Consider the following 117,206-nt stretch of genomic DNA (forward strand, 5'->3'; position numbering starts at 1 on the left):
CCAGACTGCTTATGACGTCGTTACAATAAATCCGTTGGGGTGTATTGATTGACATTTTAGTCTGGGGAAAACAAATTTATATGTAATTGAGGTCTGAAGGAGCATTCAGTAATTGTATGCTTTTGATCTGTGTCTTTTGTCTTTTTGTTATAATTTTATGTGCTTTACTCTGGGAGAAGTATTTGTCCCAGCATTACTGTACCATAACCTGTTGTTGTTTACACGAATGTCCTTTGCTGTTTGGTAGATAGATATAGTTTACTCATTAACGGTGACAGTCTTTATCATTTATAATCGATTGAGGACAATATTTTGGTCATTTTCTTTGTAGAGTTATAAATTCGGTTTTGCACTATGTAGGGGGCTATGCAATAGCATGGCAATAGAGATCATATCTAAACTTCGATGTTCCACAATCTTATGTTTTAAAAAGGAGAAGTATTTTCTATACTGACGTGTTTGATACTTAGACGAAATAAAAGACTTCTCTGTTTTCAAAATAGTTATGTTTCGTCATAGAAAGATTCTCTCAATGTTTCCGTATTCGTTTTGCACCTGATTTGATTCTTAGTTTAGTTATGGCATTGTTATAATGGTAAACATCTTTTAGATTATTTGGGGAAGGCTAAAGTTTGTATTGTCCTTATGAAACTTTTTAGACAACTGAAAGGTGACTCTTTGGATCATTGAACGGTAGCTCTTTGGATCATTGAACGGTAGCTCTTTGGATCATTGAATGGTAGCTCTTTGGAACAATTGAACGGTAGCACTAAGGAAAAATTGAAAGTAGCTTTTGGCACAACACAAGGTAGCTTTTTGGAGCAATTGAAAGCACTTTGTAAAAAGAAAAAAGAAAATCGATACCCTTTTGGAACAATTAAAAGGGGCCTCTTAGGACCAATTGAATCTTTAGGAACAATTGAAAAGTAGTGCCAAGTTTGGAAAAATAGATGAGTAGCTCTTTGGAAATAATGAACTTTTTGAACCGAATTGAAAGGTAGCTATTTTATATTTTTTTAGAACAATTGCTAGATACCTCTTTGGTAAAGTAACTCTTTGGAACAATTAAAAGGTAACCCTTTGGAATAATTAAAAGGTAACCCTTTGGGATAATTATTAAACGGTAACCCTTTGGAATAATTATTAAACGGTAACCCTTTGAAACAAACAAAGTTAGCTCTTTTGAACAGTAGAATAGTAGCTCTTTTGAACACTCGATAGTTACCTCTTCGGAATAATTGAAAGGAAGCTTTTTTGAACAATGGACATGTTGATCTTTGGAACTATAGAAGAGTAGCTCTTTGGTGCAATTGTAAGGTAGCTCTTTGATGCAATTGTAAGGTAGCTCTTTGGGGCAATTGTAAGGTACCTTGTTGAAACAATATTGAAAAGAAGTTTTTTTAAACAATAGATATGTAGATCTTTGGAACCATAAAAGAGTTGATCTTTGGAACCATAAAAGAGTTGATCTTTGGAACCATAAAAGAGTTGATCTTTGGAACAATTGAGCGGAAGTTTTTTTTAAACAATAGATTATGTAGATCTTTGGAGCTATTTATAAAAGAGCTGATCTTTGGAACAATTGAGCGGGAGTTTTTTTAAACAAAAGATATGTAGATCTTTGGAGCTCTAAAAGAGTAGCTCTTTGGGACAATTGAAATGTAGCTCTTTGGGGCAATTGTAAGGTCCCTTATTAAGGTAGATAAATGGTATACCGCCATCTTGGATTGTACAATCACAGTAAAAAATCGGTCAAGTTATTTGGCTTAATCTGCAAATTTGGAGACAGATTTGCAATTTAAAGGATAGACTGTTAAGTAATATTCAGAAAACTTGGTAATTTACTGTATAATACAAAATATTTAAACATATATTATTTGTTTTGCTTTTAGAATATTTTTTTTCAAATTAGCCATTTAAGGGAAGATAACTCTTTTAGTAAAAAAATTACACTGGACTGATAGGGAAATTTTTTCTTTCTACTTGTAGCAAGAAAAAAAGTTTGGTAACACCATTTTTTCTTTTCATTTTCTTTAAATATATTACAAAACCTATCTGTTCACAATTTATTTCAAAATTCTATCATAGATTTTTTTTTATGCACACAAATGTGTTTTTCCATGAACAATCTAACCAAATTTAGGCAATTTTCAACGACTCATAGCTGAAAAAATAGCACGGTGACCCATACTTTTTATTATATTTTTGAAAAGAGCATAGTAAAATCTTCATTTTGGTTAAGTATAAGAAAATTCTGTCTCAAAAAATATTTACTTATGATCTACCTTAAAACAATTAAAAGGTAGCTTTTTGAGACAGTTGCAAGGTATTTTCTTGGAACAATTAACTTGAGAAAAAAGTAAATTCACAAAAATACTGATTTTTGAGGAAAATGGAAAAAAAAACCCGGAAAGTCCCTAATCAAATGGCAAAATCAAAACTCAAACTGATCGAATGAACACAACTGTCATATTCCTGACTTGGCATTTGCATTTTCGTATGTAGAAAATGGTGGATTAAACCTGATGTTTAAGCTAGCTAAAATAGCTCTTTGAACAATAGAAAATAAATCTTTTGAACTATTTAAAGGTAGTGAACAATAGAAAGGTAGGTTGTTTGAACAGTTGCAAGGTAGCTCTTGAGATCACTGAAAGGTTTAATTCTTTGAAACAATTGAAAGATAGCTCTATGAACAATTGAAATGTAGGTACCTCTTTCGAACATAGAAGAGTAGATTTTTGGAGCAATCAAACGTCAGCTTTTTGGTCACAAATATCATAGGTTGCAAAGGATGGGAACAACTTTTTAACATTAACCAAAACATTGTAGCACTTCTGCTAGATTTCTCAGTTTTCCACAGTATGCAAAACCTCAGTAAAACCCAGAAGATGAATGTCGAGTCACTGACTAGAGACTTCTGTTACAAAATACATATCTGCCGCTTACAGCTTCTTAAGAACTTAGAAAACAAGTGAAATTCAAATGGAAGTATGTGAATGCTAAGGAATGATTAGTATAGACAATGTACTTTAGTAACTTTTGTACCTAAGCAATTTTTACTTTTTTTACTTATGATGGACAAGTTGGGTTTTAGATTTTATGCCTCCAAACATGTACATTTTAATTTTCTAATCCTGTGAATATTTTTCCATCCCAAATTTATTTGTATTTTTATCTCTTAACCATGTTAATCTCTCCACCATATGTACAGAGCACGTCTACTGGCCCTTTTTTTACATTATTAATTTTGTCGATTATTTTTACCTTTTTTTTTGTTTTTTTTACTTTTTAACCCTATTGTAATTAACTTTTAAAAATATAAAATAAATCTTTGATTAACCCACTAATGTAAATACTCCTGATTACCCATTGCGGGGTGTTCCTTAGATAGGAAGCTAATACACAAGAAAGAAAGAAAGTATCCCGTTGAAACAATAGAAGAGTGTCTCGTTGGAACAATAGAAGAGTATCTCGCTGGAACAATAGAATGGTATCCCGTTGGTTATAGAAGAGTATCTCGTTGGAACAATAGCAGAGTATCTCGTTGGAACAATAGCAGAGTGTCTTGTTGGAACAATAGAAGAGTATCTCGTTGGAACAATAGAATGGTATCCCGTTGGTTATAGAAGAGTATCTCGTTGGAACAATAGCAGAGTATCTCGTTGGAACAATAGAAGAGTATCTCGTTGGAACAATAGAAGAGTATCCCGTTGGAACAATAGAATGGTATCCCGTTGGTTATAGAAGAGTATCTCGTTGGAACAATAGCAGAGTATCCCGTTGAAACAATAGAATGGTATCCCGTTGGTTATAGAAGAGTATCTCGTTGGAACAATAGCAGAGTATCCCGTTGAAACAATAGAAGAGTATCTCGTTGGAACAAAAGAAGAGTATCTCGTTGGAACAATAGAATGGTATCCCGTTGGTTATAGAAGAGTATCTCGTTGGAACAATAGCAGAGTATCTCGTTGGAACAATAGCAGAGTGTCTCGTTGGAACAATAGAAGAGTATCTCGTTGAAACAATAGAATGGTATCCCGTTGGTTATAGAAGAGTATCTCGTTGGAACAATAGCAGAGTGTCTCGTTGGAACAATAGAAGAGTATCTCGTTGGAACAATAGAATGGTATCCCGTTGGTTATAGAAGAGTATCTCGTTGGAACAATAGCAGAGTATCTCGTTGGAACAATAGAAGAGTATCTCGCTGGAACAATAGAATGGAATCCCGTTGGTTATAGAAGAGTATCTCGTTGGAACAATAGCAGAGTATCTCGTTGGAACAATAGAAGAGTATCTCGTTGGAACAATAAAATGGTATCCCGTTGGTTATAGAAGAAGATCTCGTTGGAAAAATAGAAGAGTATCTCGTTGGAACAATAGCAGAGTATCTCGTTGGAACAATAGAAGAGTATCTCGTTGGTTATAGAAGAGTATCTCGTTGGAACAATAGCAGAGTATCTCGTTGGAACAATAGAAGAGTATCTCGCTGGAACAAAAGAATGGAATCCCGTTGGTTATAGAAGAAGATCTCGTTGGAACAATAGAAGAGTATCTCGTTGGAACAATAGCAGAGTATCTCGTTGGAACAATAGAAGAGTATCTCGTTGGTTATAGAAGAGTATCTCGTTGGGACAATAGCAGAGTATCTCGTTGGGACAATAGAAGAGTATCTCGTTGGGACAATAGAAGAGTATCTCGTTGGGACAATAGAAGAGTATCTCGTTGGAACAATAGCAGAGTATCTCGTTGAAACAATAGAATGGTATCCCGTTGGTTATAGAAGAGTATCTCGTTGGAACAATAGCAGAGTATCTCGTTGGAACAATAGCAGAGTGTCTCGTTGGGACAATAGAAGAGTATCTCGTTGGGACAATAGAAGAGTATCTCGTTGGAACAATAGCAGAGTATCTCGTTGAAACAATAGAATGGTATCCCGTTGGTTATAGAAGAGTATCTCGTTGGAACAATAGAAGAGTATCTCGTTGGAACAATAGCAGAGTGTCTCGTTGGAACAATAGCAGAGTATCTCGTTGAAACAATAGAATGGTATCCCGTTGGTTATAGAAGAGTATCTCGTTGGAACAATAGCAGAGTATCTCGTTGGAACAATAGCAGAGTGTCTCGTTGGAACAATAGAAGAGTATCTCGTTGGAACAATAGAATGGTATCCCGTTGGTTATAGAAGAGTATCTCGTTGGAACAATAGCAGAGTATCTCGTTGGAACAATAGAAGAGTATCTCGCTGGAACAATAGAATGGAATCCCGTTGGTTATAGAAGAGTATCTCGTTGGAAAAATAGCAGAGTATCTCGTTGGAACAATAGAAGAGTATCTCGTTGGAACAATAAAATGGTATCCCGTTGGTTATAGAAGAAGATCTCGTTGGAACAATAGAAGAGTATCTCGTTGGAACAATAGCAGAGTATCTCGTTGGAACAATAGAAGAGTATCTCGTTGGTTATAGAAGAGTATCTCGTTGGAACAATAGCAGAGTGTCTCGTTGGAACAATAGAAGAGTATCTCGTTGGAACAATAGAATGGTATCCCGTTGGTTATAGAAGAGTATCTCGTTGGAACAATAGCAGAGTATCTCGTTGGAACAATAGAAGAGTATCTCGCTGGAACAATAGAATGGAATCCCGTTGGTTATAGAAGAGTATCTCGTTGGAACAATAGCAGAGTATCTCGTTGGAACAATAGAAGAGTATCTCGTTGGAACAATAAAATGGTATCCCGTTGGTTATAGAAGAAGATCTCGTTGGAAAAATAGAAGAGTATCTCGTTGGAACAATAGCAGAGTATCTCGTTGGAACAATAGAAGAGTATCTCGTTGGTTATAGAAGAGTATCTCGTTGGAACAATAGCAGAGTATCTCGTTGGAACAATAGAAGAGTATCTCGCTGGAACAAAAGAATGGAATCCCGTTGGTTATAGAAGAAGATCTCGTTGGAACAATAGAAGAGTATCTCGTTGGAACAATAGCAGAGTATCTCGTTGGAACAATAGAAGAGTATCTCGTTGGTTATAGAAGAGTATCTCGTTGGGACAATAGCAGAGTATCTCGTTGGGACAATAGAAGAGTATCTCGTTGGGACAATAGAAGAGTATCTCGTTGGGACAATAGAAGAGTATCTCGTTGGAACAATAGCAGAGTATCTCGTTGGAACAATAGCAGAGTATCTCGTTGGGACAATAGAAGAGTATCTCGTTGGGACAATAGCAGAGTATCTCGTTGGGACAATAGAAGAGTATCTCGTTGGGACAATAGAAGAGTATCTCGTTGGGACAATAGCAGAGTATCTCGTTGGAACAATAGAAGAGTATCCCGTTGGAACAATAGAATGGTATCCCGTTGGTTATAGAAGAGTATCTCGTTGGAACAATAGCAGAGTATCCAGGGCCGTAACCAGCCTCTTTTAATATTGAGGCATAACAAATTTTGGAGAGGGTCTGGGGGCCGCTGAAGGTCCCCAGAAGCCCTGAGAAAAATAACGCAAAATCGTGCATTCTCAGCGTTTCCCAGACTCTTTCTTACATTGAAATGCAATTAATGTTTAGCTATTTCTTTCAACAATATTCTTGTCTCCAAGCAAAAACATAGATTCATTGTAATTTAAGACTTTTAGGTTTTACAGGGACAACATTAAAAGTAGACCATAGGATAAAGCAAAAAACTAAATTCTCATAATCATTATGTCTGTCTGTTCTTGTCTTGTATTGTGCTTAATTCAGACTTTAGTGATTTTTTATGACTAGATTTAAATATAGTGACAGTGCAGTATTATACTTTAAGTACTAGTACTGCTTAAGTCGACACTAAGGACCATCTTGACCTTGTTTTACGGTATTAATGATTCTTTTATTGTTGAAGACCCTCCATCAACTATCAAGATGAAGAACAGGAAAAAAAACTTTGGCCATTAAGCATTTGTATTTTTTCTATGCATTGACTTTGTGTGATATAAGGTCATGTGCACGTTTACTTCATATTCTTTTATTTTCTGTTTAACGGTCTGAAAACGACTTCATGCAAGTTTAACCCTTCAATGTAAAAGGTCATATGGCAATACATTGACGTTTTTTTAAAGATGATTTGATACCGGGAAATTGGTGGTCTTACTTTGAATAGAACAATAGAAGAGTATCTCGTTGGAACAATAGAAGAGTATCTCGTTGGGACAATAGAAGAGTATCCCGTTGGAACAATAGAAGAGTATCTCGTTGGAACAATAGAAGAGTATCCCGTTGGAACAATAGAAGAGTATCTCGTTGGAACAATAGAAGAGTATCTCGTTGGAACAATAGAATGGTATCCCGTTGATTATAGAAGAGTATCTCGTTGGAACAATAGCAGAGTATCTCGTTGGAACAATAGAAGAGTATCTCGTTGGAACAATAGAAGAGTATCTCGTTGGAACAATAGAATGGTATCCCGTTGGAACAATAGAAGAGTATCTCGTTGGAACAATAGAAGAGTATCTCGTTGGAACAATAGAATGGTATCCCGTTGGAACAATAGAAGAGTATCTCGTTGGTTATAGAAGAGTATCTCGTTGGAACAATAGCAGAGTATCTCGTTGGAACAATAGAAGAGTATCTCGTTGGAACAATAGAAGAGTATATCGTTGGAACAATAGAAGAGTATCTCGTTGGAACAATAGCAGAGTATCTCGTTGGAACAATAGAAGAGTATCTCGTTGGAACAATAGAAGAGCATCTCGTTGGAACAATAGAAGAGTATCCCGTTGGAACAATAGAATGGTATCCCGTTGGTTATAGAAGAGTATCTCGTTGGAACAATAGCACAGTATCTCGTTGGAACAATAGACGAGTATCTCGTTGGAACAATAGAAGAGTATCTCGTTGGGACAATAGAAGAGTATCTCGTTGGAACAATAGAAGAGTATCTCGTTGGGACAATAGAAGAGTATCTCGTTGGAACAATAGCAGAGTGTCTCGTTGGAACAATAGAAGAGTATCTCGTTGGGACAATAGAAGAGTATCTCGTTGGAACAATAGAAGAGCATCTCGTTGGAACAATAAAATGGTATCCCGTTGGTTATAGAAGAGTATTTCGTTGGAACAATAGCAGAGTATCTCGTTGGAACAATAGAAGAGTATCTCGTTGGGACAATAGAAGAGTATCTCGTTGGAACAATAGAAGAGTATCTCGTTGGAACAATAGAATGGTATCCCGTTGGTTATAGAAGAGTATTTCGTTGGAACAATAGCAGAGTATCTCGTTGGAACAATAGAAGAGTATCTTGTTGGAACAATAGAAGAGTATCTCGTTGGGACAATAGAAGAGTATCTCGTTGGAACAATAGAAGAGTATCTCGTTGGAACAATAGAAGAGTATATCGTTGGAACAATAGAAGAGTATCTCGTTGGAACAATAGCAGAGTATCTCGTTGGAACAATAGAAGAGTATCTCGTTGGAACAATATATATATAGAAGAGCATCTCGTTGGAACAATAGAAGAGTATCCCGTTGGAACAATAGAATGGTATCCCGTTGGTTATAGAAGAGTATCTCGTTGGAACAATAGCACAGTATCTCGTTGGAACAATAGACGAGTATCTCGTTGGAACAATAGAAGAGTATCTCGTTGGGACAATAGAAGAGTATCTCGTTGGAACAATAGAAGAGTATCTCGTTGGGACAATAGAAGAGTATCTCGTTGGAACAATAGCAGAGTGTCTCGTTGGAACAATAGAAGAGTATCTCGTTGGGACAATAGAAGAGTATCTCGTTGGAACAATAGAAGAGTATCTCGTTGGAACAATAGAATGGTATCCCGTTGGTTATAGAAGAGTATTTCGTTGGAACAATAGCAGAGTATCTCGTTGGAACAATAGAAGAGTATCTCGTTGGAACAATAGAAGAGTATCTCGTTGGGACAATAGAAGAGTATCTCGTTGGAACAATAGAAGAGTATCTCGTTGGGACAATAGAAGAGTATCTCGTTGGAACAATAGAAGAGTATCTCGTTGGAACAATAGCAGAGTGTCTCGTTGGAACAATAGAAGAGTATCTCGTTGGGACAATAGAAGAGCATCTCGTTGGAACAATAGAAGAGTATCCCGTTGGAACAATAGAATGGTATCCCGTTGGTTATAGAAGAGTATCTCGTTGGAACAATAGCACAGTATCTCGTTGGAACAATAGAAGAGTATCTCGTTGGGACAATAGAAGAGTATCTCGTTGGAACAATAGAAGAGTATCTCGTTGGGACAATAGAAGAGTATCTGGTTGGAACAATAGAAGAGTATCTCGTTTAAACAATAGAAGAGTATCTCGTTGGAACAATAGAAGAGTATCCCGTTGGAACAACTGAAAGGTAACTCTGGCACCGTTTTAAGGTAACTATTTGGAACGATAGAAAGTAACTCTTTTGAAGAGTAGAAAAATAATTCTTTTAGTAAAAACAATAATTTTTAAACCACTATAGTATTTTTTTTTTGCTAATTTCAATATGTGTTCCATATCTTTTTTTTTTTTTTTTTTTTATCAAAGATCACATGCATTTGGATGTCTCTGTTTGTCCTGGCTTAAACTACGTTTATTTATGACAACAAGTATATCGTGATTTTTTTAAAGGTGTATGCGAAAAGGTCGTATATACAGCACTTATTATAAAATGTTCCAAGACTGTGAAAGATCGCATTTTCACGTTAATTATGGTGCCGGCATATGCAGCGCACGTGTGGAAATTATATGGTCTTGACAGGTTGCATATAGATTGGCACTTGACATATCCTAGAACACCAGCATGGGTCTCTTATGCTATAGTATATTTATTTCAATATGTGTAGTAAATGAGCTTCAGTCATCGCTACGATGCATCAGCAGAATTGTTTCACCTGTCAACTTTTAGTTTTCATTCTCCGTTATTACTTGTAATTTGTGGGGTTGTAAACCCTCCCTTTTTCAGCTCAGTCCGTCTACACGAGATGATCAGCTAATCCACGATTCCTGAATAGTAAAAAAAAATGAAAGCACCTTGTTTTGAAAGCAAAGAACAGGGGTTATGTTTGTTCGTAACAGTGCAATATACTTGTATATGCCGTTTATTAAAACCTGTTGTCTTAAGTAACTACGACATTGTTCCATGCAGTTATTGGCTTGTTTGTGAAGGATTGTCAGCTCCTATCAGCAATAATCAGTTGCTTCACAACAACGTGGAAATATAATACTTATATAGTATTGTTCCTTGTAAGAAAAATAGTCATATTCATATGAGAGACCGCGTAATACTTGATGTTTCAAGAGTGCCGGTATAAGTTTAAAAAAAATCACAATAATCTTTAAAGCAACGCATGTTTGCTGTTAATGCTTTTATCAATTTCAGATCTCGCCTTAAGTTTCAGTTCTTTACTTTTTTCATAATCGAAAAAAAAAAACACATTCCAGTGGCAAATATTTCATGCATGTAAGGAACGGATGTGTTTAATAAAGTATGTAAAAGGAGGACAGGAATTATTATTTGGTCATTCGTTCGATCATGTTATGTTATAGAGGATCCACGATGGCTTTTCTAGATACCATTTAGCCAGAATTTTTTGCTCTAAATTTTTAGTAAGGGCAATTCAAATATAGTTTTTATTATGTTGGCGAAATGTAATCGATTTTCGTTATTTCATTGTAAAATAGTTTTAGCTCTGCAATGTCCAGAGTATTTCAGTGTGGAAACATATAATGGATATAGATATACGCATCAGTAAGAATGCTTTGGCATATGGTGACATTTGAATTATTATATTTCTAACTTTTACACGTGTTCCTCATTGTTGGGAAATTATACTTGATTGATCAATACCTTTTCATCACCTGTTCCAATGGGACATCATCAAATGTCAATTTCGTTCTAATCTCATTAATGATATAAAATCTAATTAGTTAATTGTCATCAACAGGTACTATAATCACACCTGTAAAGGTTGCTGGTGATGTGTATTCTCTCAGTGGAGATTGATTGACATTTCGCATACAATAATTGACGGGTAGATGACAATAAAACTAGGTATAACACGCAAATCATTGGGAATACCGTATTTCAAAAGCTATTTATCAGATTAATAATATATTTTGATGTAAAATATTGCATAGTTTTGAAATTTGCATTGTTCAGTTGGATGACTGTTTCTAGTCAATGACATTTTGTGTTTCCCTAAACTCTAAAGCTACCATATTTATTAATGCAGTGACCGTAACTATGTGGAAAAAAACTCAAAATCATCCAAATTCTGTAAAGAAAATAAAGCATAAAAAGTAAGTATTTCTCTTCTCTCTTTATGTCAAACAAAAGAAGAAGAAAACAGATCTCAAACTATTATACGAAGTATTCAAGTACATTGCATACAGAAGTTGACATACCTGTTATGTTATTGCAGTGTTAATTTTATATAGACGTATCATGTTTTATAAAAAAAAAACACAGTAAAAACTAAAACTCCTGGCGATGTTATATAAAAAGAAGAAGATGTTGCATAATTGACAACGAGAAGACTCTCCATCAGATATGTTCGTACGTCTTACTTTGACGTGATCAAACGTCATCCAAGTGTTATACTCGGACAAGTTCATGTAACATACCATGCACATTCAATATTATAATAAAAATGAAGTTACACAATGAATCATACAAAACAGATGTTAGCACACTCTGAGATCTGTATGTCTTATGTATATATCTATAGTACCAGTCAAAATTGAAAAAGCTAAAATCACCATATTTGCCTACGGGTAACAACAATTTGACTAGCCTCGAATCCTGACCTAATATAATACTTCATCGACTGTCGTGCAGTGAGCCAGGATTCCAGGCTACCATTTATTCAGACAAGAACATACCTTATGTAACAAAAACACATATATGAAGAAGATGTTTATTTATATATATATGTGTACAAAGGGACACTGACAATAAATATATATTGCAGTATAAATCTCAAAGTATAAGCAGAATTTAATCGAAATGTACTTTTGGCATATGAAGGGAACTTACACGAGTATAATCAAGAGGCGAGATATTTACTACTGACGGATGATGGGAACCAACAGTAGTCCTATAGTGGCGAGACATTTACTCTTGGCAAATTATGGACTTATGGGGAGATATTCACTACTTAAGAATTATGGGATTGACCAGTAGTATCGACCAAGTGCATGGTTGTAAATCAAAGTAAAAACTTAAAGTTCTATAAATATGATAACTTTTTTTTGTTTACTCATTTCCCAAAACAATTAAGGAAGAAAAGTAGACCAAAGTGACCTCATTTTGTCTTGATGCTGACACTTTTATATTGTGTACACGATTTTTCTAATGATCCAAGTCTACCTTACAGTTGAAACGTATGCTAAAAATGGGACGAAAGTCATCATTTAAACAAATAGAACACCAAAGAACGTTTCTCATGTAAAATTCTTTTAAATCTGTACATATTTAGTAAAAGAATCTGTCAATCAAGTAGCATTGATATTGTAGTTAATAATTTTATAGGGGAATGTACCATTTTATTAGAAGAAAGCGTTATACTAATCGCGTTTAACTAGAATAATTAATAGCTATCTAACTTCTGTCCGGAAATCTTTAATCCAGGCGAAATAAAGTTAATTTCGGGAAATCTCTTTATTTTACCGTCAACTTGCCTATTCATGCGTTTTCAAATGATATCAAAGCACGTGTAGTCCTACAATAAATCTGCTGACAACAATGAAATAAACGTTGCTTTAACGTTACTCATTTCCTCTTAAATGTCCACAACATTGTTAATATGATTATATAGTGGTAGATCAATTTAATCTTTTGTAGTCTGTTTATTATTGTTTGTTCTGTTTTCTTTTGCATTCTATAAGTTAAAGTTTTTTTCCCCTCAATTCATGTATCCTGAGCATGTATCAGTAAATACAACCCACGCGACGTATATATATATATTCTGTGCAAGTTCAAAAGTTAGCACTGGCAACTTTTTTGTGAAGGAGTTGACGGTGTAAAATCAAAACTATATATATATAACACATGATGCCCGATAGTTTATTCGTCAAAAACTTAAATTTTAAAAGTTTTTCAATATTTTTTTTAAATTTTAAACGTTTTTCAATAAATTTTTTTAAATAACTGATGTATGCTTTTTTGTGCCTGATATTCATATAAGGAAGACATAATCTTTCAATCAGTTTAATTGAGGTCTGGAGCTGGTATGTCAGTAACTGCTAGTACTCTGTTGTTATTAATGTATTATTGTCATTTTGTTTATTTTCTTTTGTTTCCTATTCTGACATCGGACTCGGACTTCTCTTAAACTGAATTTTACTGTGCGTATTGTTGTGCGTTTGTTTTTCTACATTGGCTAGAGGTATAGGGGGAGAGTTGAGATCTCAAAAAATATGTTTAACCCCACCGCAATTTTGCGCCTGTCCCAAGTCAGTTTCATTCTCAATTTTATGGATTAAATTACTGAACATTGGAGTTCACGCTATAGGGAACGTTTTTAGTTACCTCTAAGATGCAAACTCTCTACATTTCGTTGTTAACATTTGAAGACCTTCCAGTCAAGTTAAAAAAAAAACAGCAATGAAACTATTGTTTGATTGATACATTTCCTCATTTTCCATTAATATTATTTTTTTGTAATTCATAGCCACCCCGATATTAAAGCATTTGGGTAAAACAGAATTTCATTTGTACATCAAAACATAGTTTCATTTGCGCAAATTAAAACTATTTCATTTGAGCCATTTAAAGGTTAACATATGCCAAACATAATTTCTGAAATAATTTATTCCCAACGACTTTCCAGGAGTATTATAACTAAAATATAGAACTCGGATTTCCTCGAGCATGCATTTTGACCAGATCGGTCCTTGTGGGATATCTATATTGTACTGTGACTCCGTTTTTTTACCTCTACCTTCTGATATCAGTCTTCTAGAACTAAGACATTTGCTTTTTCTTTTCCTGTCTTCTTACTGATGTAGAAAAGCGGGAAAATTATTGTAAGAAGCAACGATTTGAGTTTAAAGCAGGGGCATAGAAGAATTATACAAAAATATAGAATTGGGTGGAGATAAAGTTTGTTTCTATTGGAAAAAAAATAAAAATAATTCAACTATACATTACAATTTGTGAACTCATACCATAAAACAAATTGATAAATACAAAAAAAAAATCAAATATAATGCTGCTCTTTATATCAGCCTCAATATTCAATGTTCATTTTTTACTATGCTCTGTTCAGTAGGATGAGCCATCAGATGATAGCCGTCAATATTACTTACTATGTACTTACTATATGCTCTGTTCAGTAGGATTAGCCTCCATATGATAACCGTCAATATTATATTACTTAATTAATATATATATATATATATATGCTCTTTTCAACAGGGTGAAATGTCCTCAAGGCTATAGTTTCAATACGGTTGGTTTTAAGAGACATCAATTTGATTATTTATCGAGCGAGCCTCATTTATCATACTTTTCGCAATTTTATCACTGCTATAATACCTTAGTAGTCAAAGGGCAATAACTGAAAATGACATGATAATTTTCTTACAAAATCTGGGACTACTTATACGAAGACTTTTCATATGTCCTAGCTAAAATATGTAAATAAGATTTGATTTCAAATAAATAGTGACACATAAAAGAATCACTCTCCTGATAAAGATATATATAGACCATAAAAATAAAAAAATTGCATGTGTAAAAACTGTTCTTATCCAACATAACTTTCTTGAAATTTCCCTGTCTGAAGTTAGTGTGTAGACATTTACCAGATTTTACCAGAGTATAATCATCTGCACAATTCAGTGTACATGCAGGGACCATTAATTTACAAAATACTAAATCATTAACAAAAAAGGTTATATTGTTTGTTTCTGAAATTGATAAATAAGTTAGATCATGCGACTCTGATAGTTATAGAGTTCGGGCTGGGTACAATGATAGTTTGATCTTTCTTAAAACGCACGGAAGGGTTCACATTTTTCAAAATATGTTTAAACGGAATTCCTTTAATTTTGTTTTTAAATCGAAATGCAATTTTATATCAGCAACTGGATCAGTACACTGGCTGTAAAGTGCCGGTCAAATTTTCAGTTGCGGTAATAATTGATATTGAATTATTATTTTTGTTGAAAGTTATTCTACCGCTTTAAAACATTATAAGTATCATGCCAATATTGGGGAATGCATATTTTTGAGAGTTTTTACTTCGTATGATCCGTAAGAATCACTAATGGGAGGTAAATGTATTCATAGATTTTGATCAATGTAGGAAAAAGGTTACAAACCAGTTAAGAAACAATGACAATTTTTGTACAATGTTTATAGTATTTTTTTCTTTTGTCTATTTTAAAGTTATGCGGAACTTGCAATGGTAAGTAAATAACTTTTTATTTAAGAAAATAAAATAATTAAGGTTTAGTAATAACTAATAAATTAATATAACAAACTCTATCTAGACTCTTTTGTTGATACAACCAGAGACATATATTGCAGATGTATTATATGTGTCTGCTTCCATTAATTTTTTTTACAATGAATTGATGAAGATAAGTAACAATTTGAATTCACATTCATTTTTTTTTTAATTATTAATATTCAATGATGTTTATGAGATTTAGCAACCGGTGCAAATGATATTGTCATGTAAAATAAAACATTTGATAATTTGTAATCATTTATTTTGTCCAAACCTTTGTCTGGGTTGTTGTTAAAAGCGGTAAGTCGGCCCGAGTTGACTCAATATAATCATTGACAGCCCGAGTTGTCTTCATAAACTCGGTCCGACTTTTCTCCGGGCCGAGTTAACCCACATTCCCGGAAGTTGAAATATACTCTCGAAACAAATTATTCGGAATCACGCTGTAAATGGCGTCAAAACAAAAAAATATTTGCTAGGTAATGTTCACACAATGACAACCTTATTAGGCAATATTGATGAATGCCAACCACAAAGCAATGATGCAAGGAAATGATGACATTCAAAGACATGAATTTGATCAAAATTTATTTAATGTCATGAAATTTTAAATGTAAACAGCCATATTTTTTCCACTGCTGGTAGTCTAGATAATCATAATTGACGTCTGTTGAGGGTATCTTTTCAATTATAAAAGCTCCCTCATTGACATAGAAAACGTCAAATCTGAATCTGGGTAACTGGTTAATTAAAACAAATCCTATTCCCAGGAAAACATTACTTTTGTGCCCTTTGCCTATGGCTGAGATGTCAGTCATACTCCTCAATCTTAAGGCCTGTTGGCACGAAGTGTTCCAATGTGCAGTTTTCCTTTCTGGTGCGTTTTTTCTCAACATATTTTCATCTCTGTGCTTTTAGTTGGTATGGGCTGGTCAAGATTGGGATTGAGGAACAGCATTGACAGAACAGGCAGATTTAATACTGCTGTTCCTCAATTCCAAATCTTAACCAGCCCATATATGTAATGTGCCACTGTTTGTAGTTTGGCTTTTGTCTCTTCTGTGTTCTTGCAGTCCAGTCTCGTTAGCATAGTAGCTAAATTCAGGTTTCTGACCCCTACCTCTTTGGATATATTTGGTGTAACATATCTGCTCGTTCGTTCTCATAGCAGGGACACTCCAGAAGGAAATGGTGAGGCATTTCAGGTGCTCCACAGTTGCACGACTCTATGGCGTTGGTTTGGCCTACTCTGTTCTTGTAGTAGTTGAGTTCTGTATAGCCAGTTCTTAGTTGGGCGAATATACTGAAATGTCTTTTAGTATATTGTACTTACATAGCTCTTAGGTCCTTGTGAAATTCTGATTCAAAGGTCAATATTTAGTTTGACTCAACTGGTCTCTTTGTGATATCTTGTTTTTACTTAGTCATTTATTGTTGGTACTGTAGTTTTTCTCAGTAATGTCACACAATTGCACCTAAACAATTAAACCTAAAGTATATAAATTTAGGTACAGGATTAGAATTCCTCAGGGCTTAGTGATTCTCGGAATCTCCCTAAACTATTATATTCACTGTTCTCTCTTTCTTTGCTGGTGCTTGCATTTTGTAAGTCTGGAGATCTATTGGAAATGTTATGTATCTCCAGCTGTCTTTTCACTTCTTCTCGTTCCAGATGGTGCAAACTGAAACTTGGTGGCAATTTAGAACGTTTTGAAATAGGAAAAATCTGTCGCTATATGTTGTGTAAATAGAAAAAAATTATTGCAAGGATCTTAGAGCTACCATTGGGCAGCTTACTGTACATGTACATTGTACATGATTTGCAGCATACATGATTTTTATGTTTTTGAATCTTTCTAAAGAATTTTTATTGTACTTTTGCAATAAAAACACTAATTTAACTAATTTATTGAAAATTTATAAAGACACAAAACAATTCATGATCATTCATTGTTTTTTTTTCCCAGAAAAATTTGTTATCACTATTACCGTTCATGAGTCATGCCGTTTTTAAGCATACAAATTGCTGAATTTTTCGGTTCTGTTCTCTAACCTAGTTTTCAACAACCAAATGTTATGAAACTTGTATACCTTATGCTTAAATTCCAAAACTGCCTTAAAAATACACGAATCCTGCTTTTGTACATAATGCTTTATACATGTACAAGTGTATGTTTTTACAAGCAGTGGATAAGTTGTCCATAGATATTCTCCATTTATTTAAACCTAAAGTGGTTACATTTAATTAAAAGTAATTTCATTCCTGTATCATCTAATCAGAAGCATTTCAAGATTCTATTTTGAGTACCATCTTAGGATAAATGTAAAATGTAAACAAATAAATAGTTTGCACTCATTATTAAAGTCATATTAAAAAATGGAGTTATCTGCCTTTGTTCAGTAATTGAACTAATATCTTGATCCAGTATCTCCAATTCATAGTGCTGAAATATATGCAATGTTCAATTTAAAGTTAAGGATGTACTTAGGTGACTCAATTTTATAATATGTGTCAAATGTTTGGACTCCTTGGAGTTTTTCCATACGATACAAGGTAAAATATTTTGCCCCATAACACATATTTATCTTTCAACATAAGACTTTAATGCTCATAAAATGTCATTTGACAAAATTTAAGATGATTCTTGATTTTCTTTCTTTTGATTTAAGACCCAATAATACCTATGCAAATATACATTAGAAAGGCTCCCCTTTCTCACCACGAAATTTTAGGTAAAATTTTTTTTTGTAACTGTTAGAAAAAGTCTAAATTAAACTACGGTAATTTCAAATCCTGTGCGGTCGTTTGCTGTATTTTATCGGAAGAAACTGTTTTCCATCATCTAACAGAAGATGAAACTGCTGTTAATGATTCTAAACCGTTTCATGATTGTTAAAATAGGTTTAATTCACTTAAAAACAATTTAGAAACTTGTGTATTTTTAAACAGGAAATTTAAAAAGCATGTGTAAAAGAAATTAACCGGTTAGAGTCGAAAACCGTACATAAGGCCAAAAAAAAATATATGTCTGTTTCCTGTTTCCAAACCGACCCTGACTCAAAGCCCCCTACCCTAGATCTTTTGATTCAATTCCGGAAAAAAATCGTTTCCGGTCCGATCTAGATCCGTATTTCACTATACCCAAACAATCAAAATGGCTGCTCCCAGCACAAATGTGATACAATTAAGGTTTAAAAAATGTCGACACTGGGAGGATTATTCAATTAAAGCTTCTTTAAAGAGTTAAATGATTTTAGGGTACAGAACCCTAACCAAACATGACATTTAACCATCTGCAAGTCTGACAGGAAGTGCAAAACAAAAAAAAATCCTGACCTACCGACCCTGATTTTTTTGCCTTGGCAGCAGGAAACAGACATATATTTTTGTTTGGCCTAACAGATATCACTATAATACGACTTTGAAAATAAAACAGTTCCATCCTTTTGTAAAACAGTCTGTAATATATCTATCACATTAATGTTTGAAGTGTCTTAAGCTAATACAAACCATATTAGTCAGTATGAAACACCAAAACAGAACGAACAATAACCGATTATGTTTTGTAGTAAACAAATTCTAAGCTGGTTTACGGTTGTCTTTTTCACTATGTTTGTATCGTTTCAATCAAGCAGATACCAGTTTAATTCAACCAATGCATTGAAAAGAAACAAGAAATTTGTAATGAAAGGTTTAGTTTTTATATTTATCAGTATTAATTTAATATTGATTAGAAATAAGTTATTAACATGGATGAGTTAAAATTATTAGTTTGAAAAATGTTAAGAGCGCCCTCTACAATATCTATAACAAAGATGGCGGAATGTAAACAAACCACCTTGCCAGGGAAATTGAATTTTTTTCTTATTTCTTGCTTATTGTACTCTATAGTCTGCATCCAGTCTGGAAGGTCCAATTTTAGAGAATAAAACCGCAGACTATACAAGTCTTTCTACAGTAAGGTAAAAGTTTGAGTCAGACTTTTCCCGCCATATTTCATAAATTGAATATCTCTAAAAAGGAGCTCCATGACATATCAATATTTCTAGCTTATTTTGATCCTTAACTAATACCCTTCCAGCTTATAGTATCAATTTTGAATCCTTGATTTATTTTATGTTCCATTAGATCACCTAAGTTCGTCCTTAACTGTAGTGTTAGGCATTTATCAACTTAAAATTATTTTATTATTGGTTACTGACCATATAAAACTTTAAAAAAAAAAAAAACAGATTCTAAGAAATTTTTTATCAGTTTAGAAAACGTTGAACCAGAATATGCAATCTAATTAAAATTAAATCCTTATATTCCATTCTAATATATCGCTCCTTGAATTGCCTCCGTTCTGATATGCGCGACATGTCATTAAGAAAATTCAAGGATTTGATTTTAATTAGATTGCAGGAATATGAAAAAAGCACAAATTATGTACCAACAAAGTGCTTTTCTGGATTTTCATTCATTTGAAATCCTGGAAACAAAATTGAAAGCAGATCTAGAGGTTGTATAAATACTTGAGGTGCTTTTATGACAAAAAGGGACCTAACAGAATAGCAAAAAAACAATCATATCAATTTTGAATTAAAAAAAAACATGATGATGAAATATATAATATACGTCCAATTGTTTTTTTCCTTTTCCAGGAATAATTATGAGATGATTCCTATTTATTTTAAACTGTAACCTTAAATATTACTATATGATTCATTCATAAAATCTATATTTATAATAATTTCTTGTATCTTTTCAGATTGGTGTGAAGCATACAAAAAATAAGGATAGAGACAGTTTTAACCAAATCACATTTGTATATAACAAAATTGTCAACCATTAGATCAACCGGATAGCAAATCCTTGTCTAGGTATAATTACATAATATCTATTTTTCATTATACTTTTTATTATACCCCCGCTTTAAAAAAGGGGGGGGGGGTATACTGTTTTACCTCTGTCTGTCCTTCCGTCAGTCAGTCCGTCCGTCCCATGAATATTTTTCGTCGCATTTTTCTCAGGAACTACAATACAAGGATTTCTGAAATTTGGTTTCAGGGTTTATCTAAGTCAGTTATACCGTGTGATGCGTTTTCAGATTGATCACTTGACAACTTCCTGTTTACCGAACACTTGTATGATTTAACACATGATAGCCAAGTTGAAAATTTTCGTCACATTTTTCTCAGGAACTACAATACAAGGATTTCTGAAATTTGGTTTCAGGATTTATATAAGTCAGCTATACCGTGTGATGCGTTTTCAGATTCATCACTTGACAACTTCCTGTTTACCGAACACTTGCATATTTTTACACTATTAATATTATCCACTTGCGGCGGGGGTATCATCAGTGAGCAGTAGCTCGCAGTTTCACTTGTTATTTTTTCATCGGATGCCCGTGAGGCCATACCTGTGTGTTGTTGGCTCTTGCCACAGACATTTCTACCCACATAACTTGCGTTTTTGAATGATAACCTAACTCAAAATAACATTCCTTTTGGCTTGATTATGATATATATTAATTTCATCAATTAATATTTATATTCAAAGAACAAAGGTAAATTATATGAAAATGTTTTGTCGTAAGAAATATATATATCAATATCAATAACAAGTCAAGAATACTGTAAACTTGTGTAATCGACTGCAGAAGAATATTTCAAGAATGGTATGTGGGAAAATATGAATGCCTATTCAAACCCAATCTATTAGAAAAATCGAAATACTACAGAAGAGTGTCCACCATGCACTGGCACTGCACTATTATTAGAAGAATATACACATGGATAAAAATTATATATGCATGTAACTTTTATATATACAAATATTAATATAATATATAATAACAAACCAGTGTATACTGATTTGTATAACTACAATGTTATTACTGTGAGGATGAATTCTCTGTTAATTATTCATCACAAACTTGTCTCAGAAAAAATATTTCTTTGTACCTTAACCTCACTTTCAGTTTCAGGTATAGAGGTGTGATTTTTTTCTGTCACAAGTGTTTGTTACCATCTACAAGAACTTGTGGTCATCCGATGCTCAGTACTTTGACTTGGTGTTCATCTTTTTTTGTCATTTTTGTTGATCAACTAGTTTGCAGCCAATGTAAATTAAATCTTGTATTTAAATGAATTATTATTTGAAGAACAATGTACTGCTATTTTCCACATAAAAAAAATGAAACCTTTACCAGTGTTCTCCCCAGGATTTTTGGATAGCACCAGGGTAACGCGTGACGAAATGAATTTTACAATATTTTGTGTCACGTTGCGTCGCTTATTTTTTTCTTGTTAGTTTTTGTCATTACCTTTTTGCCTTTGTTTTGTTAACTGTGGTACTGTGTTGTATGGACTTAGGGTCAGAAAATTATTGGTAGAAAAAGTAAATCAATAAACAGTTTGTATACTTTAATATCTTTGAAGAATAAATAAAAGAAAGCACAATTAGTCTTTAAACTAAAGTCACTTCTTATATTTTGATCAAGCCATTTTGTCCTGATACTTGTAGTTACACTACACATTCCCCATGTTAGATTTAACCATAACAATTAACTTTGAACAAGATTAAATTTTGATACAGAACCTTCAGTAGATTAAAAACTATTTTCCATAGTTTTAGACCTGATTCTTTCATACAACAACAAATTATTTTTATAGTTAATACTTTGTTCCAGACATGAAGAGTACTTATATAAATATATCTATCCACTAGTTCATACTTAGCTATAGTCCTGTTTTGGATTATATTACATACATATCAATAATGGAAAAATCTACTAATTTAATATATTATGTCTGTGCATCAATGAAAGTATGATTCTCAAAAATAATTTTCAAAACATTTTTGTTGGTATGTTCTAAGAAAGTTTTTATCCTCAATGTAACATTCTAATATAATTTTGCATTCAATTTGTGATTTATTTTTATTTTCAATGACAAATTATATTTGAGGAGCATTTATTTGTGATAAGCAAAATCAGGGGAAGTAACTTCACAATTAATTTCCAACAGGCAAATTATTTTGACTCAAGACTGGCGTAATAGAGTTCATTAATAAATGTCTGCTTGTCCCTCACAAGTCTGTTATTAAAATTATGATCTCTTAATTAATTAAAACACAAAAAAATCATGTACATCGATTAAATCCAATCATCAAGGTTAACCTCAAAAGGTAAATCGATCACGTGGTGTAAACAATCTACCTGTCAGATCTGGATTAAACTGGTTAGAACTGGTCAATTTTCATGTAAAATTTTAAACCTCACGGAAAGTTAAACAAGTCGTCTCAAACTTTACCGATTTACGATTTTTTTACCAAAAACTTTAGCACCACGGAGAAAAATTATACATCGCGGCAAGAACGATACCACCGCGGTAGAAAATTATACATCGCGGGCCCCTGGTCCTTTAAGGGCCTGGGGAGAACACTGCCTTTACATGCTCAATTATATTCATATATTCAGATCCAATTGGTAGTAAGAGGATAGCTATACTGCGCAAACAGTGACAAGTTATTAAATGGACTTCCAGATTTGAGTTCTTTCACCAGCGGCGCAGATGAAGATTGAAAAAAGTCAAATGTAAGATACATGTAATAAGACAATTGAACATAATTCAGTAACTTTTTCAGTGACAATTTAGAAAGCAATATATTTGTAGAAAGAACAATCGCCACAACAATGATACATAACAATAATATCCGAATGTACACAAGAAATTAAACTCAAGAAAAAAGTCATATTTTTATACATGTTCACTGATTTTCTTAAATTTAAGTCAGTATTTCTATTTTTAACCTGATTTTTGTGACAAAAATGTCGGTTATTGATTTGGGGATGTACGGCGGACGGCCGGTCGGTCGGTCGGCGGGCGGCAATCAAATGTTGTCCGTGCATTTACTCATGAACTGTTCTACCAAAGCTTCCCAAATTTTAATATGTTGTTACTGATGACAAAATGAAGTCAAGTTCAATACTGACGATTTTGACTTTTACCGTCAGGAGTTATGGTTCTTGAAAGATTGTAAAATGGCATTTCCATTCACGTTGTTACATTTACTCATGAACCATTCAATCTAAGCTTTTCAAATTTTTGTTTTGGTCGTATATTGGTATCACGTTGTCATCGTCCGAAGATGGATGGTTTCCAGATAATAACTTTAGTATAAGTGAATAGAAATCAAAAAGATTTTAACATAAGGTTTATATCCACTAAAGGAAGGTTGGGATTGATTTTGAGGGTTTTGGTCCCAACAGTTTAGGAACGAGGGGTCCAAAAGGGGTCAAAATAATTATTTTTTTAGTTTTAGAGACAATAACTGGTGTGTAAGTGTATGGATCTTTCTGAAATTGTACCACAAGGTCCCATTTCAATAAAGAAAGGTTTGGATTGATTTTGGGGGTTGTGGCCCAACTGTTTAGGAATTAGGGGCCAAAAAAGGGCCAAAAACAATACTTTTCTAATCCTTTGTATAAACTAGAACACACCCGTGATATCGCGGGTCTGCGACTGAATTAAAGTATATAACTATGCGCAAGCCTTATTTTAGTATTAGTATTGTGATCTGATAAAGTTATGCCGATTATAAGATACACAGTTTTCTTTGCTTTCAAATCTATCTGTTTGAACCCGTCGAACTGGAACTTATCAATTATTGGTAATATTAATTATTTGGAAAACAAAAGGTCCTGGAATGGAGTATTTTTGAATCAACAGCATTGTCCTATATTAGTTATAAATAAAGTTGATTTCTTTGATTCGCTGTTTTATGTCATGCCCGCTAACAAATTGAAAACTGTACCTATACCAAGGCTTCCAAAAAAAATTTGAGCCAGCCGAACATTTTATATCTGATCCCGATTTTAATCCCTTAGTCACAAAAGGCAATTATGGTAATCAGATGGCCATTCCAATGATAATGACATTAGATTAAAAAACGATTTAAAACTTTACTTGGATATGAATTTGATTTTTGGATGTAAACTGTTAAATTGGCAGTGAATCATTCAAAATGTGCACATCAGCCTGCTCATATCTACCATAGTCTCTTTATTTGTGCAAAAAGACATGTCAAAAACTTTTCGTTTTTAAAATCACGTTTTTCTAAAACCGGATGTTGACTTGACAAAGGTAAAACATGGACCATAAACGGATACGTAAAATCCGTGTACGTTACAAAGCATGACTGAGTGAAGAAGCTCTTTCCACGTTATTTCTTCAACAAAATACTTAAAATGAACGTTTAGATACAGGTATCAATGATAATTTTAGCATTTTGAAAAAATAAAGGATGCATAATTAAATTTCCCACCTTTGCACATACGCACACGTGTTCGAGTTCATTCAAAATTAGTTCTGACGATTTTTCATTAAAACCTTTTAAAATTTTTCATCAAATCATGTAGACAAACTAGTTTGTTATAATTTTAATCTTTTGGACTAAATCAATGAGCTACAAACGGCTGAAATGTAAGAAAAAAAATTGTGAATAGACCGATCAATTTATACGATGTCCGATACTGAACATAATTTACCTGTCACCTGAACAGGTAGATATCACCTGTCCAACAACTAATTAGCCTTGATTAAAATTAGAAAGTATTGAAGTAGGGGTTGTTTTGATAGTAATTAATCATCATGTCACTTTTATGACCGGAAATTTGTGGATGTTAAAGGCAAAAGGTTAGGTTTAAAAGATCGTGAAATATGTTCAAATGACCGAAAAAGCAGTGAAAACTAAAATGTATATGACCGTTTCATGCTTTGCCCAGCCGGACTTTTACCCGACATTACACAAATGTCCGGAATATATGACCGTTTTGGAAGCCCTGACCTATACCCCTTATTTTTAGTCCAGATTTTTAGTATTCGTATTGTTATCTTAGAAAGTCTTACTGATTAAAATACTACAATAGGTAACAATTTGACAATTTAATAGTATCAACCCTGTGATTATGACCCGTGTATATAGTATATAAATCCTGAATACACCGTTTGGTGGTGCGCCTGTCAGATGCGGAACGTACAGATAAGGTAATCGACCTCGACCCGACACTTCTTAATTATTGGCAATATTAATTACGTGGAAAACAAAAGGGCCTGGAGTGGTGTAATTTTTAATCTACACCTTTGTACTATATTAGTTATATATATATAAAGTTGAATTCTTTGATTTGTCGTTTTTACGTGATGACGGCTGACAAATTGGACCTCATTATTTTAGTATTATAGATTGCTTATTTCTTGACCAATTTCAATGAGGTTTTATTCTTGAATTCTTGGGGTTTTTAACTATGCTGAATCTTACAGTGTATTAAGTTTTTGAAATTTGGTACCCGTTTTTAAATTGGTTCACATGAGGTCCAAAGGGTCCAAAATTAAATATTGTTTGATTTCATCAAAAATTGAATTCTTCAGAATTTTTGATATGCCGAATCTAACTGTGTATTTAGATTTTTAAAGGAATAGGTCCGGTAAGGACTCATTTTGGCCTCAAATTTCAGTTTCATCTGACGAAAGATTTTGACCACTTTTTAAACACTTAAGTGTCTATTTCACTTGATTCAATTAGTTAATGTGAAAGATTTTAACTGATTTAGTCATTAAAAACGATCCGATTCAAGCTCAAATATGAAAAATCTACCAAATATGCTGAAAATTGTCACTTTACAGATGTTTTTTGTCAAAAATGAAAGTGGCCGCATCTGTGTTCATCCACAACCTTTATATATGTTATGCATTATCATAAAATACAACTTACATTTCAATATTAAGGATGAACACGAATGCGGCCACTTTCGTTTTACACGGAAACCGTCTAAAATTTACCTGAAATGCTAGAATTTTGAAGATTTCAGTAATTTAGCATGACTTAATGGTGCTACAACCCGATATATGTGCATTGTATGGTCAAAAACAGCCAATATTTATGTAGCAGAAGCATTCAACTGTCCAATAAATAACTAAAAGTTTACATTTTAACAATTTTATTAAACTGTTATATTTTGGGGCCAAAAAGGGGTCTTACCGGACCTTCTCCTTTGGGTCCTGTTTTCAAATTGGTCTACATTGAGATCCAAAATTTATTTAGTTTTTGGATATTGGACCATAATAGGTAAATTTAATTTTTTTAAGTTCATTAGACCACATGCATTCTGTCTCAGAAACCTATGCTGTGTCAACTATTTAATCACAATCTAAATCAGAGCAGTATCAAGCTTGAATGTTGTGTCCATACTTGCCCCAACTGTTCAGGGTTTGACCTCTGCTGTCTTATAAAGCTGCGCCCTGCTGAGCATCTGGTTCTCGTTTCCACACAATAACTTATGTTTAAGTGTATAGATCTCTCTGAAATTTTAATACATGGTTCCATACTTCAAAGGAAAGGCTGGGATTGAGTCCTGGGGCTGGGGTTATTGCTCCAAGGGGGGTTTCAATAAGTGGGGGGGGGGATTTTTTGTTTACAATTTTTTTAAGGGATTTATATTTTTTTTCAAAATTTTTCCAATTTCAAATTTTTGAAAAGTTTCAAGATGAAATCTTCAATTGTGCAATAGATTTGTAAGATCTTTGACCACATTTATACCTATATTATGTCAAAAATTGGATCACAATCCAAAATGAAAAGTATCAAGCTTAAATATTGTGTCCAAATTTGCCCCAACTGTTCAGGGTTCGACCTCTGCGGTCGTATCAGGCTGCGCTCAGCAAAGCATTTTATTATCCTGATTTTGTCTTCCTGGAAAATGAACTTTATTGTGAAAACTGAACAAAAAGTATGATACGTGAAAACTATGACTTTTACAGCAGAGTTTATGATTTCATTTAGCGTGTAATACACATGAAAGTTGGAGGTGAAATCCAGGCATTGTCTGATGAGGAGAAAATTCTGATCAACCTGAAACAAAATTAACAAGACAGACAAAGTCAAATAATGATGTTTCTTTTGAAATCGTGATTTTTAATTGCCACTATTATTATTTATTACGCAAAATTTGAAAATTGCAACCGTCAGTGAAAACCTGGTTCCAAATGTAAAGTAAAATTATAAACCCTGACTTACAGAAACAAGGGGAAGTGGTGGTTATTGTATCCACAACAATTGAAAAAATGGCCTCAAGGGTCATTCAACTTAAATTTTAAAAAACTTGGTAAAATAACATCATTGTGCATCTCATTTGCTAAATTTTTGTTTTGAATACCATTAAATTCATCTTGCATATGAATTTAAAAGATTTTTCAGAATGAAATGTACATTAGAATTGCTTCAGAAGTTTTTAAATAGAAATATATATAGCAGAGGGGGTATTAACTCATTTTGATATTTGATCATAAATATTAGCTTTTACATGTGAAAATGCAGTCTAATTTTTAGGGTCATAATTAGAACTTTTTGACCCTACTCATTCCTTCTTAAGATTACATAAGCACTTAAATGGTTAAAATTACCTGGAAATATGGCTTTTGGCGATATTGAATCTTTTAGACATAGTTCATAACCCTTCAGGCAATAAATAAACAGGAAGACAGATTATGAAAGAGGTAAAGGACCTAGTATTACATGTTTTTCAAATGAAGTATTAACTCCAGATATAAACAAAATTATTTATAATAAGGACACCTGTGTCAACTCTCCTAATATAAGAGGCAGCAAATGATTGAAACAACACATACAAATCTTTTGTTGAATACCTTTTATTGTTTTGCCTGCTGATTATCAAAAAGTTATAATCTCAATATCATTAATACACTCATATGCGTCTTAGCTTAGCGAAAGGTAGTGCGACGTAATCAGTCAAACAAACTTTATTAGATTAACTCTCTAAGGAACGATCGTTTCCATTGGTCAATTCAAATCTTTGACCTCTCACCTTCGAAAATAGAACACACATACTATTACGTTGAATGGACTGATTAATATTCACGTATCTGGTCAAGGTCGTTTAAAGCTTCCATTGACATATTCTCATACATGATTCCAATCACAATTCTAGCTTTTATAAATGTGCATGTGAAATTCATTGGTTTTATAGTTTTCTGCAATTGGTAGTAAAGTTTAAACTTTAAAATCTAAATATTCAATTTAAATGTCTCCTCTAGATCAAGGGACGACATTAAAAGTTCAATGTAGGAACATTTTTCTCCTTTTATCATACGCTTATAGCTACATTTTTGTACTGTGTGTATGTTTTATAGCATGAAAATAATAAAAGAGGAATGTCGGTGCAACCCCTGATTAATGATTGTAATGGATCAGTATTATGAGATACTTATTATAAGTGACTATGACATTGTTAGGATTATAAACTATCGTCAGTATGAAAGAAATTAAAAGTGGTTCATATACTCATCAGTATAAAAGCGGCACATGTATTTTATTTTATCCTTATATTTCTCATCATGCCGGGTACAAGATAATTGAGTTGCTGCATGCAAAGAACTTAGAATATTACTTAAAACAAACTATCAGTATAATATTTCGACCCCACTATTTGAAGTTAATAAAACATTTATTTATTTATTTTGACCAAAGTTTTGTAAACTATACAAATCATTGTTTTTACGTTCGTAGTAACATAGTAAATTCCATTGTCGGTCACCTGTGTCAATTCACGTGCACACTTATTACATTGTTGTTGTATTTAAATCTTTCGGCCAATAAAATGAGACGTAACAAGTTGTTTGTTTGTGATACGCCAGAATGTTATCAATGAACTATCAAACGCTAAAGTCGACTGCATTTCAGTATAATTTTCTACCTAAGGATTTACATTGAGGAAGTTCATGATGACACCTTATTGGCAAGTCATCGTCACATGTCCTTGACCTCGATTTCAGAATAACATGGTCAGGTTAAGTTTTCAGGATAATTTTTTGTGTAGTCATGATGAATTGATATAATTTGGTGTATAACTGCAATGATGAAATAACATACACAACTTGTCTGGCTTGTTTTAAAATTTCCAGGACAAATAGATATATTCTAACTACTTGACTTGTTAAATATACTAGTAAATCAATACAAACTAACAGAAAGTATGGGGTGCTCATCTACCTGGTAGAGGACATTAAAATCAGACTTGATGTCATTTTGTGTTTTTATAGTAACAACACAAAGTGGTTTTGGTCAAATAGTTTGACCCTTGTCTGTCATTCTGTTATTTCGTCTGATTTTGCAACAAAGAGTTATACAGACTTTTTTATGCCCCACTGCAGCAGAGGTTTAGTTTTACCCTTTCCTGTCTGTATGTACTTCCTTTTGGTTTCAGTTCTTTTAATTCAGTTTGCCTCTACCAAATGTTATAAAACTTATACACAATGCTTATTACCACATATATCACAGATCAAGTTTGATTTGGAAGGGATCACTATTACTTTTCAAGAGTTATGCCTCTTTACAAATGGAAAAGTTGCTTCATGGTTTAATTGGTTATAGTTAAGTTTTTGTGTTTTGTTTATTTTTCTAATACTGTTTGTAATAGGTCTACTATATTTGGTGTATGTTATGATTGGAAGGTGTACATGTTAATCTGGCAGGTGTCATATGACCTTGACCTCATTTTTATGGTTCAGTGGTAAGTTTTTATGTTTCGGTTTGTTGTTTTTATACTGTATGCAAAAGGTCAACTACATTTGATGTATGAAAATATTTTACAATATACATGTCAGTTTGGCATGTTTTACTTGACTGTGACCTCATTTTTACAGTTCATTGCTCAATGTTAAAAAAGTTATTTTGTCTGTTTTTGTAATACTATTAGAAATAGGATAACTGTATTTGGTGTATGGATCGATTTTAAGGTGTATATTTGACTCTGGAAATTATCATCCGACCATGACCTCATTTTCATGGTTCATTGGTCAATCTTAAGTTTTCCTGGTTAAGTTTGTTTCTTAGTTACTATATATGCAAAATGTCAACTATGTTTAAATCATATTATGATTGTAAGATGTACATGGCAGAGGATCGAAATTATGTAAAAGAGTCATATTAAATTTATGGAAAATGGAGCCTCGTAAGCCCTCTCATAGGTACAGTTCTTGCCAGATTTTTATAAAACTTATATGTGGTGGACAATGGCCTTTTTTTTTTTTAAAGTTATGCCCCTTGGCAATATTAAATTTATGGGAAATGACCTGTTTAGCGCCCTCAGAGGTACAATTCTTGACAGATTGTTAAAAACTTGTACAATAGGTTGATATCTGTAATATACATAAATATCAGAAATGTCTCAGAGGCGGACGATCACATTTTTGATACGACCGCAAAAATTGAACAGTGGCGTCGTCGTCGTCCGAAAACATTTGGTTTTCCCACTCTAACTTTAATAAAAGAACATAGAAATCTATGAAATTTAAACACAAGGCCTATGACCATAAAAGGAAGGTTGGGATTGATTTTGGGTATATTGGTCCCAACAGTTTAGGAAATAGGGGCCAAAAAGGGCCCAGATAAGCATTTTTCTAGGGTTTTCACACAATAACTTTAGTATTAAGTAAACAGAAATCTATGAAATTTAAACATAAGTTCTATGACCACAAAAGAAAGATTGGGATTGATTTTGAGAGTTTTAGTCCCAACAGTCTAGGAATTAGGTGCCAAAACAGGTCCTAAATAAACATTTTTCTTGGTTTTTGCACAATAACTTTACTATAAGTTAATAGAAATCTATGAAATTTTAACACAAGGTTTATGACCACAAAAGGAAGGTTTGGATTGATTTTGGGAGTTTCGGTCCCAACGAATTAGGGTCCAAAAGGGTCCAAAATTAAACTTTGTTTGATTTCATCTAAAAATGTATTATTGGAGTTCTTTGATATGCCAAATCTAACCGTGTATTCAGATTCTTAATTTTTGGTCCTGTTTTCAAATTGGTCTACATTACTTAAGGTCCAAAAGGTCCAAAATTAAACTTAGCTTGATTTTAACAAAAATTGAATTCTAGGGGTTCTTTGATATGCTGAATCTAAACATGTACTTGGATTTATGATTATCGGCCCAGTTTTCAAGTTGGTCCAAATTGGGGTCCAAAATGATTATATTAAGTATTGTGCAATAGCAAGAAATTTTCAATTGCACAGTATTCAGCAATAGCAAGAAATCTTCAATTGCACAGTATTGTGCAATAGCAAGTATTTTCAATTGCACAGTATTGCGCAATAGCAAGAAATATCTATTTGCACAATAGCAAGAAATTTTCAATTGCACAGTTTTGCGCAATAGCAAGAAATATTCATTCAATTGCATAGTATTGTCCCTTTTTCAAATTGTTTACATTAAGGTCAGAAGGGTCAAAAATCAAACTTTGTTTGATTTCAACAAAAATTGAATATATGGGGTTCTTCAATATGCTGAATCTAACCATGAATTTAGATTTTTATACGCCCGTCGTCTTTTAGACGGGACGTATTATGGTATACTGTTGTCCGTCCTTCCGTCCGTCTGTCTGTCCGTCCGTCTGTCCGTCGTCCACACTTTGGACAATAACTCAAAAACACTTTCACCAATTTCCATGAAACCTAAGTGAATTGTTTATATCTATTGACGTAAGCTCCCTTTCGTTTTTTATAAATTTCAGATTTTAAGTTTTGGATTTATGGGGCTTTATTCATAAAAAAGGGGGATTTTCAACACTTAGGACAATAACTCAAAAAGGCTTTCACCAATGTCCATGAAACTTTGGTGAATTGTTTATATCTATTGATGTAAAATTTCAGATTTTACATTTCCATGTTATGAATTTTTATGCTTAAAAAAGGGGGGATTTTCCAATTTTGGGACAATAACTAACACTTTCACAAAATTTTATGCAACTTTGATAAATTGTTTATATCTATTGACATAAGCTCCCTTTCCATTTTTATAAATTTTAGATTTTACGTTTTCTTAAGTAATGAATTTTTATACTTAAAAAAAAGGGGGATTTTATGAAACTTTGGTGAATATATTAATGTAACATCCCTTTTGATTTGTATATATATATTTCTAGTTGATCATATAAATTCATTTAAAGCGTAAAAGACAAGTTAAAAGAGCAACGGGCGTATCATGCGCTAAAGCGCAGCCCTTTATTAATATTTGGGCCTGGTTATCAAATTGGTCCACATTGAGGTCTATAGGGTCTAAAATTGAACATTATTTGATTTAATCAAAAATTGATTTTTTGGGGTTCTATGATATGCTGAATCTAACCATGTATTAAGATTTTGGATATTGGATCATAATAGGTAAATGTCCAGTTTAAAATTTTTAAGATTTTAAGTTTAAGCTCTTAGAACACATATATTCTGTGTCAGAAACCTATGTTGTGTCAACTTTTTAATCACAATCCAAATTTAGAGCTGTATCAAGCTTAAATGTTGTGTCCATACTTTCCCCAACTGTTCAGGGTTGGACCTCTGTGGTTGTATAAAGCTGCACCCTGTGGAGCATCTGGTTTTAAAAGAGTTATAAATGCTCCTGAAAATATTAAATGAGTGCAACATTGTGGGAACATTTTGTTCTTTTATTAAAAATTAGAATAAGATAATCATGAAAACGATAATGTATTTGCAAGTTCAGCAGTATTCCATTTACAAGGCTATAAATTCCTATAAACGAACAATATCTCAAATCTTCAACTACTTTTGTTATTCTTAAAAGTAGTACCTGGCTAACTTAGCCATGTACAACTTAAAATTTAGTTTTGCTCTTGGGAAGTAGCAAGGCAGTGCCAAGCTTGTCTACCAAGTGATATTCAATACAGGGCTCTGTGTTGTCATTAGTTCTTCAAATGTTTAACCTGGTACCTTGGTGTCCTTATAGTCATTCTGCTCGTAGGTAAACTTCCAAAATGTTTCACCTGGTACCTTGGTGTCCTTATAGTCATTCTGCTTGTAGGTAAACTTCCAAAATGTTTGACCTGGTACCTTGGTGTCCTTATAGTCATTCTGCTCGTAGGTAAACTTCCAAAATGTTTGACCTGGTATCTTCGTGTCCTTATAGTCATTCTGCTCGTAGGTAAACTTCCAAAATGTTTGACCTGGTACCTTGGTGTCCTTATAGTCATTCTGCTCGTAGGTAAACTTCCAAAATGTTTGACCTGGTACCTTGGTGTCCTTATAGTCATTCTGCTCGTAGGTAAACTTCCAAAATGTTTGACCTGGTACCTTGGTGTCCTTATAGTCATTCTGCTCGTAGGTAAACTTCCAAAATGTTTGACCTGGTACCTTGGTGTCCTTATAGTCATTCTGCTCGTAGGTAAACTTCCAAAATGTTTGACCTGGTATCTTCGTGTCCTTATAGTCATTCTGCTCGTAGGTAAACTTCCAAAATGTTTGACCTGGTACCTTGGTGTCCTTATAGTCATTCTGCTCGTAGGTAAACTTCCAAAATGTTTGACCTGGTACCTTGGTGTCCTTATAGTCATTCTGCTCGTAGGTAAACTTCCAAAATGTTTGACCTGGTACCTTGGTGTCCTTATAGTCATTCTGCTCGTAGGTAAACTTCCAAAATGTTTGACCTGGTACCTTGGTGTCCTTATAGTCATTCTGCTCGTAGGTAAACTTCCAAAATGTTTGACCTGGTACCTTGGTGTCCTTATAGTCATTCTGCTCATAATTAAACTTGGAAGATGTTACAATTTGCCAAAATTAAGTTATCCAAAACTGGTAATAGTACAGTATGTTTAAGTTGTATGTCACGTTGAAATGCCCTGAAGTTATAGCGTATTGACATGATGTGAGGTTTACAGTCAGGTAAGAGGTTATTATATCTCTTCTTTTTATTAATGTTTTTTAATCATTGCTTATCTGAAATTATTAGCTGCTCTCTAATTGGTCTTTCTTTAATATCCTTTAGTAGTAGATGACTTGGACTTTTGTGGTATGTGACTAAACAAAAATCCAGTTGTAAGCAAAATAAGGATAATGAATGTTAATTCCAAATGTATGTTTTCGTCTTTTTATTTTGACAATAATACCGTCTATTCTTTGTTATAATCTGGTATGCATCACTCACTGTCACTGGGTATCTTATATTTTCCTGGAAAAAAAATTTGCTTTGAAATAAAAAAAAAAATCAGGAGTTATAAACAAATAAACAAAACCTGGTTTTCAGAATAAACAATTCAAATTAATGACTTTCTAAATAGACAGATGTTGTAACACCTGATGCTTGCTTGCAATGTGTTCTCATGTATGCTCTATGTGTTTTCATGTGTGCACATTGTGATGTTGTTTCAAATTCAAGAAGGTTTTGTTTTGTTTGGAAACATTTTAATGTAGTGTAATTGGGTTTGTTGCATAAGACAGGTTTGTTTTTTTTCATTTAAAAAGTATTATATCTAGCACAGAGGGTTAGACATTAAACTATATATACAGGTACATTTATAAGACATAATGACACTAGTATGGTAATCAACTGTCAAATATAATCTTCACTACCAATCTATCTTACGAACAAGGAAATACATAAACTTTGTAAACACTTTATATAGTACTCAATTTTCAGCGTTGCTGCATTCAATCAAATGTTCAAAGGGCTTATTTTTAAATTGTTTTAAGTGGCAACAGTCTGTACTAGGTAGTGTTCCCTCATTATGACTTAGATATATGACTCTTTGAGGTATAAACAAAACAAACTATATAAAAAAAGATACATGTGTTTCCACTAATCATGCTAACTCCGTGAACAAAAATAGTGTTGGTAGGTAAGACAAATAAGTTCTTACATGTTCCAACAGCCAAACAGGGGAAATAGTCTGACTTCAGTAGTGATTGTTCAAAAATCTGAGTAGCACTATAACTTAAGGTCCCCAGGCTTAGTGGAAACTTATATTATTGTATTTAGGCCAAAGGTATGACTGTCAAAGTGAGATATCTAATTTGACAATTGTTGCAGCTGCCATCTTATACATGTTTAATACTGATATTATGAGTTGTGTTATATCTATATTTGTAGGTTGAAAGACAGGTTTTGATGTGCCAAAATTCCAAAGATCAGAAACATTCACCTTGTAATGTCTTCCAGATGACCTACTTTTTGCTGAACTAAGGAGCCTTGTTATTGTGCAGGTGGGTCATTGATATATGTTTTGCTATCATATCTTGTCCACAACTTGCAAATCAACAAACACAAAAAAACATAAAACTGACAATGCCAAGTGAGCTTTTCATAACTTGGCATCTGTTGTCCATCGTCTTAGTTTGTTAACTTATACAAAAATCTTCTCTGAAACTACTGGACCAAATTAAACCTAATTTGGCCTAAATTACCCTTATGGTATCTAGTTTGAACAATGTATCAATTGAACCCACCAAGATTGCTGCCATGGCCTAAAATAGAACATGGGGTTAAAATGCAGTTTTTGGCTTATATCTCTGAAACTTAAGCATTTAGAGCAAATTTGACATGGGATACAACTGTTCATCAGGTTAAGATTTGTTCAACAAAGTAAGATTTACAAATAACTCAGCAAAACCAAAATGGTCAATTGATCTCTAAAGAAGATATTGCCCTTTAATGGCTTTATAGCAATTTTTGATTTTTAACAATATTTGCCAATTATTGTAATCTTTTATAAATATCTTTTCCTCTGAAACTAACCAAACTTATCATCCACAATCATCATAAGGGTATGAAAAGAAATAATGTCCAATGAAAGGAGCAAAAGTGTTCTATAAAAGAAAAAGGCCGGCACAGTACTGAAGTCTGGAACTCCCAATAACTTTGTAAATTTGCAGGAAAATAGCTTGTAAACATCTTCTGTTTTGCCAGTCCAAGTGAGGCTAAAAGTTAAAAAAAAAAAACACAGGAAAGTGAGGATTTTTTTTATTTAAATGCACTTTTTTCTACTGCCATACTCAGACAAATGGTTTCCCAGACTTAAACACTTTTGTGTTTCATGTGTTGGGTTAACTTTCTCCATAGGATACATACAGTACACTGCACCCATCACCATCTGTGGGTTATGCAGGTCAAGAAATAGTAAGACAAATGTCACAATTGATTTTTTTGCACCAGATGGCCAATATTGATTTGATTATAACAGTATACCATGGAGTTGTTATAATATCAACTTGTAACTTAGTACAGATATTCTGTAATATATGCTATTGCATTATAAGGGTTTTTCCCCGATTTTGCATAACTGATCATGACAATGTGATATCGTAAGCAGTCATGGTGTTCTATGAATACATATTGTTATTACCCTATCTTTTTAAATATAGTAGATAGAATAAATTTGTTTACACTAATCAGCTAAAATTATCAAAAACACAAGATGTTACAGCCGATTCCATTGAGTGTGTAGGCAAAGGTTATATCTTTGGTTAGCTTGCTTGTTAGCTGAACCGTGAAGTCATTGTTAGGTAAGGTACACTACCCTCCTTTCGAGGTAGCCTAGTCCTACAGACAGATTGGGTATTTATCGGACTAGTCTACTCTTAAAGGAGGGTTGTTTACATAACCTAACAATGACTTCACAGTTCAGCAAGCAAGCAAGATAACCAAAGATATTACCTTTGTTCACACACTCATTGAAATCGCCTGTAAAGTAAGTAAAATGATTGGAATTGTCCTTAGTTTAGGGCCTTGTGAGTTTTTTTCATCACGTTGCATCCTTTGTCCTGCCATCTGTTGTTCATAGACTTCTTTTTTTTAATAGTCCCCTATGAAACTGCTCAATGAATTAAAACAAAGATTACATGCTTCATCCATAGGATGTCAACTTTACAGTTGTATGCTGATTTTTTTTGGATTTTTTTTTTAATCTTTTTTAACATTTACTTTGACATTGTTTCTAAGGGGTCATCCATAATTGTCAACCATTTTCCAAAGTGTACAAAACATACACTTATTCAGACCCCCACCCTCCCTCAAAAAGTGTACATCAACCATTTTCAGATTTTAAGACAATCAATCATTCCAGGGGCGTAGCTAGGTATTAAGTCAACTGTAGGCACTAATCGGCAGAGCCCTGGTAGGGGGTTCAGGTGGCTTTGCCCACCGACGGAAAACGGATTTCAGCGTTTTAGCTGCAAAATTTTATGTACAAAAATGTTAAATTTACTGGTTATTTAATTATGATAATTATAATATACATGATGAAAAGTTTGAAGAATTATGAATAATGTACCATAACTTCGACTGGTGAATTAAATAACGCAGTGCAATCCGTAATATAACAATTATTTACAATATGCATTGCTCAGCGTAGATAACTGTATCCCTTTAATTTAGCAGTACACCCTGTTTGATATTATCATATCTATTCCATTCTGATTGATATATACGTTTAACTTAATTAATAGTACATATTGACGATCCTTCTTTTAAAAAATAAATAGGCACATAAACACTGATACTACTATATAATAGAACTATCCTTTTGGCTAGACAGCAACCATCAATCTTTTGAATCTTAAACCTTCACCCTAGCCACACAAACACATACAGACATACATGACATAGTAGATGACTAACAAAATTCAAGAAATTCGTATTTCTTTATATCCTCTACTGTAAAATCCCTACTTGCTTAGGAATTTTGAATAATTGTGACCATTACACGCAAATCCCTACCTGCTTAGTAATTTTGAATAATTGTGATCATTACACGCTGATTTGAGAGAACTCAAAATTACTGGAAGCCAGATGATTGATTGTTTTTTTTACATCCAGTGTCAAATATTTATGCAAGTTCAGGACCGTTAAAATTTTCTTTGCAATAAATACAACTTGGAGCTAGGTCCTGTAATAGGTGTCGTCCAGGACGAAGGTCTGGAAATTTAAAAATGACATGCATTGGAAAATGAGGGATTATTGGATAGGAGCAAACATTTTGCCTTTCAGTAGACCAACTGGGAACTCCTCAAAGAGTTGCATTCTCTCTACAACTAGGCATCGGATTTAATGTCCCCATTCTGATCAGACGTGGCTGCGTATTTATACATACTGCATAGCCAAACGGACGACCAACATTGGCAAGTCGGGTGAAGACAAAGTGGAAAGCTAGTTGAAAACTAACAACAACTAATTAAAAAGCTCATGTGTCTAAGTTGAGGTTCATTCAAGTTTTTGTTGATAGAAGCGAAATGATCTGAACCAAAGTTCTAGTTTATAGTTTCTATATAAGGTAAAATCGTAAAAACATTCAATTCTATCCAATATTCCATTCACTAAGGACGAGAGACTAGTGTACACATGGCATTCGATAATTAAAGAGTTTTGACAACTTCACCGGCTTTCATCTACAGATAATGTTGTTTATTATTTTTTTTAACAAAAACAAATATTTGTGAAAAAAATATGTGTAGGCACGTGCCTAAAGTGCCTAACGGCAGCTACACCCCTGCATTCTTAATAAAAAGAAAGTCTATTATAGTCTAGTTTGATATAGAAATTTGCATTGAAAATAAACTGAAACAAATCTGACTGTTTTATTTGATAAATAAAAAAAAAAAATTGAACTGTAAAAATGTTGAATTTTTACCCCCTCCCCCAAGTTTAAGTTTTTTACACTTTGGAAACTGGTTGACAATTATGGATGACCCTTAAAACAGTAGGAGTTAGTTTAAAAGTGTAAATTGCAAAAATCATCAACATGAAATAATGTAGCCAGCTAAAAAAAATTGAAAAATACTCTTACTAGTTTATTTAAATTTCTGATATGACATATGGAACATTAAACAAGCGATTGTCGTATCATGCTCTAACGACACAGCTATTTATTGACTATTTTAAAACAATAATGTCTAGCAAAATTTATAAACTGTAAAGCATGTTCTAAATTTTTCCTTACACAGTTTCCATTTACATGTAACACAAATGTTCCTGATGCATTGTATCAATTGAAAAAATACCAGGTGAGCTTCAAAAGGCTCTTTGGAACCTCTTACTTATTTAGACATAAAACCTATAATTGACTTCATCATATAACTTGCTGTGCCCCTTTTAAATATGAGATGAGCTGATATGATTGCACCCAGTAATTCAGTTAGAGGCAAAGCTGTACAGAACTTTAAGTTAATAATCTTTTTTTTTTTTATAAAAACTGCCTTGTTGGCCTCTTCGGTAGCATGCTCATATTAAGTGTGATAGATTATAGGTTTGATTCTTGGCTGGGTTGATAGCCATAGATTTTGAAATTTGTTTTTATTATTTTTTGGACAAGCAAATTATATTAGGAGGAAGAGCAGATTGGTTAAATAGGAATAATATATCTCAAAGTTTTGTCATATGTTATTAAATAACTGGGGATTTTGGAGAAAACTTGAAAAAGCAAGACACTGAATAAGACACATGGAAGAAGCAATCAGCAATATTAATAGACTCATTGTAATTTTCAAAGTGGCATAAAAATAAAACACATGTATGGAAGATGCAGTCAGCAATATTGATAGACTCGTAAAATTCAAAGTGGCATAAAAATTAGACACATGGAAGAAGCCGTCAGCAATATTAAAAAATTGAAAAACAACACGTTTGATAATTTCTTGCTTCCGAAGCATTGTAAAATTCAAAGTGGCATAGAAATAAAACACATGGAAAAAGCAGTCACAACATTGATGGACTCATTGTAAAATATCAAGTGGCATAGAAATAAAACACATTGAAGTCTTAGTCAGCAATACTGATGGACTCATTGTAAAATTTCAAGTGGCATAAAAATAAGACACATGTATGGAAGAAGCAGTCAGCAATATCAATTCGTTAAATTGAGTTATAGTGAATGTCACATAGATATAAGTTTCTTTTTTAGTGAATTTCAAACAAAAAAAATAACCTCTTTTTATATTTTGTAACTATACAAATTAAAGGTGACAAGGATTGATTTTACCAGAAATACCAATATTTTTTTTAGTCTGTCAACATCACAGGAATTATATAAAACTTGAAACCCTATTTTATGTAAAATAAATTTTGCATAATTATTTTTTTGATGGATGGCTGCAATAAGAATATCTTGGATAAGGTCTTTTCTTGAAGTATATGAAAATGTATAATAAATTCAAAGGACTGTCAAATGCATGTTTGGAACTTTGGAAAATCTTTGTGTTTACTCAAAAAAGATTTAAGGAATTTTAAGGCTTGATGGGGGATAAGCTGCGCTGTGCATTTATGTACAAGGCAATGATTTTATGTTTTTTATCTGTGTTTTTCAAGAGAGAGAGAGAGAGAGGGAGAAACGATAAAACAAGTTCCACATGTGAACTAGATGAACACTTTAACCTTGCTTATTTTGATGTTTTGTTTTAACAGAAAATATCAACATGAGAGCATAAAGTTTGTGCACCAATTGTCATGCTAAATTTAATGAATTTTAAATTCAGAAATTAATTCCATTGAGAAAATAATTAAAAAAAGTTATAGTGAATGTCACATAGATATAAGTTTCTTTTTTAGTGAATTTCAAACAAAAAAAATAACCTCTTTTTATATTTTGTAATTATACAAATTAAAGGTGACAAGGATTGATTTTACCAGAAATACCAATATTTTTTTTAGTCTGTCAACATCACAGGAATTATATAAAACTTGAAACCCTATTTTATGTAAAATAAATTTTGCATAATTATTTTTTTGATGGACGGCTGCAATAAGAATATCTTGGATAAGGTCTTTTCTTGAAGTATATGAAAATGTATAATAAATTCAAAGGACTGTCAAATGCATGTTTGGAACTTTGGAAAATCTTTGTGTTTACTCAAAAAAGATTTAAGGAATTTTAAGGCTTGATGGGGGATAAGCTGCGCTGTGCATTTATGTACAAGGCAATGATTTTATGTTTTTTATCTGTGTTTTTCAAGAGAGAGAGAAAGGGAGAAACGATAAAACAAGTTCCACATGTGAACTAGATGAACACTTTAACCTTGCTTATGTTGATGTTTTGTTTTAACAGAAAATATCAACATGAGAGCATAAAGTTTGTGCACCAATTGTCATGCTAAATTTAATGAATTTTAAATTCAGAAATTAATTCCATTGAGAAAATAATTTTTTGCATTTCCTGAATGGTATAATTATGAATGAATAAAGCAACGCCAACATGACTACATGTTGAAATTATTTTGGCATGTCAGCAGGTAAACTGATAAAAATAAATAAAAATATTTGAAGTCTAATAGAAATCCATTTTCTTAGTCCCATAACATAAATAATACCTTCCAAATTTGTCTTGTTATGGCATGCTTATGATGCATATATTATTTGTCCAACATTAGGATTAGATTCCTTACAAGCCTATTAACTTTCGGGAAATGTACTCATTGTTGCCTATATCATGAGGGTGCACTCAACTCCAATCTTAATTGACTAAGATTGTCAATTTTCCTATTGAATGTCAGTGGTTTTCTCCAGGCACTCTGGCTTCCTACACCAATAAAAACTGACCGCAACAATATAGCCATAAATGTGGTGCTTAAAAGTGGTGATAAAACACAGAAAAATCATATCATTGTTGCCTATAAGGAAGTTGATTCCATGTCTTTAAGAAGTTTGTATGTGTTTTATTTAAAAATAAGTAGTTGTGGTATGATTGTCAATGAGACAACTTTCCACCAAAGACTAATGCAAGTATAGTTACGGTCACTGTACTGCCTTCAACAATGAGCAAAATTCATAAGACAAAGCAAGGTATAAAAGGCATATATGTATAAAACAGAGATAACTAACTGCCGAATTTATTTACACAACAATAAATGAAACAAAAATGATAAACAGCAAAAGGACAACCATTGATCAACAAATAGCCTGACTTAGGAAATATTTTTTGTCTGACTACTTTCCTTAAGCAGTTAAGGAAACCTAAATTATTTTTGAAATTTCTATATCTATATCTGCTGCATGGGTTATTTCTTTTTAACTGTATCTGCACTTATTTGATAACTAAGTTTAAATAATTGCTGTGATTAAATTTGAATATCTGCCAAGTTTGATTAATATTGAAGCCTTATGTACTTTCAAATAATGATTTGAATATCGCAAAATTATGCTTATCCTTTTTGAAGTTCATCCTGTAGGGACATTTTATGTTTACAGTGCTGACATTGTTGCTGTCTTAAATCCATTTTAATTTCTTATTGAACTGTTGTGTCAGATTTTAACTTCCTTATGTTTGAATTGTATTTAGAAAACGGAGCAGAAATCTTGACTTGTAAATTGATGTTGCTTTTTATTAGATTATCATGTATAACTGAATCTAATGATTTCTAAATGAGTATGTGTAAAATTGACAAGTGAAAATTTATTGATGTACTTGGCTAAGCAGAATTAGAAGTTTTGTGAACAGTATAAAATTTTTCAATATTACAAAATTGTCAACTTTTATAAAAAATAAGATGTGGTTAGATTGCCAAGGAGACAACTGCCCAGCATATTCAATATGGTGTTGATGAACGCATCTGTAGTTCACCATAGGGCTTTCAACAATAAGCAAAACCCATGCTGTAATGTGAGCATTTATTATGTCTGTAAAGTCAAGAGGTATGACAAAATCGGAAACAATTTCAAAAAAACCATTAGCCTATTTTATGAAAAACACTTAGTGGAACACAAACATGTTTGTTAGTGATCAGTCCTCACTCTAACTAGGGGTTGTGGTATAATTGTACAACATGAAAACACGTTTTAAAATTCAGCAGGAAATGGATTGACTCATTGGATTGACACAAACCATATAAAAAGCAACTCGTATAAAGACAAAAGACACAAAGTACTTATCACGGAGTACCCCCCTGGTACTAAAAGTTAGTTCAAAGCCAATATCAACTCATATCATCTCTGGTGGATAGTTCTGTCATTGGCAATCATACCACATCTCTTTATTTTTATACGACCGCAAAAGTTGAAACAAAAAAAAACAACAATTTCTCTCATTTCAGATTTCATAAATAAAAAGAAAATTTCTTCAATTTTTTTGAGAGGATTAATATTCAACAACATAGTGAATTGCTCAAACACAAAAAAAATATTTTAAGTTCATTAGACCACATTCATTCTGTGTCAGAAACCTATGCTATGTCAACTATTTAATCACAGTCCAAATTTAGAGCTGAATCCAGCTTGAATGTTTTGTCCATACTTGCCCCAACCGTTCAGGGTTCAACCTCTGCGGTTGTATAAAGCTGCGCGCGGAGCATCTGGTTATAATAGTAAACTCATTAGCTGATTGCAATAACAAATAGAATGAACATCAAAATGGCAGGTGAAAGATTCAGGGTCTTGGGAACCTCTTGTTTAATTAAGGAGCTCTTGAAAGCAAGTCATTTTTCACCATTAGTCATACATTGTATATGCCAGTTGAGCCAATACAAGAAGACTGTTATAGATTGAAGGAAAAGAACAACTATAACAAAACAGTAGACATGTGTTTATAGAATGAATGCAGATATTTACAAAAAGCTAACAAAGCAATTTTAAAGAATATGATATTGTGTAGACAGCATCAGGAAACTTGTGGCCTATTTTTTTTCATGGCAATGTACTTTTATTCAGGAATTTAATTAGAAAATCTCATGACGTTAAAGCCATACTTTCTGTTCTCATGCCAACTAGGATTTATTGAATTTTTCCTTAACATATTGTAGAGCTTTTGTATTGTTTATAACATTTGTAAAAGATCAGCTTTGCTATACAAACACACAGATATATATATATATATATTAGGTTATGTCATCGGATTTGTTTGCAAATTGAAGTTTACTTTGGAGTAATATCAATAAATAAAAACATTTAGGTTCATTTTTCTAAAAGTCTTTATAAAGAATATTACAAGTTTAGCTCATTTTAACAGCTTTTTTCACTTAAACCTTTATGAATTAATTGTTAAACATTTATTCAGTAAAACTTTTGAACAGTTCATAATTACCCATCAACGTATAGACACAAAATTGAGCTGAGATTTTAGTATTCATGTGACATGATAGAGCTTAACTTGGATTATTCAAGTTTCTATTGAATTATTTACAAAATAAAATAGTTTTTATTTAGATATTTTTAAATCATAATATTGTCCTTAAATGGTGTTAAGTATATTCATCATAACCGAATTAAAATGAGTACACACATTGACCTAGAATTTAAATCCAATAACCAGCTACTGGTTAGCAACTTTGTAAAATCACAATATTAATGAAGTTATATAGAATGACGCAATTTACTAAACAAATGTATGGAAAAAAAGAAATGTAGGCTATCATTTAGTGAAACAGCAACCCAACAACAATAACAAAAAATTATATCTATGAGGTCAACAAAAAAGTCTTTAACAATAGACAACTGTTTCAATACAATATGTCAAACGATATAACTGTTTCAATTCAATATGTCAAGCTATAAAACTATTTCAATACTATATGTCAAGCTATAAAACTATTTCAATACAATATGTCAAGCTATAAAACTGTTTTAATCCAATATGCCAAGCTATAAAACTGTTTTAATCCAATATGCCAAGCTATAAAACTGTTTCAATACTATATGTCAAGCTATAAAACTGTTTCAGTCCAATATGTCAAGCTATAAAACTGTTTCAATTCAACATGTCAAGCTATAAAACTGTGTCAAAACAAAATGTCAAGCTATAAAACTATTTCAGTACTATATGTCAAGCTATAAAACTGTTTTAATCCAATATGCCAAGCTATAAAACTGTTTTAATCCAATATGCCAAGCTATAAAACTGTTTCAATACTATATGTCAAGCTATAAAACTGTTTCAATCCAATATGTCAAGCTATAAAACATTTCAATACAAATGTCAAGCTATAAAACTATTTCAATACTATGTGTCAAGCTATAAAACTGTTTCAGTCCAATATGTCAAGCTATAAAACTGTTTCAATTCAACATGTCAAGCTATAAAACTGTGTCAAAACAAAATGTCAAGCTATAAAACTATTTCAATACTATATGTCAAGCTATAAAACTGTTTTGATCCAATATGTCAAGCTATAAAACTGTTTCAATTCAACATGTCAAGCTATAAAACTGTGTCAAAACAAAATGTCAAGCTGTAAAAAGGGTGGGCAGGAATTTGCCCCAAATTTGGTCCATGTGCATAAAGCATCAATTTTTACGTTGTTACGTTCTTTTTCTCGACCTAGAAGTCAGAGGGATTCTGATACATACATCCATCGGTAGTTTGCATGTAGAGTGGACCCCAGTTAACACATTAATCACAACAGTTGTAAGTTCAGAATGAAAATGATCTGGGTACACCATTTGATCATTTGCACTAAAATTCTGGGTTTTTTTTTCTTTGATTTTTACTTTAATTAACTGGACCTGCAACTTGGAGTAGTTGTTGCCTAGGCATATTTTAATAATAAACAGTTACACGATCAGTAATGATATGCCTTTGGGTTAACACTATTTGTCAAAGTTTCAGGCCTCATAACTTCATGTTTCAGACCTTAAAGGTAAGCCCACCCCTCCAAAAAATCCAATTTTGTCCGATCTCAATTTTCAAATTTCGTATTTGAGCTCAACATGAACATTTGAAGTGATAAACATGTCAACTAATAGTGTTAGATTGAGGAAACATGCATGCACTTCGAAATAAATGGCATTACGTTGACCTCTAAATGTATTGAGTGCCATTGGTGCCAAATAACGGTGTTTTGGGTACGGCCATAATATTACGGCCCCCTCATGGTAAGGATGTCATGAGAGAATTGAAGACATTAAAAATATTTTTTTATCCACTTATCCAAGGAAACAAAACATGTTTAAGTTAGTACATATGAACTTTTTGTGAAAGTTTATAGACAGACACTGCAAGAAAAAAATTATAGAAATTTAAAAAGTAAAAGATTTCTTTCCACTTCCTCAAGGAAACAGAACATGTTTATTACATGTGTACTCTGTAACTGTTCTGTTGATTGAACACATCAGCATAGCCTTTGTCCTAAAGTCATACAAGGTATGAACAGTATGTTTCTTTTTTTCTTAGTTATTCTGTAACCTATCCATAGCCTTTAACAATGGTTCATTCAATAGGTTACATAACAGGAAGTAAACTTACACTATTTATTCTATGATGTTTTAAAAAAAATAATAATTAAACCTAAGTTTAAGTTTTAATTTACAGTGTTTATTGATGCAGTGAATAACTTAGAAAAGTATTGATAGAGTATTCATATAAAAAAGAATCTCGCTTGATGAGATGTCATCTTTGCTAGCCAAGGGTTATGATCCACTTCCCTCCTCTCCACCCTTGGCGGATTGAGATAGAATTTCAAAGACACAAGGTAATGATTTTCATTGGTTGCAGTCGAAACTTGCTGCATCCAATCAAAAAGCGCCTAAAACATGATCACGTGTAAATGTAGAAAGTGTATGTAAACAATTGCCACATGCTTATTGTGCAACAAGTCTTTACATCCCTAAGCATAAGTATAAGCAGACTATATTTGGTGACAATTTGAAGGTTTTTAATCAACTAATAGAAGTTCTTGTGTATGTTTTTTGTACGAATGCATGAATGTCAAAGTAAATTTTCGTTTCCTGCTTTACCAAGTGTGTAGAGTCTAGACACTCGTGTTTTTAACTCCAAATTGAAGAGTTCAAGTGCTACCATTGGTCAAGAATAATGTATTTGGAATGGGCGTAATTTTAATCTACCGATAGATGGCACAACATTGTTATCACAAATGTTGGCTTAATCTGCCAAGGGTGGAGAGGAGGGAAGTGGAGCGTAACCCTTGGCTAGCGAAGATGATGATATGTATGAATGGAAAAAATTAGGTTCATATCGGGATGAACTGGATCTCCTTACAATTTAATGATCTGAATGAGTTACTAATATGCAGTGACAAATGTTACATGCATGTCATTTTATACAAAGGTATATAATAATTCATAGAAGAGTGCTATTGGTTTATCAGCACTAAAGCAATCTTTTTAAACATCTCTTTGAAACATAATTTTCTCTCACAATTAATACTGTGTTTGTCATGAATGCATCAAACTGTGATATTTTAGATTAGCCGATCAGTCAACTGTGGAAAATAATAACAGTAAACATTTATAAATTTTAGTTCCGTGTACTTAAATCGAATTGGAAGATTTTCAGAGCAAAAGTTTCTGCAAGCCATGACATGATATCTCATAGTCATAGGTTTACCAATATGAAGGGGGAGTGTTTACCTTAAATAATTAAACTAACATGATTATAAACCTTTTACTTTCAATAGAATAATTAGAAGCCTTTAAATGTTATGTAATACACATTCAAATTGAATTGTACGACAGAAATGTAATATAATAATTTTTTATTTTTTCAGTATTGAGATTTCAAACATATACTAATATTTGATGGAAAACAAGAATTAGATACCAACCAGTTTGTGAAACCTCCCTGAAAACAGTTTTGGATCGGTTCAAGAAGAGGTATAATTAAATATACATATCTGTAAATATTACAAGCAAAGTGCTTTACTTTGACACCCTTTAAAGCGGATTCCATTGAGTGTGTAGCTAAAGATAATATTTTTGGTTAGCTTGCTTGTTAGCTGACCGTGAATTCATTGATAGGTTAGGTAAACTACCCTACTTTAAGAATAGACTAGTCCGACAGAAAACCAATCGATCTGTCTGTTGGACTATGCTACTTCGAAAGGAGGGTAGTATACCTGACCTAATAATGACTTCACGGTTCAGCTAACAAGCAAGCTAACCAAAGATATTACCTTTAGCTACACACTCAATGGAATCCGCTGTAACATATACCAAAAGCTCCAGGTACATCTATAAAGGCAGCAGTTTAAATATCATAATGAATAATAAATTTATTTGTGCCAAACTGCCAATGTTATATCTCTATGTATTCTGGTGTTCCTTAAATCGTAAAAAAGTACAACTTTCCAAACTTTTTTCAACTATAGGCCATATTTTGTGTGTGAAAGATATTTATTTTGTGAATTACCAAATGTGGAAACATTTAACAAAATGACATTAATATGACCTGCAACTTGTTGTTTGATCTAAAAGGTATATAAGTTATATCAGTGGCAATCCAACCTCATAAAAAACATCATTAGAAATGTTCAAATTATTATAAAAATAAGGAGATGTCATATGATTGCAACCATACACCTTAGACCAAATGACATAACAGTGAGCAACTAGAAGCCTTCAACAATGAGCAATACAGGTAATAAATCTCACTGCCATAACAAATGTAAAACAGTTCAAATTAGAGAAAAAAGAAGCTGTTTGATTTATATACAAAACAATCAACAAAAATGATGACATACAGCAACAGACGACTAGCACGTAATTACAGGCTTCTGACATGGGACAGATAAAATGTGGAGGGGTTATACATGTACATGTATGTTACTTTGTCTTACTGCAGATTGCATTGAGTGTGTAAGTAAAGGTAATATCTTTGGTTAGCTTGTTTGCTAGTTGAACCATGAAGTCACTGTTATGACTTCACAGAGGTAATATCTTTGGTTAGCTTGTTTGCTAGTTTGACCATGAAGTCACTGTTAGGACTTCACGGTTCAGCTAGCAAGCAAGCTAACCAAAGATACAACCTTTACCTACACACTCAATTCAATCGACTGTAATTGATATTTATCTCAAAATTTTCACATTTTCAAACACATAATATGAGTTTATAATTTGAAAAAACCTAATTTAGGTAATGACACATTACAGATAATTGAATGGTTTGTACCTACCCAGGTATAAAGTCACATATTTTATAGATATTTTCAAATGTCCTTATGTTATTAACCATATTAACAGATAGATCTATCTTGTTGAAATATAGAAATTAAGTTTCTTATCAGCCCATCGCAGTTCTCTTATAAGGCCACACCAAATTAATTAGTAGTTCTTTGGAAAACCCGCACCTAAATTGCCGAAATTAAAAAATAAAAAAATAAAAATAAATTTCCCGCACCTCACCTGCCAAAACCAAAAAATAAAAATAAAAATAAAAGTCCTGCAAGTCGAAAATAAATCCGCATTTTCGACGAACTCGATTCCGGTATTAAAAAAAATTCTTTATCAATTAAGCGTTTGAAAATATGCAGTGTTTGTCATTTGTCAAGCATATTTTTGATTCTGATCAAAAAAGTTGCAAAGATGGAAAACGTGCTGATTGTTTCTGTGGTGAAACATTCAGACAAAAATAACAACAAGGCATACATATTAAAAAATACGGCAACACAAACAAAATGTCGGACATTCAGGGAACTATATCAAGAAGCCATTGAACGATGTAGCGATGCACAAAGTGAGATTATTAATATTAAAACCATACAAATAAGTAAGTCGAACAGTTTCGATGATTCTAGTATCAAAATATCAAATGTAGGTTATGTAGGTATTTCCATGTTGGTATGTTTTGGTGTAATTTATTTTCTGATATTTAATTGTAAAGTAGCACTAGCTAGAACCCCCAGTTTCCACTGTGCTTGGATTGACTGGTTAGTGATCCATATGCATAAACACAAAACACACACCATGCAGTTATGTTACAAGAAGCTAGCTAGCATACTACAGAGGGTGTCTAAGGACCAGAAGGTGCATATACTACAGATGAAAGCAGTGCATATTAAAAGCAGATAGCCATATAAAGTTCATGCATAAAAAAATATGTTCAAAAGTGTATATTTGTGCAGTGTTAATTATACAAACAACAACACAAAATGAAAAAGAATGCAGAAAGTTGAAATACATATAAAAAGGGAGATAATTTAATTATATCAAATTATGTCCCCTTTCAATTAAGTGAGTTGAAAATTCAGTTGCTTCTTTTAGGTAAAAGATATAAAAATTGAGAGAAAAAAAATATCACTCGCTCCATATTTCTTCAAAATTTGAGGCGAAGAATTTAAAAATATAAATTTAAATTTCGCTCGCTCGCCCCATTTTTTTTGGGTAAAATCTCAAAGAACTATTAATTAATTTGGTGTGGCCTAAGGCATTATTAAAGACAATCTTTTTTGACTAACATGTATGAGCTTGCAAAAATTGAAATATATTTCATAAAATTTAATCTGGTGTATATTTCTGCGATGTTATAAATAATAAATGATGACATTTGTTTCTCAAGGTAGTTTGATATTGTCGTTTGTTGTCAGTTCTGTGATCTATTTGTACTTGATTTCAGACATTACAGTCAGCATAATAAACATGTAAGTCCAATTATCTCATCAATTATACACATTTAAAAATGTGGAACGATAAATAAAGTGGATGTACAACAGATTTATCTATTACGTGTTAAATCATAGGAGCAGTAGGAAAAAGGAGATTTTGTATTTACGTCAGTGAGACAGCAACCAAACAATATCATAAAACATTATCACTGTTTTGAAATTTGTTATTCATTTCTAACTGAAAATCATATGATAAGAGTTTGCAATGCGTTTACTCTGTAAAGTTGATCCGCACAATCCAGTTAATTTGTTATGTACTCAAAGTGCAACTTTTAACTTATTTTGAGGAAAAGTCAATCTTATCCGTTGATTACTTTATGTACTGAATAAATTAGATTAGTTAAACTAGTTATTCCTTTGTTTAACAAAGTTGTGGAGAGAGAATATATTTTTGGTCTGTATTGTCCATCCTTTGCAAACAATTTACCGGAATGTATATTTGGATTAAAGCAGCTTGAACTGTTTATAAGAAGCATTTTAAAATAAGAAAATATGACAATTTTGAGAAGATCTTTTGTCATTTGATACATCGTTTATGGTGTTAATAATGTCCATTCTAAAGTAGAGGAATCATCATACATCATTTCATGCATGAACAACTGTGGTTAAGATTTTTTCTTATGGTCTATATATAAGAAACCACATATATTAGGTGAATGACCTTTTGTAAGGTCATGTTTTGGTTCACTCTTTAATTAGGTGACCTTCTTAACACCAGTTAAGTTAGAATTTACCAATAGTTATTTAAAGTTTTAAACTAAATTGTGGATATGAGTCCAATATTAAAAAAAAAAAAAAATCTTCGATGAGATGGAATTTATCCACTAACAAAAAACATCTGTAGTCCATATAAGATATTCTACAATAGACAAGTGTTTGTATAATATAACCTTTATTGATTAAACTGTACCGCTGTAATAAAAACAATGATCCAAAGGAGATCTTGTTTAATACCAATGAAAATGATTGCTGTTGAGAAAAATTTCTACAAAGTTTTATTTATTGATATTTAACATTTTGAATACTGCATTGACTGAAAAGAGTATTATGTGGTTAATGATTTTATTTTTTTAAAGTGATGAATATCATTAAGTGAAAGTTCATTGTACTTCCTGTTTAAAACAATTACGTAAAAGTACATACATAACCTTTCTGTAATCCATTATGCATAAAGGATTAATGTAAATAACAGCAAATCAGTACAACTTTTATAATTTAAGGTATGAAGGCAAAAAAAGAAAGGGACACAAAAAAAAATATGTGTACGAATAAACAGTTGGTATTGTTTTGTATACAAAGAAAAGGAAATATGGGGGAAATATTAATGAGACAGCAACCAAACCACAAGATAATCACCCAAAAAACTTATGTTTTCTTGTTTAATTATGTTTCATCTGATTTCATACCACTGTAGAAATCATTTAATTCTTTTGATTACAAAAGAGTAGGAACATTGTTTCATATAGCAACATCAGAGCCGTCCTTCATTGCTGTTGTCTCCCAGCTTGTGTATTGTCTGTCTGTACGTACGTACTTACATCCCAAAGTTTGTTTCCGTTCTTTTAACTTTAGTTTGGTTTACCAAATGTTATGAAACTTATACACAATGCTTATTACCAAATATCACAGATCAAGTTTGAATTTGGGTGGTGTCACTTTCGTCACTCTTATGTTATGCGCCATTATAAATGAAAAATTGCTACATTTAGTGTTTTTTGCACTCAAACACCCAATATGCAGAAACAAATGGCATAAAAAAGGTCAATAGGTTTGATTAAGTTTATTGACTCTTGCATATTTATAAACAGGGCATTTCTGTCCCATGAACACATTTTTAATAGATTGAATTCAACTTAAGGGATTCAAATGCGGCCACAAAAAAATTGCATAATAGTTTGATAATTCCCAACAGTTATCAGTTTATTATTATTATTATTATGATTTAAATGTGCCCAATAGCAATGAGAAAAGTCCTAATTATGTGTCCAATAGAGAAGCTAAAAAAATAAATTTACTTCCTATTATTGTAGCAGGTATATACACCTCCAAGTTGATTAATTGATATTGGTTTTCAGACAAGTGATTTAACCTGTACTTTTTTTTATTCACCTTCATTTTGTCAATAGCTTAGTTCAAATAGTTCATAGATGGTCATACTTATGTTTTTATAATAATACTCTATGTTTATAGATGATGAATCAATTATTCCAGTACATATATTTGTTATTGATAGGTATATGTAAATATATTGACTTTTTTAATCATGTTAACTCTAAAACATCTGTATCAAATATGGATGTGTAACTTATCTTTCTATCTTTAGATGACAGATGAAATGATATGTTGACTACAACTAACCCTGTGACACAGAGTACAGACACAGCGTCCACAGACACAGCGTCCACAGACACAGCGTCCACAGACACAGCGTCGTCCACAGGAATAACCAGATTTTAGGTATATTGTCATTTCATACAAATTACTAAAGAGGTGTGATTATTTTAAAATGTTTGAGGGACATGAGAAGGAAACAATAGGATGAAGTATTGAAGCAAAGCAAGAAAACAACCAAAGAATGTGCTATTGTGGATTCATTATTATTTGTTGGATACCAAGTTTCCAGGGGTACAGGTGAACCATGAATTCAACTGTTCAACGAATAACATATTATCAGGCTTTGTGAACAGTGATTGTCAAAAACCACCAAATCATATTTCCATGAAAATGCAAGTTTTCAGCAATCCATGAAAATTGATATCCATGAAAATAAATGAATCCCCAGCACTGTATTATTTCAGATGTATATAATTTGAAATTAACTAAATATTTCATGAATTTTATTAATGCCACTTTTGAAGAACAGGCAAAATATATGAGATTAATTATTGGGTTGTCAGGGAAAGTTTGTTTACAGATATATGTATCTGATATCATATAGCCAGTTCTTATTACTGCAATACTTTCCAAGTCACATGGTCCAAGTCACATGGTCCAATACTCTCCAAGTCACATGGTCCAATACTCTCCAAGTCACATGGTCCAAGGACACCGTTTTTCTGTCTGCTAAAAAAGTTGAATACAAGAGTCCTTTTGTACTCAGACTTCTTGTATCATGTCACCTTAGCATAAAAATGACCATTTGAAAACAGACTCTTATAAATTTGACTTTTTAAGAATTGTTATAAATCTGATACATCAAATGAGTGTTCATCTGCTTTTAATACATGCCATATTATATATTAAGGCATTTTTAAGACATTTTTGAATAATTTAAATTTTGTAGGCCCAAATTTTGATACATGAAAATGTTTGATTTAAAAGTAAAAAATAAACACCCAAAATTCAAATATAAGAATAACTATATTGTTTCTAATATATATTCTATTGCCATGAGACTTGGTTAACTGTCTTATAATTCCATAACCTTAGTTCATGCCAAATTGATTAAAATTGGTTAATTCTTTCTATCTAATTAGGTCTGGAGAGACAGTTATTGTCCTTTGATTTACGTTGTCTACGAATGGACAATGCATAACTTGCCAAATTTATTCATGCACCGTCCGAATTTATGCCTAAAATATCAAGTTGAGAGGTAAAATTACATTTAAAAAAAAAATTTGGTCATGCATTTTTAGGTAAAGAAGTGTTTTCATCCAGTATGAAAATGTCAAAAATAGTAGGGATGAATTAAGTCAAACTGAATTACAGACCCCTTTAACATGAAATTATCCATATTTTGAGTAAGAGCCAATAGACTTTTCTATGATTTAGATATAATTTGTCCTATAAGTAGCACAGTAGTACAGTAAAAAAAATTAGAGCAGGTGTATTTTTAATTATTTTTTTTTGTCTAAAAGAAATGCACTACAAAATAACCTTTCTTGGGCCTAATTCATTCCCATTCATAAAACTCCCTAATGATAATTTCTGAACAGTTTGTATGTTTTGATGAGTAACAGCTGGACATTTATTCTTTAACATGTTAGCATTAATTATGTAGCAGGTTGTTGTACAACTGCAAATGACTGAGCTGTCTGCAGGACACACGGTGCAGTCATCTACATACAAATTTTCAATTTCATTGATCTCTTTCGGGTTTTTTTTAACTTATTTTTCAACTTGATATGCCAGTTCATGGTTTTTAATACTTTTGATTTAAATGTGTGTACTATGAGAAATCTCCATTAGAGCTTGATTTTCTTGCTCGAGCCGGTACGGCAAAAGCGTGAAAATCAATCGAGATGAGATGACCAATGATAATCTGTTTATCGCTATTTTACCTATGACGACGGTGTTAATTTCCTGACAACAGGCACTTGCATCCTTAGTTTCTAGCGATAATTTTCATATCACTCGACTCCGCTGAGAAAAAAAATTATCAGTCAGCAAGATCAAAGGAAAATTTCGTAAAATAGCGATAATACTAGATACCACTAGCTTTGGAATATAAAATAAAAACAATACTAGGGTAATCTAAAGTTACAAGAATTACAGATTAAAAAAGGTCAATACAACAGCAACACAAACTATCAAGAGCCGACTTGTAAAAAAAAGTTGGGCTGGGCACAAGGTAGTTAAAACTAATACCATGTCTGTCCTAGTAAGAGAATCCTATGCTTGTATCCTAAAAAAAGTTATATGCTCCTGCCCTAGAGAGTGATAATATCCTGTCCTAAAGAGAGGATTATATGCTCCTGCCCTAGAGAGTGATAATATCCTGTTCTAGAGAGAGGATTATATGCTCCTGTCCTAGAGAGAGAGGATTATATTCTCCTATCCTAGAGAGAGGATTATATGCTCCTGTCCTAGAGAGAGAATTATATGATCCTAGAGAGAGGATTATATGCTCCTGTCCTAAAGAGAGAATTATATGCTCCTGTCCTTGAGAGAGGATTATATGCTCCTGTCCTAGAGAGGATTATAATGTCCTGTCCTAGAAAAAGGATTATATGCTCCTGTCCTAGAGAGAGAGGATTATATGCTCCTGTCCTTGAGAGAGGATTATATGCTCCTGTCCTAGAGAGGATTATAATGTCCTGTCCTAGAAAAAGGATTATATGCTCCTGTCCTAGAGAGAGAGGATTATATGCTCCTGTCCTAGAGAAAAAGGATTATATGCTCCTGTCCTAGAGATAGAGAGGATTATATGCTCCTGTCCTAGAGAGAGAGAGGATTATATGCTCCTGTCCTAGAGAGAGAGGATTATATGCTCCTGTCCTAGAGAAAAAGGATTATATGCTCCTGTCCTAGAGATAGAGAGGATTATATGCTCCTGTCCTGGAGAGAGAAAGGATTATATGCTCCTGTCCTAGAGAGAGAGAGGATTATATGCTCCTGTCCTAGAGAGAGAGGATTATATGCTCCTGTCCTAGAGAAAAAGGATTATATGCTCCTGTCCTAGAGATAGAGAGGATTATATGCTCCTGTCCTAGAGATAGAGAGGATTATATGCTCCTGTCCTAGAGAGAGAGAGGATTATATGCTCCTGTCCTAAATTTCCATATACAGTTCAATAAGTAGTGCCAATAAAATAGTATTGAGTTGCAGCCTTCTGGAAATTATATAATTGATGTACAAATTGCTTTAGATATGATTTAATTAATTGTTAATATTTTGAATCAGTCCAGACAGTAGTCAATTAATAAATTTTGGTATTGCAGCACTTTGAAATAATATCATTTATATATTCATACTATAGATATGCAAGATTATTATTTTGAATGAGTTTTTGGAAGGTTGATTGTATTAAAATTGCCTTATAATTGCTCTCATTATTATATGTAAAGTTTGTTATGCCCTATTATTGGGGAATTTAGCATAATTCATAAAAGTTTGATTGAAGAGATAAATTGTACTGCATTACATAACACTTGTTGTGTAAGTTAGGTGTCCCTGAACTACACAATGTGGCTGGGACATGTGAATGCTGTTCCTTTATTTGAAAAGGAAGCTTCAATAGAATTAAAACTAGATGTTCTTTATAACAGCCAGCAGACCAACTATAAACACTACTGTCCCCCTTTTTTAACCTCACAATAAATAGGGTACCTGTCCGACATTTATAGATATATTTCCCCTGCTTTTTGACTTCTTTTGTAATATTATTAAATATCTTATTACAAAAAGCCTTGTAGCGTTTCATCCTATTGAATAGACTGAGATCAAGTTTGAATATATCTTTTGTAGAAGAATTTCAATGGCATATAATAGGTCCAAGGGCAGTTGTGTAATGAGTTGAAAGACTGCGATATTCGATGCGCAAAAATAAATTCCTATTATTGAAGATGTAAACGCTTGAATGGGCTAAAATTAGAATTTAAATACACTCAAATGTTCTCATGTGGAGATGAATACAATGATTATTTAACATTTATACTAGTGAAAATTTTATCAATACATTACCTGCTTTGGTTTATTGAGTGGTGTTATTTTGATCCATTGAAAAGTATAATTGAGGGGATTGATACCAAAATAAGAAAGGATTAGTTGACTTAGGTCAAACAGAATGACATGTCATCTTGATCAACCGGTAAATATAAGGGGGGAGCATTCCTAATAGTGGCAGTAATGGTGTGGCTGTTTATTTAGGGGGCATCAGTAACTAGAGACAGTACTGATGGTTATAAAATATAAAGATCATTGCTACATGAGTAGCACTAGTATGTTTGTAAATAATGGGGTACAGCTTACAGGGATAGAAGGCTTGTAAGTAGAAAGATCATTGCTACATGGGTAGTACTGGTATGGTTGTAAATAGTCGGGAAAGCTAACAGGGATAGAAGGGTTGTAAATAGTCAGAAGGGTCATTGCTACATGAGTAGCACTGGTATGGTTGTAAATTAAGGGGGTACAGCTTACAGGGATAGAAGGGTTGTAAATAGAAGGATCATTGCTACATGGGTAGCACTGGTATGTTTGTAAATTAAGGGGTACAGCTTACAGGGATAGAAGGGTTGTAAATAGAAGGATCATTGCTACATGAGCAGCACTGGTATGTTTGTAAATAAAGGGGATACAGCTTACAGGGATAGAAGGGTTGTAAATAGAAGAATCATTGCTACATGGGTATTTCTGGTATGTTTGTAAATTAAGGGGGTACAGCTTACAGGGATAGAAGGGTTGTAAATAGAAGGATCATTGCTACATGGGTAGTACTGGTATGTTTGTAAATTAAGGGGGTACAGCTTACAGGGATAGAAGGGTTGTAAATAGAAGGATCATTGCTACATGGGTAGTACTGGTATGTTTGTAAATTAAGGGGGTACAGCTTACAGGGATAGAAGGGTTGTAAATAGAAGGATCATTGCTACATGGGTAGTACTGGTATGTTTGTAAATTAAGGGGGTACAGCTTACAGGGATAGAAGGGTTGTAAATAGAAGGATCATTGCTACATGGGTAGTACTGGTATGTTTGTAAATTAAGGGGGTACAGCTTACAGAGATAGAAGGGTTGTAAATAGAAGGATCATTGCTACATGGGTAGTACTGGTATGTTTGTAAATAAAGGGGGAACAGCTTACAGAGATAGAAGGGTTGTAAATAGAAGGATCATTGCTACATGGGTAGTACTGGTATGTTTGTAAATAAAGGGGGAACAGATTACAGAGATAGAAGGGTTGTAAATAGAAGGGTCATTGCTACATGGGTAGTACTGGTATGTTTGTAAATTAAGGGGGAACAGCTTACAGAGATAGAAGGGTTGTAAATAGAAGGATCATTGCTACATTGGAAGCCCTTGTATGTTAGTGAATTAATAGGGATATATAAGGGACCGAAGAGTCCAGAAGTTACATTTTGTCTCACTTGTAAATTGAAAGATAGGTATGCTTATCCAGTGCATTAACTTTTTGTATAAACCTTTATATTTCTAAAGTCAGAAAAACTTGATGTTTCATATCTAGTATACAGAAAACTTATGTTACAAAGTTGTCAATGATCAATAACCTCATTTTCATGGTTCAGAGACCGTTTTGAAATATTATATACTGGAAAATCAAACTTATTTGTGGGATACAAATTCTGATGGATTACTAGGGTACAAGTAAACCATGATGTTCAATGAAGTACACATTAAATTTTATTTATATGCAAACTTTGGCCAAACCTTTAATTTAGATATCCTCTATAATACCATTTTTTTCTCAATACAGAAAAATTGGTTGGCTTGAAAATACATTTTTTTAATGAATCTACAGGATTTTTTGTCACATGAATTTCTCACATTTTATCAGTGATAACTATTATGAATAGTCTATATTTGGTACATGGGATTCTTGCAAGGTATACATGTCAGTTAGATGTTTTGGGTTCTATCCAATTTGAATAATTTTGTTTCTAGCTCATAATGAAACTGGGATTGTGTGTCTAGTTTAAAACTGTATTCACTTTCCATAACAGCTAAACACTTGCTGAACTTTCCATTGTCGGCATCCTGCAGTTTTTGACATAGTTCTGATCTAATAATTTTATGACAATGACCAACAACAATTGAGACAATAGCTCACAACTACCTTTAATCTAGAGTTAAAAACTGAACTATTAAATGAAGTTCAAGGACATTATTGTCAATCTACGCTAGCGATTCTGTAATTATGTCTATATTTGAAATAATTGGATAAGTCTTTGTTAAATTTCCAGTAATGTCTTGAAAGATTAGACACAAGTTTTATGTAGAAATGAATGAAATATATATATATACGGTTGTTTTCTTCTTTATTGATCTGTGCAACAAAAGTGAATGAAATCAAGGTAATTATTATCCAATGTTAAAGTGTTAAGAATCATAAGGATGTTGTCTTCTTGTTAACATCACTTGTTCTTTGTATGATGATAATGGACGGATGCATCAGATTGATTATCTCACAATCAGTATCAATGGGATGTTATCCATCAACCATACTTTAAAAGGTAATGGAGTTTTTTTTTCAGATAGAAATAACCTTAAGTAGAATTGATTTAGATTTGTGTGTGTGTATATATAGATATAAATGAATGTATGTAAAGAGAGAATCACTTTACAGCAATGGATTACATAATGTACACACTCGTAACATGATCATAAATAGGGAAAACCCAGGCTTTAATACATTATTTTTCAGGCATGCTTGATCATGATATTTTTGGTCCTTCAGTTATTTGTACAGTTTAAAAGCATTTTATTATCATTTGACTGAAATATATAGTGGCAGAACTAATGGTTTGTAACGAGGGCTAATGAAGGGGGTGTGGGGTTAGATTTGATTCAGTATGTTAGTTTGTAAAGAGGGCTTATGAAGGGGGTTGGGGTTTGAATTGATTCAATATATTATGGTTTGTAACGAGGGCTAGTGAGGGGGTGATGTGGGGTTTGATTTGATACAGTATGTTATGGTTTCTGAGGAGAGCTAGTTGGGGGGGGGGGGGGGGTATATGTGGTTTGATTTGATTCAGTATTTTATGGTTTGTAATGAGGGCTAGTGAAGAGGTGATGTTGGGTTTGATTTGATACAGTATGTTATGGTTTCTGAGGAAGGCTAGTTGGGGGGGGGGGGGGGGTATATATGGTTTGATTTGATTCAGTATGTTATGGTTTGTAACGAGGGGTGATGTGGGGTTTGATTTGATACAGTATGTTATGGTTTCTGAGGAGAGCTAGTTGGGGGGGGGGGGGTGTATGTGGTTTGATTTGATTCAGTATGTTGTAGTTTGTAATGAGTGTTAGTGATGTCAGGGGATGTGTGGTTTGATTTGATACAGTATGTTATGATTTATAATGAGGGATAGTGAGAAGGGGGGGGGGTATATGTATATGTGGTTTGATTTGATTCAGTATGTTGAGTGTTAGTGAAGTCAGGGGATGTGTGGTTTGATTTGATACAGTATGTTATGATTTATAATGAGGGCTAGTGAAAGGGGGGAGGGTATATGTGGTTTGATTTAATTCACCATGTTGTAGTTTGTAATGAGTGCTAGTGAGGGGGAATGTGGGGTTCGATTTGATTCAGTATCTTATGGTTTGTAACGAGGGCTAATGAAGGGGGACATGGGGTTTGATTTGATTTAGCCTGTTAGAGAATAATGTTGTAATGGTTGATAATAGGGAGATAGTTATATTGATTTGTAGACTTTTGGGTATCTTAATTTTTAATGTCATTACAGAGCAGTTAATGATATTTGTGATATTTAGGACAGGTTTGACAAGAAAACATATTTGATTTCAGGGGTGATTGACTTTATGATTTCAGACAGGTTTGTTTTGGATACTTGACTTTGACGAAGTATGAAATAATTAAAAATAATTTGTTGTTACAGTTTCAGTGACCCATTAAGCTCTTGTTTTTACCATTCATAAAGATTTTATGGTAATGATGTGACAGTGAATGACTTTAAATTAAAACTCAGGAAAAGTCTTGTTCATTACAAGACAAAAATAAACTTTATATATGTCTGAATTGATGCATGCAATACATTCAATAATAACATAAAAACATATATTCAAGGATTTTTGTCTCGCCTTGACAATGTCAAAAAGCGAACCATACATATGCAGTATACGGTGTTGTTAGCGGCAGCAGCAACGTAAACAATATATTGATTAGGTCTAGTTTAACACAAGTTGTGGTGAAACACAAGTGGTAGGTCAATCATATTTGGTATGCAGTTGCATTAGCATTGGCACATCTCATTTCCATAGAGATTATTTGGCCCTGCTCCCTCAGTCATGAAACTTTGAAGCTTTTTGAAACTTTTGAAACTTTGAAACTTTTGCTTATTTTACATGTATTAGTTTGTGATTAGGTTGGTTTATGGGGAACCACCTGTGGTAGGTCAATAAAACATCAATATTTCTTTCGGAAAATAACCCCTAAACAAGATAAACAATAAATTCACTTTATTTGGGCATTGTTGGATAGTTGTCTCTTTACAACCATACCACATCTCCAATTTAATTTACTCCCCCCCCCTTTTTTGGAAAATCAATGCATTTGAATAGGGACATGGTTAAAAAATGCTTCTATTGATGTTTTTATTCCTACAATGGAACATGTTTCCTTCTAAAAATCACTTTTGCATCAATTCCACGTTTGATTTAAGCTGAGAAGTTTAGGATATTTTATTATTACTTTTAAAGACTTTCTGAAACCATGCTAAAAATCTTAAATATTTCATACGTTTTATTTCATTTTACACATTCAGGGGAAACAAAAACATCTGCCATTCTTACATTTTAATATAACCAATAAAAGTCTTTATATATAACACTGCTGTGATGAATTTTCCGACCCTGTACACATATCAGTCTTGATAGGTTTTAAAATGCTCAGTTCTTATTTGTCATATTATTGCAATTAACTCAGGTGAAAACTAGTACAACAGAACTTTGCTCAATGCACTGAGGAGGTGTGAAGGAATAATGAAGGTGTGAAAGTTTAGACAGAGACAAAGAGGTTGTGGGTGGAGGTACAATGAACCCAAACAATGAGATACAAATTAATTGATATATGTTAACTGTATAGCCACCTAGATATAGGTAAACCCCAAACAAAGAAACAATGATAGCATAATGTATCGTTTCTATTCCCCAGTTGTTTTGTTCCGTTTTATTCCGTTTGTGTGTGACTACCAAATGTAATTAACTAGACTCCAAGTTTTCCTGCCAAATGTTGTGTTTCTTTCTTTGTACCCTTCTACCTAAAAACCTGCCATGTTATAGCCAGTAGTGCTAGTTATCCACGGTTTTCAGTGTTCAAATAATGTACAGGAATCTTCTACCTAAAAACCTGCCATGTTATAGCCAGTAGTACTAGTTATCCACGGTTTTCAGTGTTCAAATAATGTGCAGGAATCAGACTTAGGAATCACACCTATTAAGTTTGTAAGTTTGAAAAGATCTTGGCTTGCAGTATCTTTGGAATAAGCAATATTGAAAATTGAACAATATATAAATTAAAAAGTTCTCATGTCTATGTAATGTAACCAATAGGAATAGAGGTAGAATTTCCTGGACTTTCCATGTAATATTCCTGGCCTGAAGAATAAAATAAGGAATTCCCGGTACATAGGATCCTGATTTATTCATTCTGGTTTATTTGGAAATACAATCTTGAGGAGTGTTTTTAGTTCTTTATGAAAGCCATTAAAATTTAACCACATTATATTTGATTTAAGCCTTTTACTGCATGTGGGAGGAAATCAATTAAATTTAAATTTGATATATTGGTATTGCATTAAAAAAAAAATGCATGTTGATTTTATGGAAATTATTAGATCCTGCTGAGTAAGGTAAAGTTCAGTCGAGATTTTTTTTTTAATATTTTGTTCAGCTTTTTATCAATATATCAAGTACCCACCTTCATGTATTATCATCTGAAATAAGAACAATATTCCTCAAACATTATGATGAGGTTTATGGAAATAGTAAATATTATAGATTTTTCAGTATTTTTTTAAATCTTTAAGATCTGCTTGAACTTCACCGGATTATCTAAAGAAAAATAATGTTTGTAGCATTTATACTTCCAAAGATGATCAACTAGAAACAGTAACTTTTAAAACCTGTGTACATTATTTAGTTTTCAAATATCTGTTAATGCTTTAAATATTTCCATTTTACAGCTAATTTCTAAATGCTTGTAGAGTAAAACTTTGGATGGCTTGCATGCTTTGTTTGTACATGTATAAATGTTAGCTCAAGCATTGTAATTATGATTGACATTGTAAACAATATAGGCAGGCATTATTAAACAAGTATATATTATATTTAAATTTGCTTGAAAATTATCTCAATTACAATTGTCAATTTACAAACAAAGCAAGCAAGCTATCTAAAGTCTTATCCTGCATGTAATAGGAAATTAGCTGTAATGAAATGAAAATAAGATTTATACTAGGTCACAGAGTTTATTTTATATGGGGTCAAAATCAGCAAGTGTAATAATGATAACCCTTTTGATATAAGTCATGAATTGGTATTGGTTTTCAGCCTAGTCCAATTCTGAAAAAGCTGTACAAGCCAAGGGACCTTCAATTCAAGTTTCAATTTTTTGTTATTACACCTGACCTAACATATGATTATGTTATGAAGATTGGTCAAATAGTATTTTTTAGAGCTGCATCAACATAATTATTTTTTTCTTTTGAGGCGTTTTTGTCTAATTAATTTCTTCTGAAATTAACAGCAGTGTGATAGTAGCGCACATGCACATCATGTGCATATTAATATTGCTGCCAGAGTTAAATGAAGCATTTAAAGGGCATATTATCAGAAGTTTTTAAAGTGTCTCTGTGGAAAACTTGCATCCATAGGTAAGTCAATTATATTTGGTATGCATTTGTATAAGCATTGGCACATCACATTTCCATGAAGTTTATTTGGCACCACCTCTAAGTGAAGGTCTATTGGCTTGAATATTTTGCATATTTTAAAAGTTTCATATGTAAAAGTTTGTGATATGGTCAGTTCAAGGAAAACAACTAATGATAGGTCAATAATATTTGGTATTAAGTTGTATTAGCATTGGTAAATCTCATTTCTATTGAAATTACATATTAAGCCATTTCAGTCATAGTCAATTGACAGAGAAAAAAAATCCCAAATTAACATATGATCAAAAAAGATAGGAGACAATAACAATCAAAACCTAGGAGTAAATAAAGACTCGCAAAACCTAAAGATATTTACATCAACAGTTATAAATAATAAATAAGAAACAACACAAACTCCACCACAAACCGGGAGTGAAATCAGGTGCTCTTGGAAGGGTAAGCATTTCTTGCACCGTATTCAACACCCGTCGTGTTATTTCTTTGTTCAGTTCGGTAATGATGATGGTTATTATGACTGAGGAAGAATATCAGATATGATTTCTGACACACTGTTGTCATAATGGCCAATCAGCTCATGATGGCGACCGTAAAATTTCTTGAGTGATGACCTTAATTTGATTGATTCATAGCCCTGTCTTAGCAACTTTTGAGAAAGCAGTATTCCTTGGCAACAAAATCAACTTTCTTCAAGCTAGCTCTAGAGTAACGTATCAATTGAGACACATATTCTCCATATGCTGGTGTCTTTGGGAAGTTGCTACACAGAAATGGAAAGTTGACTATAGGAAAATTAAAATCATTGCGTTTGTCATAAATTTTGGTATTTAACCTACTATCAGTAGTCATTTCGAGAAAAAGGTCTAAATATGAAGCAGATTTATCTGTTTCGGTAGTATCTTTAATTTCAAGTTCACTTGGATATATTAAATGTAAGTGATCACTGAAACTATTATTATTAAGAGAAATGTTACTGTTCTAAAAGTGTTTAAGATAATTATAATATCCCATTCCAATGGAGGGGTGTAAACCTTATGTCAGTCTGTCTTTGTTTGTGTTTGTCCATCCCATCATTCTGTTATACTATGGTTGCTTTTTTTCTCAGAAGTACAAATTCGAAATCAACATGCTGAACTGTGTGATGTATTTTCAGAATCATCCAACATCAACTTCCTGTTTAGTTTAAACATATTTTATTTGCTCAAAGCAAAAAGGATCAGACAAAAATAAAACATACTTATAAATAAGTATGAGAAGATGTGGCAATGAGTGCCAATAAGACAACTCTCCATTCAAGTCACAATTTGTAAAAGTAAACCATTATAAGTCAAAAGTCTTCTTCACAATACAATATATGTAACAATACAAATTGGACATAATATAGATTTAAGAAGATGTGGTATGAGTGCCAATGAGACAACTATCCATCCAAAATGTTGACTTGTATTACAGTACATTATTTTCACCAATTTAAAAGTGTACATGCAAAGGTATTGATAAAAGTTTTGAATCTGCCAAAATAATAACCGACAAAATATTTCGTATACCTTATTCAAGAAAAATAGCGAAATTTTACACACGCGAAAATAACCCGCTATACGGTTTTTATCACCTCTCCATAGTTAAATTTCCAATGCTCATTTTAAAAACAAGTCACAATTTGTAAAAATAGACCAATTATGTCAAAGTACAGTATTCAACATGGAGCAAGCATTATATGATATAATCAACATAAATAATACTCACCTATACTGAAAAAAGGAAAGGGAATGAAGAAAGAAAGACCGAGATGATGATCATAATCAACTTCCTGTTAACTCAGCACTGTCATAGTAAATCTTTATCACTTTTTTCACTGGAACCACAAATCAAGTCTTCACATGTTGGGTTAGTGCCTTCAAAGATGTTAAGACTTTCATATTTAGTGGTTGTCTGTGGTTTTATGTCTGTCATATTTGTTTTTCATTAATTGTTTTGTGATAATTTAGGTGTTGAGTTTTTCTCAATTGAATTTTATCATATTTTTCATGCTGGGAACTTTTATAGCTGACTTTACAGTATGGGTTTTCTTATTGATGAAGGCAGTATGGTTGCCTATAATTGCTTACATCCACTTCATTTGAACTTTGGTGGATAGTTTGTTTCATTGGCAATCATGCCACATCTCCTTATTTTTATGTCTTTAATTTGGAATACTTAAAATGGGATTGATCATAAGTGAGCAATCGCTCACATTTCTAACTTGTTATTTATTTAAGTTCTGGGTCTCTCTGTTGCACTAGCTCACAGTTCTTACTTGTTATTTATTTAAGTTCTAGGTCTCTGTGTTGCACTAGCTCACAGTTCTAACTTGTTATTTATTTAAGTTCTAGGTCTCTGTGTTGCACTAGCTCACAGTTCTTACTTGTTATTTATTTAAGTTCTAGGTCTCTGTGTTGCACTAGCTCACAGTTCTTGTTATTTATTTAAGTTCTAGGTCTCTGTGTTGCACTAGCTCACATTTTTATCTTGTTATTTATTTAAGTTCTAGGTCTCTGTGTTGCACTAGCTCACAGTTCTAACTTGTTATTTATTTAAGTTCTAGGTCTCTGTGTTGCACTAGCTCACAGTTCTTACTTGTTATTTATTTAAGTTCTAGGTCTCTGTGTTGCACTAGCTCACAGTTCTTACTTGTTATTTATTTAATTTCTAGGTCTCTGTGTTGCACTAGCTCAGAGTTCTTACTTGTTATTTATTTAAGTTCTAGGTCTCTCTGTTGCACTAGCTCACAGTTCTAACTTGTTATTTATTTAAGTTCTAGGTCTCTGTGTTGCACTAGCTCACAGTTCTTACTTGTTATTTATTAAAGTTCTAGGTCTCTGTGTTGCACTAGCTCACAGTTCTTACTTGTTATTTATTTAAGTTATAGGTCTCTCTGTTGCACTAGCTCACAGTTCTTACTTGTTATTTATTTAAGTTCCAGGTCTCTGTGTTTCACTAGCTCACAGTTCTAACTTGTTATTTTTTTAACTTCTAGGTATCTGTGTTGCACTAGCTCACAGTTCTTACTTGTTATTTATTTAAGTTCTAGGTCTCTGTGTTGCAATATTCATACTCTAATTTCTTTTTTTCTTTTTTATTGATGTTTTATTTACTAGAGCGTAATCACATTTGTAACTGTTGACTTGTAATATTATTTACAAAGCTAAGGATGATATATTTAACTTTTATGACCAAAAAATACAAAAAGTTTAAGTACAAATTACATATTCTGATGGATAAGGATTTTATTGAACTTGTCTAGGATGTTAGTTTTACATTTAATGGAAAGTGAGGTTTACCTTCTTGAATTTCATAGCACAAATGTGGGAGTAAGTTTTAGATTGATGTGGGATGCTTGTTGATTCAAACAAAATTTACATTTATATGTTTTGTAAATGGGTTGTAATGTTTATATCTGATCTTTGCTACTGTGAGCAATGATACTGATTTTTAGTAACACCCTATTATGTACCAACCTAATTGAGGAACCTAAATTTCTCTACTGTTTGATATATTTTTTTTTATAGATTTCTCACATGGAATTTCCTGCCTTATCCTTTCAGAACATTGGTTCCACTTTATTTGTTATATTTTATCACCTCACCATAGTTGAATTTTCAATGCTCGTTTAAATTTAATTTTGTTTTAAACAGTTTTAACTAATTTTGAGGGGATATGTATTGTTGTTGTCAAAGGCACTTACACTATTCATTTCCATTGAGATTGTTTGTCCTGTCCCCTAAGTTATTGTCTATTGACCCTGAAACTTTTAATTTGTTTAAATGAAAAAAAAAGTTTGTGATTATATCAGTTTGTGGGTTAAACCACAAATGGTAGACCAATGATATTTGGTGTGTGGTGGTGTTAGCTTCAGCACATTTCATATCAGTGGAGATTAAGTAGTTTACTTTGACAAAAATAGTGAAGATTTGTTATTTTGCTGTAGAGGAGTTATGGTCTGTGTATGCTTTAATGTTAGCATAAATAAATGTAAGGACAACTAGGTTAACTTGACTTTAATTTGAATTGGAAATTTCCACCTATTTTATTGGCTATTGTCTCTAACAAGAATCTGTAACATCACAAGCCTAACATCACCTACTTATTTAATTTAGTAATTAATTACCTTAAAAAAAATGAATGGAAAAACAAGATATTGTATGAAGAAAAATGCTAGACATGTATATTAAAGGTTAAACATACATCAATTAGCCAGACAAAAATGCATGTTGTGTAGGTAGTGAAGTACAGGTAAATGGCCATGTTATCTAGTCTCTTGACTGATGTAGATGAGGTATGTGCATGGTGTTCAAAAGTTAAGGATAAATATGTCATCTATTGTGGTATGGAATCATTGCAAGGTAAACATGCCTGTTTAAAGGGGCATTAGCTTCTTTTTGGGGTTTTAAGCATTTGTAAAATCAGAATAAAGAAATACTATTTTGCAGTTTAAAACATTGGTTCAATTTCGTCATAATAGACTAAAAAAAAAATTGAGAGAAATACATTAGTCCATTTATACAAAGAGCACACAGAATCAACGGTGTGCAACTTGCCTGTGGGTTTTTTGGACATGTCCCAAAGAAAATTTTGAAAAATAAATGCAAAATCCTGCATTCTGAGAAGGAATAATTGCATGAATTGCAAACAAGATTCAAGATAAATAAAAAACCATGATCAAAAAAATCCTTATGACAATGTATAAGATTGGTAGTTTTAGAGCTGAAAATTGGGGGGAAAGAGCATATTTCTCTCTGGGATTTGGGCCTAAATTCTGACCCTAAATGAGAGTGGTAAAATGCCATAAAGGTGAAAAAATGGAATAGGTGAAATGAGGATTGACCTATATTTGTAACTGATGATATGAATCAAACAGACCTAGAAAAATCTAATTGCATGTGCTTCCTTTCTGTTTCTATTTATGTTTATAATGGGCTATATGACCTTCAGCAGTTTTGAGATGTCATCTCAGTGGATACTTAGATGGTGTCTAGTCTAAAATAAATATGAAATACATCTGTTTTATTATTTTATAAAATAAAATATGAAAGTGTGGGTCAATTGTATGTGTCTCAATAAATCAAGTGACCTTTCAGGACTTTTTGGTAACGTTTACACACTTTGGTTCCTTCCTGGAATCCTTTTGAAATTTTTACACACTTTTGTTAATTCTTGGTATCTTTTTGTAAGGTTTACTTTAAATACACTGTAATAGTTATGCATTGAAAATTATGACAAAGATACATTGAATATCCTCAATAAGTCAGTGAACTAGAGTTGTCCCCTTTGTCCAATTCAGTTGTGTTTGGAACGATAATTCAAATTGATTGATATGTAAAACAAAAAGGTATTTAAATAAATTCTTTCAAGTTCAATGTTATAGTTATTAATTAATTATTTTTACAGAGTGCAGTTAGGTCATTCATTACCCATTGATTAATAATTGGCAATTAAGGAATTTTACTGGACTTCTAAGATAGACAATGTTTACTTTTTGTACAAGAATATTTGTTTTGTACAAATATAGATTGTTTCAGCTTTTTTTCTGCATATTAGACTGCCCAGGACATAAAAGAACAACCATTTTGATGAAAGAAAACATAATGATTTTTATGCCCCCGCTGTAGTGAAGGGTGCCATTAAGTTTTACCCTTGTATATCCGTCCAACAATTGGTTTCTGTTCTCTTACTTTAGTTCACCTCAATTAAATGTTATGAAACTTATATACAATGCATATCTATACTATTAAACGAGAAGATCTCATTTTGTGTGTCGCTTCTCTTCCTTCCACAATAAATCAATCATCATGCCTCTGTGTCCTATAGGTAACATGCATAGTCGCATTTGTCATCCATTCTTATGATTATTCAGATTGAGTTATTTTGGGAGAAAAAAGACAAAAAAGGAGTCCGGATATGATTCGGTCATCGAACTAATTTTTAGTCATAGATAAGACTTCCGGTTTGAAACACTCACAAATACAACCAATCGTATGATAGATAACAAAAAATGAAAAATAAATAAGCCAATCAGAGTGTTCTCATTATCATGGTGTTAAGATCACAAGAACCACAACTATTATACCTCCTTATAGAGGACAATTATTTTTCGCGTTTATCTACATGTACTACTTAAGTATATAGAGACTCTCTGTATTCTGTCAGGGACTTTCTATGTTAGTATAGAAAGTCCTTGATTTTACAAAATCAATGCTGCTGAAGTATCCCATGAGATGACGTATTAGGTCAGGTGATGTCCAACAAAGAAAGTCCCTGATTCTATCTGCTGTTTTCTTTGAAATGTTTACTATTTAAGGGGTCATACCACTTGCATATATATTAAAATAAGTAAAACACGCTCAACTAAACTAAACTAAACATCTAAAACTACTTCAAGCAAAAACTTTAACCTGAAGCGGGACAGACGGACGGACGAACGAACTAACGAACAAACAAACGAACGCACGGATGCACAGACTAGAAAACAATGCCCATAAATGGGGCATACAAATTTATTGTTGAAAGGGAAAATAGTGATTTGGCAAAAATGAAAGTAAGGTAGGGATTAAAGGGAGGCAGGACCTATTTCGGGGTGTCGGGATCGGGTGTATTTAAGCTCGGGATTTGGGGATTGATCCTTACAGGATCCAGGGAAATATATTTCGATTTCGGGATTTCGGGATATGAATTTCTTTAAATTCTGCATCTCAGGATTTCATGGTTTTTAGCCCGGGATTTTGGGATCAGGAACCTCTTAACCTATGTTAATAAGGCTCTCAAAAGAAAAAGCACTGATGGATTGCCTTAGAAACATATTTTATTAGACTAATAATAGTCTATATATAAGCAGTTACATTTATTTCATGTTTGAAACGGTGCAAATTTTTTATTTGATTTTACTTTTACCAAAAGAAGCATTATAGCAAAGGAGAAGAATAATTGTGGTCTGAGGCCAGACACATGAAAATAATTGAATTTAACAGAAAGGAAACAAATATCGGACTTTGAAAAAAGAGAGGGCTTTTGATACCTTTTATGAAATTCTCCATACATAATATCTTTTACAAGTATATGCCTGCGATTTCGCCGGTGTATTCTAGTTACCATGTAACACAGATCAAGTTTGAATATTGGTGGCAGTTGGTTTTTTCTAGAGTTATGCCTAATTAAATGGTAAAATTGCTGATATTTTTGTTTCCGTTCACTAACTTAAGTTAGCTTCAACCAAATCTTATGACACTTATACACAATGCTTTTTACCACAAATCTCAGATGAAGTACACATTTGGGTAGCGTCTCTTATATCGTTCTTCAGTTATGTCCCTTTATACCTTTTCTTGATGTGCAAGCGGAGGGCATCTGTCCCATAGACACATTCCTCATTTAATTTGTTTCAAGAGAAAGGTGAAAATTTACATAAATTGTTTTCTACATGTTTATTTTTCAAACATTAAAGAAAATTAGATAAATTTATGTTTCAACTTTTCAGACAGTGTAATTAATTTTAAATGACACCTTAATGTGCCATTTCCGGTGTATAAATCATAGCAATAATTTAACCTTTTTACATTAAGACTTTACCATCACACAGTTCTATTTTTTTTTCATTAGTAACATTTTCACTCTTCTCTACATGACAATATTAAACATAATCATAGGCTGATCCAGGGCCCCTTTCTTTTGTTTGGACGATCAATGCATTTGAATGGGAGCATATAGTTGGAACCCCCCCCCCCCTTTACTCTGGGTTGGGAACCCCCCTTTTTAAAATGACTGGATCCACCCCTGGTCATAATAGCCCATTTCAGTGTTATATTATTCCAATCATCTGTAACTGAGATTGATCATCTTAGCAAAAATCTAATGGAGTTGAAAAATACTAATGATTGATTTGTTCAATAAATAAATAAATAAATGGAGTGAAAAGAGTTCAAAGGATGAAAAGTACAAAATAGTTGTGTTGTGTCCAATCAAACTTCTCCCCCTAAGAATGATACCATATTCTGAGGTTAAAATTATAAATTTTAATGTCGCAAAAAGTATCACTTGAACGGGACTGACAGACCTGACTAGCAGGGCCATTAATTTTTAACAAACATTTTTCACACCTTGAAAATTATGCCATATACTTCTTGTTAAAAGATGACAAAGTTCAATTTAAACAATATTTCAAAACTATTTCAAAAAGTTGCACATATTTATGTATTTAATTGTAAAAAACAAATCTTTTAAATTGTACAAGAACTAATTTCAGGACTTTTTTTAAACATGTTTTTTAAATTTATAGTGTAATTTTGAAGGTGTTTACCACTTTTGACCTGAGACTGTGTTTATGTGTTAGTTAGTTAATGAGTTAGTCTGATAACAGTTTTATGGGATTTAAACACTATACATCATTTCACCTTTTGTTTTATTAGCTGTCAGTTTGTTTTCTCTTTACTTTTTTAGACATCAAGAATTAACAACTTTACATCAAGTCATGAACGTTGGTACTCCTTATAAAGTACTAAATAGAAATAAAGATGAGACTTTGATTTATTGTGCAGTTCAATGGAATAGTTTGTCATTTGTTTGGTATGTATGAACTAATATGGCTTCAACACAAAGGTCCTGAGAACCAGGCCATATAGTTTTATTCTTATTCGTCATTCCTTCATTCCGTCATTCAACGATGAACAGTTAAACTGACTTTTTTTCTAAACACCTTCAAAAGTAGAGCTTATTTTTAGTATGCGAGTCTTCCATGATGAGTTACAGATAGATTTGGTTCTGCTCTACTGATATTTTCTGACATAATTGACTTTGGACTATGAAAATCTCATGAAGATATCAGCTATGTTATGGTGGGGCTTTAACTTTAAGTTGTACGTCTCATAGTTGGTTTCAACTCTAATTTTAGTTTGTATCAAACAAATGTTATGAAACTTATACACAATGCTTATTGCCACAAAAAACTTTTACAAAAATCTTCTCCTCTGAAATTACTGGGCCAAATTTAACCAAACTTGGCCACAATCATCATTGGGGTATCTAGTTTAAAAATGTGTCCGGTGACCCGGCCAACCAATCAAGATGGCCACCATGGCTAAAAATAGAACATAGGGGTAAAATGCAGTTTTTGGCTTATAACTCAAAAACCAAAGCATTTAGAGCAAATCTGACAGGAAGTAAAATAGTTGATCAGGTCAAGATCTATCTGCCCTGAAATTTTCAGATGAATCGGATAATCGGTTGTTAGGTTGCTGCCCCTGAATTGGTAATTTTGAGGAAATTTTGCTGTTTTTTTGTTATTATCTTGAATATTATTATAGATAGAGATAAACTGTAAACAGCAATAATGTACAGCAAAGTAAGAACTAAAAATAAGTCAGTATGACCAAAATAGTCAATTGACCCCCTAAGGAGTTATTGCCCTTCATAGTCAATTTTTAACAATTTTCTTAAAATTTGAAGATTTTCAATAACATTTTCCACAGAAAGTACTGTTATAGATAGAGATAATTGTAAGCAGCAAGACTGTTTAGTAAAGTAAGATCTACAAACACATCACCATCACCAAAACACAATTTTTCTCATGAATCCATCTGTGTCCATTGTTTAATATTCACATAGACCAAGGTGAGCGACACAGGGTCTTTAGAGCCTCTAGTTCTAAAGGTTTTCACATATTAAGCTGATTTTTGGTATGTGAGTCTACAATTATGAGTAAAGATTGGCTTAACTGCTGTAACACTCCACTGATTTCTGTTATAAATTTGGGGCTTTGGACTTTGAAAATTTACAATGTAAAAGTTGAAAAAAAAAACCAATGATATGGACTGTACTATTATGCATATTTTAGGGGCCAGCTGAAGGACACCTACGGGTGCGGGAATTCTCGCTACATTGAAGACCCATTGGTTGCCTTCGGCTGTTGTTTGCTCTATGGTCGGGTGGTTGTCGCTTTGACATATTCACCATTTCCTTTCTCAATTTTATTTCATTCTCAAATTGTCAATCCTAAAACCTGCTTCAAGGTTTTTTGTGAGTGGGGCCCTTTTGTGTCGATCTGTCATGTATGTAGATTCTTAATTTTTGGTCTCGTTTTCAAATTGGTCAACATAAAGGTCTAAAGGGTCCAAAATTAAACTTACCTTGATTTTAACAAAAATTGAATTCTTGGGTTTCTTTGATATACTGAATCTAAATTTGTACTTAGATTTTTGATTATGGGCCCAGTTTTCAAGTTGGTATAAATCAGGATCCAAAATTATTATATTAACCCTTGTCATGCGGGGGCCGTAATATTACGGCCTTGAAACTTCTCCGGTCTCGTGCGGGGGCTGTAATATTACGGCCTCAATGAAAAATGATGCTTCACATTTTTGGTGTCAGAATTAAGAAGTATAAAAACAAATTACTCCAATTTCAAATACTGTCTTTTGTAGAAAAGAGTTAAATCTTTCATCACGTTACAAATTTTTAATTTGTGTTGACAAATAAATGAAAGAAAGTATTCAGCAATAGCAAGAAATCTTCAATTGCACAGTATTGTGCAATAGCAAGAAATTTTCAATTGCACAGTATTGAGCAATAGTAAGAAATCTGCAATTGCACAGTATTGCGCAATAGCAAGAAATATCTAATTGCACAATAGCAAGAAATTTTCAATTGATTGGAGTTATCTTTCTTTGTCCAGAATAGTAGTTGAATCAACTTAAATCATTGTTTTATACAATATACAATGTATATTCACTTTTACTACCAACTGATAAATTAAAACAATCTTTACCATTCAGTGATAACAAGCACTTTTTTTACATTTCATGATGTATTTAGATGAGTAGTTATTGCTATTTCTTCAATTTTTTTGAGAGGATTAATATTCAACAGCATAGTGAATTGCTCAAAGGCAAAACAAACATTTTAAGTTCATTAGACCCCATTCATTCTCTGTCAGAAACCTATGCTGTGTCAACTATTTAATCACAGTCCAAATTTAGAGCTGAATCCAGCTTGAAAGTTGTGTCCATACTTGCCCCAACCGTTCAGGGTTCAACCTCTGCGGTCGTATAAAGCTGCGCCCTGCGGAGCATCTGGTTTTTAAATTGTTATTTGGATGGAGAGTTGTCTCATTGGCACTCACACCACATCTTCCTATACCTAGATCTTTTTCTGTATTCTGACAGCTGATTGTTTAATTTTATAAAGACACAAAAACATTTTTTCTGCAAAGTAATACCTTTATTTCTATATAATTGGGTCACAAATTATTGGCTGAAAAATTATTAGAAAAAAAATAATTTTGCAGCACTGTCCCCAGGAAATGTGTATTTTCAACCCAACAATTTTATATCCAAGACCATAACAGGAGGGAATGAAGAAAAAATATGTGAAATCAAATTTATAAGTGCTTTTGCACCTACAGATATCATTTCCTAAGAAATTTATGTTATATTATATTTTTAAAAAGGTTCACATCACTGTCATGACTGTAGTTATATAAATCATTTCTTTGACTGAGAATGGCTGTCTTTACTTTTATAAAGTTTCTCAAGACAATAGATTGGTAACAGTAAGAGATAATTTTAGAATGACTGATTTTAATAATAATGAAGACTGTGACTCTGAAAATATGCTCTTTTGTGTCTTCTAGACAGTTCATGGTAAATTTATAAGGATAAACCAGACAAAATGAACCAGTATTGTCTAAACTGATAAAAAAGAAGCTTTTATAAGATGATTTATCAAATGAATAGGTTGTGAAAACAGGGTTTGATAAAAGAGTTGACATGTTTTTTTGTGTCTAAAAAATTTGATGGAAAGTCTTAAGTATGCATGTGAAGAAGTATTACTGATAGTCAATTGGTCTGAGAACACAGTTATTTCATAGTGCATTTCTTTTATACTGTAAATAAAAAAAAATTAAAAATCGCGCCTGCTCTTTGTCAATGGTATTTTAAAAGTGTGGTGTACTACTTTTGGGACAAATTGTATCACAATTATAGAAAACTTCATCATAGTTTTGATTCTGGCAAACATAATTGATACAAACAAACAAATATAGCTAACTGTGTTTCCTCCATAAAATAAAAGTATTGTTATTGTTGTTATTATGTTAAGGTAAGCATAGTGTTGTAACGAACAAACATAGTTTTGTTAAGGGGAATTAAAGTTTTGTTACAGGCAAACATTGTTTTGTTACGCTATACAGACAAACATGGTTTTGATACCCTTTACAGTGTACAGGCTAACATAGTTTTATTATGTTTTAACAGTGTATAGGCAAACATGGTTTTGTTCTGTTTTAACAGTGTATAGGCAAACATGGTTTTGATCTGTTTTAACAGTGTATAGCTATATATAGGCAAACATGGTTTTGATCTGTTTTAACAGTGTATAGCTATATATAGGCAAACATGGTTTTGATCTGTTTTAACAGTGTATAGGCAAACATGGTTTTGTTCTGTTTTAAAAGTGTACAGGCAACACACATTGGTTTGTTCTGTTTTACCAGTGTACAGACAAAAATTGTTATGTTTTAACAGTGTACAGACACACATTGTTTGTTATGTTTTAACAGTGTACAGGCTAACATAGTTTTGTTATGTTTTAACAGTGTACAGGCTAACATAGTTTTGTTATGTTTTAACAGTGTACAGGCTAACATAGTTTTGTTATGTTTTAGCAGTGTACAGGCTAACATAGTTTTGTTATGTTTTAACAGTGTACAGACGAACATAGTTTTGTTATGTTTTAACAGTGTACAGGCTAACATAGTTTTGTTATGTTTTAACAGTGTACAGGCTAACATAGTTTTGTTATGTTTTAACAGTGTACAGGCTAACATAGTTTTGTTATGTTTTAACAGTGTACAGGCTAACATAGTTTTGTTATGTACAAACACAATAATATTAAGGGTAAACATATTTTGTTAAAGGCAAACTTAGTTTTAAAGTAATTAGTTAGTTCAAAACAATATTCAAATTAAATAACTATAGTCTTCTGTACTCATTGCATTCAATAAAAGATAAAGGGACAATGAGGTTTCAAAATTGAAATTTATTGTTATATACTATGACGATGAAATAGAGAGTATGTTAATACCAGACAGCGAGGGAAATATCAACAACATGAGCAACTTCAAAGCAATCAAATACATAGAATGTAAAAAAGTGTACAAATATTGAAATGAAAATGATCAATAGAATATTGTTTACTATATGAATAGTTGCATATTGGGGTAGAGAACAAGTTTAGCAATCAATCGAAACAATGTGGCACTCCCCCAATACTGTGCCTCAGATTCAACATTAACTTTCTGACTATGTGTGACTATATCTGACACAACCTAAACACCTCATCACCACTTAAATATACTGCCTGCTGTAAAGAAGATTCCAGATAACCATACTTCTATACTGTAGTCAATCCATCGGGTCCCACTCAAAAATCAGCAATTTAAAGCAAAATATACAACATAAAAACACTAAAAGAGACTAATTGTATCTAATAAAAATGTATTATTTCCATCTGTTTCTACATCAGTTAAATATGTTACCTATTAATGATCAGATGTTTCTTTTTTTAAGACAAAAATGCCAACACATTTTGAAAATTGATTATTTTTATATGTTTCAGACGTTTGGGTCAACACCATTCTGTAGCCTAATGGGACAACAGATGTCAGTTGATGACCAGGATGAGGGATTCAAAAATATTATAAGTCGTATGCTACAGGAAGCAGATGAAGAAAATGATTCGGCAAAAGTGAATTCTGGGAAGAAAAGTAATGAAAAGTTTATTATAGATTCAGATGTAGGACTTGATAATAAAGTGAAAGTGAATAATTCTGAGCAAAGCACAACAAATGAACAAAAGGAAAAGGATAAAACTGAGCTAATTGATACTAAAACTGGTACTGAGCTCACAGATGACGTTTATAAAAAATCTCATCTAGAGCCTAATGATGATCTATTCGAAAAATCACATGCTGATTTCAGGGAAAATAAAAACCTAGGTATGAGTGTTTCATCAGAATTTAGAAAGTCTACTGAAAATGCTCAATCGCCAAATTTACAAAATCTTAAACAAGAGCAAGAGACAGATGTGAGTGCATGTTTGGAAAAGGACCAGGTCAAAGTTACTAAAGAGAAGGAAAGTATATCTGCTACTGGTAAGAAATCTGCCACTCGCACCGAAATGACAAACGAAAAACTGAAAGAAATTACTGCAAAACATAATGCAAAGGATAAACCTAAAAGTTTAGAGACTGTATTTTTAAAGGATAGAATTGACAATTTAATTACGAGTTGTTTGTCATCCAAAAATTATGAATCTGATATAGAAGGGAAAAATAAATCAGTAGTGGATTCCAGTCAAACATCATTACAGTTAATTAAACAAGAAAATAGAGATACATTTGATAGTAGTACAAGTCATTCACTATCAAGTAGAAGTGAAGAAGTCAACAAAATTGTACAGGATAATAATACAAATTTAGTACAGTCACAAAACTCTAAAACTGGAAATCTTGAACAGGTGCAAAATGTAGAAAATCAAAACAATTTGAAAATGGAAATAAATACACAAGGAGTATCAAAACAAAAGGAAGGGAATCGTGAGACAACAACATTCCAAACTCTAATTGAAAAAGTTTTAGATAATTCATTACAAAAAACTAAATCAGTTGATTCTGGTCCAAATTCCAATGGGTGTAAACAGGTGTCAGAAAATGTTAGACAGATACCTGACAATAGAATTCCTAATAGAAATCATCTTCATACAATCAAAAATGAAATACGAAATGAACTATTGGTCAAAGACACTAGTGATAGACCAAGAACTGAGTCAAAACCACCAGATGATATGTCAATCAATAAAAGTAAAGTAGTTTATTTAAAGGATCATATAGAAAAGGTTCTAGAAAAGAGTTTTCAAAATTCCTCAAAGAGGGACAATGAAGAAATAAGAGTACAGGATCGAACACCATCTAAACAACCAGATGAACGTTTCCAACATAAAGAAAATGATCTACGGACAATACATAGGGAACGTAGTCAAAGCTTAGTAGGTGAACCTGTAAGACATTACAGGGACAGAAGTCATAGTTTTAGTGCTCAAGAGGCAAGTATAGAAATGAAACGTCATAAATCTTTAGAGGCTTATGATTTAGAACATTTGGGTCCTCCTAAATTGATAAAAGTGTCGGATATATATCCTGATGTCAACAGAGATCAAAGTCGTTATCTTCAGCCCCCTAGAATAGATACATTTGATGGAAATAGTCGTGGATCATATAAAAGTGCAATGTCACCAGGAGGAAGTTATTCCAGATCACCATTAGATCAGTCGCCTGTATCTCCATATTACAATCATAGTCCAAATTCATGGCATGGACATTCACCAAGAGAACATGTAATGCCTTCAAATTTATCACCTAAACAAAATGTGCCATCCCCTGGTTACCAGTCAGCACGATATCCTGTTTCTCCTGGATATCCACCTTCAAGATACAGCAATGGACCACAGACTTCACAGAAACCAATAAATAATAGGGGATTTCAGCAGCCTTATCCACAAGCTGTTCCAGGCTATCTTACCAATTCACCTGATAGTCGAACAAATTACCAGACAGGCAACCAGCAGATTTCACCTAATGCTCAACAACATATGAATCGAAACTATCCTCAACATTTCTCGACACGACCAGTAGTCAGTAGTTCACAAAATTTTCACTCAAATGAACTTCATTCCAAGCACCAAATGTCTCCAGGTCAACCATACCAACAATCTTCACCACGACAACTGCCGTATCCATCCAATCATCCACAGATGTCACCATCACCTCACGTTCCGTATTCAAATGAGAGTACTCAGCAAATGCCAAGAGTAATGATGCCATCACCACAACATTATCCAACACATTCTGATCCTAATCAAATTTACCCACCAACATCAAACATGCATCATGTTAGACAAACACATCCGGGTTATTCTCCAATGAATAACAGAAATAATGGTGCAGGTTATGTGGACACACCAATGAGAAATGCTCAAATAAGTCAGGTAGCTCCTAGAATGGCAGGTCCAATGCATCGATCTCCTCAGTATAATGTAGAAGGACATAATAGAAATCCATCAGTTTCATCTGCTATGGCTCTGGGTCCAGTGCCACCCCAACATTACTTTAAACAGCAATCCCAGAAACCACCACAGCTTTTTCCATCATCTCCCCCAATTCCATCTGTTCGTGAATTTCACCCTAATAGAGCTGTATTTCAGACTCCGCCACATGCAGCAGTTCGACCAGAACCTAAATATAGGCAGCCTGAAGCAGTAGAAATACCGCCAAGGATGCCAAGTCGTTCTGAAGAAAAAGTAAATAGACAGCCCCGTCATGAGCATGCATTAGACTTCTCAGTAAATAGAGAGGATTCTAATGTTGATCAAGACATGCAGCCTTTAGACTTAACATGTAAAGTCAAAACTAAACCGAAAGAAGTTCCAGTAACTCGACCAGCAAGTAAATGTTATTCTGGTTTTGAGTATCTTGTTAAAGGACAGTTTGAGAAGGGTGTATTTGAGGAGAACTCTGGTTCTCATCCACATAAACAAGTTGTTAGTTCACAATACTCTTCACAAACTCAGGTTGCATATCCTAATTATGAAGCTCAAAACAGAACAGGAAACATGCTCAGACCATCTGAAAGTGGTACAGGTAGCCGTAGTTACAGTCAGATGCCAGTACAACAGTCTTTACAAGGTCAAAATGATGGTCATACATATAGACCAAATTCTCGTGTACAAGTAACTATGTCACCTCAGACATCAAGTCTGAATGATGAAATGATATCAGCTGATAATTGCATTAAAGTTCAAAGTCCAATAAATCAGTCAGTTCATCTACCCCAAGATCAGAAAAAAGGACCAAATGTTTCCAGGCATGAACCAATACAAAATATTCTTGGCAGTCATTCCCCGACAGATATCTTGTATTTGATTTGTCGTTTATGTGGTCAAACTTATGGTAGTCCATATGGATTTAGAAAACATTTCAGAAACCAACATGGATTTGAACCACGAGCTGAGCATACAATTGTTCAAACAATATCTGAAACAAAAACTGCAAAAACTGCTTTGCTTTCACCATCACCAAACCAACAAGCCATATTGGTTGCACAGCACCCAAATACTTTGTCTACGAGTTCTGTTGATGAAAACAAAATCAGTGTTGCTGAAAATCCCAGGGCTCTCAGTCATACTAAGACCATGAGAGTCCCAGTCAATCAGGAAGAGCAAAGTGAAACTGTAGCTATTGTAAAAGAAGAAAACATGGAATATATGTCGTCAGATGGTGCATGTGATATCCAGAAAATGGAGTCTGACAGAGGAAACAGGAAATATCTTGAATGCCATGAATGTGGGCAGACTTTTCAATTGAACGATTTTGGTGCATACAAGCGCCACTGTAGACAACATGGACATCCAAAAATAAACAATCCATTTGATCCTAGTTTTACTTCTGAACAACAGAATATGAATTCTGGAGAAGATATCAAAAGTAAGAATGATTCTAGGGGGGACATCTCAAATGTGTGTAAAGAATGTAATATACCGTTTGCCTCCTCCGACTTTTTAAAGGAGCACATGAATTCAATACATCCTGAATTAACAATTTATTCTTGTTTAACATGCAGCGATAAGTTTTTAGATGAAGCTGCATATCAAAATCATATAAAAAGTCATATAGAAACCAAGGATATGAATGAAGTTACTGTTTCTATGAAAAAAAGGCTTATTGGAGATTTTCAGAAAGGTCAATTTGAAAGTAAACAAGAGGAGATAATATCTTCAACAAGTGTTACAAAAAGTGCAGCCGACTCAATGGTCATTACAGCTAGTCCTGACAGCAGTTCAGACATGATAAAGAAAACATTATCTGTTGTCGATAGCCAGACAGGACCTCTTACTCCAAATGTACAATCACAATCTGATAAACAGTCAAATGAATCGGATTCTAATTTGGATATTAAAATGGAGATTTCACGCCAGAACAGTTGTGATTCAGCGACACAGAAAATAGATGATAGTAGTGATAGTGATACTCTTTACCTTCATAAAAAGTTTGGTTCAAAACGCAAATTTATAACAAGTTTGAATAATGATGTTATTGAACCAAAAGTATTTAGAAAGGATATAAGTCCTGGGAATACAAGAAGTCCTAGTGTATTGTCAACAAATAGCTGTGATTCAGAACAGCCAGATACTAAATCAGAATCGGACCAAGAATCTAATATATCTAGTATAAATATGGATGGTATGGATGATTCAAAAGTAGGTAAATGTTCTGGTAAGACTGAAGCTAGGCACCAATTGCCATTTGTATGGGACCGAGTAACTCGCAGTCAAGTTGGAAGAAAACCAGCAAAGAATTGAAAATGTTTTGATATTGATAATTATTGTGTCATACATGTTAATGAAGTCATTTGTTATAAATGGCAAACATTTTAATATCAGATATTGTCAACCTTTTTTTCTCAATTTTTATACATATATTTCAAATGGCCAATGCATCCAATACATAAGGCTTCTAATATTTGATTCTAAGAATTTTGAAGCACTATACTTTATGGTCAAATGGTCAGTTTTAAAATTGATTTGTAAAAAGATGTACATTTTACTAAAAGAATTTCCATTGAAAAGCTTGAACATACTGAAATTTTTCAAAGATAAATTATAAAAAAATACTTTAAAGAATATTAAGATTTTTTTTACTCGCTTTGTCTATAGGGCCAATGTTAAGCTATTGCCATCACTTGACATCTGTTGTCTATTGTTAATATAGATACAGGGGAATGGTCAAACCATAGGTCTCCATTCAAATGCATTGATCCTCCAAAAAAAATGGGGGTTCCAACCCACTGGATCTGCCACTGAGATACCACATGAGTGCTACAGTCTCCTGTCAGTTTTATTTCTGAGAGGAAAGTCAAATATTGGAAGGGAGTTAACAGTTGAAGGTAAATTAGTGAATCTTTGGAATTAAGTTCATTTGCTCATTTCAATTAAGACTGCTGTTGTCCATGTTGTACCTCAGTCAGTTGATTGTTAATTTAAAGTGCCAATAGGAAATCAGATTTATATAGATTTTAGATAAGATTTTGGTGCTTAATGTTTACTTTGATAAACAAAAACTACTGTAAATTTTGAGAAATTTGAGATGTTGGTATTATTGTGAAAATTGCATCTGGATATGTTACATAAGAATTATAAATGCATTTAAATTTTGATAGCATTATTCATATGCAAAATGAACTGAAATTATAATCATCAAAACTCATGTTTTTGCCAATTCAGGCATTGTCAACAATCTCGATAATAATTGCAGACAAAAATTTCAGAAATTTACATGCAGTGCATGTTTGATTTAGAAGATAAATCAATGTTTGTTTTAAAATTCAAAGAACTGTTATGTTATATATTCTATCCAAAATGTCAGATGCTAAAAAATAACATTAGAAAAATATGAATTTATATTGTTTAGACTTCTGGATAGTAACAACAGAATGCATTAGATTCAGGACAACATATTGTCTTTTTAAATATGAAAGTTTGTTGTGTTTCATAAAGAATTTTTTTTACCATGTACTGTTTACTATTTGAATGAATCAATGCATAATTTGTACATAGGCTTACATTAGATGTATGTACTCGAGGTGATATTTTGTACAACGAAATATATGAGTGTTTAGATTAGCCTGTACCATTTGTTATGTTTGAAAGTTGTTAATGTCTTCATACTAATTGTGATTATTTGATAGTTCTGGGAAATGTATTTGAAGTGAAAGAACTTCAATTTTATGCCTACATTTTAGGCCATGGACTAAATTATTATCTGTGGCTCCTAATTACATGTATGTTTTATGCTTTTATGCTTAGTTTTTTTAATTTCAAGTTTTTTATTATTTGATATGAAGCTTTTATGTAGGTAAGTTTGTGTTAATCCTTAAAACTTTATTAGAAACTGGCAAATTGTAGGATTAAAAGAAATTTTTCGAAAAATAAAATTGTCCCTGAAAAAGGTTTAATTCTCCACCCCTTTTTGAATAAGGCTGTTGGAAGACAGTGTTGAGGTGTTATTTCATAGAATTAATATATTTATACCAATGATAAGCACTTTATAAGGATTTAGATTGTGATTAATTTCTTACAGAATGAATGGTGAAAAATTGTATAACAATTTGAGCTTTCATTGATGGTGCATACTTAATTACTTTATCCGACCAACTCCTACAGTTTCCAAATTGAAATATTTCCCTTCGTGGAATGTTTGAAGATATGAAACATATGTGCATGGTCAGGTTCATTTAGTTAATCAAATATGGAAATTAACCTTAACTAGATCAATAATCAATTATTTCTCTATGTACTATGTACATATACATGTAGGTGAAACATATGTGTCTTACATACCTATGTAGGTTACTTGCAGTGCAAAAAACAAAATACAGTTTGCCCAATTAAATTTAGTGCTCAAAGGCTTTTTTTATTAGATCTATTTTATGCATTAATATTGCTTAAACTTTAGTTTTCAAATAGTTCACTCAAAAATCTTTTCTTTGTTTTAATTGATGGTTAATGTCTGGAGTGGAATATTGTAAATATATATTCAGATCAATAGCATTTTAAGGTCATACTAGACCAACATGCCAAGTAGGATTTTTATCATACTTATTAATTTGTTAACAGTAAAATTTGTTCACCTGACTAGTGATCATTATACTAACTTCTTGCCAACCGGTTTGTGCCCTGGTTATTGTTGCTTGCTTGTAATGAAAAGTAGAAACTAATTTTTGAAGAGTCTGGTTTGTCCCAGTTGTTCTTACTTGGTATTTAGTTAAATAAGGATATTATGGTAAAGGTTGCATTAAACTTCAATTGAATCCTGGTCACTTGCTGTTAAGCTTAATTTCAGCCACCCTCCTTAAATAATTTTTTGGGAGTAGACTGAACATACTTAGTGCAGTGAGGTGAACATGCATACGATCCTATCCATGTCAAGTATGTTTGTGTTATTTATACCAGCAGTGGCGGATCCAGAACTTTTCCTAAGGGGGGGCCCGCTGACTGACCTAAGAGGGGGGCCGCTCCAGTCATGCTTCAATGATTCCCTATATAATCAACCAAATTTTTCCCACGAAAGGGGGGGCCTGGGCCCCCCAGGCCACCCCCCCCCCCCCCCCTGGATCCGCCTATGACCAGGTCATATTTTGTTCAGATAACAATTTACATGTAAGGTGGAAGAATACTACTATTATGGACCAAGGAAGATAACTCAATTTAAAAATATTTCCTAACTACTATTTCACCATACACAATAAAGACAAGATTAAAACCACATTTTAGTAGTAACTGCTGTTACTATATTCATATCTGAGCTAAAAGAAGCCAAAGTAAAAAGTTTTTGCTATAGCTTTTGTTTTAATACTGTTTTATTAAGCACTATATAATATTATGTATATTTTTTGACAAAAACAGAATTTCCTTTTTGTTATGTAATTGTATAATAAGCATTAACAGTTCTTTTTGAGTACCAGTATAGATGATTTTAACAGGTTAAGATAGTCATTGGAACCACTGTCATTTTTTCCAATACAATATATATTTTAAAAAATTATCTTATTGCATTTCATTAGTCAAATGGTTTCTAAACACTTACTAATTTTACGTTCTGTAAAGTGGGAAATTTTTTGGAGGAGATTATTTTTCTTAGTTAATGATTTAGAGAGAAAAAATGGAGAAAATATCACCTTGCCTAAATAGTTATCCTCTTAGGAAGATTAAAAACAGGAAAAGAAAAAATCATAAAACAAACCTTGCACACAATCTTAAAAAATCATGAAACTCCTGGACAAAAATCCACAATTATATCATAAGAAAAGGTTACTTGCAATTTTTTTCTTTAAATTTGTAATAGGGTTCTAAAAAGGGTTTCTGTGCATTTGTTTAAATTTAAAGGGCCAACATGGTTGAAGTGAAATTTGATCATGTTTTTATTACCGATAATGAATGTAATATTTTGTGAAAGCCTTTGATGACCCTGACATTAACCATATATTTTTCGTGAGAAATACAAGCTCTTTTAAAGACTATAGTTTGGTATTGTACATTTTTTTGGTGCTATTGAATAGATAAAGCTAACATTTGCTCATTTCATTGATTATAGATATATTTATATAACTTGTAATTAGCTCATATGAACCACAGGGTTATTTTGAGGTATATATAGAATGTTATGTCATCCATTTAGTGACCTTTTATTTTCAACATCTCCATTAAAAAAAATTTAAATTGATACAAACTTTTCAGAAATAATTTATGGATATTTCTATATGGAAAAATTTTTTTTTTGGTCCAGTCAGCCAACATATCATTGCTGCTAGAATTCATTTTAATTCTGATTGGTCAAGGAATAGGTCCATGAATGCATTTAGCCCTTAAAATCACAATTTGCTATACTGCAAGTAATTGGCAGTAACAGTGTTTTGTCATGTTACGGTTTTCATTTTCTCACAAATGATCATTTTGGTCAGAGCATATAGGAAATGTTTCTGAAATCCAAATCATGTATATTGTTGTGACTTTATAATGGCATGATGAAAAAACTTGTAAAATAGCTCAATTCAGGTATATCAAAATATTTGTATGTAAAATTAGTGTTATTATTTTAGGTTGAATTTCATGGATTTTCTGTACAATTTTTCACCCTGTGTTAGCCCTGCAAAACAGGCTAAAGAAAAACAAACAAAATTACCTTCTTTGTTGTAATTTTTAGTTTGCAATCTGAAAAGTCACAATTAAAATAAAAATTTACATATTTCCTCATATAATACCATATTAATTGATGATTTAGAGAACATGTTCAAAATTTCTAAACTCTTCTGAGATACAAGGTTATGCCTCATTGGTTGATTTGAACCCAATGAGAACTCAGATTTTTCTCATATTCTGTAAAGCTTAAGTATTAAACTTTCTCCGAAAAATGTAAAGTAAAGTGAAATGATTCATGCTAACCTTTAGATTTAACAAAACTACTAGTAAGTGCTAATCCTACTCTAAAATAGAATTTTTCTTTGTATAAACTATCAAAGAACTAGGCAATAACAGCCTATTTAAGATTTGATATTCTGAACAGTGTGCATGCAAGTTCCAAACATTACTACAGATACTGATATAGGCCCTCTTTACTCTCTACTTTATATTTCATATTGCAATAGCAATGACATAACATTCAACTTTGAAAAATATAGCACTATTTATGTTATGCACGAGGTGAAACAATTTGTTAAATACTGGGTTAGGCCGTATGTGTTTCATTTAATGTAAATGTATTTAAGGCCGATCAATGTTTGTAATTTTTTTAAGTGGAAGAACTTCAAAAAGTAGTTCTGATTTTAATTTTAAGTAACTTTAATCTAAGGGCTTAATCATTACTTCATATTAGGACCAAAAGGATATTAATGGCATATATATGACGGTTAAGACTGGAAGAATTGAAACTGTTTGGGATGTTTAATGGTTTTATGATGTTGTGTGTTTTAGATTTATTCATTCTTGTTAGACAAGACAACATTGAAACAGATTGTTTCTTTATTTTGACATAAAATGTTAGATTATTGTAATTTGGTTGTACAAAAAAAAAATCCTTAAGAAGAGACTCAAATTAAGTTATAGTAAATAGTGCACCCAGTACTATCAAATTCTTTTCCGGTACTCATTGGTTGGTAGGCTAATTTTCAGACAGTGCCTTTTAACAGCTTATTTTTTAAATCAATTATATTTGAACAAATATAACTCTTTTTTCATGAGATGATTAAGATAATAATTTTTTTATTTACATATTTCACTAATTTAAACAATGTTTTGGTCTCAAGGGAGACAATAATCACAGGTCTATCCAGTGATTGGATTATCCTTCTGATAAATTAAATCAGCTGGAACTATTCCTAATATATCATGTAAATATGCTTTTGGACTGTTATAGCTACATGTAGTACTGTAACAGTTTAAAATGTTGTACTACAAAACATGATCAAGTCTGTTTTCATTTTTTACTTAGTGTTCACTACTTATGCTGTTAAATTTATACAGAAAGTAGGACATTTTTTAATCTACTTCCTGGTAAGATCATTTTCATCGATGCAATGATTACTTGTTTAAATATTTTCAAATTGGAATTGATACATGCAGAGTGTTTTTTGTATTTGAAAAATGCTTAACTTAACAAATATTTGAAACTGTTTATCCACTAGTCAAATTGAATTTACTCAGATTCTGCCTAGCAGGTCATCCATGCAAATTAATTTTCAATAATTGAAATATTTTCTTGAAATTAATTTTAGTATTAGTAGCTAAAAATCTATTTTTGCTTGTTTAACAAGCTTTGAAGTATATGTTGAGATGAATCATACACAGTTATTCTGAAATCCATAGAGTAGTGCTTATCATAGATCCTTATGCTAGTTCATATAGGATCAACCGTCCATCATGATCACATTTATCATAATCATGATTATGAGTGCTTAAAGCCAATTTTTATTGTACATTGTTGTATGTTGTTTTGCTTGCCAAAGGCAAACTGTTGACTTGTTGGACAATTGATATTGGATGCAATAAAATTGTTTGTATATTATAAAAGTTTTGTTTAATTACACCATGTCATGGATGTATGTTAGTTATGATTCCTTGACCATATTAAAAGAAAGAGATGTGATAGGATTGCCAATGAGACAACTATCAATTAATCTTTGAAAATTTCAGGCAATTTCAACCAAACTGAACAAGAAAATTGCATCATAAGTCCTCTTATATGTTCTATTGTTACTAACAAACACAGAGGCAATCTTTGTTTATGATTGGCTAATTTATAAAAAAAAAAGATGTGTCAAAGACATGAATGGCCCGTCTCAAAAAGTTGAAAAATCTGCAATTTCAATAACACATGTGGACACAAATATGATGGTTGTCTCACATATCAAAAATAGCTCAAAATCTGGAGGCATATAGAAAAAAAGTTCATATAACTGTGATTTTCAACAATTTTCAAAGTTGTAAACCCTTAATTTTGGCAAAATTTTCAAAATTGTAAACCCTTAATTGTGGCAAAAATTAGCGGAGTGGAACAAAACTTAAAGTTGATCTGTAACTCATCATGGTTAGCTCACATACCAAAAATCAGCCCAATATCTGAAAACATTTAGAAAAAAGTCCTTATAACTGTGATTTCAGCGATTTATCAAAGTCCAGAGCCCGTAATTTCGGCAAAAATTAGCTGTGCTGGACAAAACTTAAACTTGATCTGTAACTCATCTTGGTTAACTCACATGCCAAAAATCATCCCAATATCTGAAAGCGTTTAGAAAAAAAAATATAACTGTGATTTCCAACAATTTATCGAAGTCCAAGGGCCATAATTTCGGCAAAAATTAGCGGGGCAGAACGAAACTTTAACTTGATCTGTAACTCATCATGGTTAACTCACATACCAAAAATCAGCCCAATATCTGAAGGCTTTAAGAAAAAAACTGTATATTAGTTTGTTGCGGAATGACAGAATTACGGACAAGGGTAAAACTACATGGCACCCACAACTTCGTTGCGGGCCATAAAAATCTTTCAGTAACTCTTTAAGTCAAAATGTTTCACATATCAACAGTATGAACACTATATAAAACACTAAGAACCTTCCTATTTCACATATCAACAGGATGACAACTATAAGAAACAACTAAAACTTTCTGAATTCACATATCAACAGGATGACCACTATATGAAACATTAAGAACCTTCCCATTTCACATATAAACAGGATGACCACTAAACAAAACACATAAAACCTGATAAGTTCACATACCAACAGGATGACCACTATATGAGGGTGGTAAAGGGGGGTACTGAACACGGAAACACGTGTAATAAAACTCGCAAAAACGTAGCACGAAAAATAAAAATCGGGAAAAACGAAGCACGAGAAATGTACCAACAGGATGACCACTTCTGGTATATAAAACACATAAAACATGCTCAGTGCACACACCACACCAACAGCATAGCCATTATATAAAACATAAAACCTGCCCAGTTCACATACAAACACGATGACCACTATATAAACACATAAAACCTGCTCAGGACACATACCAACAGCATGGCCACTATCTAAACACATAAAACCTGCCCAGTGCACATACCAACAGCATGACCACTATATAAAACACATAAAACCTGGCACAAACCAACAGGGTGACCACTTTATAAACACATAAAACCTGCCCAGTGCACAAACCAACAGGATGACCACTTTATAAACACATAAAACCTGCCCAGTGCACATACCAACAGGATGACCACTATATAAAACACATAAAACCTTCCAAGTGCACACACCAACAGGATGACCACTACATAAACACATAAAACCAGCCAATTCACATACCAACAGCATGGCCACTATATAAACACATGATACCTGCACAGTTCATGTACCAACAAGATGACCACTATATAAAACTCAGAAAAGCTTCCCAGTTCATGTGTACATAATATATCTTAAAACCTGTATTGTAACATACAACTGAACAGGTATAACTACACATTCATTTATAGAAAGACAATTTTGTTTAAGTATGAAGACTGTTGATCAGATTGATCTTAGTTTTTTCTTTCTGTTGATATATTTCAGAGATCATTTTACAAAGATCAGATTATATAACCGTCTTAAAAGACAGACTTATCTTCAAAGAAACATGTAGATTACATGATGGTCATCAACTTAAGAATCTTTTTTTATATCTTGCCTGTGACGAAAAAGGAATGCGAGACAGGGATTCTTATCAGATGCTGGTAGTGGCGACTGTGATAGATACGACCTAAAAGTTTGAATAAAACTCTATTCTCTTGAACTTAAGAAAGAGGACTGGGATGCTACTTATCTTTAATGTAGGTGCCTTTTGTTACAAAGTTCCTGTCTGTCATATGTCCATTATCCTCAACCTCATGTACATGGGTTTAAGTGAAGACTGCTTGGTAAAATGCTTTTGTTTGTAAAGTATAATACCCACTTATTGTGAGAAGGGAATAACTATACTGTTTTGGTCTATTTTTTCTTAACAAGATCTTCATGTCCGTCAGACGCTGTTCATCTGATCTCATCCTTATTCATGGATCACCAGGTTTAATGCGACTTGAACCTAATTTTCATTGTTAATTGGCCAATTTTTAGTTCATGTTTTTTTTACTGTCAATTGGATAAATTTTGCAATATGTCAACTATATATTGAGTATGGAATGATTGTAAGGTGTGCATGCAAGTCTGGTTGGGTTCATCTGACCTTGAACTCATGTTCAATTTTGGTTTTATTTGTCACTGCTATAAAAATTTCATGGTTATGTCTGGGTTTTTTTTTAGATTGTGTAAGAAATTGTTAAACTATATTTAGCATTTGAATGATTGCATGGTGTACATGTTGCCGGGCAGGGTTCATTGACAATGTTTAGTTAATGCGATTCCCTCTAACATTGTAGACTGGATTGTTATTTGTGTTGTTTGAATTGCTGATCCTTTTTAGCTCGCTGATCCTTTTTAGCGCACCTTCGGGCCAGGTGAGCTTTTCCCATCACTTTGCGTCCGGCGTCCGGTGTCGTCCGTCGTCGTTAACTTTTACAAAAATCTTCTCCTCTGAAACTACTGGGCTAAATTTATCCAAATTTGGCCACAATCATCTTTGGGTATATAGTTTGAAAAATGTGTCCGGTGACCCAGCCATCCAACGAAGATGGCCACGACGGCTAAAAATAGATCATAGGGGTAAAATGCAGTTTTTGGCTTATAACTCAAAAACAAAAGCATTTAGAGCAAATCTGACACTGGGTTGAATTGTTTTATCAGGTTAGGATCTACCTGCCCTGAAATTAATTGTAGATAAGTTTGGTTAAATTTGGCCCAGTAGTTACAGAGGAGAAGATTTTTGTAAAAGATTTAAAAAATTTACGAAAAATTGGTAAAAAATGACTATAAAGGGCAATAACTCCTTAAGAAGTCAACTGACCATTTTGGTCATGTTTGACTTATTTGTAGATCTTACTTTGCTGTACACTCTTGCTGTTTACAGTTTATCTCTTTTTCTACAATAATATTCAAGATAATAACCAAAAACGGCAAAATTTCCTTTAAAACTGGCAATTCAGGGGCAGCAACCCAACAACCGGTTGTCTGATTCATCCGAAAATTTCAGGGCAGATAGATCATGACTTGATAAACAATTTTACCCCCATGTCAGATTTGTTATAAGGGCCTTTTTCAAAAAAAGTGGATTTTCTTGTACAATCAATATTTCTAAAAAAGTATAAATATTTTTATCCAATTTTTAGATTCACCATTTAGTTTTTGGTGTGTGTAACAAGTTCCAGCAAATTCAATATGAAATTTAGCTACAGAAATTGCTTCCAGTGGGTTTCAAAGGGTCCAAAAACCCCAAAATTGCTTGTACGAAATTGAAAGACTAGTCTTTTTTAAATGCTGGTTTTAATACCCAGTGGAAATTATTATTTTTCTTTTGTTATTATAAATATATAGGTATCACTGCAGGTATGTATACACAAATACAGGGAATTATTAGATTTTATTAGCATTTTTTTTTACTTTTCATTTCGTACTTCAAAAAATGTCAACTACATAACACAAATGAAATAATGTTGCCAATAAACAACTGATTATATCCCTTGTAACTAAGGAAGTGCTCTCTACTTACTCTTCATCCTCTGATGACGTGCTTAAAGTTACAGGATGACATCATTGATTCATTTCATTATAGATTAGTTTTTGTGAGTACAAATTACTCCGTAATTTTATTCTATGTCAACTTTGTAACGGCAAAAACATTGATAAATTTTGGCATAAATATTTTTTTTTACATAAATCATTCAAAGTCTATAATACTGACTCTAATTCAATAAAAACCATTTATCTGGTAGTATTAGGGTAAAAAAAAACATCCAAAAACCACAAATAGGTCAACTACATAACGGTTAACTACATAACGTTATGTAGTTGACAAAAAGCGTTATGTAGTTGACAATGCTGAATTAAATTCACTTTAAAATATGTTTCTAAAAAGTGTTATTTTAACCATGTTAACTGTTTTGAAAAAAGTGTGATGATTTTTATGGAAATATATATCAAGCAAAATGTAAATATTATTAAAAAAAAATTAGGGACCGAAACTAAATCCGTTATGTAGTTGACATATGTCCCATACTTGTTTCTATGTTATTTTTAAAAATATTTTTGTAGTAGCATTTAAGATTGCATATTTTTATTTCAGGTTGTATTGTTGTTAAACTATTCAATTTCATATATTAAAGTTGAAAATTGAATATTTTTTTGTATTGTTATTTCACAACTGAAATATCCACATTTTTTGAAAATGACCCATAAATGCTTTGGTTTCAGAGTTATAAGCCAAAATCTACATTAAACCCCTATGTTCTATATTTAGACATGGCGGCCATCTTGGTTGGTTGGCTGCGTCAACGAACACTATTTTTTAAACTAAATACCCCAATGATGATTGTGTCCAAGTTTGGTTTCATTTGGCCCAGTAGTTTCAGAGGAGAAGATTTTTGTAAAAGTTAACGACGACGGACGATAGACGCCAAGTGATGAGAAAAGCTCACTTGGCCCTGTGGGCCAGGTGAGCTAAAAATCAAAGTGCTTGTAAGCACTGCAGGATAAAGATTTCTTTAATTTATCAGTTTGAAATAAAATTAAACATTGCATTGCAATCAATTAAACAACAATTATGGACAAAGGAAGATAGATCCAATTTTAGGTTTCTTTTAAAATGATATCATTGATATTTTTAAAAAAAGTAGTGAAAAACCTTGGAATGTTTAGACATCAAGCTATAGTACCAAAGGGTTTTGATCGCATTTCATGAAATCTTTACCTGAAAATTGAGTAAAAACCATCCTCCAAGAGCAACAACTATAAGAAGTTAACTGATAATTTCTTCTTTGTTGGACAGATCCTTAGATCATGTCTCGCAAATCAGTTTTGTTGTAAATCTAAATGTTAGTATCTAATTTATTTTAAGTTGTTATTTGCTTTGAACTAGCTTTCAGTAACTGTACTCTTATATCTTATACACTGTCCCAGATAAAGTGGATGGTTGAGGGCTCACAAAATGATTATCCCTGTCCCAAGTCAGGAGCCTTTAATTCAGTAGTTGTTGTTAGATAATATCTGTCATGTTTGTTTTTAGTAAATTGTATTGTTTCAATTAGCTTTTTAGTCTTCTCATTTGAATTGTTTCACATTTTTCTTGTTGGTGCTTTTAACTTAAACTCTTAATAGCTTGTGGACAGTTGTCTTATTGAAAATCATATCCCATCTTAATTTGATATAAAAAGATCGCACATATTTTCAAATTTCTGTTGAGGCTAACTCAAGTTATTTAAAGTGAATCAAATTCAGGACATATGGCCATACAGACATTAGTAAAACTAAATGCTACATCTACTTTTTGAATTGAGGCCATACAAATGTTACAGAATTCAGTTAAAATTCACATTAGCTCAGAATTTATTATAATGCATCTAGCTTCCCAAGGGTAACAATCCACTCCCCTCCATTCCACTCTTGGATGATTAAGAGAGTATTTCAGAATAATGTATTCGGATGCTGTGACTTTAATCAAAAGATGACGCATCATTTTTTATAAAAATTGTTGGTTTAATCTTCAAAAGGTGGAGAGGAGGGGAGTGGATTGTAACCCTTGGCTAGGGAAGAAGGTTATAATGTTACATTAAACTTTGTTCTGCAATATCTACAACTATTTTACCAGTAAATTCTAATTGATTTAGAATTATCAATTGTATGAAGTAATTTTTGTGTTTTTAAGTATTATATTGTATATACAAAATTTTGTCCTGTTATCTATGATGAGTTTATTTACAACCACTGGGTCGATGCCACTGCTGGTGGAGATTTATTTCCCCGAGGGTATCACCAGCCCAGTAGTCAGCACTTTTTGTGCTGACATGAATTATCATTGATATAGTTATATTTATGAATTAACTGTTTACCAAATTTTGAATTTTTGAAATTCTAAGGCTTTTCTACCTCTGGCATGGATTACCTTAGCTGTATTTGGCAAAACTTTTAGGAATTTTGATCGTCAATGCTCTTCAACTTCGGACTTATTTGGCCTTTTTAACTTTTTTTGGATTCGTGCGTCACTGATGAGTCTTATGTAGACAAAACGCGCATTTAGCGTATATACAAAATTTTGTCCTGATATCTATGATGAGTTTATTTACAACCACTGGGTCAATGCCACTGCTGGTGGAGATTTATTTCCCCGAGGGTATCACCAGCCCAGTAGTCAGCACTTTTTGTACTGACATGAATTATCATTGATATGGTTATACTTATAAATTAACTGTTTACCAAATTTTGAATTTTTGAAATTCTAAGGCTTTTCTACCTCAGGCATGGATTACCTTAGCTGTATTTGGAAAAACTTTTAGGAATTTTGATCGTCAATGCTCTTCAACTTCGGACTTATTTGTCCTTTTTAACTTTTATTGGATTCTAGCGTCACTGATGAGTCTTATGTAGACGAAACGTGCGTTTGGTGTATATACAAAATTTTGTCCTGATATCTATGATGAGTTTATTGATATATTATTGTTGACAGAGATAAAAGGTTCAAAATCATATATAAATTTTTACTTCACACCAATGACTGCCACAATCTTTTGTGGAATATAAGTATAAAATAAAACAATAAGAGTGCACACACTGATATGTCTCGCCTTCTTTACTGACCATTGATATTAAGTTGATAGTCCTAAATATAAAGCTTAACTACAACTATCACAAACTTAACATGAAAAGAAAATGAGGTCAAGGTCATATAAACCAAACAAGAAATACATGCCATGCCAGGCAGACACAAACAGCTTACAATCCTTCCATACAACACATAGTTGACCTATTGCCTTATAGTTTAAGAAAAAATGATAAAAAACACAAAAACTTAACCTTAAAAAACGAGGTCAAGGTCAAACAAAACTTGTAAGACTAACATGTACATCATAAAATGTTTCCATACACCAACTATAGTTGCATTTTACCCTATGTTCTATTTTTAGCCATGTCAACCATCTTGATTCACAGGTGCCGTCATCGGACCCAATTTAAAACTAGATACCTTAATGATGATTGTGGACAAAGTTTGGTTAAATTTGGCCCAGTAGTTTCAGGAGAAGATTTTTGTAAAAGTTAACAACAACGGACAACGACAGACACCAAGTGATGAGAAAAGCTCACTTGGCCCTTCAGGCCAGGTGAGCTAAAAAGACCAAAGCTCAAAACTTAAATTTGACCACTGAACCATAAAAATGAGGTCAAGGTCAGATGACACCTGCCAGTTGGACATGAAAACCTTACAATTATTTCATACACCAAATATAGTAGACATATTGTATACAGTATAAGAAAAATAGACAATAACACAAAAAAAAACCTTAACAATAACCACTGAACCATGAAAATGAGGTCAAGGTCAGATGACATCCGCCAGTTAAACATGTACACCTTACAATCCTTCCATACACCAAATATACTAGACCTATTGCTTATAGTATCTAAGATATGGACTTAACCACCAAACCTTAACCTTGTTCACTGATCCATGAAATGAGGTTGAGGTCAGGTGAAAACTCTCTGACAGGCATGAGGACATTACAAGGTACACACATACCAAATATAGTTATCCAATTACTCATAATAAGAGAGAAATTAACATTACAAAAAATTCATTTTTTTCAAGTAGTCCTTAATTATAAAGTTCTATGCTACAAAATAAAAACTGTTTTAAGTTGACTTAAAGACTTATGAGAATGTTTTATAGAACAATTTCTATCATAGTTTTATACTAAAGCATTGATTTTTACATCCCAGTTTGGTAAAAGTAAAGGATTTAGGCGAAATTTGACAAAATCGGCATGATTTCAGCCAATTTTCAGATCAGGAAACATAGAGTGCAACCGAAATATTCAAGTTAGACATGTAAAATGTCATTACACACATTATTGTCAAAGATCTTTTTTGTCGACGTATGCGCTCTATGTTTCCTGTCCAAAAATTCAATGGAAATTTACCCATTTTCATTTTTTTTTCGTGGAAAATCAAAATGAGTACTATTTGTGACGTCATGAATAAAACACAGGAACGTAAATTTGCAACTAAAAGACTTATTTCCAATATAGTAACTGTATTAGCTATTATTCATTGTGATATTGGTCAATAAATCCCAATTTGAAATTTAGGCTAAAAAAGGGGACCATTTTAGTTCCTTATCGAACCTACTCCTTTAAGTTGGCTTTAACCCTTTTTTTTCTAATGTACAAGCTTCAGAAACCTCAAGTTTCCAAAATAACATATTGAAACACCAAATTAAAAAATAATTGTGCTTTGAAACACCCAAGATATTTGTTTATGACTTGGTAATTTTTTACTGCAATGTAATGTAGGATTAATTTCTTACAACTGCCAAATTCAATGGAATATTTTTTCCCACCCTTTTTCATATACAATCCAATGTTAGGTACTATAATTTGGTGGTATTACACCTCTAACAGTTAATTTTTGTTTCACTACTCCATCAACTAAGATGGTATATCATGTTGTTTTACAATTGAAACAATTGCCTCAGGGTATTCATTCCCAACCAACAGTTCATATTCTGCTACCACTGAAGCAGCCATACACTGCAAGGGTAATAAGTCTAAATCATACAAATCATGATTTCCCACGCGAAGCAGATCTAAAACTGTTTCTCCTTTCTTGTTTTGTGAATCAAGATGGCTGCCATGCCTCACCAACAGTCTAATCATATCTCTATCTTCATCATTCATTTCTGAACTATTTATGAAATGCATATAAGAATGAAGAGCTGTATTCCCTTCATAAGAAGTGCTATTTACATCTATATTATACTGAAACAACAACTTTATGATGTCAGTATTATCAAAACTGTTCAACACGCTACATTCATCACTGAAGCTAAATTCTTGAAGCTCTAAGGCTTTATAGAGCATAGAATTACCTTCTTCATCTCTAAAATCACTCTTCACTAATTTTTTCACGAACTGGTAAAAAACTATTTTGTGTTCAATGTTTTGATCTTGTAGAAAACTCATTATATAACGCATCGATGCAAAGCAGCATCCAAAGATAACCTTATCTGTGAAAGGATTGTAGGTTTCATTAAATTGAGTGTTTGACAAGATGGCTTGGTATGACTGCTCACAAACTAACATTTTATCTTCAAATGATGGTGTCCAACGGGGATTGTTCAGTAATGTCAACATGTTTGCAATACTAGTTCCACAATCTTCATATTTTAAAACAGATATCCTTTCCTTAGCGGCATTACAGTATGCTCTCTGTAATTCAACATGGAGACCTATTGCCATTTCATAATGGCCCTCATCAACACATTTGTTTGTTAGAGTTAACAATCCATCCAGATATTGTTCAGTATATGAAGGTAGAACCCTTTCATAAATTAACACTGCTTGAGTCATCATAGGAATAGAACTTGGGTTATTCTCTAAATTATTGAAGTCCTCAAGGCACGTCATCTCACTCCTATTATTATAGACCGGTCTCCGTTCCCTCACATTTTCTTTTTCCAACTTATTATTAGGATCCCCATATCTCAGATCTGTAGCTGCTCTAAAGAATGTTAAAGATTGTTCAAATCTAGAATTGAGTGCATTTGTTGCACCATATACATCAAGTGCATTACATAAGATGTCGTTGGGAATTCCAGACCTTTCAATAAAATAACCAAATATATCAAACTCATCAACCAACGCACAGAAGATCAGTGGATGTTCATCTTGTCCAATGTATAGATTGTCAGAATCACCAACTATCTCAATAACTTCTTCTTCTTGGAATTTAATCTTTCTATTCTCACTGACTGGTCCCCATTCTAGTTTTTTACCTTTACCAGCAATAATGGTACAATTTATGTCTGCACCATCTGACACTAACATTTTTGTTAATTCTAATGCTCTGGTATCTGTACATCTGTAGGCATAATTCAGGGGCTTGTAACCCATGGAATCGATGAGATTCGTGTCAGCACCAAATGCAAGTAAGTAGGATACAATATCCACATGTTTATTCAAAATGGCTGAATGTAAAGGAGGATACTGGATACCTTCACAATAATTTACATCCCAGTTACAATCATCTATAAGATAAGTAACAAGTTCAAGGTCACCTTCTGCACAGGCCAAGGTCAGTAACGATTTTTCATCAAATGTTAGTTTCATCAGTTTTTCTTTGTGGTCATCCTGACATTTTTTGAAGGCTCCTTTGAAGCTTACCAGGGCATCCTTCAGCTTATAATTTGGGGTGAATATATTTTTGATAACACTTTTCAGTGCAATGTATGCTTCTTCAGATGGGTCTCCACTGGCCTGGAAAAGAGACAACTTTTAATTAAATTTTACCACATCTGAATTATTTTCCAATATAAATCTATAAAAGTAATTCATATAAATTTATAGCCTAAGAGAAGGAACAGCAGTGATTTTCATGTATTCAAAGATGAAGTCAATAATTCAAATATGTTGAATATCAATTTTCTTGAAGATCATGTTTACTTGGAAACCACAAATCCCAATGTGAAATGAATTACATTTATTCTATAGAAATGTATGCAGACTAAGGCAAAACCATGAAATCAAATATCCACAAAAGCAGGTTTTCAAAGGTCAAGGTCAGATGAACCCTGTTAGACAGACATGGAATCTTATAATCATTGCATGCTTTAAATATAGTTGACCTTTTGCATATAGTTTCTAAAAACAAACTAACCAGGAAAACTTGAAATTGACCAATAAACCACGAAAATGAGGTAATGGTCAGAAGACTATTGCCAGACAGACATATACCCCTTACAATCATTCCATACACCAAATAAAGTTGACCTATTGCTTTTGGTATAAAATAATCAGACTAATAAACAAAAACTTAACATTGAGCAATGAACCATATTTACATACAGGGGTCGAATTTAGGCTTTTTTTGTGTACTGGCCAGCCGGACCAGTGGACTAAACAGATTACTGGTCTGGCTGTAAATCTACTGGTCCTGCAAAAATGACATTCATTTGATAACACTAATATGTTTGATAGATTTTTACTTTTATTTTCATGCTTTCTTTTACATATATGTTAGACAAGAAAAGAGACAGTCTCGATCCTGATTTTGATAAAGGCTTTGGTAATCTCAATGATTTTCTTTATCAAAATCAGGATCAAGGACAGAAAAAAAGTCAACATTGTCTTCCACATGATCACAATCCTCATGACCACCATAGAGTGCCTGACTGGGTTGTCTGAAGCTCCACATGTTCCACATTTAAATAGTCAGGACAAAGTTTTCACATGATATAAAATTCACTACATTGCGATCCACTATTTAATTTAACAATACGCAATCTTTTTTTTCATCAACTTTATTGCCGCTGATCTTCCCCTTGAATGACACATATCTATTTTTTTGTCCTTCCAAAAATGTCCACATTTTGTTTTGTGAAGGAGGCTCACTTGAGATTTTAATTAACTTGATCAATTGTAATACTTAGTACCACCAATACGTGTAATTGATTTCACAGGTAAATTTGTTTGCAATATCAGTGAGGTTTGTTGACAAATGTTTACTGGTCTGCTAGACCAGCAGCTGACAAAATCTACTGGTCCAATGCAAATTCTACTAGTCTTGGATCACCTGACCAGCACTAATTTCAACCCCGGTTTACATACAATGTACACCAAATAAAGTTGACCTATTGCATACAGTAATAGAAAAACAGACCAAAACACAAAAAATGTACTTGCCAACATGTCAGTTGGACATCATCATGTACACCTTATAATCATTCCATATATCAAATATATAAGACCTATTGCTTATAGTATCTGAGAAATGAACTTGAATTGTTAATTTCTGTGTCACTTGGTCTCTTGTGGAGAGTTGTCTCATTGGCAATCAAACCACATCTTCTTTTTTATATTGAAACTTTCCGTTGTGGAAACATCCTGCACAGCCAAGAAACAACAAAATAATATAACAGAAGCTTTATTATAACTATTGGCATAATCTCACAAAATATAAAGTTGTTTCTTGAGTGCTTTTTCAACCTTACCCTAACCCTAAATTATACTTAAAATTTGATGAAAAAACAAGGAAAATCACGAAATTTAACATAATATGCAAATTAAGTCATGATTTGTTGCCATGGTTACTTGTTCGATGTCAAATTTGTTTTGTTTTTCTTAGTACTTTATACCTTAGTCAAGTTTTCAGTTATTTAAGAATATGTATGATAACTTTTAAATTTGCAGTAATTTTTGGTCCAAATAAGGGCCTTATTGCCCCTACTCCTTTGTAATTTTCTATGTTTTAAGAACAAAAGGCATATTATTTTAACTTTTTTGTTATAAATGATTGAAAAAATACATAACTAAAAAAGACCAGAAAAGATTGAGAAAATTATTCTTGCACAATGAGTGTACCCCCTTAGGGGATGACCATTTGATAATCTGGTGGGGGCCAGTTTGATTTGTTTTTTGGGTAAACTATAAAGAAAACTTTTCTGACTGTTGAAGCACGTTTTTTCGTTTTCAGTAAAACAAGCTTAAGGGACTATTTTTTTTCACAATTAAATATAATGAAAGTACTGAAGTACTGAACATCAGATGACCTCAAGTTCTTTTGAATGGTCACAAGCACTTGTCTCAGAAAAAAATAAATGTGGAATGTGTCCATAGGGACACAGATGATGCCCCCGCTAGCATATAACATAATAAAGAGACACAATTCAAGAACTGTAAAAGTGACGCATTCAAAACTTGAACTTAAACTGAGTTAAGAGGTAAAAAGCATCATATATACATTTCAATAAATTTAGTTGAGACATACTTAAGTTAAGAGAACAAAAAACAAAATATCATATAAGGTCATAAAGGGACATAACTAAAGAACATAAATCAAAGTGCTTGTAAGCATTGATGGGTAAAGATCATTATAATTTTTTCAGTGCACATTGCATTGTATAAAGGATTGGTTGAAGTTGATGTAATTGTTTAATTCAACTTTTTAATTGAAGTTATCTTCCTTTGTCCATAATTGTAGTTGGTTAAAAAAACCTAGAGGCTCTAAAGGGCCTGTGTCGCTCACCTTGGTCTTTGTGCATATTAAACAAAGGACACAGATGGATTAATGACAAAATTGTGTTTTGGTGATGGTAATGTGTTTGTAGATCTTATTTTACTGACCATTCTTGCTGCTTACAATTATCTCTACTATAATGAACTAAGCCCAGTAGTTACAGTGGAAAATATTTTGTAAAAATTTACAAAAATTTACAAAATTTATGAAAATTGTTAAATATTGACTATAAAGGTCAATAACTCCTTAAGCAGCCAATTGACCATTTGATCATTTGACTTATTTATAGGTCTTACTTTGCTGTACATAATTGCTGTTTACAGTTTATCTCTATCTATAATAATATTCAGGATAATAACCAAAAGCTGCCAAATTTTCTTAAAATTACCAATTCAGGGGCAGCAACCCAACAATGGGTTGCCTGATTGGTCAGAAAATTTCAGGGTAGATAGATCTTGACCTAATGAACAATTTTATCCTGTAAGATTTTCTCTAAATACTTTGGTTTTAGAAATATGAGCCAAAAACTTTATTTTACCCTATGTACTATTTTTAGCCATGTCGGCCATCTTGGTTTGAGGGTGGGGTTATCAGACACATTTTTTAAACAAGATACCCTAATGATGATTGTGGACAAGTTTGGTTAAATTTGTCTCTATAGTTTCAAAGGAGAAGATTTTTGTAAAAGATTACAAAAATTTACGAAAAATTGTTAAAAATTGACTATAAAAGGCAATAACTCCTTAAGGGGTCAACTGACCATTTTGATAATCAATGTTGACTTGTTTGTAGATCTTACTTTGCTGAACATAATTGCTGTTTTCAGTTTATCTCTATCTATTATAATATTCAAGATAATAACCAAAAACGGCAAAATATCATTAAAATTGCCAATTCAGGGGTAGCAACCCAACAACAGGTTGTCCGATTCATCTAAAAATTTCAGGGCAGATAGATTTTGACCTGATAAACAATTTTACCCTCGTCAGATTTTACACTACCAAAATTCAAACTTAGTGTGTATAAGTTTCAAAACATTTGGTTGAGAAAAACTTAAGTTAGAGAACAGAAACTAAAAATTTTGCAATTTATCAATTTTAAAGGGGCATAACTCTATAACGCTTAAAGGGACGCTAGCAAAATTCAAACATTATCTGTGTTTTTCAGTTATAAGCATTGTGTATAAGTTTCATAACTTTGGTAGCGGAAACTTTAATAAGTTAAAGAACGGACACAAAAAACTTTGCAATTTAACATTTATAAAGGGGCATAACCTTTATAACAGTTTATGTCATGCCATCAAAATTCAAACTTGATCTGTGTTGTGTAGTAATGAGCATTGTTTCTATGTTTCATATCATTTGGTTGAAGTAAACTCAAGTTAGAGAACGGAAATCAATTTTGGGAGGGACGGACGGACGTAATTCTTATGTACAGATGGAAAAGGGTAAAACTTAATGCCCCCTATGCTACGGCGGGGGCATAAAAATCATATCTCTGTACTTGAAAGTGAGGATAATGAACAGATATAAAAAAAAATCTGTGACAAGTTTGTGTGTGAATGATAAATAAATGACAGGGAATTCAACCTCACCGTAATAACTATTATATCTTAGTGATACAAATCAGTTTACTCTGGTTTGTTGTAATATACAAAATTAATATTTGTATATAAAAGTTACATGTATATATAATTTTCATCCATTTGTATATCATTCTATTCTACTATATTAATAGTGCAGTGCAAGTGCATGGTGGACACTCTTGTGTAAGAATTCGATTTTTCTAATAGATTGGATTTGAGTAGGCATTCATACTTTTCCATAAAATGTTCAATTTCCCATGTAGAGTTGTTATTGGTCCTTGAGAGAGAACAAGGACTGATAACTTTAAATAGGAGATAGCAAACATTCTTGAGATATTCTTTCCTATGCGTAAACAAAAAATTTCTGTACGTGTGCATAGTTAAAATAATATTTTACTTATATATAAAACAAAACATTTTCATATTATTAATTTATGTTCTAAAAAATGTTCTATGAGAAGAATCAATTCATGGAATAAATGTACAAGGAATTTTTATAATCTGTCCATTCTGATCATAGTTCATTTTACCCCCTGACTAAGCTTAATATGCAAATTTGATAGTCTAAGATCAGTTTCTTAATTTCCAGGTATTTTGTATAACCTCCCTTTTTTTCTAAAAATCTCCAAGGAGGAGCATGCCAAGACACCTAGCAAGGTGTCCCACACAATGTGAAAGTATTAATTTTAACAAAAATATTCAGTTGGATTGTTGCCTTTTTTCTATATTTAGATTTTGATTTAAAAAAAAGTGTCATAAGTCAAAATTTAGTTAATAAAATCAGTGTTTTAGGGAATGAAATTTATGTGTCAGGAGTTGGTTTCACAAAAATACTTACAACTATGATTAATTGTAAGTCATGAACAATTCAATATACTTATGATCAATCTTAGTCAAGTTTTTTTTTTATGTGAAACTGGCTCCAGAATGCAGGATTTTGCACCATTTATCCAAAAAATTTCAGTAGTCTTTTATGGCCCCTGCAACACCTGCCGTAAAATACACCTTTGAAAGGCGGGATGTGTAGCTTCACTGACTACGGATTAGATTTTATGCCAAACCAATAAAAATTTGTACGATACGCCTCTTCTGGTTCTAGTTACTAGCTTGTTAAAAAAAAATATTTCGAAGTTGATGGCTATTTCTATTAGAGATTCTGACATAAATGTATAATTTCATCAACATTTGGTAAATTTTTAAGATTTTATATTTTAAGTAATGGACGGTGTGTTCTTCTAGCTTGTTCATCATCTACTAATCAAAGTGCCATCTTCAAAGTCACACACAATTATTAACCTATATAGATAAATATTTTCATTTATTGCATGTATATGTAAATTAAAAACTCTTTGATAACTCTTATTTAAACCTTATATTTAACCTGCCCTTAAAAATTCCAGAAACTACATCAATCAAATTAAAAGAAATTCTTTAACAGAATTTGATCTGCAATAGTCATTCACAATCTTACCAGTCCAGCTTTGGTTGTTATTCTGAACATTTGACCAGCAACAGTAAAGATATCATTGTCTTCTAAAGATACAACACCATCCACAGTCTCAAAATTCACTGTCAGTTGATGGGAAGATAACAGTGGAATAATAGAAATCTGCAAAAAAAATAAGAGTTTAAACTTCATCCAATAATCAAAGTATAGAAAAATGTTAAACAAGTGACCAAAATAACAGTTTGTGTCTGCCAACTTTTCAAAATATTCATCTTGGATTTTAAGCCAAAGAGAAAATACAAGTTTTTAATTTATTACAATATTGTTTGAATGAGTATGTGTGTACCTAAATATCCTTTTAACTTATTTGAATGACTGTTTTGAGGTGTTAGGTTAACTGTTACTGTAAACCAACTTATTTTCAAGAGCGATTTATTATCGCGACTTTCGTGAATGAAAATTAACAAGAATATAAATCGTCGCGAATATGTAAAACTTCGATCTTTCCTTATTAAACTATATCCATAAATTACAAAATCGCGAAATTAAATAGCCGTGAAATAGTTTACAAAGGGTAAAACGCGAAATAAAGTATCCACGAAAATAAGTTGGTTTACAGTATTACATTAAAAAATTCCAAATCCCAAAATCTTCGATAAAAAGTTAAAGTTAGCAAAGTTGTCAATCACAAGTTGTATATTTTTAGATCTTTTAATTCTTTGATTAGTTTTTCTCTATTATACTGACAATGGACTTTTTAATGGTAAAACTTTAAAATATGAAAGGAATTATATGGTTTTATACAGAATCTCAATCTTTTTCACGCAACATCAACATAAACAACATCTTGACAACACCCATTGATGTATGTTGTCAGAGGAGTGAAATTATAATATTTGTTTTACAAAAACTCTCGAGCTCAAGTTAACTCTGATACTGATTTTAAAAATGTAATTCATTGAGTGCACATGTTTATGTACAAGTATATGCCATAAAATCACATTAAAACTATTTCCAATCTATTGTGCATAAATTCATAAATTCTCCCATATGCATTTACTAAAAATAAATGTCTTGAAAGTAAATATTGTTTACCCATCCTGTATAGTTACTAAGAAACAGATCCTACAAATGTAACCTCCCTTCTGTGTACACAAATCAAGTTTATATATAGTGTCTATTAGTGAAGCTGGTTTAAAAGGAATGATCCTAAATATAGCATAACAAATGAGTGTCTTATAATGACAGAACATTTTATTAATATCTTCAAAGCATATGCAATGTGATTTCCATTATAATTTACATTTCCAAAGGGCATAACTCTTTTAAAAATAATTAATCTGCACTGATTTTTCGAACTTGTCTTAGACATAGCTGATGTAAACCTGATGGACACACAGATGGATGGACGCCTGGTATTTCTATGTCCCTTGCAAACAACATCAATGATATAACCACAAAAGTTGGAGTTATAAAACAACAATGCACAGTCGAATTATTTCAAAATAGTTACTCACATTATCTCTTTCATCTACGCATATTCTGGCCAATTCATTCGGAACAGCATGTTTTATCTTTATATAACAATCATTACATCTGTAAATATTTAAAAGCTAATAATATATAAACTAAATATAACTTGCATGGTGTATAGACTTGTACAGTGTTCTATTTATGTCCCTTAACAGCTCATGTTGTATCAATTTGTACAGTGTAAGATGCAATACCCTTGCTTCTGCTTCTGCCGTTTGGTGGCCGCCATCATTACTGATTATTCTGCCACGTTTGGTCAAACTACGGTTTGTGCATACACTAATTTACAAGGAATTTATAAAAATTTAAAAATATATCACAAAAACAGACAAGCGTTGCTGTACAAGAAAAATAATGTGCTAGTAAAAACAAACTGATATAGATTAATCCGTTAATTGAGACTTGAATGATTCAAGACTCTTAGCCATGACAGTATAAGTAGGTAGGGCATTCCAGTCTTGTATAGTCCTTGGATAGAATGATTCCCTCCGAGCAACTGTGCTGCACGATGGTATTTGGAAGGAACCGCTATGCATGTTTCAACTAAGTCTTGTTGGTTTAATTAGTCTATCAGAGGCATCTACTTTGACTACCGGTAGTCCATTTACAGTCTTGTATAATAATACATGTACTAATCTTGATATTTTCCTTCGTTCTTCAAGTGATGCCCATTCTAATTTTGCTAACATGTCTGTGACAGATGAGGTGTTGTGGTATCTGTTTCTAGCATGTCTGTGACAGATGAGGTGTTGTGGTATCTGTTTCTAGCATGTCTGTGACAGATGAGGTGTTGTGGTATCTGTTTTCGACATGTCTTGTGCACAGCCCTTCAATCCAATGAATATCCTCCTTCAAATAGGGATCCCAAGTTGTACAGGCATATTCCATGATCGGTCTTTATATGCTCTTTCTTTTAATGTTGGATTTCGAATATTCAGGTTTCTTTTGAGGAAGCTCATAGTGTTGTTTGCTTTCTTGTAGATGGTTGTAATGTGTCCACTCCACTTCATATCTGACATTATAGAAACACCTAGATATTTGGCTACTGTCACATGTTGAAGTTAATGGCCATGTAGTACATATTTGTTTATGGTCGGATCCCTCTTTCTAGTGATGGTAAGTACATTACATTTTTCAGGGTGGAAACTCATTTTCCAGGTTTGTTCCCATAATGCCAGTTTATTAAGGTCGTCTTGAAGGTGGAGTCCATAGACATTTGATGTTATAGTAAGATATGCAATGGTGTCATCTGCAAATAATCTTACAGTTGATTTGATGTTTTTAGGCATGTCGTTGATATAATATAGGAACAAGCTGGGGCCTAATACTGAACCTTGTGGAACCCCAGATTCTACATCTATGTATCCTGATGATTCTCCTTCTACAACTACAGCTTGTTTCCGGTCTCTAAGAAAATTTTGGATCCAAATGTTGGTCTTCCCTTTTATACCATAATAGTCAAGTTTGTGTGTTAGTAGGCTGTTGGACACTTTGTCGAATGCTTTGCTGAAATCCATAATTAGACAATCTGTTTGTTGACCTAGATCAAGGTTTTTGGAGAGGTCATCTATGAATTCGACTAGCTGAGTGTCGCAGGACAGTCCTTTACAGAAACCATGTTGTTAGGGATTTAAGATGTTGTATTTGTCAGCATGAGCCATGATGTTGCTAGTGACAATTTGTTCCATTAGTTTGCAGGCAATGCAAGTCAGTGACTAAGGTCTATAATTCACTGCTTCAAATTTTTTACCTTTCTTATAGGTGGGACATACATTTGCTGATCTCCATATTTGTGGTACTTCCCCGGTATTGTACGACTCTTTAAATAACAGAGTTAGGATGGGTGATATCTCAGAGGACAGTTCTTTCAAAATTCTAGGTGTTATATTATCTGGTCCCGCAGATTTGTGTATGTTTAAGTTGTTCAGTAGTTTGGTAACTCGATTTTCTGTGATATTTATTTCAGGCATAGTTTGATAAGTTCCTGTCATCTTACACTTGTTTTTGAATTCTTTTTCTGTTACATCTTCTCTTGATGAAAAAGCTTTTTGAAATTGTGAATTTAAAATGTTTGCCTTGTTCTTTGATTCTGTAGGAAGGATTGCCTCTGATTTAAGGGGAGGGATGCTGTTACCCATACTAGCTCATGTTCTATGAACTTGTACAGAGTAAGATGTATTTCGATTACTAATTCATAATTTATGGACTTGTACAGTGTAATATGTATTTCCATTACCAGTTCATATCATAGACACATATACAGAGTAAGACGTATTTCCCTTTCTATTGCAAGCTGTATTGTTACATATAATTCTCTTCATAGTTTATGTTGGCAAGACTAGAACAGTGTAATTTATTTTTCTTAACCAATTCATATTGAATAGATGTATAGTGTTAAATATATTTCCCTTCATAGACTAGTACAGTGTAAGATGTATATTCCAAATCAATTCATGTTGAACAGATTTATGCAATGCTAAATATATTCCTGATCCCAGTTCATGTTGTCATGATTTGTTCACGGTTAGATGTATTCAGTTCATTTCATTGAGACTTAAATTTTAATTACCATTTCATAATAAGAAGACTTAAACAGAGTAAATGTTTTCCTTTACTATGTCCTACTGTTTAGACTTGTACAGTGTTAGGGGTATTTCCCTCACCTGTTCATGTTAAAAGATTTGTCCAGTGTTACTGTGTTGAATATTTTCCTTTACCAGTTCTAGTAGAGACATTGTTAGTTAAATTCCCCTTTTCATGTTATGCTTTAGAGACTTTGTACTGAGTAACATGTATTTCCCTTACCAATTCATTTTTTGATAGACTTGTACATTTTAAGATATATTTCTTTACCACTTCATGCTGTTTTAAGACTTTTCAGTGTAAGATATTGTTGGAAATCACGCACAGAAGAGAACGTTAACGTAACGCGGCATTATTTTATATCCAACGTTGTGTACTTATGACGTATCTTGTACTTCAGTCATCAATACAAATTCATACAGTTTAGACATCTTTCTTATTACATATGCAGTTTTAGTAAAACCACTTTATGATATTGGTACCGTGACCAGAAGAAGATGACTTCAAAACTGAAATTTATACGAGCAGGACACAGAAGCGCAGTTTCTAGGATTTTAAGAAGATTGAGGAGAGAAGTGTAACAGAAGATAAACAGGAAGAGGACGAGTTGGAAACAATTTTGGATACATTAAAGAAAAAGCAAGATATTCTGAAGGATTTGGATAAGAACATTTTAGATAGTGTACAAGAGGAGGATATAGAGCAAGAGATACTTGACACAGATGAGTATAAATTTAATTTAGAGACGAAAATACGCAAAATTTGTAAATTAATTCACGTTCAAACATCTAATTTAAATGCAGCCGCTAGAAGTTTTTCGCCACACAATGAGACACTACAACCCATTCAAAATGTTAGCAGCACATATAACTTAAGAGATGAATCACAAAATACTGGCCTCAATTTCACGTCTTTACGTTCAAATTCAAGCTTCAATAGCAGCAACTTTCATAAACTACCGAAATTGAATTTACCTACATTTGATGGAAACGAACTTGAATGGCAATCCTTTTGGGATTCTTTTGATTCCGCAATTCACAACAACATTATTGTACCCCAGAAGCACCACCTTTACCAAAAGACAGACTGCGTGAAGCGCCTCCTTTCACTGTAACTGGTGTAGATTTTACTGGAGCGTTAAAAGTTAGGAATAAGAATGGAAAAGACAGTAAGGCATACATATGTCTTTTTACGTGCGCTAGCACCAGAGCTGTACTTAGAAATAGTTACAGATTTAACAGAAGAACAGTTTATTTTAGTTTTACATAGATTCTCAAGTAGGAAATCACTACCAAAAATCATGTTATCTGACAATGCGACAACATACGTAGCATCACAAAAGAAATTGAAAGGCTAACTTCATCACCAACACTTCAAGCAACATTGAATAGTCAAGGGACAGAGTGGAAGTTCATACCGAAGCGAGCGCCTTGGTATGGCGGTTTCTGGGAAAGACTCATTGGAATAACAAACTAGAGGCTCTAAAGAGCCTGTGTCGCTCACCTTGGTCTATGTGAATATTAAAAAAAGGACACAGATGGATTCATGACAAAATTTTGTTTTGTTGATGGTGATGTGTATGTACATCTTACTTTACTGAACATTCTTGCGGCTAACAATTATTTCTATCTATATTGAACTTGGCCCAGAAGTTTCAGTGGAAAATGTTAGTAAAAATTTACAAGTTTTATGAAAATTGTTAAAAATTGACTATAAAGGGCAATAACTCCTAAAGGGGTCAACTGACCATTTCGGTCATGTTGACTTATTTGTAAATCTTACTATGCTGAACATTATTGCAGTGTACAGTTTATCTCTATCTATAATAATATTCAAGGTAATAACCAAAAACAGCAAAATTTCCTTAAAATTACCAATTCAGGGGCAGCAACCCAACAACGGGTTGTCCGATTCATCTGACAATTTCAGGGCAGATAGATCTTGACCTGATAAACAATTTTACTCCATGTCAGATTTGCTCTAAATGCTTTGGTTTTTGAGTTATAAGCCAAAAACTGCATTTTACCCCTATGTTCTATTTTTAGCCATGGCGGCCATCTTGGTTGGTTGGCCAGGTCACGCCACACATTTTTTAAACTAGATACCCCAAAGATGACTGTGGCCAAGTTTGGATTAATTTGGCCCTGTAGTTTCAGAGGAGAAGTTTTTTGTAAAAGATTACTAAGATTTACGAAAAATGGTTAAAAATTGACTATAAAGGGCAATAACTCCTAAAATGGTCAACTGACCATTTCGGTCATGTTGACTTATTTGTAAATCTTACTTTGCTGAACATTATTGCAGTGTACAGTTTATCTCTATCTTTAATAATATTCAAGATAATAACCAAAAACAGCAAAATTTCCTTAAAATTACCAATTCAGGGGCAGCAACCCAACAACGGGTTGTCCGATTCATCTGACAATTTCAGGGCAGATAGATCTTGACCTAATAAACAATTGTAACCAGTCAGATTTGCTCTAAATGCTTTGGTTTTTGAGTTATAAGCCAAAAACTGCATTTTACCCCTATGGTCTATTTTTAGCCATGGCGGCCATCTTGGTTGGTTGACCGGGTCAAGCCACACATTTTTTAAACTAAATACCCCAATGATGATTGTGGCCAAGTTTGGATTAATTTGGCCCAGTAGTTTCAGAGGAGAAGATTTTTGTAAAAGTTAACGACGCCGGACGCCGGACGCAAAGTGATGGGAAAAGCTCACTTGGCCCTTCGGGCCAGGTGAGCTAAAAATTGTATCAAGAAAGTTTTAGGACGATCTTATGTGAGTTTAGATGTACATAATACTACAGTAATAGAAGTAGAGGCAATTCTAAATGACCGTCCATTGACATACATATCTACAGACCCGATAGACGAGGACCCACTGACTCCATCTCATTTATTATCTCAACTGATTTTTAAAGTGTGTTCTTATGTTACATCACTCTCACATGTAAGGTTATTTCCAATCTAATTAAAAACCGATCTCTCATCGCTCCTGTTTCTGATATGTCGCGTGGGAGATCTAACGAAACTGGCTTTGAGGTCACATGTGAGTGAACTAAAAGTCATGAATTTATAAAGATATGCAAATGAGTTGACGACCTATTGATAAACCAATCAAAAAAGTTTATGAATTATTATGACTGACGATTTCGTCGTAAATAAAATGAGTTACATCCCTTTGCCTTACGTTAAACTTCCAAGATATGAAAAGACTCTATTTCATTGGTCGAAAAAGACACACCTACGAGGTCACTCACATGTGACCTCAAAGCGGGTTTCGTTAGATCTCCCACGCGACATATCAGAAACAGGAGCGATGAGAGATCGGTTTTTAATTAGATTGGGTTATTTCAACCATTATTGAAGGCTGTTTAGTGATCTATATATAGTTGCCAACACGTAAGTGAATGTTTGGTCTCTGGATAGTTGTCCCATTGGCAATCATACCACATCTCATTAGTTGTATATAGAACACATCTCTAACTTAAAATAAATACTCTAGTACTAATAACAAACCCTCCAACTGAATATTCTTTCTGATCATCGAACAATGGTTGTCGTCTTACATCTTCTCCATTTTCTACTGCAGTCACAAGACCAACCAACTGATACATCTGAAAATAATTAAAACAAATATGACATTAGACAATCTCTTAATGTTACAAACTTTAACTTTCTAAATCTTTGCTGTAAAATTGTCATAACCATTTACTACACAAGTTCCCTTAGGGAGCTACCATCTGATTTCTATTGGAGGCTAGGAAGAATTTTTTTTCCTGCATACAAAAATCTAATGGTAGCTCCCTAATAGTTGCATGTCTTAAAAATATATAGTGGCTAACATGGCTACAGCCTACATCCTGGTTGTAAAGCCAATGTCTAAGGAAAGAACAGGAACAATATTTCAAATTTCTTCAAAAATGTATTAAAATATTCATTTAAACAAAAGTCATATCAAAAGAAATAGAATGTCAACATTGAAAGTGAAACAAAAGTAAATCTTCAATCCACAAAAACTCATTAAAATACAGGTAAAAATGATAATTAACTTATTTTGTTAACCTATCACATGAAATCAAACAGACATAGATTAATCCAATTGCATTAGGTTACTATCTATTTATATTGATGTTTACATTTTTGTATGTTAATATTGAGTTATGATCACCATTAGCAGTTTTTGGAGGTCATCTCAATAGTTAATTAGATAGCATCTAGACTAAAATACACACAAAATTCTAATTTTTATTTTAGAGTATATGCAAAGTTAACTGTTTATTTCAGACTTGTTTTAATTTGGATATGTGTTTTAGTATATGTTATAAATCAAATATAAGAATTTGAGTCAAATCGGAGAACATGATTTTGACAGCTAGCTATATGCATGATCTTTTTATTAGTTGTTAGTGACTTTGAACAAGCTGTCAGTTAACTGCTAGTACTCTCAGATCTGTACTCAGTGTCTTTTTGTTGTTGGGATGTACAAGTACCTGGTCACGTCCATATTTGTTTTTCGTTCATTTTTTATATATAAATAAGGCCGTTCGTTTTCTCGTTTGAATTATATTACATTGTCATTTCGGAGCCTTTTAAAGCTGACTATGCAATATGGGCTTTGCTCATTGATGAAGGCAATATGCTGACCTATAGTTGTTAATTTCTGTGTCATTTTGTCTCATGTGGAGAGTTGTCTCATTGGCAATTATACCACATCTTCTTTTTTATATTAACCAAAACTTTAACCTAAAATTTGCACTATCATTTCCATCTTCAGTGTAACTTGAAATTGGGGTCAAAATCTAATTTGGCATTTAATTCAGAAATATCATTTCATAGGGAACATGTGTACTAAGTTTCAAGTTGATTGGATCTCAACGTCATCAAAAATTACCTTAGCCAAAAACTTTAACCCGAAGAGGGAAAGACGGATGAATGAACACACAGACCAGAAAACATAATGCCCCTCTACTATCGTAGGTTAGGCAATATATACACATTTATTTGTTGTTCTTTAATACAATTTATAAATAAAAAGGGTGTGCAGGGGACAAAATGTTTTTTTTACTAGCCATTTTCCATAAATTGGATATTTCCAAGGCATAACTCTTTTTAAAAAAAAGTCTATCATCCACCATAATAAAACTTGTCCAAGATATTGCTGATATTAACCTATAGTATAAGTTTCATAAAAATCTGGCAAGCATTGTACCCATGAGAGTGCTAACGAGGTCATTTTCCATAAATTCAATATTTCCAAGGGGCATAATTTCTTTTAAAAAGTCAATCTGCCACATTACACAACTTTCCTTGACAATAATGAATGTGTGCTCATATGATTGCAAACCTGATACTGTCCCATTTATAATAAAAACTGCACAATTTCTAGAATTTACAGTACCAGTATTCAAAACTCAAAAGTCAAGGAAAATTAAATAAAGTCAAAGAAAGTGTCCATAGTACACAGATGACCCACTTGCACTATCATTTTCTACATTCCATGCATAGTGAAATTGTAGTAAAAACTCTCATTTAGCATTAAATTAGAAAGATCATATCATAGGGAACATGTGTACTAAGTTTTAAGTTGATTGGACTTCAACTTCATCAAAAACTACCCTGACAAAAAAACTTTTACCTGAAGCGGAACAGACGGACAGACGGATGGAACCAGAAAACATAATGCCTCTCTACTTACTAGGTGGAGCATAAAAAAGAATAACAACTGAATATAAAACACCACATGAAAACTAATGTAAAGGCAACACAAACCCCAACAAAAAACTGGGGTGATCTATAAAAAAAAGAAGGGAGAGGGCGTGGTGATCTAATAAGCTGCAAATGCAGGCATGACTTAATATCAGTCTGAAAGATTTAACGTAGACTAGGAATTTAAACAGATTTTAAAAGCATATGATGTAACTATTTGAATATTGAAAAAAAAATATTGTAAGATACACTTATACCAGGTACACCAAACAAAGAAAAAAACGGTAACGGGTAAGTCGTTCGTAATTTACTTCTTTTTTAAAAATTTTGTATGAAACCTGGTCAAAATTTTGTTGCTAGACAATTTACAAAATGTATAAGTAAATAGATAAGAAGCTTCAGTAACATTAATTCATCAGAAATATGGAAATTCTTGGCTGGAACTTTTGATGAAATGGACATTGAATATCAAAGAACTGATAGCTCTGAGGAGGAAGAAGCTAAATAAAAGGATTACTTGAAATACAATGAAAGCAAACATACAACCCAGCCTACTCTGGCAATGTTGCTTTTAACATAGTTTTTTCTTCCAAAAATAATATATACACATTTTTGTACCTAGACATGATAGACATGTCTCCACCAAATAGATTAATCTAAATATAACTTCTATGAATGCTACATGCAATGATTCAAATGAAATTTTCTATAATTCTATACATTGCATCTCATCATGTTCAGCTTTGGGGGGAGATTATAATATACAGGTAACAGGTTGAGAACAATGCCTATCCCTTTTACAAGGGGTACATTTCAAGTGATGAATAATATCTTTTTGTAAAAAAAAACACTTTTTAGTACAAAAGGGCACATCTATACAGCTAAAGGAACAGAGTTCAAGAGACTTATTTCATTGAGTTGCAACTCCTCTAAAACCATACAAAGTCAGAAATATTTGTGATATGATGTATAAATGTACATGTAGTGTTTTCATTCCTACACTTGTCTTTGAAACCATCTTTTTTCCACAGAAAACACCAATTTTTGAGAAAACATCCAAATTGTAGACCATTACAGATCCCTGTCCTACATGTATATGCTTTTGCGCATGCTCAGCTGACGTTGTTTCCTCTGTATTAGGAACACCTGTGTAACACTGAGACAGAAGCTACTAATTGGGCATTCAAACTCCTATGGAAAAAGAACTAACAAACTAACAAACTAATAAAAACTATCAACATATAAATGGATAAGTGTATAAATACAGTTTGAAAAACACAAACCCAAGCTGTGTATCACCATAAACATTCCAAATCATCTTTTAAGCTGTGCTTGAGTGTTTTTTCCCCAACAACTCAGCATCTATGTGGTATATTGTATTGGGGGGGGGGGGGGGGGGGGGGGGGGGGGGTTCCAACCTGTGTAACAGATATTGATTAAGATTTTTGTCAAATGTACATTTAAATAGTTCACTATGGTTTTACCTTTATCTATAATGAGATGAGTTGCCTCCCATTATCAAGGATTTGTATAGTAGCAAATCCTTGCTGTACCAATGTTTACACAGTCAGAGATTGTATTATGTGACTATGAATTATCACCATTCGCTACTTTATGTTGCTGCATAGTAGAAAAGTTGATCAAAAAGTTGAAAGAGATATAGGTTAATGTTTCGCTGTAGTAAAATCATACTTTAAACAATGCTGTTGCGTTGTATCAGAAACTGTAAACATGCAGCATCCTGGTACTTATCAAGGTTTGGGGAGAGAAACCAGCAGCAGGCCATGTATATAATGTTAAATTCCTCCAGCATTATTTGGAGCACCACCAGGGCTGTGAGGATATAGGGTAAAGTTCACACTGTGTACATTCCCTGTCGGAATAATATTGGAGATGCGTCACTAACCTGTTTAAATAAACGTTACCAAAATTCGTAATTATATCTTTGAATATTGTTTTATAGTTATAAATATTGATAATGTTATCCGTACACAAAACCTTGATAAAAACATACTGAATATTATTGTTATGCAAATAGTTAAAACGACGATAGAGATACTTTTTTTAAACCTACAATATGAAATCAAACAGACCTAGAAAAATCCAATTGCAGGTGAGCGTTATCTGTTTA

At 32.7% G+C, this 117,206-nt stretch overlaps 2 protein-coding genes across 7 annotated transcripts; one reads left to right on the top strand and one right to left on the bottom strand.

Annotated features, from left to right (window-relative positions):
• Positions 1-15,841: 15,841 nt before the first annotated feature.
• Positions 15,842-84,403, top strand: LOC139513082 (uncharacterized). Of its 6 annotated transcripts, none has more exons than XM_071301238.1 (9): positions 15,842-15,908; positions 20,181-20,292; positions 22,896-23,012; positions 35,372-35,484; positions 47,701-47,806; positions 50,544-50,568; positions 52,916-53,049; positions 72,365-72,490; positions 77,537-84,403. In XM_071301238.1, the coding sequence occupies exon 9, from the start codon at positions 77,567-77,569 to the stop codon at positions 82,331-82,333; it is 4,767 nt and encodes a 1,588-aa protein (XP_071157339.1). In that variant the 5' UTR covers positions 15,842-15,908; positions 20,181-20,292; positions 22,896-23,012; positions 35,372-35,484; positions 47,701-47,806; positions 50,544-50,568; positions 52,916-53,049; positions 72,365-72,490; positions 77,537-77,566; the 3' UTR covers positions 82,334-84,403. The 6 variants fall into 6 exon arrangements, with proteins under 6 accessions (XP_071157339.1, XP_071157342.1, XP_071157340.1 ...); XM_071301241.1 differs by lacking the exon at positions 72,365-72,490 and having other exon boundaries at positions 52,916-52,975; positions 53,024-53,049; XM_071301239.1 differs by lacking the exon at positions 72,365-72,490.
• Positions 84,404-94,467: 10,064 nt separating this feature from the next.
• Positions 94,468-116,883, bottom strand: LOC139513085 (protein fem-1 homolog C-like). The gene is made up of 5 exons (XM_071301250.1): positions 116,768-116,883; positions 112,886-112,983; positions 106,765-106,843; positions 105,272-105,409; positions 94,468-99,457 (listed from the first exon to the last, which is right to left on the bottom strand). Exons 2-5 carry the CDS (start codon positions 112,981-112,983, stop codon positions 97,631-97,633), a joined length of 2,142 nt encoding a protein of 713 aa, XP_071157351.1. The 5' UTR covers positions 116,768-116,883; the 3' UTR covers positions 94,468-97,630.
• Between the last annotated feature and the right edge of the window lie 323 nt (positions 116,884-117,206).

The sequence above is a fragment of the Mytilus edulis genome, chromosome 2, assembly GCF_963676685.1.
Source record: "Mytilus edulis chromosome 2, xbMytEdul2.2, whole genome shotgun sequence".
In the NCBI taxonomy this organism is placed as follows: Eukaryota; Metazoa; Mollusca; class Bivalvia; order Mytilida; family Mytilidae; genus Mytilus; species Mytilus edulis.

What these genes read in the sequence shown, in the direction of transcription:
- LOC139513082 (XM_071301238.1), top strand. Translation starts at nt 77,567, where the DNA reads ATGGGACAACAGATGTCAGTTGATGACCAGGATGAGGGATTCAAAAAT.
- LOC139513085 (XM_071301250.1), bottom strand. Translation starts at nt 112,983, where the DNA reads ATGTATCAGTTGGTTGGTCTTGTGACTGCAGTAGAAAATGGAGAAGAT. An exon ending in GCGTAGATGAAAGAGATAAT is followed by an intron (nt 105,410 to 106,764) that starts GTGAGTAACTAT and finishes TTTTTTTTGCAG; the next exon opens with ATTTCTATTATTCCACTGTT. An exon ending in TAACAACCAAAGCTGGACTG is followed by an intron (nt 99,458 to 105,271) that starts GTAAGATTGTGA and finishes TCTCTTTTCCAG; the next exon opens with GCCAGTGGAGACCCATCTGA.